The sequence below is a fragment of the Lepus europaeus genome, chromosome 1 (genome assembly GCF_033115175.1).
Source record: "Lepus europaeus isolate LE1 chromosome 1, mLepTim1.pri, whole genome shotgun sequence".
NCBI classification, from domain to species: Eukaryota; Metazoa; Chordata; class Mammalia; order Lagomorpha; family Leporidae; genus Lepus; species Lepus europaeus.
In genome coordinates, this window is record NC_084827.1 from 108876052 (window position 1) to 109020230 (window position 144179).

The window sequence follows — 144179 nt, forward strand, 5'->3', positions numbered from 1 at the left end:
GCTTATTGTGTTGTATGGTAAAGAGATTAGAGGTGGTGATGGTTTGGAAATGAACAGAAATTGATGTATTTGTTTTGTAATTAAGAGGTAGAATGAACAGATCTTCATGAATGAAGTTAAGTGAGAGTTAAGGATAAGAGTTACTGGCATGAAAAACTGGGTAGATGGTGACAGTAATCACTGTGAGGGAAAATGTGGTATGTATGTGTTTCATATAGTGCATGGAAACATGAAATTAAAACCTCATTTTGATGAAAAAAAGATTTACAAATATATGCTTAGTTTTTCATAATGTACATTTTTGTGCACTATTTGAAGGCCTCTCGTGCATAAATTTCCTATGAAAACAGGAAAATTCAGGAGAGAAATTTTACCCAGCAGTGTAATTTGCTGGAACATATATCTTGGATATTCCATACTCTGTAACTGTTAGAAATATATTCCTTTTGTTCAAGCCACCCAGTGTATGGTATTTTGATGTGGTATTCTGATTGGACTATGGAAGCATCAGAAAAACGATAACATGACGGTTATTGTTATTGCCATGAGTATCAGTCTCAGGCTTCCTGCCAGTCTCTAATACGCTAACATGAGTTACCCTGAGTGAAATATAGTATATATTCTTTTTTAATTGTGTGTGAAAGGGAGACTTTCCTATGTTCCACATAAGACATTTTAAAAAACATTTGATGTAGATCCCTTTGACCCATGTTTTTTTTAAAAGATTTTATGTATTTATTTGAGAAGCAGAGTTAAAGACAGAGAGAGGTAAAGATAGACAGGTTTTCAATCCTCTGGATAACTCCACGGATGAACACAACAGCTGGATCCAGGTGGATCCGAAGCTAAGAGCTTCTTCTGGGTCTCCCATGTGGGTGCAGGGTCCCAATTGCAATCCCAGGCCATAAGCTGAGAGCTAGATCAGAAGAGGAGCAGCTGCAACACAAACCTGTGCCCATATGGGATGCCGGAGTCATAAGTGGAGGCTTGGCCTACTCTGCCACAGTACTGGCTCCCCTGTCCTATATTTTAAGGGCATGAGTAGGTCAAGTATAGTTCAAATTCTTATGTCCTAAAGAAAATATCACTTATGGTTACTCATTTTCTTTGGTTTGTGATTATAAATTTCTTGCTTTGTTACCAATAATTAATTGAGTGCAATGAATGGTGACCATGAATAGAGAATAAACTATCCCCACTGAATTTCTAAAAGACTAAGATTGGTCTTACACATCAGTAAGGTGCACTAACCTATCTCTGGCATCCCTATCTTTGTGCTTCCACAGTCAGTGTTGCATACTGGGATTTGATAAAATAACCTTTTTTTCTAGCAGCTGTTTGTTCTGTATCCATACCCGAGCATGGTACTATGGCGTATGAGAAAGTTTTCATGTTCTTGTCTTTTGTAGCAAGTTGTCAAAAGTTCAACAGTTGGAAGCAATACAAACATCCATTTTTATGAGATAGGAGCCTGGGTATAGTTATCTGCATCTTCTGTGTGGAGACATCCACCCCCACCCCTTTTCAGTTCTTTTAGATGGAATTCCTGTTCACAACTGGTTTACAATTTCTCCTTACATGAGCAAGATGTAGTTCTTTCCCATATAAGAATTTTCACTTCTCAAGAGTATTCTAAGAGCAGAAAAAAGGCACAAAGTATTTTCACTGAGCAGAATAGTGAAGGAAAGGAATGTAAAAAACACAAGCATGAATCTTGAGATTTTTCAACAACTGAAGGACCAGCCACAAGTAAGTTATTTTTTGTCATCATAGGGAAATCCAAGTTAAGTTTCAAATTATTTGTAAATACAACTTAATGAGTAAAGGTTTTTAATATTATCTATTTATATATTTTCCACAAATTTTAAATTTCTTGTATCACTGAGAATATAAATGAATAGTGATGGTATTTTAGAGAATAATTATATTTACATGAAAAGAATATAACTGAATAAACTTGGAGATTTTTGATTTATATAAACTAAAACAAAAGCAAAGATTGGAATAAGTTTTGCTGTTTTACCAGGTTTTCAAAAGTATTAACAAACCTTGAATCTTTCCTATATACTTATTGTCCATTATGTAATTTGTTACAAGTGTTCATCAAAATGTATTAAATGGAATTCCAGTTAAAACACATGACCCAAACACTATAGGTGACTCATAAATCTCTTAAAATTAATTTTTGCTGAGACATATTAAATATTAATGTAGATGTAGCTCTCAGAGTGGTAGAGAAGAGAGCTGGGAATAGTGTTTCCTCTGTTGCTTGTTTATAACTATCAATTATTCATATTTCCTTTCCTGTTTGCATCAAATGCTGTTGCAGCAAAGGTCCCCACTGCTCTGGCTGGTACGCAGTTTCTCCCTCCCTTGAGATAATACATGTTCCCTGCAGCTCATCTTGCTTTAATATTATGCTGAGCATCAAAAATTAAAATAAAAAATTTAGTTTTTGGCTCTAAGAAATTCATGCGCATGTGAATCAGTTGTTGGAATGAACATGATTTTATTTTGCAGACTGGTTACAACAACTATCAGTATAAAGGGCCTTAGGAATAATTTATATCCTTTTTACATGCTGCTAAAATAACATACAAGATGAACGAATGGTCTGACAGAGCAGTATTTATTTTTGGTGTGCCTTACTAAAAGATCATCAACAGAACTAGATGCTCAGAGCTAAAATGAAATACAGATTTGTGTTAACTATTTAAATATTAGAACATTTACCTCCATTTTTTTTCTTGCAATAAGGTAAATCTCTTAAAATGTGCACTATTTCTCATTTTAACATATTGTTTGTATTCACAAATCTCAAAAATAACTAAGTTTGGAAACATTTGATCACTGCCTACTAATAAGATGCAAAAGACTCCTCTGTGTACTATATTTACTCTTAGTTATATGAAACAGAGTGAATTGTGTCATTATTTAACATTTATGTGGAATGCATTGTGTTCCTGTACAACAAAAAGGTAGTCTAGGTTAACATAGCATGTAGCAGCAATTTGGTTGTCACACTGCTACCATTACTAATACAAATCCTCAATGTTGTGTTGTCAGGAATTGTTCTAATTGATTCATGTGGTTTATCTTATTCTGAATTTACAACCATACCAGGAAGTAGTACTCTTCGTCATTTTATGTAGGATAAAGCTGAGGGTTATAGAGGATATATAATATATCTAGGAAATTTAGAGGTAAAGCTTTAATTGGGTTACAAATGTAGTTCTGATTTCAGAAACCCAGCTCTTGGCCATTATGAATGCATATTTCTCAATGCTATTACACAAAGAAGAAATTACCAATGAGTAGCAAACTATTTGTGTGTTTTCACTCCTATCTCAATTTTCTTCACCTGTACATACCCTGTTTGAGATTTCAATGAGTTGCTTTGGAGCTCGATGTTTATTATCTTTGTCATCCAAGAATGTTTTTTGGGGGGAGGCATTAGTTGCAATTAGAGATGTACTGAATCTACCCTTATAAAGGCGACTTTCAGCAAAACAGGAAATACATGCAAACACGTTTTTTTAAAGGACTTTTATTTTTAGATTCTATTACAATGTGCAAGTCTCAGGTATAATTACCATATAATTATGACAAATTATGACAAACATTTTGAGCATTCATAGATCTATGAAATGTGTAAAGAATTCTGTGTAAACAGCATTATTATACTCATGGCTATTAATTTATTTTCATGAAGCAATTCTTGACTATTTTCCTCAAGAATATAATTGCATAATAAACCACAGATATTAAAAAAATGGGTGGCCTCTACCCATAGGTTCTAAACCCAGGCCAATTACTTGGCCATCCTAATTTAGCTGGCCTTACTTTCATTGCTTCCATTACATTTCTCTGAAATTGTTATTCAGAACTGCATGATTTACATATACATTCCCTCCTTTTTTTAAAAAAAACTATCAAAATTCTGTAAAATCATGCTAAACACTTTAGATTGATATTTTCAACAATTAGTGTTTAGAAATACCCCACAAGTCAATTTTTTTTGCAAATTAAAAGACATTAAATGAATTTCTCTAATTTTTATCCATTTGTATTTGTTTCCTTCCATTTTATTCTAATGTAAAATTTTCAGTGAATCTGCCATTCTATATCATTAGGTGAAATAAATGTAGTGATTATGTGATAAATATTAGGATGACAGTGCCTTTGGAATGGTAGTATTTCATAATTAGTACAAAAAGTAACCTATATGAAAAGAGAAGTATAATTTTACTTCAAATTTATACTGTACTTAATGACCTGTTAGTTCCAAACATTTTTTTATTTGATAAAATGTCATTTCTGGGTTATATGAGATACAAATATATTTTGTATATATATAACCTAGTTGTTATATATATATATAACATATATGATATATAAATAATAGTTAAGCATGAAATGGAGAAAGAGCAACTTTGCAATATTTTTTGAAATACAAATAAAACTTTTGTTGACAAACCACTTGCCAATTTTATTTTACATAAAAATTGTGCAATGTAAAAGCATTATTAGTAAATCACAAAAAAAATGCCCATCTGAGGTCTTTTTATGCTGTATTATAAAAATATTCATAATGTAGCTATATTTATATGGGCTCAAAACAATGAGAATGGATGGAATTCAAATTTCAGGTGATCTTAATTTCTTCACTGAATGTGTTTAAATATCTTCCAAATGTAATATACTTCAGATGGTTCCATAAGTAAATTGCCAAAATCTGTTCTCAAGGTGTAGCAGGTATCTGATGCAATGCCCCGTATAATCTTGGAAAACATTACATGTTATCCTTCATAAAAATTTGTTCAAATAGCCTAAGATGAATGATTAAACATAGACATAAATAAAGTATGACTCTACATTTAATTTCATATACCTTAGGAAAAAAGTCTAGAAGTGATAATCTCCTGTATCAATATTCTAAAATATGAGGCCACTCAGAAAGTTCATGGAAAATATGCATTATCAAATTCCATTTTCTATAAACTTTTTGAAATCCTCTCCTACATCACAACTGAAAAAACATTCTAAGTGTAAAGTTCTGTGGAAGTGTCTATGTATTTTCTTTGTTCCTTGTTTTAACTTTTAATCTTCCTCCATGTATCATTCTCTACTCATATCTCTTTAAGTATGCTTAAAGCACCCTTTTTTAAAAACAAAAATGTTTTGCATGCTTATTATAGAATTTATATTGTTTTTAGGTTTTAACAGCCAATTAATGAATTTTTTTATAACTTGGTTCAAAAACACCCTTGAAATTTTCTAAATAAAATTATTTGCTCTAAAGATAGCTGAATTTTTGTCACTGTATAAGTTTGATAGAAGAAAGAACGCATACTTTTTAGAGAAATTGTGAAAAAATTCATCATGACCATTTATTTTTAAGTTATTGCTAAGAGGGATTTTTTTAAAAAAATGTTTTCCAATCCGTATTATGATAACAACTGAATATATGTGAATATATGTTTAGTAATTTATAAGCCTGAGCTATTTCATTAATGGATGCAAAATATACGCTATATAATAGAATATTAAGAAGAAAGTCATTTTTTCCTTTTTTTTTAAATACATGAAAGAATAGATTTCCCAAAGAATTACCCTTACAATTTAGGAAAGTTTTAGGTGCAAGCAAGTTGAGAAGAATCACCATTTGAATTCTCTTTCATTCATACTTAATAGCTGTAAAGCTGATGTTGAAGCCTGCCATGTATTAGGATTTGGAAATTTATCAAACATGTTTATGATGAACACTGTGCCCAAGTAATTATCTGTTCAAACATGGCCAGTGGTCTCAAATTACTAAGTGATTATCAGGAAGCATTTCACTGAAGATCAATATCAGTTTTTCTTAGAGCTAAAGAATGACTAAACAAAACTGCATGAAAAAGAAATAGATGTGTCAAGAGATAGAGTTGGGCCATTATTTGTCCAATGTCACATTATATAAATAATAGTAGATAAAACTTTTGTCCATTGGTTTTTAACTTCAATTATTAAGAATTTTTCTTTTTGAGGAATGTGACATAGACTGAGTTTTCAAGTTCTGTGGTTGTCACATGAACAGAGTGGGATATAAACATGATAAGGTGTGGAGCACAACACTAAAAAGTCTGAGTTATTATGCATTTGAGTGAAGATGAATGAAAAGTATCCTTAAAAGTGAATAGCCTACGTATGTTGTTCACCCCATGGTATTTTATAGGCGCATGAAAATTGGTTCTGATGCAGTGTAGAATGAATTTAAGCACCTGAAATATAGAATGGCCTGTGTACATGGATAAAGGAGTCTAATATCCTATTAATTTTCTTCAACTAAACATTCATTACCAATGTTTTTTCTATCAGGTAATATATTTCTAAATCTAAGGCAAAATACTTTTATTGATTTTGAAATAATATTTTGAAATAATATTTTCCTATTTGTGTGTTAGTGCACATGTCGTGACTTTTGTATTTACGTGGGAAACATGAATAATGACAATCAGTGAAAAGAGTACAAGGCAGATGTGAGAATTTTCTGCATGGTATTCTAATTTATTTTTTAAAAAATTATTACCTTCATATGCTATAATCAATCATAACAGAGTTATTCTTAGTCTTCTTACAGAATCATTTACCAGTGCAAAAATAGCAATATGCTAATGCTGCCCTTCTATCTAAGGGAATCAGAGCTAGTGACTGCACTGCTTTTGCAAATATCTTGATAAAAAGATTTTTGGCATAAACCTTCTTAAAAGTCCTATTAACACAAATAAATCACCTTCATAGGCTGTAAACAGTATTCAAACGTGAAGCTCTATTTTTTGGTTTCCTTGCCATCTTTTCCTTTGTCTTCCTTCTCTGTTTTGTCTTTTTCATATTTCTCTTTGTCTGGTTTTGTTACACTATCATATGAAGGTGGAGAGATGGTGGAAGCAGTTGCATCTGTTTTTTCTGGACTTGAGTTATTAACATTATCAAAAACTATATCTCCTTTATTAGGCAAATCATCATCCTTGTCTCCTTCTTTTATGTATATACTTGATATATTTTTGACATTTTGCCGTAAGCGATAACGTCTGTAGGCACGCTGAATGACAGTGGCAGACACATCCTCTTGTTTTCGTTTTAGTGTAGTTGTGATTGGTTCATAGGACACTTTTGAAGGATTTGCAGACATGAATCTTTCCTCCATCTGTGAACGAAGAGAATCCATCTCTCCACTTTCACCCAGAACACGCTTTGTGAAAGCAAATAAGATGTCAAGACAATGGATGCGGTCACCACTGACCATGGGCAGATCCATAGCAATAAGCTGTATTTTGTTTGGTTTTGCTATGAGAAGAGGTGGGTCCAGGGCTGCGGCAAAATCAGAGAGCTTGGAGAACTCTATGAACTGGGTTGCATCGGGGTCGAACTTCTCCCACACCTCGTAGAACATCTCAAAGTCATCCTCACTCAGGGGCTCAGTACTTTCCTCAGTAGCAACACTGAAGTTCTCCAGGATGACAGCGATGTACATGTTCACTACCACCAGGAAGGATATGATGATGTAACTGACAAAATAGAAAATCCCAACAGATGGGCTACCACAGTCTCCTTCAGTGGAGCTTCCAGGATGAACTTTTTTGGGGTCACAATCAGGTGGTGCACTATTGAGAATAGGTGCTAACAATCCATCCCACCCAGCAGAGGTGGTGATCTGGAACAGGCAGATCATGCTATTGCCAAAGGTCTCAAAGTTGAACATGTCATTAATTCCAGCTTCCTTTTTAACATAGGCAAAGTTGGACATCCCAAAAATGGCATAGATGAACATGACCAGGAAGAGCAGGAGGCCGATGTTAAACAATGCAGGAAGGGACATCATCAAAGCAAACAGCAGTGTGCGGATTCCCTTTGCTCCTTTGATCAGACGAAGGATTCGGCCAATCCTGGCGAGGCGGATCACACGGAACAGGGTAGGGGACACAAAATATTTTTCTATCAACTCAGCCAAGAACATGCCTATGTATGGTAGGGAAGAACAAAAAAGAAATGTTTATATATTCATGCCACAGACGATCATGACTGTAAACAGTTTTGTCTGTCATCTTATCACTTATGAATTCAGGACTGTTATTTCATATTGAAGCCTGTTTTTTAATCAATGCATCAAAAAACTCCAAAGGAAAATGATTAGAATTATTATAGTGGCATTCTTCCTCACCACCACACTTCGCTACATCCATGAACCACTTTTCATCTTCTACAATAAATTGTGAAGTTATAATAAATAATCATTTAGAAAACTCAAGCAATACAGTAATATACTAAATGGAAATATAAAATTACTGGAAATATCTTCAACCATATCTTCAATATTTTGTTGAAATCACTCCAGACATTGTTCTATGCAAAAACATGGTCATATGAGTACACATACATTCACACACATAATCACATTATAGAGATTTTCTTTGTAACTTGCTTTACCCACTTCACATGTCATGGAGATATTTCCATATAAATGAAAACAAAATCTTAGACTTGTATAATGTTTTGTCAAATGACCATAAACCGAAAAAACACTATTTTTAATTTTTTGACTGAAACAAATATCTAATTAGGTATATTTTTCCTAGTGACATATGTATTTTCTAATAGGTTAATCGAAATTGGGTCATATAGTGTATTTAAAATCTAAAATATATTTATCTCTAGAAACTTTGTACCAATTGACAGTCCTACTAATGGCACATGAAAATGTTCATACCCTACATACCCACTGCTTATCAGTACTAGGCACTGCCCTTACTCTTTATAATTTTCACCAGAAAATATTTCACAATTATAATTGTGGTTTATTTTTTTTTTTAGAAAGAATTCAGCATTTTTCATGTTTATTAGAGATTTTATATTTTTTTAGTCTTTTTTTTCTTTTTTTAACTTTTATTTAATGAATATAAATTTCCAAAGTACAGCTTATGGATTACAATGGCTCCCCCCCCCATAACTTCCCTCCCACCCGCAACCCTCCCCTTTCCTGCTCCCTCTCCCCTTCCATTCACATCAAGATTCATTTTCAATTCTCTTTATATACAGAAAATCAGTTTAGCATATATTAAGTAAAGATTTCAACAGTTTGCACCCACATAGAAACACAAAGTGAAAAATACTGTTTGAGTACTAGTTATAGCATTAAATCACAATGTACAGCACATTAAGGACAGAGATCCTACATGAGATTTTATATTCTTATTGATCTTTGTTAATTTTTCTTTTTGACCATGTCAGTTCTCAATTACTTCAGCCTTCTTCTATGTTCTTTTTTTTTTTTTAAAGATTCATTGTATTTATTTGAAAGACAGAGTTACAGAGAGAGGTAGAGACAGAGAGAAAGGTCTTCCTTCCACTGGTTCACTCCCCAGATGGCTGCAATGGCTGGAGCTGTGCCAATCCAAAGCCAGGAGGCAGGAGCTTCTTCCAGGTCTCCCATGTGGGTGCAGGGGCCTAAGGATCTGGGTCATCTTAAACTGCTTTCCCAGGCCATAGCAGAGAGCTGGAGTGGAAGAGCAGCCGGGACTAGAACCAGCACCTATATGGGATGCTGGCACTTCAGGCCAGGGCATTAACCCACTGAGCCACAGCGCCGGCCCCTCTATGTTCTTCATTTATCTTTATAGAGGATATTAGCTTTGTAACTAGATATTTTCCTTTATTCTTATTGTAATTTTGAATGAGATTTTGCTTCAAATGTATGTTATACATTTTGTACACATATCATAATTAATGGTAATACATATAATTTAAAATTTGACCTTCCTGAACTCAAACCAATTTTAGCTGACTCACCTGAAGAGAATGTCATAACATGATGCAAATAAAGATCATTTGTTCCATTGTTTCAATACACTCGCCTAACAGAGATGATAGAAGAATACTCTTCTTCTTGACTTAATGACAATGCTCCTGGAATTACTGTTGTTAGTGTGCAATTCTTATCTAAATTCTAATTTGTTTTCTTATAAACTAATTTTGTTTTCACTTCCAGTGGAAATCTTAAAAATAATATTTAAATGCTATTCTAAGCTATGTGATAATATTATGATTCTAGGTTGTGTAACTGAGCTTTTCTGGGACTCTGATCATTTGTAAGTTTCATTTGTATTAAATGATCTCCATGATCTCTCTGCAATTAAAATTTGTAATACTCAAATGTAATCCTCATATATAAGAATAGCTATGATAATGAAAAGGGATCAAATATAAAACCATGTATGATGATTCACACACATCACTGTGGTTAGTTGAGAAATTATTGCATTTTATAGACTTGCAAAGCACTACAAGTTAAGAAATGAAGCTAGCATTTCTTAACTGTATTTTAAATTCAAGAGTAATTTTCACAAAGTCACACATATTCTGGCAATGGATATTATTAACATCATTAATCTCATGGTAAAGTCTGAAGTAATATCAATTCTGCATTGGTTTTCAAGATATCTCCACATATAAAAATGTTACCTAGATTTCTGAAGGTCAATCATGGAAACTAAATATCAGTAAGTATTATGTCCTTCCAACAGTCAAAAACATTTAGTTTTCAGGCCTGTAGTATGAACCCAATAGTTCTGACACAGAGGTTTTCATTTGTTTTGGTTGTAAGGTTCCTTTATTATTTCATAATACTACTTTATTCTAAGGTAGATTTAGATTTGAGACTTCATAAATTTGTCAGAGCATATGAAGAGTTTAGTTTTACTCAAAATTAAAATCTTATTGATAAGTGCCCTTACCTACAATGGAAAGAATCACAACCACAAAATCAAAAATGTTCCATCCTATAGTGAAGTAGTAATGTCTGAGGGAGATCAGTTTCAGCACACATTCTCCAGTGAAAAGGATAATAAAAACCACATTTATCCAATATAAAACATCAGTCATGTAGTCACTTTGTCCTTCTTTTTCTACCATCATGGTTACCATGTTGAGGCAGATAAGAATCATAATGGTGATATCAAAAGCTTGGTTTGTTACTAGGTCAAATATACATCCTTGGAATTTGTTCTGCAAAGACATAAGAATAACATGAAAAGTGGAGTAAAATTTTATCATAATATATATGTGTGTGTGTGTGTGTGCATATATATATATATATGTATACTTAGTTTCATTAAAGATTAATTCAATATAATTTGAATATTGTCATGCTATATATATTTATATTTTTTTTTACCCCTGGTCGAGGAATTGGCTTTTGTGGTTTCTTGGACCCAAGCTTTTTCATTGCATTATAGTATTTCTTCTGTTCTTCTGTCATAAAAATGTCTTGACCTCCAAGGTAAATAAATGAAAAATAAATCTAGTTAAAATCAGAAATATTAGCTAGATTTTTCTTCTTATCATTAAGATAGGTTAAAATATATAAATGAAATGCATTTTATTATATACAGAGTAACTATAAATAAAACCTGCTTTAAAGAATTACCCACATGTAGACACATGAATCTTCATATATAAGGTAAGTTATATACATATAATGTATGCATTATAAATAGACTAATTATCTTGAGGTGTCAAGCTGTGTTATTGTATGACTATATGTAAAGCTGGCTGAATAGTGAGAAGCTGCATTGACCTCAGCCACAGATTGATACCAGAGAAACAAAGGTAGCACTACGTTCCCAAGAAACTGATGGAGAGAAATTTCCAGTGAGGAACTGCTAACACAGATGGAGAGTCCATGGAGTGGTAAGGAGACAGAACAGATGCACTACTGCTTGCTGCACAGACTGCTACCCAGTATCTACACAACTGGTTCCCAGTTGGGTGATGCCATCTTGCCAATATAAGGTAGGAAGAAGTTTCTGTGGCTCCCACATTGGCAACTTTATCTTGAGTGATTATTCAATAGCCCCATTGACTAAAGGTCCAGCCAGGGAAGCTGACAGGAGCCTGAGGATTACTTTGCACCTTAAAGAGAGGTCAGATTGCCCCCTGCCCACATCCCACTGAAGTAGAGTTGCTGCTAAACTCTGTTCTGACTCAGGGAACCACAAGCAGTCCTACTGCTACCACAGTACACCAGAGTGAGAGACTGGGCAACTTACACGGTGGAGAACAGACCCATTGTACCCTGTGACTAAATATTCTGGACAGCTAAGAAAATTGCAGGTTGCAACTAAGTTCCTGTGCACCTTCACAGTCTGAATGTGGAGACTCAGAGCCCCCTGCACACTGGGGATGGATAGTGGAGTGAAGTCAGGGGACATACTGCAGAGTGAGTCGGTGCACTGGACGGTATTTTGCCCATCAGGGAGATTTTAAGAAGCATCCTGGCCCCATGAGTCACTCTAAGCTGTTAATTATCTAGTTCACCTTAGCAGAGAAATGCTGTGACTTCAAACATACCAGTTGGTTCCAACATCCCCATTCCCCCCTGGCTGTAGCCACATGGATATACCACATCCTTCTTAGGGATCTCTCTGCACTCCCCTTACCAAGCATGCAAACCAGGAACTCAGGTGTAAGACTTAGGCAATCCACCAAATCCCAGCAGCAAATCTCCTGGAATAAATTTATTTAAATCCTCCAAAATTTATAGAAATAAGAGATCCCCAAGATTTGGAAAAATCAACATAGAAATACAAGAAATATGAATGAGGAAAGCAGTATGACTCCTCAGAAGGAATACAGTATTGCATTAATATTCAACTGAAATACCTGAAAAATAATTCAAAAGAATGATTGCAAGATTACTTAAAAATAGAAACAGTTAAATGAAGATAGGAAATTAGTAAAAGACATGGATGAGAAATTCTGTACATTGATATAGATACTAAAAAGAACCAAAGAGAAATATAAGAAATTAAGCATTTAATAAGTCAAATAAATAATACAGTGGAAAGTTTTAACAACAGTCTTAATGAGTCAGAGTGTGTTAGTTATTTAGCAAGAGGTATAGTTTGCTGTTCAATAAATCAATATCAAAGTACTAACATTAGAAAACATTGGGTCATTGAGGAAGAAATATAGGCTTTGATATTAAAACCTGACCATGCCAATCATTGGTTTCTTGATCTGCAAATTGTAAATTATCCTCTCTAGGTTTCAATTTATTTACCTCTATTAATATATTCAAGAAAGGAAGATGCATAGAGCATACCTCCAATGTCCCTGTCTTTCAGCACAGTGCCTTACATAGAATGATAACAGTACTTGGACACCCATGGCAAATATGAACAAAGAGAATGGCGCTGGTGGGTGTTTGAGAGACTGCAGAATTTGTATACATGCTTATTTGGTGAAGATCTTTCTGGGTCAAAGCCAGTTCACAAAGGCTGTTTAAACCTGCTTTTCCTCAAATACTTAGACACCAACACAAAATACAAACATGTGGAATCAGAGAAATATGACACACATCTAAGGAACAAAACAAGTCTCCAATAGTTGACCCCACAGATAGAGACCTATCAATCACATCACAGACAAAAACAAATCTCAATAGATATCCTGATGCTGAAGAACACTTGCTACTCATGTGGGATCTCTGTCCTTAATGTGCTGTACATTGTGATTTAATGCTATAACTAGTACTCAAACAGTATTTTTCACTTTGTGTTTCTATGTGGGTGCAAACTGTTGAAATCTTTATACTAAATTGATCTTCTGTATATAAAGAGAATTGAAAATGAATCTTGATGCAAATGGAAGGGGAGAGGGAGCGGGAGAGGGGAGGGTTGCGGGTGGGAGGGAAGTTATGGGAGGGGGAAGCCATTGTAATCCATAAGCTGTACACTGGAAATTTATATTCATTAAATAAAAGTTAAAAAAAAAACAATAACTGAATCACAGCATTCACTACAGGGATTCAGCAGATAATTTGATCAAGCATTAGAAAGAATTAGAGACTTAAAATGTGGCATTTGGAAATATACAGTTGGAGATTCCAAGATTTTAGAAGAGGGACAGGGTAGACTACCCTAGGTTGGGAGAAAATAGTTTTTAAAAAGTGGGGAAAGTGCATTCTCAGGTGTGGGTTGGAAGGAAAACTGCAGTGCGGATACTTTGGAAAGAAGAAAGATGCCTTGGATCTATTTGAAAGGTGCAGATGCACAGCAAAGAGCATGGACACAACTCTAGCTGCCCTGAGCCAGAGAAAGCACCAGCGTTGGAGAGCAAGGTGAGATCAGACTGCAGCAGCCCCTGCCGCTGGTGATATGTCACAGGGAGAGCCTAGCAGACCGCACTGAGTCTGGCCCAGAGACTTGAGAGGAACAGTGTGCCTGATCACCCAGAGAGCGTAGTTTGCTCCCCCATTCCTTTGACAATGATGCCCAGCAACTGCAGAGAGACTGTTTTGAACTTAAGAGGGTTGTGGCTGAGGCCCCTCTTGCACATGTACCCAGTAACTTGTGGGGATGGATGCCATCTTGTCAGCAGAGGCAACTGCAGCTGCACAGGTGCATGAACCTGGCAACCAGGTGGGGAGAATGAGCCATCCTGACGTTAATGTTGGCTACAAAGACTCTTGTAGCTGTGGATGGGACAGGCTAGGGGGTGTTGAGTGGATCCTCTGCACCCTGTGACTGTGAGTACCCTGTTTGCTGAGACTGTGGGAACTCTGTGACTGCATGAGGGGGTGCAGGGTGAAGCCAGGGAATCACTGTGTGCAGCTCCACATGCTCAGAGCTCACTCATTGCCTAGAGCGTGTCATCGCAACAGGATCCGTGTTCACACTGAAGACTGCACAGATACTTTGTACAGTTCTTGTGGAGGTATGGAAGAGTATTGTACCAACTGAGGGCTAACATCCAGACATTGATCACCATGGAAGAGAGGAGGTGAGAGTGTGATTACACCGACAGGGGTTATCACACCCCCAGCTTCTGTTAACAAGAAGGATATATACCATGTCCAACTTGGGTGTTATCATGGATACTTGCCCCACCCTGAAGCATAGACCAGATTCTCTGGGTATTCACTTAAAGAAAAGACATTCTACAATTTGCAAAGGCATAGTCCAAAGATAAGTCATCACACACATACACACACACACAAGCCAACAAGTTTCTCCAAAAATGCCTAAAAATCAATGCTTAAATTCAAGAAACAAGAATGAGAAAGATAACATGACCCTCCCCTCACCAAAGGAATACAAAACACTTCAAAATTAGAATTTGAAGATGAAGAGATTGGTGAAATGCCTGAAATGGAATTCAAAAGATTAACCTTAGTATTACTCAGAAGCAATGAAATGCAAACCCATGAATTAAATAAATTCCTACATGAAATGAATGAAAGAATTTCCAATGAAACAGATTTGAAGATAAATCAAAATAAAATATTAGAAATGAAGAATTCAATAGGTCAAATAAAAAATGTGTGGTAGAAATCATTAACAACAGACTTGGTAAGGCCAAAGAAAGAAGACTAGAAGACAAATTTTTGGAAATTTTTCAGACCAAAAGAATAAATCTGAAAAATTAAAAACAGTATTGGAAATTTATGGGATACTATCAACTATCCCAACATACAGTTCTTAGGAGTTACTGAGGGTGTTGAATGAAAACATGGATTAGAAGACCTATTTAGTGAAATAATTTCCCCATTTTGGAGAAAGAAAGGTACATTCAAGTACAGGAAGCACATAGAACTTCTAATAGACATGACCAGAAAAGATCTTCACCACACATTTTAGTGAAACTCTCCACAGTAAAACATAAAGAAAATATTCTAAAATGTGCACACAAGAAATGCCAGATTACTCTCACAGAATATTCAATTAGACTCACAGCTGACTTCTCTTCAGAAACCCTACAGGCTAGGAGAAAATGGAGAGTCATGGTTCCAGTCTTAAGAGAAAAAAACTGTCAACCCAGAATACCGAACCCTGCAAAGCTCTCATTTAGGAGTCAAGGTAAAATAAAGACCTTCCATAGCAAACAGAAATTGAAAGAATTTGTCACCATTTGCCCAATCTTAAAAAAGATGCTTAAGGATGTGCTACACACAGAAACACAGAATGGTAGGAATCATTATGAAAGAATGTGAAAGAAAATCTCACAGTAGAAGTACAAATTAAATCCAAAGCAAACAATAGCTGTACTTATGAAAAAATGGCAAGGCCAAGCCATTACTTATTAATAGTTAATTTGAATGAAAATGTTCTAAAATCTCCAATTAAAAGATACAGGCTGGCTGAAGGGATTAGTAAACAAGACCCATCTATTTGCTGCTTATAAGAAACATACTTCACATGCAAAGATACATGTAGACTGATAGGATGGAAAAAGATACTCCACACTAATGGAAAGCAGAAGCAAGCAGGTGTAGCCATTCTAATATCAGACACAGCAGACTTTAACACAAAAACTGTGAAGACGAAAATAAAGCATATCAAAATTTATGGGATATAGCAAAAGCAGTGTAAAGAGGAAATATTGTAGCAATTTGTGCCTATATAAAAAAATTGGAAAGGCACCAAATAAATGAGCTATAAATGCATCTCAAGAACCTATAAAAACAAGAAACTAAATCAAAAATTAGTAGAATTAAAAGTATAGAAGAAATAAACAAAATTGAAACCAAAAAAATATAAAAGATGAGTGAAATGAAGAGCTGCTTTTTTTTTATAAATAAGTATTGATACATTGACCCAACTAACCAAAAACAAGAGGGAGAAGACCAAAATCAATAAAATCTGAGATGGAAAAGGAAATGTAACAAGATACCACAGAATTAAAAAGAATCATCAGGAATTACTACAAAAAGCTGTATGCCAATAACTTGGGAAGCCTAGAAGAAAGGGATAGGTTCCTGGACACATACAACCTACCCAAATTGAGTTCTGAAAATATGTAAAACATAAACAGAACAATAACAAAGATGGAGATTGAATCAATAATAAAAGCTCTCGCAACAAAGAAAAGCCCACAACTGTATGACTTCATTGCTGAATTCTACCAGACTTTTAAAGAAGTACCAATTCCAATTATTCTAAAGTATTCAAAACGATTGAAAGGGAGGGGACCCTCCCAAACTCCATCTGGAAGGCAAGCATCATCTTAATTCCTAAACCAGAAAAAGATACAATAGAAACTATAGATCAATATCCCTGATGAACATAGACGTGAAAATCCTCAACAAAATAGTAGCTAATTGAATCCAACACATCAGAAAGATCATTCACCCAGACCAAGTAGAATTTATCCCTGGTATGCAGGGAAGGTTCAACATTCACAAATCAATAAATGTGTTACATCACATTAACAAATAAAGACCACATGATTATCTGAATAGATGCTAAGAAAACATTTGATGAAATACAAGAGCCTTTTATGATGAAAACATTAAGCTAATTGGGTATAGAAGGAATATTCCTAACACAATGAAGGCAATTTATAACAAAACCACAGCCAGCATCTTATTGAATGGTGAAAATTTGGAAGCATTCCCATTAAGATCAAGAATCAGACAAGGATATAATAAAATTAAAAAAAAAAAAGAATCAGACAAGGATGCCCACTCTCAGCATTGCTGTTCAATACAATCATGAAAATCTTAGCTAGAGCCATTAGGTTAGAAAACGAAGTCAAAGCAATACAGATTAGAAAGGATAATAAAACTATCCCTATATGCAGATGACATGATTCTATATATAATGGAACAAAAGGCTCCACTAAGAGACTATTGAAACTCATAAAAGTTTTTAAAGTGGCAGCCCAGATGTCTATCAACTGAAGCCTAGATATAGAAACTGGAGTGCGTGTATAAGACAATACTACACAGCAGTTAAAAATGAAATCCCGTCATTTGTAAAAAAACGGATGCAACTGGAAACCATTATACTTAGTGAAATAACCCAGTCCCAAAAAGAAAATTACCGTATGTTCTCTCTGATCTAAGGTAACTGAGTATCCAAAAGTAATCTATAGGAGTGAAATTGACATTTTGAGATTCAATGATTATTTATGTCTCTTGTCTCAATTGTTGAGGAACTGTTTTTTTCTTCATGGTATTTGTTGAATTCTTTATAGTGTAGGGTTAATCTTATGAGTATAAAGTTAGCTAAAAATAGATTTGTAAAAATTAAGAATGTGAATAGTAGTGAGAGGAAGGGTGGCAATACAGGTGGGTTGGATTGCAGGGTGAGAGCTATCACTATGTTCCTGAATCTGTTTATAGAAACAAATGAAATCTGTAAACCTTAAATAAAATTTTAAAAAAGAAAGCAAACTAAAAAGAAAATATATAATCAAAAGAGAAAAAGGAGAAACATTGTGAAGAGCAGCATCTGATTTCCCAGCAGAAACTTTTCAGACCAAAGAGCATGGAGCAATGCATTCAATGTACTGTGAAAAAAGAAAGAAATTAGCAATGAAGAACAATGTGCCTAAAAAACTATATTTGAAAATGAGAGAGTGGCAAGATGGCGTAACAGGAAGGGAGCACACTGATAGTCCAGGAAGAGACAGTTTAATAAAAGTGGAGATACTGCAGGTTCAGGGAAGAGTAGGGGAAGAAACAGCAGAGGGAACTCTTCCGGAACTAGTGATTCACAGTGCACCCGTGTGGAGAGCGTGGGAGCCCAAGTTCGGGACACCAGTGGCAGACTCAACACACCAGCGCTGGAACGCAAGGTGAGCCAAACCTCAATAGCCCGAGACACCAGCGAGAAAGTGGAAAGAGGAAACTAGAGGGAACAAGGCTTGAAACTCCGTGGGGAAAAGTTCACCAGGCTAACTAGAAGAGAGGAAAAAAAAAAGTGACCGATACGGACATGAGTTTCTCTCTCTCCGCTCACCTCTCAAAGGCAAGCAAGACAAAGAGCAGGCGCCATTTCGAACATACATCATAAGCAGGGTGACCTCAGGTCTGCACCAGCCCTGAGCCTAGCAGAAAAACCTGGCTCTGGGGGGGTGAAATAACAGGAGATTAGGATCTAACTTGGCAACCCAGTGGGAGATTGCAGGAGAATTGGAGCCCACACTGAGGGCAGCAGAGATTCCCTGTGTGGTCCTGGGGAAAGAGCTTCCAATCTCTGGCTCCTGTGGGTATATCATTCGCCTGCTAACTACCTCCAATTACGTTCAGCTGTGCGGAATTACTTCCATTTAAAAAAAAAAAAAAAGAAGAATGAAAGAGATTTACCACGCCTAACCTGGGAGTGCACCTTTGACACACCCTCAACCCTGAGGAACCAAACAGAGCTCTCAGGCCACACTCATCTCAAGCCTCTAAGGCTCCACCGAAAGCAGACAGTACACTTAATCTAGAGCCATAGTGTAACAAGAAAAAACACCACAGTGAAGAAACCAAATATCCCCAACATGCCAAACAACAAACGCAAAAACCGAGGTAACAAGAACAAGGAAGACACTATGATGCCCCCAAATGAAAAAGACACCCCAATGCAAGATTATGAAGATAAAGAGATAGAAGAAATGCAAGAAGCAGATCTCAAAAAATTGATAAGAACATTAAGAAGTTCTCAAAAACAAATTCTTGAACTACAGAAATCCTTAATGGACAAGATAGAAAATCTCTCTCATGAAAATGAAATCTTAAGGAGGAATCCAAAATGAAATGAAACAACTAGTGGAACAAGAAACTGTGATAGTGATGAGAAATCATAATGAAATGAAGAATTCAATAGATCAAATGACAAACACATTAGAGAGCCTTAAAAACAGAATGGGCGAAGCAGAAGAGAGAATATCAGACTTAGAAGACAGAGAACAGGAAAGGAAACAGGCAAATTAAAGAAAAGAAGAAATTAGAAATCTAAAAAATATTGTCGGGAATCTACAGGATACTATTAAAAAACCTAACATTCGGGTTCTGGGAGTTCCTGAAGGCATGGAGAGGGAGAAAGGATTAGAAGGCATTTTCAGTGAGATACTAGCAGAAAATTTCCCAGGTTTAGAGAAGGACAGAGGCATCTTAGTACAGGAAGCTTATAGAACCCCTAATAAACATGACCAAAAGAGATCCTCACCACGACATGTTATAATCAAACTCACCACAGTGAAACATAAAGAAAAGATTCTAAAAGGTGCAAGAGAGAAACGTCAGATTACTCTCAGAGGATCTCCAATTAGACTCACGGCAGACTTCTCATCAGAAACCCTACAAGCTAGAAGGGAATGGCGAGACATAGCCCAGGTACTAAGAGAGAAAAACTGCCAGCCCAGAATACTATATCCTGCAAAGCTCTCATTTGTGAATGAAGGTGAAATTAAGACTTTTCATAGCAAACAGAAACTGAAAGAATTTGTTGCCACTCATCCTGCCCTGCAAAAGATGCTTAAAGATGTGTTACACACAGAAACACAGAAACATGGTCATCAATATGAAAGAAGGTAAAGGAAGGAAACCTCACAGCAAAAGATCACAGGAAGCTCAATTTCTCTTTGACAAGAATTAAACTCTGATGCTCTGTTAAAGCAATGTGTTAAAGTAAACTATTATGTTCTCTTGATGTCTGTTAAATTCTAATTCTTCAAAAACAGCTGAATTTTTATTAAGAGCTATGGGTTATTTAAATATGTGCTTATTTTCAAAGATTTGAATAATCACCTTGTAACAATGATCAAATTTGGTCTATGTTATGTCATGATTTTAAGGAATCTTATTTCAACCAGATATTTTGGATTTTGAGCCTTCTTGGCATTCTTGACAGGCATTCAAAAAATCAAAGTTTCAAACAATCTGGACTCTAAAATTTCCAGTAAAGCTTGGACTTTGGTTTTTCCAGTTTGGGCCCAACTGAAAAAATCGAAGGACCTATGTCTCTCATCTTATAGAGACACCAACTAATCAGGCTATTTCGATTATATTAGAAGTATTGTCAAGATGTGACGTGGTACTAAATTTTAAGTTTCTATAATGGAAAGTGCTATTAATACAAATGTTTGAGAATTAAAAAGTCTAATGATCTTGTGTTACTAGACATGATAGTTATCTTAATGAGAAAGCCCCAGAGGCCTAAAGGGTTAAATATTTGTAAAATCCTACAGGTGCTTTCAAAAATACTGTGAAGTAAGCAAGTGCCTCTTGTTGGTTGATGAGTTTATAATTTTAAACATGGCGACTTAAAGTCTTTTGTCATCCACAGTTATATATGATTTGCTGCTCATAAAACTAAAGCGCTGTTGGTTCTGTGTTTAGCTTCCCTCCTATAGGTTCCTATGGACTTTTTACAGCCACTTCTATTGTATTCAGTACTTTGGGATGGCTCTGTAAATAGATGAAACCAATAATGTATTAACAGTACCAACTGAGAGAAAGTATGGTTAACTGAGGTTACTAAAAACAAAAAGCAATTCAAATCAATTGGCAATCTACAAAAAGAGTTAAAGATTTTAAAAGCTAGTATTAAAATTGCTATATTGGTCTATTATGTTATGTTATATGTGTGTACATACTGTATGTCCACATAGGAAAATTTTATTAAGAGTTTTATTTTAATTGGCTTATAGATAAGATTGTCCATAAATTTAAGCTGCTAAAATTAATCAAAGATACATTTTAATTTGTGTGACCTGAATCTCTGCATCATATGTTTTATACTTGTTGGTAGAAAGAAACTAAAAACATTTTATATGGTTGTGCTTAAGTTTACTGGTTAAACAAACTACACCATGTTAGATATTTAAGAGGCGTTTCCAAATACATGATTCTTAAAATTTATAGAAGGCATTGGACCTTCCGGTAAATGTTTTCTTAAGTTGTTATCTAATGGTTGAAACGGTTTGCTAAGTATTCATGTGATATTGCTATTGTCAGCAAGTGATCTAGGACTTGCTCCCTCATTTCTCTATTCTAAGCCCAACTTGTTCTTTCATTTCACTATTCTCTTCAAGGTAGGAAACTAATTCTATTATAAAGGAATCTGTAGGACACACAATTTAATCTTTAGACCTTATAAAAGAGATGGCTAACATTTTTCTGTAATAGAATAGCCCAAATAAGAGCTTAAATAATAATCTCATAGCTAGATTTACTTCGCTGATGGCGAAGTAAATAGAAAAAACCTCCCTTTCAGACCAAAGGGAAAGAAAGTTTTAAAGTGAGAATATAATTTTCCTCATGGGCATTGTCTACCTTAGAAAAATTACTACAGAACATGCCTGTGACTATAGACTTGTAGTTCAGGCCACCGAAGATTAGAGATGGGACTTGGGCACTCCCTTGACTTGCATCCTCTGGTCTGCTTTAACAAAAACCAGGAGGAAAAGAAAGCTAGGCATCAGAAGCAATGGGTGGCAGGCCTATTAATGGCTGTTCTGGACAGTGATCTGCCCTCAAGGAGACCCAACAGGCCAGTCCACTGCAGTGGCTTTCAATGTGGTAAGCCTGGGCATCAGCAGAAGTCAGCTTGTGAAGAGCCCTGGCAGCTCTGCCAAGAGTTGGATCACTGGAAATGGACCTGCCCTGGAGTCGAAGGATGCCCAGGTCAGAGCCACAGATCTTATTGGCTCTAAGCTGAAAAGCCCTTCACTCAGCCCAACTTCCAAAGTGACCACTGCAGCTGAGGGTATGGCCAAGTAGGGTCAGCAACATTGCAGGCAGAACTGTAAATTTCTTTTTAGAGATGCCACCTACCTTTACCTGGCCAGCTCTCCTCCCAGGCCAGCTAAGTAATGAAAGTCAACAGAGTGCCTTCCCCTAGGAGGTTCACACCTCCCTTAGGATGTACCCCATGTTGAAGAGATAGATAGGTCTGGGCCTCTTAACTTACAAGGCCTAAAGCCCAACAGCCCCTTCCGTCAGGTTCTATTTGCCTCTCAATCAGAAAACTTAATTGTAGCTTAGACAGCACCTTTCTTAGCTCCTCTAATAATGACTCTGTCCTTTGTTCTAGGCCCTGTCTAGCGCACTTGGGCCTCATTCCTTTGTAATCATAACCTCTACTCTACCACCAATGGCTCTACTCCCAACCTGTGTGTACTGATGGTCCTCTTCCCCACTTAATGCTGTATAATTGTTCAGACCTGGTAAATGCCACTCTTAGGATCATTGGTTACTATCCTCACCCTGTCTTTTATGACCTTGTCTAAATATGATCAGAGTCGGGGAACTTGGAAGGCTTCCATAGCCTTGGCAACTCATGACGACAGCCTAGGGTGGTTACTGGCGCCATAAACTAGAGTGTCAATTTGTTGGGTCAACAACAGGAGTCACTGTGCACTTGCTCCTCATGTGGGATCTCTGTCCTTAATGTGCTGTACATTTTGATTTAATGCTATAGCTAGTACTCAAACAGTATATTTCACTTTGTGTTTCTATGTGGGTGCAAACTGTTGAAATCTTTACTTAATGTATACTAAATTGATCTTCTGTATATAAAGAGAATTGAAAATGAATCTTGATGTGAATGGAATGGGAGAGGGAGCGGGAAAGAGGAGGGTTGCGGGTGGGAGGGAAGTTATGGGAGGGGGAAGCCATTGTAATCCATAAGCTGTACATTGGAAATTCATATTCATTAAATAAAAGTTTAAAAAAAAGAAAAAAAAAGAAAATGAAGGAGAGTTTTCCAGAAGAAAAATACACAGGAAATTTATCATTAGCAGACCTGCCTTATGTGACAGGCAAAATGACATTCTTTTAAGTTAAAAGAAAATGATTCTAAACAGTAATACTAAAGTACTTACTGTACAAACACAAATATGATAATACTCTACTGGAGGTATCTAAATCACTTTTAATTCTGGTATAAGAATTAAAAGTCAATAATTATATCTATGAATATATTAATATACAATATAAATATGCAAATTAATAGAAAGTATGGGGTAATTGTCAGTGTATAGTTTTTGAATGTGATTTAAGTTCAATTTTTACCAGCTTAAAATATACTACCATAATATATTTTATTAAACCTCATGATAACCTCAAAGAAAACATGTGTAGAGGATATATGTAAAATAGAAAGAGAAATTAATCATAGCATATCATGGCAAAAAAATAACAAGTCACAAAAGAAGATAACAAGATAGAGAAACAGTAAAACTATCAGACAAAAAAAATAACAAAATAATGATAGAAAGTCCATACTTATCTGTGATCACTTTAAATGCGAATGGGTTAAACTTTTCAATCAAAAGAGAATGAGTGGCTAAAATCTCCAACTATATATTGTTTTAAGAGACTCACTTTGGATTTAAGAAAGCACATCTTTTGAAAGTGCATGGATAAAAATTATATTCTAGTACAGAATAACCAAAAAAGAGCATGGGTGGGGAGCCGGTGCTGAGGCACAGTGGGTCAAAGCCCCAGCCTGAAGTGCCGGCATCCCATATGGGCGTGCTTTCTAGTCCAGCTGCTCTACTTTCCATCTAGCTCTCTGCTATTGTCTGGGAAAGCAGTAGAAGACAGCCCAAGTCCTTGGGCCTCTGCACCCATGTGGGAGACCCAGAAGAAGCTCCTGACTCCTGACTTCAGATCGGCTCAGCTCTAGCCATTGCAGCCATTTGGGGAGTGAACCAGTGTGTGGAAGACCTCTCTGTCTCTCTCTCCGTAACTCTGATTTCAAATAAATAAAAATAAATCTTTAAGAAAAAGAGCATGGATGGTTATGATTATATCAAACAAAATAGACTTTACATAAAAATATAAATGATAAATAAAATTATTATATAATGGTATGGATTAATTCATCAGAGAGAAATAGAAATTATATCATTAGAGCATCTAAATATATAGCGCAAACATGGACAGATTTAAGGGAAGAAATAGACAGAAACACAGTGATAATAGGGAATTTCACTACTCCACTTTCAACAATGGATAGAGTATTCACACAGGAAATCAATAAGGAAAACTACAAACTAAATATTTCTAGTGAATTCATACAAAACATTCCAGCCAACAACAGCAGAATACATATTTAAATTCCTTCATGCACACCTGAGCATTCTCCAGAATAGATAACATGTTAAGTCACAAAATTAGTCTTTGTAAGTTGTAAAAAGCTGAAATCATGTCAAATATTCTTTCTAACCACAATGAAATAAAACTGGAATAAATAACAGAGTAAAAACTAGAAATTTCACAAATGTGTAGGAATTAAACAACACATTCTTGAACAACCAATTGGTCAAAAGAGAAATCAAAAGGAGATTAAAAATATCTTGGGGGAAACCAAAAATAAACACACAACATATTCAAGCTTGTTGAACACAGCAAAAGCAGTTCTAACCAGGAAGTTTACAGTTAAAAAAAAAAAAGAAACAAGGGGAAAATCTGTAAAAGGAATAAAAGAAAGTTCTCAAGTGAACAACATAACTATACATATCAAGGAACTAGAAAAAGAAGAACTACAAATGAAATAGAGAACATAACATGTTTGTAAGTCAACAAAAGAATTTTTTTAAAAACTTAAACATATGGACACACCATCAGCTAGACTAAGAAAAATGAAATACTCAAGTAGTGAAGCCAGAAACGAAGAGAAATCATTAGTACTGTTGTCACTGAAACAAAATCAACTATTACTGTTATGAACAAGTATATGCTGCCAAACTAGCTACCAAGAAGAAACTGATAACATCCAAAAACATACCAACTCCCGTGGCTGAATCATGAAGAAGCAGAAAACTGTGCAAACCAATGACGAAGAAGGAGACTGAATCATATTTTAAAACCTCCCAAAAAGTAAATGCCCAGGACCAGTTGACTGCACTAATGGATTCTATCAAATATTTACAGAAGGTCATACATTATCCCTTCTCAAACTTTTTCAAAAACATTAAAGGGAGAATACTTCCATACTTATTTTATGAGAAAAACATTCCTCTGATACAAAAAGAAAAGTACAGGATAGTATTTTTAATTAATATAGATATAAAAATCCTCAACAAAATGCTAGCAAATAGAATCCAATAGCACATTAAAAGGTTTATATGCCATGATGCGTTGAGACTTATCCCTGAGACGCAAGGACAGTTCAAACTGTGTATATTCATGATGCGCTATGCCATATTAGTTGAAAGAAGGCTACAAATGACAGAATCACAAGAGATATAAAAAAATGCTTTAGAAAATCTTCAACATATTTTCTTATAAAAGATCTCAACAAACTAATATTAGGAAGAATTTATCTCCACAGAAGAAAGTCTATGCAGTCATCTCTCCATATCTCTGGCCTCTACATTTTCAGATCAACCTACCATGGATCAACAATATTTCAAAAAATTATGTTTCTACTGAACATTGACAAGGTATTCTCTTGTCGCTGTTCCTATACAAAATGGTACAGCAGCTATTTATATAGCATTTACAATGTATTTGGTATTTTCAGTAACCAAAAATTATTTGAAGTATATGGAAGGCTATACATAAATTATGTACAAGTAATATACCATTTTCCATAAGGGATGTGAGCATCAGTGAATTTTGGTATCAAGGAAGATCTCAGAATCAATTTCTTACAAATAAGAAAAACAACTATACATGAAACATCCACATCCACATCCACATCACAATTAGTCCTGAAAACTGAAAACTTTTCCTCTCAGAAAAGGAAACAAGGCAAGGATGCCCATTCTCAAAACTGCTAAGCAATATAGTATGGTAAGTCCTAATTAGATCAATTAGGCAAGAAAAAGGAAAGATATCCATGTCTGAAATAAGTAAATAATATCTCTTCTTTAGAAAACATGATCTTATATAGGAAATGTTACAGATGACACACAAAAACAGAATAGGTGAATTAAGTTACAAAATATAGGAGTCAGCATACAACAATCCATTGTGTACATAGATGCTAACAGGAAACTATTGAAAAGGGAAATTAAGAAGATAGTACCATTTATAATAACATCAAAAAGAATAAAATAGGTATAAATTTAACCAAGAATGTGGGAGACTTCTGAAGAATACAACACATCAATGAAAGAATTAAAAGATGACAGAAATAAAAAGAAAGATATATGTTCATGGATTGTAAGACATAATATTCTTAGGATACCCATACTACCCCACAAAGGAATCTACAGATTAAATGCAATTCCAACAAAAATCACAATGGTATTTTGTAACTGAAATAGGAAAAAACATTACTGAAATTAATATGGAGCTACAAAAGATTCTAAATAACCAAAGCAATCTTAAGAAAGAGAACCAATCTGGAGGTATCACACTTTCTGACTTTGAAATATCTTTAAAATGCATAATTAAAATAGTCTGTTATTTGTATAAGAATAGACATGTTGGGCAATGGAACAGAATACCCAGAAATAAACCCATGCTTCTATAGTTGGCTGATCTTTTTATAAGGATGCAAGAATATACAATATAAAAAAAAAAGATGGGTAATGGTGTTCAGAAAATGGAGTATCTATGTGCAAAAGAATTAATTTGGATCCTAATTATACATTACACAAAAATCAACTCAAAATATATCAATTTAATCAATTTAAACAAAAGACCTGAGAATATAATACTTCTAGAAATTAACATGGGGAGAAGTTCACAAAAGTAGTCTTGTCAATGATTTCCTGGATATAATTTCAAAATTTAAATAATAAAAGCAAAAGTATATAAGTGGCACTACATCAAACTAAACAGCTCCTGAGCAGTAAAGGAAACAATCACCAGAATGCAATGTAAACTTATGGAATAGGAGAAAACGTTTGCAAATCATATCAGTGATAAGGGTGTTAATATCCAAGATATGGTTACTCTTATAACTCAATAGCATAAAAAAGCAAAAGAAAAAAAAGTCACCAAATCAAACATTAAAACTGATCCAAAACCTTAAATAAGAGACATTTTCCAACAAAGACATCACAAATCATAAGAGAAATACAAATTAAACCAAAATGAAATATAGCACACCTGTTAGAGTGGCTATTAACATCAGTGTTAGCAAGGATATGAAGAAATTAGAAAACTTTTGATGGGAATGTAAAATGGTACAGCTGCTATGTAAACAGCATTCACACAAAAAGAGAAGAACACACAGAGAACAGCATGTGACCAGGAGGGAGAAACTGGAGTTACACTGGCATAAGCCAAAGAATCCCTAGACCATCAGAAGCTGGGAGGTACAAAGTTAAGACCCTTCTCTACAAGCTTTGAAAAAGCACGTCCCTGACAACACCGTGATTTTGAATTTCTTACCTCTAGATCTATGAGAGAATACATTTTTTTTGATTCAAGCTATCTAATTTTTGACATTTTTTTATGGCAGCCTTATGGAACTAATACAGTTGATTGATATGAAGACTAACAAAATAAAAATCTCAAGAGTGTGCTTGATTATGACATTCAGCAAACCACAAGGTTCATTGCCTATGTAATGTATTCTATAATATAAATGCTTTGAGTGGAGGAACCATACTTATATTCATCCTACCCAGGCATCAGCCTAATACACACCACACAAAACAGTAGCTCAGGAGACAATAAACTACTTTGAATAATGAGTAAATTTTTCTTAATTATTCAATCCTCTGTAGGCTACATTAGAGAATATGAAATAGTTGATATAATGCTTAGAAGTTTATGACATGGGAATTCCTTTCTGTGCAAAAACGAATAAAATTAAGTATATCTATGATTTTATACTGCCCAATTATTTGAAAAATAAATTAATTTCTATTGAAACTAATGACTAATTATTATTAAAGTTTATATTATGTTTTTAGAGGAAATAATTATTCATTTCTTTCAAGGTAATGAAAAAATTTTTGAAATACTTATCTTCTTTTTCTGTTGGTTGAAATTATCTATGATGACACCAATGAACAAATTCAAAGTGAAGAAGGACCCAAAGATGATAAAAATGACAAAATAAATATACATGTAGAGGTTGTTTTCATAACTGGGCTGTTGGTCGACCTATAAAATTAACAAAAGTTAGTTGTTATTTGAAATAAGATTCATCATTTTTTTCTCGTAATCTGACAAAGTAATCAAAACAATCCTTGGTAAACTTGACATTTCAGAAACCATAGCATTGTTGAGGCCTAATATAATGATTTTTATAAAATTTAATTAACAATGAACAAGTATTTAATACATGTGTACTGTAATCATAAATATAATCTTCAAATGACAATCAATGGCCTATCTATATATGATCCTTGTTCTCAAATTGTTGGGATAATTTAGCAACTAAATGACCTAGGAAATGTTTTTTTCTTTACAAAGAGAAACTATGAAAGAGAAAAAAGAACCTATCTATGTAAATTTTGCTTTTTTTCTTCCCAGTTTGGTTACAAAAACGTCTTTACTGAATTTTGTGACAAGATAAACTAGCAATTAATTTTCAAATTTATTAATATTGAATTCATTTTACATACACTGTTCCAAGGTGCTTCAAAATATTAAAAAACAAAAACTATGAATAAATTTTTCTTTTTATTGGATAAGTTAATATATACTGAGTACTTATTGTATAGCTATACTTGCATTTTCTTGTTGGATCCTCACAGGAGCCCTATGACATAGGAACTAGATTATTTTATTTTTACAGAGGAATAAATTTAGGCTCAGAGAGATAAGGTAGTTCACTCAAAGAAAATTGTATAGCTTTGATGATGTGGTAGTCAAGATCTTAAACACTTAAAACACTTAAAACAACTAAGTTCCTATCCCAGTGGAAGTTCTTCACTGTGTAAATACCAAGAATTCCATGGAGCTATAATTTGAAAAATACCAAGCTACACTAAGGGACTTGGGCATGTGTAAGGTTTAGTGGTATGCTATCCAACACTTACATTAACAGAATCAACTGCTGCATACATAATATCCATCCAGCCTTTAAATGTTGCCTGTAAACACATTAATAAAATTTGAATGCAAATAACATACTCTAAAATAGACATAAATGTAGTTTTGTCTGTTTAGTGTTAAAACATTTAGTAAGTAATATACTAGTAAAATTTGCTATATTTCAAAATATGAGTTTAATATAAAATAGTATGGTTAAAAAGAAAAAGACACATACTAAATTCATATTCTAAATCTTCATCCTAGTGGTTACTTCCAAATTGTTACAAATTGCATGAGGATTTTGTATATGAACTCTTATTTTCCCAAAGGAAAATTATGCAAATATAGAGGAAAATATACAAATAAAGCAGAAAACAAGTTTTCTTTACTCCTTAAAAATTCTCTATGTTAATACAAATCCCTTTTCATTCCATTGTAGTAAAAAATTGGACAGCTAAAACTGGTGATTCATTTGTGAGGCAACATTCAAATGGTGCAATAGTAGATGTCCAAGTGATACCCAAAATTGAAATATGGATAAATAGCTCTCAAATGCAACAGACCCATTATTCTTAGCCCAGCTTTATGTGTTCATATTCTAAGACCAGCTCTGTTTAAAAATGTGTACGGAGATGGGAACGCTAAAATTATCCAGATTTGATCATTACATACTGTAGATTCGTACTGAAGCAATCATGACACCTTACCCCGTAAATATGTGGAATGCCTACATGCTAACTAAAAGAAAAAATTTAGAGTTAAAAAAATTTAAAGTCACATTGTACTTTCATTTTAGTTAATAAATTATTTAAAGAATGACTATATCTTTCACTCAATTTCCACAAAAATAAATACCAAGTTTCATGAAAGGAGTCACTTACAACTTGAAGCAGAGATAGGTAACCAAGTCCAACATTATCGAAGTTCACTTTTAGGTTTTTCCACCGCACATTCTGACTACCATTCATAAGGGCAAAACACTCAGAACGATTTGAAACTTGACTTGTAGGAAATCGTGAATCATCTGTGGTGTTAACACACTGATAAAACTTGCCAGCAAACAAATTTACTCCCATGATGCTAAATATTAGCCAGAATATAAGACATACAAGTAGCACATTCATGATGGAAGGAATAGCTCCTATGAGTGCGTTTACAACCACCTAACATTCAAAAGAAAGAAAAGACTGATTAAAGATTAGTCAAAAATGTTAAATAGGCAACATTAAAGAAAAACAATGCAGGATTACAGAATAATATATGCTGCCTTTAAATATTTAAGACATCAAATCAACGGGTGAACATGTATATCTACTGAATGCCTACTACATGCTCATCAATGGACCTGTTTAGACCACATGAAACATGAACTCTGTGATCAACAGGTTTGCAAATTCCATCTTTTACATGGTAGAACTCTCAGCAATATAGCTAAGATAATATGGCAGCTTAAAGAAAGGATAAAGATAAATAAACCAAGAAGCTAAAATTGATAAGATAAAAGTCTAAGACCCACACACTCTAGAAAAAAGCAAAGCACAAAAAGAGTAAAATTAACTATGGACTTAAAGATTCATCTCTCTATAATTAGCAGTACTAAATATTCCCCTAGGTAGAGAAACTGATGCTGGATACGCAGTGTTTAAGATTGAGAATTATTTAGTGGATTAAACCCCTTAAATTTAGATAATTCTACAAAATGAGAGCACTATTCATTGTTGTAACTATAAAAATATTTTTCTGGTTGAGTGAGTGTATGACCTATCAGTTAAAATGCTCACATCCCATACTGGTGTGATTAGGTTCCTGTCCTGGCTCTGCTCCTGATCCCAACTCCCTGGTAGTGTGCATCCTGGGAGGAAGAAGGTGATGCTTGGGAAGCTGGGTCCTGGAACCCATGCAGTAGACCTAGCTTAGGATTCTGGATCCTGTCTTTAGTTTTTATAGCCCTAGCCATGTGGGAATTAGGAATAAACCAGCAGATGGGGGTATCTGTCTCTGTCTCTGTCTCTGATCTCTGAAATGAACTAATAATAATAATTATTATTATTTTTCAGGCAGTGTTAGAGAGAGAGAGAGAGACAGACAGACAGACAGAGATAAAGGTCTTCCTTCTGTTGGTTCACCCCCCAAGCCAGGTGCTTCCCCTGGTCTCCCATGTGGGTGCAGGGCCCAAGGACTTGAGCTATCCTCCACTGCCTTCCCGGGCCACAGCAGAGAGCTGTACTGGAAGAGGAGCAACCGGGACAGAACCGGTGCCCAAACCAGGACTAGAACCCGCAGTGCCGGCGCCACAGGCAGAGGATTAGCCTAGTGAGCCATGGCGCCTGCCTAAATAATTATTTTTGTATGAGTCCTTAGCTAAGTATAGTTAGTGCTGGCCTAACTAAATGAAGATTAGGCCTCATTTTTCTTTAACGTTTCTGTTATTTCTGCTTTTCGACTACTGACCACCAGTGTCTCTTGCTACTTCATTTCCTTCCACAACTTTTGTAGCACTCATCATCTCTAGACCTTCTCTCTCCCTCCTTTAAAGCCTACCTTTCTTCTTATACTCAGCTCTTGTCCCCAGTTGAGTACAAATATACTAAAGATTAATTTTTAGGCAAATAGTATTGTGGCCCCTCCTTTGTTGCAATATATCAAACAGCCTCTCAATACACTGACAACTGGGGAAATATTAAGAATCTCAGACTCTCTAAAAGATTGTTTACAGCCTGGGTTTTCAAACATTTTCTTAAGTGTTTTTAGGCTCTGTGGGTTATATGATCTCTATTGTAACTATTTAACTTTATCATTATAGCCGAAGAACACATAAAATGGACATGGCTACATTTCAGACCTTATGGACTGTAGTTTGCTGAGTCCTTGTCCAGAGCTTTGATTATTACTCTGGAGTACCTGATCCTGTGCAGGTTCCATGGGATTGTGACAATATATAAAAAGCATTGTGACTGGGCTTTCTTTTGGAGAGATGTTTCATACCTTAATCAATCCCTTATAGAGTGTACTAAAGAAGGTTAGGAAGAACAGAACTAGAGAGTAAGTCCAAAGTGGTCATCTCTTGTTCAAGCACACCTTTTCATCCTGCTGTCTTGCTCCCCTCCCCACTATGCTTATCACTTAGGTACACAATGCCTTCCAATCATTGCCCATCAACTCTTTGCCTCTCTACCATGTAGCATAGCTACTTGGAATACTTATGTGCTTGTGATTGGGTAATGCTCTTTCACACATGAGTCCAATGTCACCCCCTTCCCAGACTTGGCTAGCAGGCACTCCCTCCTACAGAGTATTCCTGTAGCATTCTGTGCTTACGATTTAACGATATTTATTGCAGAATAATTACTGTTCTCCTGTCTCTTCTCTGACCACTGGTCCTACTCACTTTTGGGAGACTGAGGTCTATTTGCCATTGTACTCTGTGCTTTTTTTTTTTTAATAGCACAACAGCCAAAACACAAAGTTGGTGCTCAAAAAATGTAAGGGCAGAATGATGTGGTTAGTTATTATGGTGACCAGAACCCAATAGGGTGAGTCAATATATTTAAAAGGCTCAGGACTCAAAGGAAGCTACAAGTGCCTCAAATAATATTATTTTATTTATCCTTCAAAATGATACTGCAGTATGCAAATGTTTCCTTTTGCATGTTTAGCAAATGTAACTTCATAGATACATTTTCCCCTCACAGTATATGAAAGCATTTTCCTGAATGCATTTCTCATATATTATAGGTAAAGAACAGACAACAGCAAACAGGGTAAAATAAAGGACTAGCTTAATCATTTAAGGAAGTAGGTTTGTGAGGCAAGGATATTCTTTGTTCATGAAAATGTCATATGCAATATGCAGAAATCCAGAGATAAATCATAAGGTCTTGACAGTGTAATGTTCTATCAATGCTCAAAAATTATGCCAATGTCAATGTGTTCCAATACCATCTTTTTGCATAAAATGAAATTTGTAGTTTCACATTTGTTGAATGATAAAGAGCAGTTGAATTTTGTCTTTGAAAAAAGTATAATAATAATCTCTCTTACATACTTGGGAGCAATACATACTAGACACGTTAAGTAATAGAGGTTATTGTTATATTTAATTACTAGAGATTATAGTCATAATTAGTTTTTAGCAGGGATAACAATTAAGATCTGCTAGGCTGAACCATCTCTAATGTTCACCTAAGGCTGGATAAAACTTAGATTTCCAAGCTCAGAGCTTCTGACTCAGTTGGGTCTGTGGAGAGCCCCAAGAATTCACATTTCTACTAAGTTCTCAGATGATGCTGATGCAAATTGTGGGTCACTGACCACACTCAGAAGCGGTGAGGCAGACATCTTCATGTTAAATGCCTCAGGCTATGGGTAGAAAGGCAGTCATGTAAATACATATATCAACCTAATATCTGCACATAGAAGAATGCTCAATTATGTCTGGTGGCAGCAACTTTAAATTGAGACTTAAAGCACAGGTACGTGTTTGTCTGCTATACAGATTGTGATGAAATGTGATCCCAGAAGGGCAAGGGAAGTATTTCAAGTCAAGGGAATAATAGAGCCATGCAAAAGCAAGTATGAATATGAAGAAGAAATTCAAGATGAGTTGCAACAAAAAAATATTGACTAATTACAGAGAACATGATAATTTTCCTCCACATATTTTATGAAGAAGTTGTTAATTTAATACAGCCTTTAAAGCTAGGATGGTGGTCATGGTTATTTGTCTCTGCTAGATGAATCTCTTTACATACACTATGCATCCTCCTGAACTCTAAGAGCTTTACTTTCACAACTGAAATTTGGCTATAATTCCACTTGCTTTGAAACATTATTTTGAGGAGGAAACTAAATGTTATAGCTGATATAACTACAATCCGTGTCCTTTCTTATGCTCACTTCACAGGGCAGTTCCTTAAAAATATTATTTGAGCACCTAACACAGGGAAATCCTTTATGGTTTATATAGGAGAGACAGTATTAGGATCAATAGTGATTCCTTTTGCTAGAATTTATAGTATACAGATTTCCATTTAAAAGGAAAATCACATATTTGGATTACTACTGCTTAACAATATTAGATAGAAGGAAGCAACGTGTATTTGACTTATTCCTTTGTTAAAAAATAGGGGCTGGCATTGTGGCATAGCGGGTAAGGCTGCAACCTGCAATGCCAGCATCCCATGCGGGCACTGATTTGTGTCCCAGCTCCTGCACTTCCTATCACCTCTGCTAGTGACTTCAGAAAAGCATGAGAAGATGGTCCAAGTGCTTGAGCCCCTCTTCCCACGTGGGAGACATGGATGAAACTACTGGCCATTGTGACCATCTGGGGAGTGAACCAGTGGATGGAGGATTCTTTCTTTCTCTTTCTCCCACTCTCTGTAGATTTGGACTTCAGATGGATAAATCTTTAAAAAAGCTCTAAAAGCTTGTGCATATATGAACACATATGCACACTTATATACATAAGTAGTCCACATTTATGTATGTAGGTATATGTGTGTAAGTATATGTAAGCCATAATGTATACAGCCCACTTTTCCATATTTCATAGTTTATTAAAAAATAAAAAGTATATTCTGCCGCATAGTACTTTCTTACCCTCATTCCTTCAAACCTCGATAACGCTCTTAGAGGTCTCAAAGCTCGAAGAGTCCGAAGGGACTTAATAGGGCCAAGGTCTGAGTAGCCAAGTGTGCTTGCCACTAAAGTAACCAAAGAAACCTATCAAAAGAAAATTTACATTAATTATTTAATGAAATGATAATGCACCATGGAAAAGTCTCTTGCAATGCTCATTCAAAGAAGCTCAACCAGAACCCTACCATTTTACATTCAAAGTTATCCAATCATTGCCTAAAAAATGAGTAAGTCAAAGGGTTTTTGAAAGGAAGTAGATTTTAAGAAAAGCTAACCAAATAAGAAGAAATAGGAAAGTGGATTATTTATTATATACAAATAGCAGTCATCTGTTTTTCACAATTTTGTAAACAATGTTTATATACAAGGTTTATTTTGGCAACAAAATCTTGAAATCCATGCATCGGGTTCCCATAATACACATTTATCAGGAAACTTTTGTTGACCTTTCACATGCATAGATTTCAAAAACTTTTTGCACTAAAATGAACTTTTAATACCACTTTCCAGGAAATTTTTGAAGTTCTCTGATACTTATTAAATATAAGAATCTAATTAGGACTACTACTAGCATTTAATTTGAGATTAAATTCAGGTCCTAACAACACGTATGATTCTGAAGTTAATCATGATAGTGTGGCACTAGCTCAAAAACCCAAGTCCCAGTATAAACACTTTCCAAACGCATTCTGAAGACTCATGAATTTGAGATGGGGTAAATTTCCATTCAATATTGCTTTTTGACCTTTGATTTCTCAGTATTGGTACCAAGGAGCTGCCTTGTAATCACTGGTAGGAGAAATTCTCAATTACATTGAACACAGAATGAGAGTACATGATATCACTGGTTTCACAATCAAAAGAGATACTGTAATGAGAACATCACCATTTTAGATCAGTGACTATGACTATAACCAGCAGGAATTTGTAATATTATAAATTATTTTAGAAGAAAAAACCTAGACATAAATAAAATCAATACACATTTCAGTCACAGAGCAATGAGCTCCTCAATAAACTTACATATGGAACAGTGCATGCATTATTTATTAATAAGTTCAATTTACTCACTGATTTCATACTATGTATAGCAGAAGATAATGCCTAAGGAACAATGTCTGGAATGTCTTCATCATGAATTAAGGTAGTGACTAAGTTCAAGTTTTCCAGGGATTAATACGAACACCTAAGAACTGACTTACTTATAATTAAGTATTGACGGAGTAGAACTCTTTTCTTACAGGTTCACTGCTTCTATCAGAGACAAGTTAAATCATTTATGAACCAGGTGGAAATAATATGCCTCTCCATGTTGTTACTTCTGAATTTTTTCACTAAATGTAATACAATCACTTATTTTTAATTCCTTAAACTGTATATTTAGCAGCACTGTTCCTTGTACCACTCTTAAAATCCCCCATTAAGTTTTTTTTTTCATATAAATACACTTTTAAAAAAGGGTGCTTTTGTTTTAATCAGAACAAAATAATGTTTTAAAATGCCCATTGAAATTTGAATAGCCTCTAAGGAAGTGAGATGCCTGTTCTCCAAATCACTATTTAATGATATTAAATGTAATATATGCATATTGAGAAAACTACAGTAAAGTCTGTAAGAATATGCATCTCTGTGTGTATCTACCTATATCTGTCCATCCTTCCATCCATTCATCCAGTTACACATTCTTACATGCATTTATATATATATATATATACATATATATATATATATATATACACACACACATGGATGGAACAAAACAACTCGAAAATCTGCAGATGGAACAAAAAACTCTAAAATCTATGACTAAATATTGGCTTTTCTTCTGTAATGACAAAGTTTAGATTACTAAAATCTGGGAGAATTGGTAAGATATTGAGGAGTATGTTCCAAGAAAAATAATATTTGGAGATATAAGGCATGGACTATATTAAGAAGGCCTTTTTAAACTGTATAAATATATATAGTAAGAGATTTCTAGATCATAGCATTAGAATATAACATAACATAGAATACACTGAATAATTGCCAATAACAGATATTGTACCCTTAAATTCTATTTGAGATTCTTTGGTCTCACAAACGGTTTTAACATTTATTTCCTGACAATCTCAGTGAAAATCTCACTAAAACATATTTTTCTTTATTAAAATAGTACATAAACTGAGGTAACTTAATGTACTTTCCATCATCAAAATATTCGACAGCTCTTTGAATGTATTACTTAAAATAATGCCAACTTCTCTGCTCTACTGATTCTAGAGATGAGTATGCTGCAGCTTACAGATACAGACAAGGGCTGTCACCTATTCCAATTTTTCCTATCATCATAACTCGAGACACATAGTTTGAAATCCTGTATTTTCCTTTCCCGTTAATATAAAGTTAGCTAGCTTTTGTCCTGCCATTGTTATATAAATTTCAGCTCACATATCAGATACACTCTTCATCCTATTTATTTTATCATTTTATATTGTAAAAAGTCAGTATTTCCTCTTTCTAATCTGTGCCTTTGGCTGTTTCTGTTCATGCCCCACCCACTAGTTGTACATTTTGTTCTAATCACTAACAGGAATGATATTCATATCACATATTTTTCTAAAATCTCATATCCCTTTTTCTGAAGAAAAGGTTTGCAAAAATCTATTATCAATGTTAGGTACAGAGGAGAATTTACATTTCTTCAAGGAGTTCTATTATTTTTCACAGATTTCACTGTGCACTAATATTTCTTTTCTTTTCTTTCTTTCTTTTTTTTTTTTTTAACAGGCAGAGTTAGACAGTGAGAGAGAGAGAGAGAGAGACAGAGAGAAAGGTCTTTCTTTTCCGTTGGTTCACCCCCCAGATGGGTACTACAGCCGGCACACTGCGCTGATCCAAAGCCAGGAGCCAGGGCTTCCTCCTGGTCTCCCATGTGGGTGCAGGGCCCAAGGACTTGGGCCATTCTCCACTGCCTTCCCGGGCCACAGCAGAGAGCTGGACTGGAAGAGGAGCAATCAAGATAGAACCGGCGCCCCAACTGGGACTAGAACCTGGAGTACCGGCATCGCAGGCAGAGGATTAGCCTAGCGAGCCATGGCCCTGGCCTGTGCACTAATATTTCTCAAACTTATACCCTGAAAGTATATGAAGCTAATTAAAATTAAAACATGATAAAGTAGAACATTGGGTGAAGGCTTTCTACTCAGAAGTACCTACATCAACAATTAGAAAATCCAGCCAACACCACGCATTGGTGAAATATGTTTTATAGCCATATGCCACCCATTTTAGAAGCATTTCCAGAATGAAGATGTAGGTGAATATCTTGTCAGCATATTCCAGGATAATCTTGATGGTCTTTTTCTTTTCAATATATATGTCTTCAAAAGCCTGTGGAAATAATATCCAAACTTCAATCATGCACAACTTAAAACTTATGATTCATAGCGAAAACAGGAGATAGAATTCTGATGGTGAGACCACTAAGACATAGGAGTACTACTAATCTGGGCCAGCTGACTTTCTTCTGATTTTCAACCAGCATGTATCATGGAGTTCTGGTTCTCTCATCGATAGTTACCAGACAAAAAGTGAAAGAATAAAAAAGAATGACATGACCTATAAATGGATAATGATCTGAAACTTGTAGGGATTTTCAACTTCATCTGACTCCCATTCTCTCCTCACTCAAATTGAATAAGTACTAGTAATTTGAGACACGACTCCACAATGAGTCCCTCTTAGAAGCCTCTTTCATCCTATAATCTCCTTTGCACTCACCTGTGTGGTTTGAAATAACTCCTTCATCTGTTAGTTGCTTATACACACTAGTACCTAGCACCATGTCATGAACATAGCAGGAAAAAGCAAAGAGTTGGTAAGTGAATAACTAGGGTAACTGAATAGGCTATAGTACACAGAGATTGGTTCATTCTTTTGGATTCTGTAACCATATTTTATCATTCATCAATAACTTCAGCTCCACAAATCAGTGTTACATTCATTCCATGAATGAGACACTTTTATACTTGCAAAGAACTTTTAGTAAGTGACAAGCAGTGAAACTGTGGTCATAGACACAAGTTCCTTGGGAAATAAATTTTATAAAGTACTGGTGGCTCACTGAGATACTACAAATGATTGCTGATCTAGACAAGTCTATATTATTAGAATTTTTTCTTTCAGGTTGAAACAATATTACTTGCTGGCATAAATAAAAATGAATGGATATGTACCTTTAGTAATTAACATTGTATTACATGTGCACAGTCTACAGTGGCTTGTGCCATTCTCATTATTTTTCCAATTTTCACTATCAATATTTTAAAACTATCCTAGGGGCAGGTGCTGTGGCATAGCATGTTAAGCCACCTCTTGGAATGTCCACATCTTATATAAGAGTACACAGTTCGAGTCCCTGGCTCCTACACTTCCAAGCCAGCTTCCTGCTAATGTGCACCAAAGGAGGCAATAGATGATGATGGATTCAGTGTTTGGATCCCCACCACCTACGTATAAGATCCAAATGGAGTCTGTGGCTCCTGGCTTCAGTCTGGCCCAACCCTGGATGTTGTGGGTGTTTGAGGAGTAAACCAATGGATGATCTTTGTCTCTTCCCCTCTCTCTGTCACTGTCTTTCCAGTAAGCAAATAAAACTTTTTCAAACTATCTGTAGTATTTTTTTGTAAATTATTGGTAAAGTATTGATGAAAATGGAGAATTTGGGGGCAGAGAGAATAAGCAAACCTCCTAAGATGCAAAACGAAGGTCCCAGCAATTGGTAGAGATTCTGAAATTGAGTAGAACGGAAATGCAGGGAGAGGTTCCTAGCTCTTGGGATTTTCCCACCCTCCCTTTGCCAAGTTCTGGAGAAATCAGGCAAGTCACCTAAACTTGGCAATGACCAGTCCTTGACATACAAAGATAAGGAAGGTGGTTTGGTTTTAAGGAATAAGCATTTGCTATAGAGAGCTATGATACAGAGCCTGTTCCTCCAACCAGGGTCAGAAGAGGACTAACAGCAATTCTCCATGATGAAAATCCAGAACTTTGCCTAAATTGACAGCACTTGCACTGGTCCCAGAGGCTGAAATAGGATTCATTCTGCAAAATCCCAGCTTGCAGAACTCAATTTGTCGCTGTGGGAGCAAGAAGGCCAATATGTCATTGTATGAGCCAAGTCTTATCTGTAGCCTAAACTTTACTGTTACTCATTTCTGTTACCCTGCATTTATTGCTCTTTGGTCTCTCCTCCTCTTCCTAAGGAATCACAGAAGGGTGAAAAGATATAGTGACTTCGAATTAGATCTTAAGTAAGTTGTAGTACTGTCATTTTATAGCTTTAGGACATCAAGAATCTTGCAACACTGTACCCTGCTTCCTCATTGGTAAAAAGCAAAATTCTACAATCTTACAAGGTTGTTTGAAAACTGAGAAGAAGCTATATAAATATTTTTTGACAGGCAGAGTTAGACAATGAGAGAATGAGAGATAAAGGTCTTCCTTCCCTTCCTCAAACGGCCGCTACAGCCAGAGCTGCGCCAATCCGAAGCCAGGAGCCAGGTGTACCTCCTGGTCTCTCATGTGAGTGCAGGAGCCCAAGCACTTGGGCCATCCTCTACTGCCCTCTCAAGCCACAGCAGAGGGCTGGACCGGAAGAGGAGCAACCAGGACTAGAATTGGTACCCATATGGGATGCTGGCACCGCAGGCAGAAGATTAACAAAGTGAGCCACGGCATCGGCCCCAGGATGGGTTAAGTTTGGTGTTCCTTAGTTGTGTTATCAACCCATTATGTGCTCTGCATTCACCCAGGCCCATTGTATGTCCTCCTGGGAACTGGGTAAGGGGAGCCAATATAAACGTGGTGAAACTCTTGCTACTTTCTACGCCATGAGTAACAAAGTTCTTTATTGCAGACCTATGCATCTCATGTCTTCCTAGTATCCAGGAACAGCTTAACATACTAGGCTAAGAGTAGATGAAGATCAAATCTCAGAAGCATGAAAACTGTGAGGCAATTTATAAAATCCTGCAGTACTCCCATTTTTGTTTACTGGAACTTGCAATAGTATATATAGCTGGAAGTGGGCCCCTAATGACTTTTAAAGTTCATTTCTGTTAGTGTCAGTAGGAAAGAAAGACAAGAAAAGGCTCAAGGGGCTTGTGACTCCCAGTTCCCTTCCAACCCTCCTGGAAGGTGCTCATACATACAGGAACAACTAGCTCATCTCAGTGTCACTTTAAAAGAAGAGTATGTTTTCATTTATAATAATATGCAAGCTACTTCATAGACTGACAGTGCCTATCTTTTTCTCAGTATCCCTGACACCTATATTTGCTCTTCCCCTCCAAGAATTCTGCATGGTTTTTGCTGCTTTTAATTTCCTGAATATCTGTTGCTGTTTCACATTTCTGTTCATTACACGTGTCATCCTCTTAACTTACCTAGCCTGGCCGGAAAAATTCCTATTTGTCTTTTTAAATACTGTAAAACATCATTTACTTTATGAAATAAGAAGTAGACAATTGTTCTGGCTATAGAGCTTTATCATGTACACACTTCACTTATAAATGCATTCCAGTTCTGTAATCACCAGCTTGTATCTCTCTATTTAGTCTCTCTCAGACACTTGAGAATAATATGCTGATCTTATCCATTTGGCCTTCAAGGGAGCAGGAATAATAATGTCCATTTAAGAGTGCTCAGTAAACATTTAAAACTCTGTCCTTGGAACTAACCATAATGATTAGATTTGAGGTAAAACAGCTTGCTATGATATTTTTATCCCATAATCATTTAACTTTTTTTAATTTTTGAGATAACTTTTAAAGAGGCCTAATTCTTCACCAGATAATAAGTTTAACAAGTAAAAGAAAAAAGGCTCTAGTTTAGTTTGAATATAGACAACGGCTGTAAACCATAATTGAATGGAAAAATGACCATTTCATCCATATAGTTTTTTGTCAATTAGTCATTCATAATTTCTTTCAATGAAATAGTCCATTCATTAAAAACAACAACATGATTGACTTAAGGGGTCCAATCACTTACCAGAGCCCCACTGCTGAGCAGGATCATGAGAACAATGAAGCTTTCAAACCAACTGTGTTCAACTATCCTGTAGCATGTTTTCCTGATATTCCACCAGATTTTTCCTCTCCCTGATTCTATGTTAACTTGGCAGCATGGAAACCTCCGTACACAGCCTGTCAAGGAAGATATACAGGTAAAATCTTGATATTTAAAAATGCAAAAATAACTTATTAAATGCAAAGCTTTGTCCATGGTACTTATGTGACCAATACTTTGTAACACGTATACCTGCAGTTTCAGGTGTATTTAATTTGGATACTGCCTTCTCTCAACTTGCAACTCTAGGTGATGTTTCGTTAATACATTTATTGCTTGTTGTAACTGAGAATGTATTTTTGCTCTCTGTAATGCCCTGATTTCTTATCAATCTCCTCCAAGGTGTTTAAGCTGCTTTTATTTAATGTATGAATGAACGAGTGAGTGGTCTAAAATCTGAGAATAAAATGTGTGTCAGGGCCTTCTTTGCTGCCAGAAATTTTCCTAAATGTGATATAGATTATAATTGGACATGCTTCCATTCCTCTCCAAAAGCCTGTTGAGAAACGTCATTCCAAAGAAGATTAAGAAAATTAGGAGAAGTTCCTAAAATTAGGTTCAGAAGTAGTAAGTCTTTATTAGAAGGTGCACAGGATGTGCACTGTGGTGAAGTGCGTTCAACCACCACTTCGGAGGCCTACAACTTCTATCAGTATAGCTGGGACTCCCATCTCATTTCACAGAGCCGGTTTGAGTTCTGGCTCCTCTGTTTCTAACCCGCTTGTTGCTAATGCATTTTCAGAGGCAGCAAATGGTGGCTCAGGAGCTTAGGCCCCTGCCACCTTTGTAAGAGACCCATATGGAGTATGCAGGTGAGAAGGAAAAAGGACCAAGTGTGTGGAGCATTCAGGAACATCATTAAGGGGCAGAATTCAATGGGCATAATCAGCCATTCCAGTTCATGATAACTGATTAAGTTGTTAGGAATATTTGCTTGTCTGTTGTTAAATGCAGTCATAATTAAAAATTCAGATACACAAATCTAGAATTCATCATTTAAGGTAATACACACATTTGTTTCTATTATTTTAGTCTATTTTATTATTCTTATTCTCTCTGTTCCTCAACTATTTATGGCCATTCTACATGGGTAGTGGATATCTGATATACTCTTGGGCTACCATGTATCTTTTCCTAACTCCACATTCAATGAAGTCAGATAATTTGTTTGAAATCAGTCATGATGGAAGTCCACAAAATTATCAAGTGCTACCAATCAGGGCTTCTTGGATTTCTAGAATAGAATTAATATGGTGAGGAAGTGCTAATAAAATAGTGAAATTATGTTATATTTACAGACATTATAAGTAGCACCAAAAAATGAGAAAATGTTCTTTCATTATTCAAATTGTATTTTCCAGTTTAGCAAAGAATGGCTCACATCATCAGTACATGAGTGATATTTTGACATATAGCTTCCATGTTTCACATTCATTGTACTGATAAATTAAAATGAAAACACCACTCTTCATGTTAAAACTATGCTTGTATTGTGTTAACTCTTTCAGAACTTTGTGTGTTAGGCAGATTTAAAAATTAATTTCCTTTTCTATATATTTCATTGAAAACACTTTTCAATTAAAAATATTGAGCCTGTGAAGTAAAAACTTCTGATATTCATAAGCTGCATGTCCTGACAAGACTAGAATTATTTTAAGGAGTTACAGTTACTAGACAATGTCTTGTTATTGTTTTAAGTTTCTTAAGTGGATAGTGCATTGATCCAGTTGATACAAGGTATTTCCTAGCACCTTAATTTTCAGCTTACAGAAATGTAGCAATCTGGGGCCAGTGTAGTGGCTTACAGTGCAAAGCCGCCACATGCAATGCTGGCATCCCATAAGTACACTGGCTCCTGGCCTGGCTGCTCCACGGCCTGTCTAGCTTTCGGCTAATGGCCTGAAAAAAGCAGCGGAAGATGGCCTGGGTGTTTTGGCCCCTGCCACCTGCAAGGGAGACCTGGATGAAGCTCCTGGATCCTGGCTTTGGCCTGGCTCAGCCCTGGCTGTTGTGGCCATTTTGGGAGTCTCTTTCTCTTTCTCTCCTTCTCTGTAACTCTTTTGGACAAATAAATCTATTTAAAATAATGTAGCAAACTATGTTTTGTTCCCTAAGTCTATGATGTTTTTGCTATTATGTATTTTATAATGTTCCTGTCCTTCCTCTGTGGAATATGCTAAGCCCCTTGAAGGCTAAAAATGTGTCTGTGATTCCTTTCTTTCTGCTCACAGTACTCACGCAGTCCTCTACACAGTGCAAAATGTTGTGAATAGTTTATTTTTAAAATATTTAATGCTCTCAAAGGGTTCTATAATCTTATCAATGTTTAATCTGAAGGGTTGCATTTCTGTGAATTCCAGACTTTACAGTTTGAGTGAGAAGGAATAAAAAAGGGCTAACAGAAATACATATGTGGCTTCCTTTGTCCAATGATAATTACAGTAAATGGGTTTTAATATTTAAAAGAATTTATCATCATTTGTACTTAAATTAACTGTCATATCTAAATGTGTTTACTTAACAGAAGACATTTCATAAAATGATATGGAAACAATAAAAGCATAGGGTAAAAACTATGGGACAATCTCTTCCAGGGCAAAAGTAAATATCAGTGCTGAAAAATTTAACATATAATTTGTCCTATATAGTAACTTAAGGCTTGATTCTTTGGAATTTATTTCAAATGTAAAAATGAAGGTGTAGAACTTAATCTGACTCAAGTGTAAATTATCGGAGAAGGAAACCATCAGTTTTGTTTAAGAAAAATTTAATCTCTGAAAGTTATTTTGATCAGTCATAAAATAGAAGAGAAACATTGTTTTTACAATTGAGAAATTGGAAAACCACTATAGTTTCTAATTAGAAAAGTAGATAAACTTTGTAACTGAGATGAAGTTTATAAAGATTGCCCTCAGAATTTATCACACCTGAAAGATTTTCTCTCTCATTATGAGGCAGGAGTGCTCCACTGCCTGTCTGGCTTTTTGCAAAGGCACCCCCACAAGAGATTTCCAACCTATCTAGTTAACAATGTTATCACACCTTCTCCTTACAAGGAGTTTTAATTAAATGTAAACCTAACTGAGAACCTTTCAAACATTTTAATGGATCCCAGTGGGTAAATGTTTTTTCCTTTGGGTAGTTTCATTAATTTGCTCTCATGATACGTTACATAATGTCCATACAGGATTTCATCATGTTCAACCAATGCTTCCTTTTTCTCTTTCTTTCTTTCTTGACAGGCAGAGTGGACAGTGAGAGAAAGAGACAGGGAGAGAGAGAGAGAAAGGTCTTCCTTCTGTTGGTTCACCTCTCAAATGGCTGCTGCGGCTGGAGCTGCACCGATCCGAAGCCAGGAGCCAGGTGCTTCCTCCTGGTCTCCCTTGCGGGTGCAGGGCCCAACCACTTGGGCCATCCTCCACTGCCTTCCTGGGTCACAGCAGAGAGCTGGACTGGAAGAGGAGCAACCGGGACAGAATCTGGCACCCCAACCAGGACTAGAACCTGGGGCGCCAGTGACACAGGCAGAGGATTAGCCAAGTGAGCTGCGGCACTGGCCCAATGCTTTCAAATAAAAAAGAAGACATTGTCCTCTTCAAAGACAGATTACCATCAAATACATAACAACATGATTAATACAATTAATCATGTAAAATTGATTGGGAACACAAGCTTTTATTTATGACTTCTTAAAATGTCTAAATCCTCTAACACAAACATTTCACTGATGTTGTCTTCTGCCTAAAAGAAAAAGACAAAACATGAAATTGTCCAACATGTTATCCATGTGAGAATTAGTGATCGGATATTTTACAGAAAGCTGAAGACCTCAGAACTTTTTATGGAGTTCTGCCTCCACCATACAGATCAACTGACTTTTTGTCTAACCTCCCCTCACAGCCACCCCTGTCCCTTTAAAAACTCTTTTCATTGGCTTGTTGGGAAGAAAGAGCACATCTTGGATCCAGAGTTCATTCTTCCCACAAGACGGCCAGCTTCTTGAAATTAATCTTTTCTTAATACCAAAAAATAAATAAAAATTGAAAGTAAAAAATAGAAACTTGAATTAAATCGTCAGTATCACACTGCTTTGTTTCTGACGTAAAATGAGGTTTTCTGTGTGTTTTTAAAAAATAATGCTCTTGTTTTTTGCAGATGTCTATTTTCCTGAATGCATTTGTTCATGTTTTGTAAAAAAAAAAAAAAAAAACTTGGAGAATGAAATTTTGAAGAATAAAAGCAAAAATTCTAATTCTGCAAGGTAAGCTCATGAGTACAGTGAGTCAATAGCATCTTTCTTCTTTTATATAGAATTGTTAACAAAATCACTGAAAAACAATAAGGAAAGTAGAAGGAAGAGGATGGGCACCGTGCTGTGCTATTGGTAAGGATTATCTGATTTGATCCCCAAACATCTCCATGATATAGATGTTATTATCCCCACTTTAAGGGGAGGCATCTGAATTACAAGATTTAAATGTGCTCAAAATCTCATAGACAGTTAGTGGTAGGCCAATTACAACTCATGTTTATCCGGCTCAAAGCTTGTTCTCTGTATTATTGTGTATACTGTGACTGTACTTGAAGGTTGTGTTTTTGCTTATATGGTATAAGACTCGATCAGAAAATAGCAGATACTTCCCAAGGCCAAGATCAAAGTTATGTCTGAATAAAATCCCAGGAAATTTCCAGGAGCAGTAAATTCTATATGATAGAAAGTGAAAAGGAGGAGAAGGAGTTACTATTGGAAAACAATAGACTGGCAACAGCATCTGGCCCCTTGATTACCATGCTTGCATCCCATATCACAACATCTGGTTTTGAAAGCAGACTTGGGCTCCTGATTCTGACTTCCTGCAAATGCAGATTCTGGGACACAGCAGTGATGGCGCAAGTGATTGAATTCCTGTCACTGACATAGGAAACCTGGATCTAGCTTCTGAATCCTGGCGTCGGCTGAGCCCAGCCCTGGCTATCCTGGGCATTTATGGAATGAACCAGCAGATAGGCTCATTCTTTCTCTCTCTCTCTCTCTCTCCCTCTCTCTCTCTTCAATAGTACAGTGCTTCATAGTACACACATTGTCTTAGAAATTATTGCTAGGATGTCAAAAATGTGGAAACTGAAGTTAGGGGGCTGCTGTGACTTGCCTTTAGTCACAGACACAATAGAACTGGTGTGGAAACGGGGCTCTTCTGGCTTTTAATAAACAACCTCTGGATAGAATTAGACATTAAGACAAAAACCCAACACTAAAAAAGTTAGTTTTTATATTTTCTCTTACCATCTGTAAAACAGGCCTCTGGCTCATCTGAATTCACAGGTTCAGCCTCGGCTTCCTCTCCCTCTCCTGGAAGGGCATTATCAACAGTGCTGCACTCTGAGGAACTTGATCGGTCCAATCTCTAAAAAGGAATTCACCCCCACCAGAAAGTTCCATCAGTTTTCATTTAAATCCTGCATTTAATTGTTATCTAATAATCAGTCATGCAAAATGATACGAAAAAAATTAACAGTATGATGACCATAAAACATGTATAAACACACATTGAGGTCAAGTAACCTTCCAATGCATCTATACTTGTTGTTTCTATCTATACATCCTGTGAAAGGTAAATTTTATTAATTTTATGATGCTAATAAGTAGCAAAAAATCAACATAAGCCAGTTTTTCCTGTTGAGTATCACTTCTAAAAAGTATTGGCCACATTTTTCAGGTTTAATAAAAATGTATGTATAATATTTTAGGACAGTAAAGAACCAAAGACACAAGGGCCAAATTGCAAATGCCTGATCACCAAAAGCTTGGATTTGACAGCCAATAAAGCTCACCGGCAGTTAAGATTTAGAAAAAAAGTTTAGTGTACATTAAAATTCAAACACAGTTTTCTAATATCTCATGGATTTATGATTAGCAGTAGGATGATATAGATAGAAGGTCTTTGGCCAAGACTTAAAAAACAAAGTGTTGTATTGGAACCAAAATGCCAAAGACCACACCAATGCCACCAATTTTAGTCAGATAATTTTAGTATACAGTAGAAAAGATCAAATTATTTATACTGTCAATAGGGTGGCTATTAAAATGGGCACCACATGCAAACTCTGAAACAAAGATTCAATGAAATTACACAAGGCAGACTTACACATGGTAGCAATGAATTGTCATTATGATCATATGATCATAACACAAAGTTTGTCCCACCCACAACTTCATGGTTAAAGTGATGTTTACACACACATACACAGAAGTTTTAGAAAAAAATACATACAGCAATTGTAGCAAAACTGTCAAATTTTCCTAATATTGTTTTATAAAGGGGTAGAGCATGGTGTCAATGAAAAAGTTCATTTTCATTTTCATTTCCTAAATGGCATGTAAATGCTGACCACTATTATTTATTACAACACATGTTCTCTAAGATTGCAGCTTCTCTGTTATGGAATAGTTCAAGCAAATTTAAGTACTAAAAATGAGTAAATATCCATTTCAGTTAAATTGATTCTTCAATCTCTTAATTTGACTTAATATCACAGGCTCAATATAAAGTATCACTTTTTAGACATTTGGACATAGAAGCTGGAAGTGGTCTTTATGAGTACCAGACTAAATTCTTTGTTCTATCATTATTACACAGCATGTAACACTGGTAAAAGTGGCATGTATAAAATATTTCACATGAGGAAAAATCCTTTTCACAGCTGAAATAAAGAATTATGAATACCCTATTAAATGAGTAGTTCTAGCTTAAGCACAGATGCATTATTTCAATGAGGTTAACAGTTTGTTAACAGTATCTATTATGAATAATACCAGTATGAAATTTCATTTAAAAATAGGTTACTAATAGTTTAACTGAATTCATCTAAAATTTCTTTACAATAAGAAAGGGAACTAGAAATCAATGATAACTGAGGATTCAGTAAAATTTAAGGTTTCAAAGTATCAATTACTCTTAAGAATAATTTAGGGGAATCATAATTACATAATCATCCATTATGCCAATTACCACAAAAACTAACTTTATGTGCCATATCTAAATGACTACATTTATTAATGGGTTCAGTTCTTAGCCTCTTAGCTGCAAATGAACTGCCACTCAGGAACTGAAAGACAAGGCCCTATGATTTTTTTGGATACAAGACAGAGCCCTTCAACAAACCTACTTTCTGGATAGGACTTTGAAGCAAAGCAGTTGGAGGCATTGTGATAGAGAGAATACACAGCACCTCCTTGCTATTAGCAAAAATATTAACATTTAAAAATGGTTTCCTTTCAGCTGATAGCAAGCTTTAAATAAAATGATTCTTTGCAAAATTCTGACTCTGCCTAAATTAATGGAAACATCTTCAACATAAATATTTAGTTTTCCCTGTTTAAAAGAACATTACGGAGGAAGATTTTTGCTAGGTCATATAAGAAAATAAAAATCCAGGAATGTTTCCTAGGAATCCCTTCTTTTTCACATGTAGCTTTTATGGAAAATTTTTTGTCAAATTCACTAGAACAGAAATTATAAAACTATTTTACAGGAATTATAATTAGCCCATTCTAACAAGCTAAATTGTGCCTACCACATTTTTAGAAATTCAGTGATTTCCTGGGAGTGCTTTAAGTATTCACTCAGTAATTATCTCAATTATCCAATTAAACTAAGTCATGTGTCATTTACAAATAGAGCTATATTCTGAGAAATGCATTGTTAAGTGATTTTATCATGGTAAACACATCATAAATTGCACTTTTACAAACTTAGTACACCTAAGCTATTGGTGTGTATTGTTGTTGTCATTGTGGTCCACTGTTAACCAAAACATTGTCATGTGGCACATGCCCTAGCAATATAGACAGTTTAGTCCCAATCTATTCAGGCTTTGAAATTCATACTTGTTAAAGAATAAGTTTCTTTAATAAGACCTTAAAGGAATGCTTTATACAGAAAAACTAATATTACAAAATTTTTCTTTTGAGGTGAAATTCATCCAGTTGTCATAACAGTCATCTCCACATTGAAATAATTGAATTTGTATATTTTCTTTACTATGCAGAAAAGATCATGACAACCACATATATCACTTTATATAAATAATTTGATGATTTCATTTCCATAAATTGGATCATTTATTATCTAGTTTTCCTTGTATTGGGAGATTGAATATGCTATATATAAGACTAACTGAAATACTTTTGTATGAAGAAATTTCTTTTGATATACATAGGTTATTTTTATTTTTCACATGGTTTGATAGAAAGTGAACTATTTTTTGCTATATTAGTTACTTGTTTGTCAGGAAATGTAATTTATTTTTTGGAAAGTTACAAATAAAATACAAATAAATGAGAAAATGTATGACAAATAAGCTCAACTCATTAGAAAGTATTATAATATTTGTTTTTCATTAACTGAGATTGATATTATGTGTCTTCTAAAATTCTTTGTATGAAAACAATCTACTTAACGTTAAAAATTAATTACTGTAGTATATAGCAAAAACTCCACTGTGTCTTGATTCTTCTCTCTTGAGGTAACCACCATACAGAGTGTGTGTGTGTGTGTATGCTCAACATCTTCCCATACTTTTCAATGTGTATCCATAAAACATTGTAGTTCTGAAACCATCTTGATTTTGATTGTAGGGCAAAGACTCCCTTTTCAATTATTGAAAATATGATCAAATCAGGCCGGCGCTGCGGCTCAATAGGCTAATCCTCCACCTAGCGGCGCCGGCACACCAGGTTCTAGTCCCGGTCGGGGCACCGATCCTGTCCCGGTTGCCCCTCTTCCAGGCCAGCTCTCTGCTTGGCCAGGGAGTGCAGTGGAGGATGGCCCAAGTCCTTGGGCCCTGCACCCCATGGGAGACCAGGAGAAGCACCTGGCTCCTGCCATCGGAACAGCGCAGTGCGCCGGCTGCAGCGCGCTACCGCGGTGGCCATTGGAGGGTGAACCAACGGTAAAAGGAAGACCTTTCTCTCTGTCTCTCTCTCTACTGTCCACTCTGCCTGTCAAAAATAAAAAAATAAAAATAAAAAATAAAAAAAATAAAAATAAAAATAAAGAAAATATGATCAAATCAAAAAAGTATCACTTTTGATGGTTTTCCTTTTGATTGCCTTGAGGGTGTGTTTCCTACAATGCAATGTATAAAAGTATACATCTGTCTTTAAATGTTAGACAGGTTTTACATGAGAAAACACCATTAGCTTGCTACTTAAAAATGTATTACTCTCATTTCAGAGATAGGCAATAAAGTTGCAGGGGTAATTTTGTTAGTATGGTGGTAGTTAATGTTAACTGGTCATTTCTTGTTCCTATAGGTATGAAATAGTATCATCTAATGACTTGATAATCTTTTACTCAAAAGTAGAAAACCATCAAACCTAAAGCAACATGGTAAGAAACACAGAACATAATCCCTTCTCTTAAGAATATGGTTTACCATAAAAACATTTCAAAAGAGTCACATTTAAATCCTGGCTGGAGGTCAAGTACCCATTAATAAAGTCCTGCTTGGGCTAGTCTGAGTTCCTGGGTTTGAATCGCAGGAAAGATCATCGATTGTGGGACTGTGTAGTTTCTTGGGAAATAGCTCATTTTAGAGAGTACTATCATGCATGTTTCATGGTAGTGTAATATAATTGTACTTGGGATCTGAGGACTCAAGTTTATACCCAATGTTTTCCATTTAAAATAAACCCATTAATAATGCTTAAAAAATAAAGTATACAGTATACAGTGTTGGCTTTGCACAACAAAAAATATTCTTTAAGCAGCAGATTCCAGAATAACTAGTTCAACTTGATATCAAAATAAAGACACATAAAGGACAGCAAGAAGATTGAGAGAAATAAATTAAAAGGAAGGGGTGGGTATAGAGGAGAAGAAGTTATGGTAGATATTAACAATAAGCTAAGCTCTGTAATATCAAGAAGCAATGAAAATAATTTTTAAATTGTATTCAAGTCAGTATCATCTATCTTTTAATTTAACAACCTTATTTTATAATCTAAATTTATGAAGGTATTTCAAAATAATTAAGGGGTAAAGCAGTAAAGTTCAGCATAAAGAATTCAAGGGCCATTGGAGAAGAATTCCACAGTTACCATGCTTGTGTGAATAAGAGTTCAGTGTTTTTCAAGTTTCCGCACTCCATGAGTTACTAACTTGGATTTGAAATACACTTTTCTGGTATAGAACCAAAATAAGTTTTCTTTTCTGCTCCTTTGTAATTATAAGAGCTTTTCTTTTTGCATCCTGGAGAAATATAATTATTTTCTTATAATTTTTTCAAAGTTGGAGATCACCTGTTATATTACAACTTGTGCTTTTCATCTTGAATGCAATGATATTTGTTTCTTTGCATGATTTTTTTTTTTTGGGTCTCTCAAGGTCCCTCCAATATTTTTTTGTGTGCCTCTGAAATATCTGATAATTCTTTAAAAAAATGATATCCCAAGTTAAAATGTACTCCAGTTATTTGTGATAAATTATTTTCCTCTTTGTTATCAGGATTTTCATGTTACTTCCCCTAACTGGACAGAAAATGGACTTTTTATTAATTAGTTTCAATACAATCAAGGTTCATATTACAATTATGGACAACTAAAATTCAGCTCTTTTTCAAATAAAGGGGAGAAGTCAATATTTTTCCTTTACTAGTGTTGTTTACTGCTACTAGGGATACATTGTGGAGGCTCTTGGGGAACAGCTGTGCACTCACTGGGAAATGCACTAAATAGGTCCACCACAGGGGTCAACAAGGCATACACTGGTTAGCAATGGAGAGATAATAAAGCCAAATTTCCATCACCACCAAGAAAATTCATACTAATGCCCATGATTTTACTGATAATTTTTTTTTTACAAATCTTCTACCTTTCTATCTTACTATCCAAAAATATGACAACTTATGTGATTCAATGATATAAAGACAAATAAACAAATCAACTAAGGCTGATATATATGAAGGCTGTACTGGGGAAATTTCTTGCCATATCCTATAGTATCAACTTGGAGCTTCCTGATGAAGAAAAGGTAATAACATCTTAGAATGTAAAGTGATCATCAATATTCAAAGACTCAGTGCACTGTCAAAGAACTGCAATTATGACTATTTGCAAAGAGCAGATATTTAAGTAATGATCAAATAAGAAGTGCTTTAAGCATCTTAGAAACAAACATTTAAGCACTTTACACTACTGAAGTCTGCTAGAAACTTGCAGTAAGTAGATCAACAAAGGCTGGAACCTAAACAAACATGGAGGTAAACTGTGAGGTCAAAGTGTAGATTCTAAGACTCTAGCTTGCTAAATACTGTTTATAATTTTAAAATATTCCAGAATGATAAACAAAACCTAAACTACATGTCTATTTGAATCATTTCTGTTGTCCTAGGAAACTATGCATAATGAGGGAGGGCAAGAAAAGACAAATTCCTTGAGTTGAATAGTTACTACTTTCTAAACATGGATTTCCAAGTTTGAAAATACAATGTAAAATAGTAATTTTTCATGAATAAAATATGTCTCTCCTAAGTTTCATTTAGGCAACTTCTACTGATATATTATATTTTTACCCATTCTTCAAAACTGAAGTATTCAAAGTTCTTTATCAAAGAATGGTTATTTTTTAGAATTCTCAAGTTTTCTAATGTATCTTGATAAATAAATTTAGTAATAATATTTTATTTCAAACATACACAAGTTACTTGAAAAAGTTAACAAAATGTAATTAAAGTTTATTTTCATGCATTTTTTGAAATCCGTGCACATATATATACTATATATATATATATATATATATATATATATATATTGGTCTATATATCTAAAAATTGTATAGTTTTGGAACCAATTTTCTTAAAAATTATGTGCTTTATCTATACCTATGCATACACCATATATAAATGTGCATCTTTATTTAGGCACCAGCTGAAGGAAATTTATGACATTCTGGAACACAATAGTTTTCTATGACAATATTATCTCTAAACCACCACCAATTTTTACTACAAAAATATGTGTCTTAACACCTTTAAAATTAGCTTTAGCCTAGGGAGATTACTGACGCCATGAACAGGAGTGTCAAATTGTTAAATCAGCAACAGGAGTCACTGTGTACTTACACCCCATGTGGGATCTGTCCCTAATGTGTCGTCTAAAGCGAAGTGATGCTATAACTAGTACTGAAACAGTATTTTTATACTATGTGTTTCTGTGTGGGCACAAACTGATGAGGTCTTTACTAATTATATACCGAATTGATCTTCTGTACATAAAGAGAATTGGAAATGAAAAAAAAAAAAAAAAACAACCTGGTGTTAAAATGGAAATGGCATAGAAAATTAATTAATTTGAAAAAAAAATTATGTAGGATCTCTGTCTTTAATGTGCTGTACATTGCTATTTAATGCTATAATTAGTAATCCAATGGTAGTTTATTCACTTTACGTTGCTATGTGGGCAAAATGTTGAAATCTTTACCTAATATATACTAAACTGATCTTCTGTATATAAAGAGAATTGAAAATGAATCTTTACATGAATGGAAGGGGAGAGGGAGCGGGAAAGGGGAGGGTTGCGGGCGGGAGGGAAGTTATGGGAGGGGGGAAGCCATTGTAACCCATAAGCTATACTTTGGAAATTTATATTCATTAAATAAAAGTTTAATAAAAAATAAAATAAAATTAGCTTTAATAAACTGAAACACTAAAACTGTTTGCTTAATTTCATTTGGAACTGTTGACATTATGACCCAACCTAGAGTGTGTGAATTTCAGGTAAAGTTTTGCTCCCATAATTGCTCAATGGAAAATAATGATAACAAACATCTCCACAATGACTGAGAAATTTAAAAGCTATGCTAGATTATTAAAAAGGCAAGATTATTATTAGCATGCATTTCATTCCAAGGGAATTTATAGAGTTGAGTCACTCAACAAGGTATACTAAAATTGAAACAAAATATTGTATCTGCATAGTATACTCTTTTTTCCTTTTTACCAATAACAGATGGACAATCCATGTTATTGTTTCTAATTTTACAAAAATTGTTTTATATTTGACACTTAGTGTTCTTTTCATAGTATGCTCTATTTAAACCACCTAACTTCTAGAGGCTACTCTGATTGTGTATATAATGAGAAACTTAATAGTGTTAATGTGTAATATTGGTCTTAGAATAAAGTTAAACATTTCAAGCACTTATCACTTATTCATTCATAAGCATGACTTATTAACTTTTAATTCATGCATTTTTTCATATGAGCTAATAAAGTCAAATGTTAACTACCAAACTGATTTTTTTAAAAGTCTCCATCATCACTGTGCTTAAAGTCATTTCAAAATGCACTCAAAATTTAGACCTGAAGCCGGATACTTTGGCTGTGCCTCCCAACTTATTAAAGGTGTGTTCAAGAAGTGGCTTAACACTACAAGTCTCAAAAACTACATAATTTTTCCTGCTCTGAGATTTTATGCTTATACCCAAAATATTTCTCCCACAAAAATTGTTTTTGAATATAGTTTTAATGTACTTAATTTAAAAATGACAATTTGATGTGATGTAAACCTCTATATAGATTAAATCAGGATGAGAAGTTGATGGAGGTTTTTAAATTAAATTTTACTTCAGTGTTCTGTTATATTATATATTTCTCTTTTTTATTCACCTAGTAAAAATCTATAGATAATGCACTTGAAAAAACCTAAGGACACAAAGATATATTAAGGAGGTCAATAAGAGATTCACAAAAAATAATGGAATTGCCCCATTGACATGCTGTGATATAAATTTATCTACAGAACAATTGTTTATGTTTTTACTTCTTGCAATGAGTCAGGCAGAAAGATTTCGTAGCTGAACAGCATGCAAGACACTGAAAAATATCATATATGCATGATTTTTATATTTAGGTAACCTGTGTAAAACTGGTCACATAAGTCTCTGCCTGGTAAAAAGCACAGAGCTGTGTTCTTGATTGTTCCAGTTTGATTTTATCCCTGTGAGAAGGAAAAAGGTTAGGTACTGAATTTTAGAAGAAGCATGATACAATAATTTATTCTACTGTAAGTTAGAATGGTTATAGTCAGGTTCCTGTAAGTAGAAATTAGTTATATTTTGAAAACATATGTGATATACTCAATGATAAACAATATATTTGAAACACAGTAATAAAATCAAATATTCAACACAAACACCAACTAAACAGTTCTATGATACTGTTATTTAAGGGGTTATATTAAAATACTATAAATACTATACAATCCTTTGCATTGTTTATTTAAAATGCAAGCAACATTTAAAAATAAGTATTTGGGGCAAGCATTAGGCCTCTGTATCTCCTTCTCCCTCCATCTCAAATAATAAAAAAACTGTCTCCATGGACATGGGGTTAGAATAAGAATGTGAAGTTTGAAAAAGTATATTCTAAAGTTTTCATATCTTGGTTTAGTTTTAATGAACATGTTTAATAAAGTTTAATATTTTAAAACCACTTTCTAAGAAAGTGATGCTTGCAAATTCACAAAAATGTAAATAGGAAACATGTAAATAAGAAACAGATCAATATATCATTGCTTTTAGGAACATGCACCTATTAAATAAAGATAGGAATTTTCAAGTAATTGGAAACCATCCTGCAAAAAAGAACTGATCTAAATAAAATTTTAAAGATGAGTGTTGGCTTTCTTAAGAATCAATGCATAGAAGAAAGTATCAGGGGTAGTCACTGACTTGGTGTTAAAGATAATCACATCGCACATTGGATTCCATGGATCTGATCCCTAGCTCTGGTTCCTAACTCCAGCTTCCTGCTAGTACAGACCCTAAGAAGCAGCAGGTGATGGCTCAAGTAATTCGGATCATGTCACCCACATGGCAGACCTAGACTGAGTTCCTTGCTCTCAGCTTAGATTTCGTCCAATCCCAGCTGTTGCTGTCATTTGGGGGAAAAAACCCACAGATTGGAACACGTGTTTTCTCTTTTTCAAATAAACACTGGAAATCAACAAAAAGATTAAATCAAATGCAAATCTCCCCCCATTGTCTAAGTATAAATAATCATTAATCTTGCCAACTCAAACGCATTTTTAGGAAAATATTCTTACGTTTTCTGGAGTACAATAAGAAGAAAATGTCTAAGCTATACTTTTGATGAAGGCAGTAACTGCTTGTCAAGAAAAATATCTTGATATAAACTAAAGAGAAATAGATCTAATAACAGTCTAATTAAAACCACCACACAGTAAAAGGACTAAAATATTTAACCCAAATATACTTGAACCATCACTGCTGCTTCCAAGAGTGTGCTATGGCAAGACACTATAGTCAAGACCCAGGAATCTAAAAGTTACTCTGATGGGGGATGTGAGGTCTTTTTTTTGACAGGTAGAGTTAGACAGTGAGAGAGAGAGAGAGAGAGGGAGAGAGAGAGAGAGAAAGGTCTTCCTTTTCCTTTGGTTCACCCTGCAAATGGCCGCTACGGCCGGCGCACTGCACCGATCCGAAGCCAGGAGCCAGGTGCTTCTTCCTGGTCTCCCATGTGGGTGCAGGGGCCCAAGCACTTGGGCCATCCTCCACTGCCTTCCTGGGCCACAACAGAGCTGAACTGGAAGAGGAGCAACCGGGACTAGAACCCAGTGCCCATATGGGATGCTGGCACCACAGGCGGAGGATTAACCAAGTGAGCCACCGGGCCACCCTCAAGGTCTTTTTTTTTTTGTTTTTAAGAATATAATTTATGTTTTGAAAGCCAGAGTCAAAGGGAAAGAGAGAGAGACAGAAAGAGAGAGATCTTCCATCTGCTGGTTCACTCCCCAGATAGCCACAATGACCAGCTCTGGGCCAGGCAAATGCCAGGAGCCAGCAGCTTCATCAGGGTCTCCCACATTGAGGGGCAGGACCCAAACACTTGGGCCATCTTCCATTGCTTTTCCAAGGCCACTAGCAGGGAGCTGGATCAGAAGTAGGGCAGCCACAACACCAACGGGCACCCGAATGGGATGTCAGCATCTCAGGCAGGAGCTTTTACCTGCTACACCACAATGCTCACCTCATGGGATGTGTTTTAACCCCCATGATGAAGTCCACTTATGGCTGCAAATATCTAATCTTCTAATAAAATCAATTAAATAAATGTTTTAAAACAAGTAAGCACATTTAAGTCCTGTGGAAGATAATGGTTTTCAAAATTTAATATTGAATAGATGAATGGGTGGATGGACAAATGGGTGAGTGAATCAGGTCAACAATATGAATGCTGTTCCTCTGCCTGTGATTTCCATCTGTACCATATCCACCCCAAGAAATTATATTATACACTCTGGCTTAAGTGCCACCACTTTTCATATGCCTTTAGCCTGAAATGGTCCCTTACTCAATACAATATTGATGTCAATGATTGCTTACTATTATTATTGAGGGTAAATAATAGTAGAAGGCAAAAAGCCCTTACACAGCATTTTTGGAGACCTAATATTTATAGGGTATAAAAATATTTGATAAAATTTTTTTAGGAGAGAAAAACTCAATGCCTTTCATAGCTACAGAAATTTCTGATATTTTCTGTAGTATACACAAATACAACAAACACATGAAATAGCTGTTTAGTAAATTATTATTTAATTAATTAATAAAGATTATATTGGTAGAATAAAGATACTGTTTTAAGTTTTGTCTGATTTTTCATTGAACTAAATGTAATTTGTATTTTGTAGATACAAAATGGTTGAATATTTGCAAATTCTTGTGTGTATTTTTCCAACATTCAATAATTCAGTAAATAAAATTTTATGTTTATTTCTTGATAATTTACATAAATTCAAAATATAAAATTATAATAGATACACATATTTTTCTAAATTATTTCAATTATATGCATCTTTTAAAACATTAAATTACCTTCCTGCACTTCCCTCAACATTCTTATAGAGGAATAACAGTAAACATTATAGGAGTGTATCAGACCCTGTTAATATCCTCAGTGCACCTTACTAAGAGAGTCCAGATTTTATTCAGGAGACCAGTATACACAGATGAATGTCCTGCCTCAGCTGGGGTACTTGTCCTTAGTGGTAGCAATGTCACACTATTCCTGCCAATACAAGCAAAGTCTTATGAAAGCTTTGGCTTTCTCAGGTGAGTGTGACAAGCACTACTTCTATCTCTTGCCACCTCTTTCCTGTTGGCGATTGGATATAAGGCTTTAGGTAGAACAGTCATTTCTGACCAAAGGTATCAAGATAGCATAAGAAAGCTACATGTGAAAACTTGCAGAAGGCAAAACAGATAGAATCTAAAATGTGGAATTCATGTGGATTGCTCATTTCTAGACATTGTTAAATATAAAAATAAAACACTCTATGTAGCTGTGTGTTTAGCATCCCATCATATTCAGCTAAATAGACTGCTGACCAAAAATACTGATGTAATACAAGATAGTAATATATATGGAGATTGCTTGTGTGCCCTTAAGTAAAACAGATCTCATCAAATAATTCAGGTCCAAACAGATATACCTTAATGTAGTAACAGATATGGTCTCTAGCTCTTTAATACTCACATAGCTTTAATATGATGATGGTTTAATATTAAACAAACTCAAATGTACACATTATCCTGAAAGAATACAAAGCTGGAAAGAAAGCAGACAAGTGATGGGTAGAAAAATAATGGCAATTATATTAATGGCTTTCTATATAACACAATAGGTCACGACAAAGTAGAACTATAAAGTCACTGATCTTGACTTTAGCAATGTTTCCAAGGCATTTTTCCATCTCATTAATGAGCGAGGGGAGCTGCAGAATCCTTAGTGTCACTGACTTCTAACAGTTACCTCAGTAAGACTTTCACAGAGAAGCCTTAAATTTGGTCCATAGAAGTTTGTATTATCTATCAACAATTTGCATTAAAGGACACAATAAAGGCACATTATATACCAGAGAATTTTATACAAATAAAAATACACAGATATGCACAAAGACATAAATTAAAAATATTCAGAGCATAGTAAATGAACAGAAAGTGAATAGTTCACAGTCCTAAGAAATAAATATAGTCTAGGCATAAAAATCAGTTCATCAAAGAGGGAAAGAAGGGACTGGCACTATAGCATTGTAAGTTAAGCCTCCGCCTGCAACACTGGCATCCCACATGGGCACTGGTTCTAGTCCCAGCTGCTCCACTTCTGATCCAGCTCCTTGCTAATGGCCTGGGAAAGCACCAGAAGATGGCCCAAGTCCTTGGGCACCTGCACCCACATGGGAGACCCAGAAGAAGCTCCTGGCTTTGGATGGGCCCAGCTCCAGCCATTGTGGCCATTTGGGGAGTGAACCAATGGACAGAAGACTCTCTCTGTCTCTCCTTCTCTCTAACTCTGTCTTTCAAATAAATAAATAAATCTTTAAAAAAGATTCTTTAAAAGAAAGAAGTGAAGAAAACAGTTTTGAGGAAACAAATGTAAATATCCAAATTATAAATATTAACAGTGAATATTGAAGCAGACTATATCATAATATATCAGCATTAAGGAGTATTAAAAGCAAAATTAGTATGGCAATATTAGAGTCATAATAAATTAGCAAATGCACCAAACCATTATAATGGAAAATTTAGTCATGAATTCCACTATTACAGTGGCACAAAAGAAATGAACTTTCTCCTCACTCTTGGCTTTCCATGGCAGGTAGTATGGTGGTTAAAGTTTGAAGCTCAAATTTAAAAAGACCCCAGACACGTCTGTGGCTAACAGCATCATTTTCAAATTTTTGTATCTGAATAATGTAAAAATACAGATTAATGATTTCAACTTTCTAGGGCTGTCATAAAGAGGAAACACATATGTCAAAGTGGCTAATGTACAACATGTTTTTTTCAGCCTCTTCTGTGCATCCACCTCTCAAGTGTTGCAGGGGGTCAGCTGACCTCTTACTTTCTGTGGTTGCTGTAGTGCCACAAGATGCAGTGAGGCACTGCCCAGACCCTTATTTGCAGGAGAGCCATTCATTCCTCCAGTTGCCGTAAGGGTGGACTGCTGCTGCAGGCTCATAAGTGAGTCCCTCTTTGGGAACTGTTACTGCAGAAAAGAGCTGATGTACACAGGGATACACTCCTTTCCCTGAAAAGGCAGAGGGAAAGCCTGTACCCAAAGACTGGTCGGTGAGGTGTCCAAAGGCCCAACTCCCTCGTTTCAGTTTGGTACTCTGTAGGTTCACCCTGGCACTGGAGATGCTGTAGGATGAGCTGTGGGCTCTGCTGCACTTGTAGCAGTTGCACTTTCCTCTCTGCTCACTTTGAAGCCCTCATCGTTTTACAGGTGTTACTACTGATAACACTCATTAGTAAATGTACACCCAGATTTCTCTCTCAGAGTTGCTCTCTCAGGGAATTGACTCTGTGTGTAAACCCAGGATTAACACAAAATGTCAACTTGTCTACAACTCTGACTTCACTTCTTCCCTGAAGATCTATGTTTCCAAACATTATTAGCTTCACTTGTCTGTCCTACAAGTCTGTCAAAGTAAGAAGCCAGTAAATTAAACCCTATCATGCCTCTACAGGTTTTTAATAGCATCAATATACATGCATCTTTCTAAATAAAAATGCTTTGTTACATGCTGAATTGTATCCCCAGAAGATAGGCTAAAGTACTAATCCAGGTACCTTTTCACGTGACCTCATTTACAAATAGCACCTTTGCAGATGTAATCAAGTTAAGATTTGGTCATGAGTATGGGAGCTAATGCAGTGAAATTTGTGTCTTCCTAGGGCAAGGAGAAGATGGAGACACACAAGGAGACCACCACATGAAGAGAAGACCTGAGACTGGGGTGATGCATCTGTAAGCTTCAGGGATTTCTAAGCCATCACAAGTGAGGAAGAAGCAAGGGATGTCCCTCCCTAGAGCCTGCAGGGAGCAAGAATGACCCTACTGATACCTCCCTTTCAGTCTCCCAGCCCCCAGAACTATTAAAAAATATTTCTTATTTATTTTTTTTTTTGACAGTCAGAGTGGACAGTGAGAGAGAGACAGAGAGAAACGTCTTCCTTTTGCCGTTGGTTCACCCTCCAATGGCCGCCGCGGTAGCGCGCTGCGGCCGGCGCACCGCACCGATCCGATGGCAGGAGCCAGGTACTTATCCCGGTCTCCCATGGGGTGCAGGGCCCAAGCACTTGGGCCATCCTCCACTGCACTCCCTGGCCAAGCAGAGAGCTGGCCTGGAAGAGGGGCAACCGGGACAGGATCGGTGCCCCAACCGGGACTAGAACCCGGTGTGCCGGCGCCGCAAGGCGGAGGATTAGCCTGTTGAGCCACGGCGCCGGCCATATTTCTTATTTTTTAAGCTACCAAGTTTGTGATATTTTGTTATGACAGTCCTAGAAATTGAATACATCCTTGAAACAGCTTACAGCCTTCCATATCCAGGCCCTGAGATCTGATACTTTAACTAGAATGTGAAGGCATAAGTTAAACTATTGCAGCTGGGTGACAGAAGGATTTTTTTCCCTTACCAATTCATAGCACAGTGCCTGGAGCCTAGTAGGATGCAATAAATATTTACGGGATGAATGAGCACGTTTCATGCTTCATTTGAGGTCTGCAGTGCAGAGGCAATTTATGCTAATGGTTTTCTGTGTAGTGTGTTACTAATGCTTGCAGTGTGCTCACTGCACCTCAGGAGATGGCTGGCTTTAAGAGGAGCCATCAATTCAGTGCCTGCCTTCTGAGAAGCAGTGACAGGAGTCTCACTCTCACAGAGAAGCCTGGAGATGACAGAGTGTGTTTCTTAATTGTGAGACTGACTTTAGCTTCAGAGAAGTGCTGGTTCTACTGCCAACTGGTTTCTCAGAACTGTTTAAGTCACTTTGCAAAACCCTTTATTTGACTCATCTGTATGGTCATTTTCTGGTAGGATATTCTATATCAAATAGTTTGGCTTGCTTAGGGAATGTATATTTAACTGTGTACCAAAACAAGGAACACTGTTTACCTCAGAGTTGACACTAGAAGACTGAGAGTTCCCCGTAAAATGCACAGGGGGGAGAGGATACTAGTCCTTCAAAGAGAGCTTGTGAAGAGAAGGAAAGATGGAGAGGTGTCAAAGATCAGAGATGTTCTTTCCCTTCATTCAAAATGCAGGACTTTAAACAGACCCAGGGGAAATATATCATCAGTCTCTGTATAAAGAAAATGAAGCTCAGAAATATGAATTTAAACTGCCCTAGGAAGAAGTTAGGTGAATTTTCCATCACGGCAGTCATTGGGAGCACTGGGGATAAGGATTTTGAGTTTTCCTCCAGATTTAAGCAGAGTTCCTAGGGTATAACCCAGAACAGGCTTTTCTAGAGAAGCCACCTAAGTTCTGTCTTTCACACACTAAAATTGTGAACCCCGGATCGACATCATGCTGTGTGTCTGAAATTTAAACTGCACCAAGTAGCTATGGACAGTGTGCGTGCTCAATTCCATACCTGTAATAATCGCTCAGGGAGCACTTCTCTTCAACAGACATTTGTCTAATTATTTACTTGAATCATGTAATGTTCATTACCATTCTATTTTACATATAAGTAATTTTTTTAAAAAGGATTTTTGTAAATCGCCCAAAATCATAGAAATAGTAATATCAATGCTAGGATGTGAGGCACATACTCTACTTCAGAGGCTGCCTTCTTAACCACAGCCTAAGGTAGCGTTGAGACTATGTGACCTAAAGCTTTGAATCAGGAGATATTCTCTGTTGGGTGATCAAGATTTGTCTTATTGGCTCATCAAAGTTCATCAGAAATGTAATAATCACTATTTTAAATTGTTCTGAGGCATGGAAAAAAGAAAAGATGGAATCAGCAGCTCAAGAATCTGGGAAGTCAGATAGAAGCTAAAAATTGTGAGAGTTAGGGCAAGTTAGCATGATCGGGTTAGAGACACTGTGGGCAGATACAAAGTCAGGTTTCTGGCCTGGCTGTTAAAATGCCTGCCTCTAAAATTGGAGCGCCTGGGTTTGAGTCCCAGCTCCAGCTCCTTATTTCAACTCCCTGCTAGTGCAAACTCAAGGAGGCAGCAGTGATGGCTCAAGTGATTGGGTCCCTGCCACCCACACAGGAGACCTGGACTGAATCCCTGAATTTGGCCCTGGACTTGGTACTACCTATCCCTGTTGTAAGCATTTGGGGAGTGAATCAACACATGGGGTCATGTTCTCTCTCTCTCTTCATTTGCTTCTCAAATAATAAATATTTTAAAAATCTACATTTTATGGTGCTCCAGATTGAAAAACAGTTTACTATCAGAATTTTAATCTAAAATAGCTGGAGAGAAAGGCCCTACAAAACTATGTAGGTATTTCCTTCATGGTCACAGTGTAATAACTCTGTAATAACTGGGTTTGAACGTGCTCTGGACCATATACTTTGGTATTTCTTACAAAAAAGGAAAATCTTCAGGCAGTGGCACTAAGAACCTGAAATTGTTTTGTTTTTTTGAGATTTATTTATTTATTTTGAAAAAGTTACATAAAGGGAGAGGCAGAGAGAGAGAGAGAGAGATCTTCCATCTGCTGGTTCACTCCCCAGATAGCTGCAAATGGCAGCACTGAACCAACAGACTATAGGAACTTCATCCACATCTCCCACATGAGTGGAAGAGCCCAAACACTTGAGACATCTTCTGCTGCTTTCCCCAGGCCATTAGCAGAGCAATGGATAGGAAGTGGAGCAGCTGGAACACAAACAGGTACCCATAGGGGATGCTGGCATTGGAGGCAGCAGCTTTACCTACTATGCTGCAATGTCAGCTCCAGAACTTGAACTTTTTAGATGATAATAATGATGATGAATTCAAAGATTATAATAAAAGCTAATATTTTAGGGTTCTAACTCAAATACTGTGCTTAGTGATTTAAAAAGATTAGCCCAAGGTGGGCATGTGACATAGTGCATAAAGCTCCTTTTGAGATGCCCATATCCTATATTGAAGTTCCTGGGTCCAAGTCCTGGCTCATTCCTGATTCTAGCTCCCTGATGATGTGTATACCAAGAAGCAGCAGGTGATGTCCTGCCAATCAGCTGTGATGTTCTGATTGAGTTTTAGGTTCTGCATTAGGCCTCACTCAGCCCCAGTTGTTACAGGCATGGGGAGGTGAACTAGGAAATGAGAGATACATCTCTCTCTCTCTCCCTCTCACTCTCCCTCACCTCTATGAGTGTGAATGTGTTTGCCTCTCACAGATATAAAATAAATAATTTTTTAAAAGATTAGCTCATGCATTTTATTATACCATGTAAGGTGGCTCCAATCTCCTGTATATTATGGTGCTGTATACCATGGAAATGAAATAAACAAGAATGTATTGATAATCAATATTGAATATATTTTCCCAAATGTATTATAAATTCTTGGAAGGCAAGTTTTAATAAGATTAAGCAGACAGAAGACATCTGGTAAATATCTGACAAATAATTTCTAACATGACCTAAAAAAAGAACAAAATTATTTTAAATGATATATTGAAACTTCAAAACAATACCAATACTATAAAATAATTTGTGATCATACTAATGGCTATTAAATTTCACATATTAATAAAAGTTGCATGCATACCTTGACCCACTTAGAATACATAAGTCAAAGCTTATGTGGAGGATTCAAAAAATTGTGTTTAAAGAAAATCCTATTTTTTTTTGACAGGCAGAGTGGACAGTGAGAGAGACAGACAGACAGAAAGGTCTTCCTTTAATGTTGGTTCACCCTCCAATGGCCGCTGCGGCTGGCGCACCACGCTGATCCGAAGCCAGGAGCCAGGTGCTTCTCCTGGTCTCCCATGGGGTGCAGGGCCCAAGCACTTGGACCATCCTCCTCTGCACTCCCGGGCCACAACAGAGAGCTGGCCTGGAAGAGGGGCAACCGGGACAGAATCTGGAGCCCCAACTGGGACTAGAATGCAGTGTGCTGGCGCCGCAAGGCGGAGGATTAGTCTATTGAGCCGCGGCGCTGGCCATGAAAATCCTATTTTCAAAGAATTTACAGTACTATTTGATATAAATCACAATTTTTTCCAAAGTTAAAAAAATAATAAACTCAATTATAAATTCAGAAAGACACATAATATTGCATAGCCTTCAAAATGATAGAAGTTACATCCATTTTGGGAAAAATCAAAAGGTGTGATACATAACAATTTTCAGCACTTTTGAGTATTATTTAAAACATTTTATGTATTTTAATGTGTTAAGTTATTTAAGGCTTATGCAACTATGATTTAGGTAGCAATAGTTTTACAGATGAAGAACATGAGGGTCATGCCTTGAGAAACGCACATGGAATTTTGACTGGAGATGGAAATCACAAGCAAAGTGACATAGGTAGAGAGTATTTATGACCTAGAAGGAAATTACTTTGCTATGGGTAGTGGATTTATGAGTGAGTACTAGGAGATGCTCCTGATCAAGGAAGTTGGGGACACAGTGTGAAGGCTTTATGTTCAGTATGTAAGTCAGTAGACTTTAGAGACTGGAGACACATTACAAAAATGACATAATTAAGATTGAATCTAAGTAAAATGAACCAGGTAAGTTGACTAGGGTAGATGGAAAATGGAGGCAGAGGGATCATTTGGGACTCCACTTGTAATGGTTAGGAAAGAATAGTGAGTACAAGGATAAAGGTGTAAAGGTGACACAGAAGGAGGTGGATTTAACTGACACCATGGAAAAAGACTGTGTATGACTTTACAACTAGCATCAAACATGGAATGAAGATTGAGAAGAACAAGCTGGTACTTAGCTGGTAGCTAAGATTAAGACAATTATTAATAATCATACTTTATGAGATTAAGTCTTCAGGAAGCTAAACTGCACATAAAAACTAATCATCAGAAATGCAACGCTAGAACTCTGCCAATAAATATCTAAATTTTTATTTATTTCATATAATTTATATGAAACACAATGTACATAAAACAATCTTACCTCTTTGCTGTATTCACTCTCTGAATCACTGCTAAGTTCCTCAGTGTTCATATTTTCCAAATCAGATTCCCCAGGTGCAATTGGTACTGTCACCGTGAGGCTGGGATTATGGATAAATGATTGACAATCACTTTCTTCCATCAAGTGTTTGTCCATGCTACTTCCAAAACCACTGATTTTATCTTTTTCCTTGTGGAAGTTATAATCTTTGCTCATTTCAGCAAGTGTACGGTTAGAGATATAGTTTTCCTTCTTACTATTTAGATCTTCTGCTTGTCTTATCTCCTTGGAAATCTTTGGCTTTTTGGAAAATGCTTTTAGGATAAGTTCACGTAACGTTTGTTTCACATAATTTATCCCCTTCTTAATTCTGGTCACTGCAATCTGGAGATTGTTTGCATCAGTGTCTTCTTCAATTGCTGAAAGATTGTCTGAACTAAACGAGCTTAATAATAAAGCCAGAAATAGATTCAGTACCTATGTCAGGGTAGGGATGGCATGTAGAGAAATGGGAAGACAGGGAATGAAAAAGAAAATCAGCACATTCTCCTGAAAAACAGGCCACAATACAAATCAGTGTGGTGCTTCCTGCACGTTTTCACACACACAGATGAGAGCATATGGGAGAAGTAGGAGAGAGGGTTGACCTAGTACCACGATGTGCACGTTCCAGCTCCTGAGAACTATGAGTACAAGCTCAGACACACAGGCCAAGAATCAGCAAGGGAACAAAGAGAATGGTCCCTCACCAACATTGTTAACATCATTACTAAGTTAATTTATTTAACAGCAGTCCCTTCGTCAAATTTCCTTTTATGAGCCTAAATACTCTTCTAACATTGACCTATAATTACCACCTGTTACAAACAAGTAGAACAAGACACTTTTGCGTATTGTCTTTTACGCTGAAATCACTAATATAAACCTGAGTGAAATAAAACATTCTATTGTTCTAAACTTCTCTCTAAAAGTTAGGGCTATTAATCATTTTAATTAATTGGTAGTAAAATGACTAATGAATGAATTAGAAAAACAACAAAAAAAGAGTGGTCAGTTTAGCATATAACCCTAATATGGAGGACTATATCAAGAAAATAATCTTGTGTTTCTTCTCCTTTTCTAATTCTATATTCTTGGTAGTTCTTTAATTATTCAATATTTGCTTGTAAACTTTCTGAATTATACTTCCATTTTCTTTCATTACCATGATAGAAAAATAATGAATAACAATATGTCATCACAAATTCCATATAAAGACTCTACAATGTACCCTAATATTTTTACTAGAACTCTACATTGCCTTTCAAAAAAAACATCATTCTCACATCTGTATTCAAGTTAAAATATTAAATATTCTTCAAAGACTCACTGCAAAACTGTCCTGGAAACCCAGCCAAGAATTTATTTTTATTTTCTAAGTGTTAAGTGCATTTTATTTTAACCTCATAGCTAGCACTACCCCCTCTTCCTTGACTGATAATTTTTGTGAACAAGTTTTCTTTGTCCTAAGAGAGTATAATCATCTTGAGGACAAGACCTAGTGTATAATTATTTTTGCTGTATTCTTACTTAAATAATACCTAAACAATGCCTTCCAACTAAATAATACCTAAATACATTTCTTTTCATAAGAAGATGCTAAAGAATTTTGAATGATTAACTTGTTGAGAGCTTAAGAAGTCTACCTGCTTTTGCAGATGCCTGAATAAGTATTTACATATTTAAGTTACTTTTGGTATACCTTTAATGTGACATGTTTTTACAATTTGTACCTCCCACAACTTCAACAGTTTATGTCAAAAAATTCTAAGAAGAAACAAACAAACCAATCTTTCTTTCTATGGGAACTTAAGAATAAGAAACTCAGAAGAACCCAAGGGTATGTATATTTTATTCTATGTTAGAAGGGATTTGTAAGACTATATAAAATTAGAAATTTATTTATTTGTTATCATATGCAACTTGAGGGTTATCAAGAATTACAGAGTTATGATTCATGATGTACATTTCTGATACGTCAAGAATATTGGATATTTCACAATGTGTGCATCTGCAGTGTGCCTCATACATATGTGATGTGATGAATGTGTGTCTGTGTCTGTCCTTTGAAGCACTTTTAATATGACAGATGCAAGGAAAATAATTTAGCAACTTCTTTTCATGCCAGTGAGAAGTGAAGATATTTGTCATATGGCTGTTACCATACTTGATGAGAGGTTTATGCCAAACTGACCAATTGAGACCATTCAACCTGAGTTATCTGAAGGCAAGTGGCTCACAGAAGCATACTTTATCTCAGTTTTTTTGCTTCTTTAATCTAGAAAGTTTTAATCAACCAATACAAAGAAGAAAGACACAGAAAAGAAAGATAAGCCAAGATACCTTCATTAAAATAATAGGAAGATGGATAAAGAAAAGGTATAAACCAGTAGTTGGCAAACTTTTTCTGTTATGGATCAGATAATAAAAAAAATTTTAGGCTTTGTAGAACAGTCTTTATTGTAACTACTCACCTCTGCCAGTATAGTATAAAAACAGCTGTAAATGAATTAACATGTCCACATCCTAAGAAAAGTTTGCTATAGACAGTGAATTCTGAATTTCATTTAATGTGCAAATGTTATAAAGTATTATTCTTCTCATTTTATTAACCACTCAAAAATGCAATAATCACTGTTACCTTCCAAGGCCATCTAAAAACAGGCATTGGACTACATTTGGCCCATGGACCATAATTTAATGATCCTGGATATATATGCTTATATGTGACTTATAGAAAGTCTTATATGTGACTGTAGGATTGTGAGACAAGTCCTTTTATTTTCTGTGGTCCAAAATAACTTCATTTTTGTTATTGTTAACTGAATCATGTACTATTTACCAGAATAGCTTGATATCTGAATGTATTTTTAAGGAATATGAAAACCACAGAGTTAATTCATATCACAAGACTACCAAATGATGGAATGGTACCAGTTATCAAAATGAGAGAATATAGTGGATGGTTTTACATTAAAATAAATAAAGGGAAATTAGAAAAACATAATTATAGGTTATCTGGCCAGGGAAATTACAATATTTTGTTTTATTGCCTATTTTTCTCCATACCAATTAATAATCTTAGATTTAGTTAACTCTAAGGTTTTAATATACCATTTCATGTGATAATATTAAGAACATGAATATCTGATTACATACCACTAAGTTTCCAATCACCATGACCATCATGTAAACAATAAGGCACATAGCTTGGCCAGCGACTTCCATACAGTCCCACATGGTCTCTATCCACTCTCCACATAGTACGCGGAACACAATCAGGAAGGAGTGAAAGAAATCATTCATGTGCCATCGTGGGAGAGAACAGTCATCATTGATCTTGCAGACACATTCCTTGTAACTTTTACCAAAGAGCTGCATGCCGACCACAGCAAAAATGAAGACGATGATGGCCAATACCAATGTAAGGTTTCCCAGCGCCCCCACTGAGTTACCAATGATCTTTATCAGCATGTTCAGTGTTGGCCATGATTTTGCCAACTTGAACACTCGGAGCTAAAAGTAAAGATAAAGCTTAACGTTAGTCAGGATTGCTATAGAAGATTCTTACCATGGTTTTAAGTGTTGATATTTTTTTTACAACTGGTACTTTATCGTTAATTTTTTTAAAGAATTTTATTTATTTATTTGACAGGTAGAGTTAGAGACAGTGAGAGAGAGAGAGAGAGAGAGAGAGAGAGAGACAGAGAGAAAGGTCGTCCATCTGCTGGTTCACCCCCGAAATGGCCGCAACAGCCGGAGCTACGCCAATCTGAAGCCAGGAGCCAAGTGCCTCTTCCTGGTCTCCCAAGTGGGTACAGGGGCCCAAGCACTTGGGCCATCCTCCACTGCCTTCTCGGGCCACAGCAGAGAACTGGACTAGAAGAGGAGCATTCGGGACTAGAACCTGGTACCCATATGGGATACAGGCACTGCAGGCAGAGGATTAATCTAGTGCGCCACGGAGCCAGCCTCTATCATTGATTTTATTTTTTAATACTTTTATAAGTTTTTCATTTAGACATCTGAATTTAGCCCAATGATTTAGGGGTGAAATTTTAGGGGTGAAGTAGTCCATTTACTTTAATCTTTTTGTAACAGACAACAGTTATTTGGAGGATAATGACTTAATCTCTAATTATCAAATCCATAAAGTTATGAGCTTATGTAAACCATAAACTTTCACTGTGAAACAAATTATCACCTTAGTGAGTAAAGAAAATATTTCCATTGTACTTCAGAGAAGAACTGGATTTGTTTTCAGGATCCTAAAATTAAGATGTACATTTAATTTTTACTGTTTAAATGCATTAGTTAATGAATGAATGCTATTTTAGTAGATGTCAATACCTTAATCTTGCCTTTGATTCTCATTCTCAAGAATCCCCAAATTTTCAACAATAAAATAATGCATAGGACAAAAAAACATGTCTTTATTATAGAATATAATGGTAAAATTAGTTTATATTTACCAATCTGAATGATCGCAGAACAGACAATCCTTCCACATCTGCTAGAAAAAGCTCCACTAAACTTAGAGTCACAATAAGACTGTCAAAAATATTCCAGCCTACTTGGAAATACTCATACGGATCCATTGCAATTAGTTTTAAAACCATTTCAGCTGCAAAGATTCCAGTAAAGACCTAAGTGAGAAATACAATGTTTTTTGTATTATTACTTCAAGATATGGAATCAACATATGATGACAGTGAGCAATGACTTATTTGTTTAGAAAACACTATTTTCCAAAGTGCTAGACAATTTACATAGTCATCTCATTTAATTATATAAACTAGGTTATCACTATTTCTCTTGCTCTCATAAGCCTCATTGAATTAAAAGGCTCTGTCCTCACAGTTCTCATTATGTTTAGATAGAATTTTATAAAAGCATTTTAAATTCAGAAAAGTAAAACCTTTGACAACACAGTTACTCTTTGAAAAAACATATATAAGTCAACAGATTCTGAAAGAAAGAAAAAGGAAACAGATTGATACTGAAATTTGGAGCAAGTCCTTTTTCCTGATCTAAGTACTCTCAGAGCAATAAAGAACATGTCATCTCACTCTTTAAAGATTTATCACTAGAAGAGGAAAACATATTTAATTGACACAGTGGAAGCTAAAGTTAGACTTCCAACGTTTTGACACAAAAATGCATTGCAAAACATCATTAATTCATGACACTGGTATCAAAGGACTCACTTAAAAAGGCAATCCTTGAAGACTTGCTTATGAATCATTCAGGCATGCTTTGACTCAAAGAATCTAACCAGAGAAAGTTCAAAGGATAACAGTTGGGGTTGTAACTGTGAAAGACCATTTTAAAATAATGTAGCATCAAGAAGATTAAAATGGAGCATTTGAACATGTGGCTGTGGTAATATATAAGAAATATGGCAAATCCTCTTTAAGTTCACAGGGGTGCAGTCAACTCAGTGGAAAGAAACTGTTTTGCATGAACTAGACTTCCATGAACAAGTAGAAACTAACTGATCCTGCCTTTTCCCCAAAGATGAACAGAAAGAAAGGAATGCTAACTCAGAAAGTTGAAATATTTAACTTCTGGATAATGTTTGGAATATCTGTCTTATGCCACAGAACTAGTAAAAGGCAGGATCAGGATTCAAATCCAGATCTTTGGGACTCCAAAGGCCCAGATATTTCACCACTGTTGTGTCAAACTAATGTATCCATGGTGTATGGGATGCTTAATTAAAAGGAAACTGTAATGTAATTACACAATGAAAGAAAGTATGGAATTTTCAAAATGTTGCTCACAAGAAGTAGGCTGGCAGAAAGAAAAACAACAAACATTGTAACTCCAAAGGTGGTGCCATATTGCAGAAATACGAGCAGTAAATAGTGTTATTTATAGACTTCAACATGACAGCAAAGCTATTTTGAAATAGTACATATGAGTATATATAGTATCTATGAAATTTGACTCTGCTCATTGATTCATGTGGTAAACCCTAGATATGCAAGCTGCAGAAACATCTGACTTAAGAAAATCACAACGATGACATCCATGACACTCACCAAATTCCCCACAACCAGAACATTTTTGAATTCTTCAGTCATTGGATGGTGCTCCATGGCCATAAATAATGTGTTCAAAACAATGCAAATGGTAATTGCAAGATCTACAAAAGGATCCATTACAATAATATAGATAAACTTTTTGAATTTTATCCAAAATGGAGAGCAATTCCAGATCAAGAATGTGTGTGCAAATCTGTACCACCATGATGGACATTTTTGTCTAGATTCTTCAAGTTCTGGGGAAAAAAAAACAATACAGAGAACGTGCAATGAATCATTGTATATTTTATTCCTAAGCAGAAGTAAATTCTAACATTCAAACAAGGCTTGTGATTTTCTTAATGTTTACTTATTTATTTATGTGCAAGGCAGAGAGACAGACACATGAGGGACCCAACCACTGATACATTCCCCCAAATACCCTCAAAGGCTAGGACTGAGCCAGGTTGAAGCCAGAAGCTGGGGACTCGATCCAGGTCTTCCACAGGTGTGGCAGGGATTCAAATATTTGAGCCATCATCAGCTGCCTCCCAGGGTGTGTATTAGCAGGAAGTTAGTGTCAGGAGCAGAACCAGGACTTGAACCCAGCACTCTGGCATAAGATATGCCATTACAAGCAATGTCTCAACTGGCTCTACCAAATACCCACACCAAGGGATGAGATTTAGACTTTGCAAATGTAACAGGATTCTTTCTATGAAGTCTTAGCATATTATGTGAAAGTTTTGCATCACATAACTGAATTAAGCACAAGTGAGAATGCAGTGAAATGAATGACTGAAAGCTAGTATGTGTGATTCTCTCAGAGAAAAATATACCTAATATGACAGCAAACAGAACTGGTGTTTCCCTAATGGAGAAATATATATTTTCCACAAAACATCCATACTTTTCTCTGTGCATTTAATGCCAGACAAACCAGGAGGCAATTCTGTTCCATGCAGAAAAAAGTTCTTGGTAGCTCACAGGTGAGGACAATTCCAGAACCAAGATACCAAAATAATTTATGGAAAGGCTCATGCAATAGACATTTCACACTATTTTTTTATTTGATAGGTAGAGTTAGAGAGAGAGAGAGAGAGAGAGAAGTCTTCCTTCCGTTGGTTCACTCCCCAAATGGCCGCAACAGCCAGTGCTGCGCCGATCCGAAGCCAGGAGCCAGGTACTTCTTCCTGGTCTCCCATGTGGGTGCAGGGGCCCAAGCACTTGCGCCATCCTCCACTGCCCTCCCTGGCCACAGCATATAGCTGGACTGGAAGAGGAACAACTGGGACTAGAACCAGCGCCCATATGGGATGCTGGCGATGTGGCGGAGGATTAACCAAGTAAGCCAAGACGCGGGCCAACATTTCACACTATTAACCCATTTGCTTCTGACCACAAATTTAGGGGCAGGTAGAAATTCTGGCCCATGGTGGTTAACCCATGGTAAGTTATGATCTAGTGTACACTGTGGCACAAGAGGATGGAAGCCAGCACATTTTTAAAAAACACCTGCACTCTTTGACTCTTGACTTATTAAACAATATTGAGAGACTAGGTACTCTCTAAGATCACACAGTGATAGGGTTGTGTGGTTGAGTTAACCTAGTGTTCCATATCAATTACCATTATTTATCTTTCAATTTTTATATTATCCAATACTTATTTTTAGTCACAAATACCTTTAACCACTTTTAAGAACATAAAAACTATTCTATCAGTATCTATTGGTTATCTTTAGCATTGCTTAAAGTCTTTATATATATATATATATATATATATATATATATATATTTTTTTTTTTTTTTCTTTGAATGCTTCCTAAGAACTTCATGTGCCTCTTTAAAGATGACCAGGAGGGGCTGGTGCTATGGTGTAGTACATTAAGCCTCCACCTGTGGCTCCAGCATCCCATATGTTCATGTTCCAGCTGCTCACTTCCAACCCAGCTCCCTGCTGGGGTGCCTGGGCAAGCAGTAGAAGATGTCTCAAGTGCATGGGCCCTTGCACCCATGTGGGAGATCCAGAAGAAGCTCCTGGCTCCTGCTTCAGATCCACTCAGTTCCCATGTTGTAGCCGTTTGGAGAATGAACCAGCAGATGGAAGACCATTCTTTCTGTCTCTCCCCCTCTGTCTGTAACTCTGCCTCTCAAATAAATAAATAAACTCAGTAAAAAAAAGCTGACCAGAATTCAAATCAATTTTTATTTAAGAATCTATATGATAAAGAGTATTATCACATACCTTCTACAGTGTTTGTTAGTATGCTTGCTCTACTCATAGCTCTTTGTCTAAGATGAGGATCATTCAGCATATCTTCTGAAAGGAGATAGGAACTGGAACGCCTTTTTTTGCGTATTTGGGTTGTACCCTGGGGAAAAAGGATGATTAATGAAAATATTATGAATAGAATTCTAATAAATTATAGGCACAAGATAAATTTGTGCTTCATTAGCTGTACTGAGTAATTATATAGAGATTAGATTTTTGAATTATGTCTCTGCTACTACTGCTTTTATATCATACCATTTATTAACTGTCTCAGGTTCAACATTGGTAAAATGGGGATAATAATACTTTATATTCTTGTGAGGATTAAAGGAGTTAATATTTATGAAATACAAATATAGCTGCCTTTATTATTATATTATCATTATGATCTATCTTCCTTAGTGTCCAATTTATTCAAATAATTTTACCATTTAAGAGTTCTACAGGAGAACAACTAAAAAGTGTTGTAGTGCTCTGTTTACAAAGGAGTGGAACCTCAGTGTTCTCTGATAACTTTCTGCAATTATTCTTTGTTGAAGTAATAATAGCATGAAGTCTACAGTAATCACTTTCTTACTGGCAGAGAATACCTCGTGAGCTAAGCTGAAAATTTGATGACAAGTGACAGATTTTGCAAAGTGACAAAGTATAGTGAAACAGAGAATGCAAGCTCCATCTGAAAGAGGCGCCCACTGTTCTGCTCTAAAAATTGCTGCCGAGCAGTAATATAAACTCAGGCATCCCAAGCATGTTCATTTTTACATGAAAGTGTCTTATTTTTAAAACTTAGATATTAATTTAAATTTGAAACATTATGCTAGTTTGGTGCAGGCCAATACACACACACATATTTATATATACACATATAAATAACTGTAATTTTATTCCTATCAACTATTTTTCTTTTTATGTGTGATATGTGGTAGATATACTTTACAAACATATACAGGTCTAGAGTTATATATGTACAGACATACATTTGTGTTTACCAAACACATAGGCATAAATATGCACATATGTATGTACATATCACGTATGTTTTATATGCAGACACATATGTAGAACTGAAAATGGCATTTTTCAGAAGTGTCTCTATACCCATGTTCTCTCTGGTATAGTCTCTAATTTACTGACTTTCCAGAATCAAAGTTTTTTTTTTTTTTTCTCCAAGTCATATTTGTTTAATCAACCAATTTCTTTTGGGTACAGATAGGTTTCAGAACTAGAGATTATACTATTATATAACATGGCATATAATACTATTATAACATGCTAATATTAGTTTAGAACAGATTATGTCATATAATGTTTTTATTTTGACTTTATATTTTGCTACACTTTTTTGTTTCTTGCATTTCTATTGGATCTTGAAAGTATCTGCCAATTTCTCTACTTTTTGTTTTACTTTTAAGATTTATTGTAAAATTGATTTGTCTATGGTAAAAAATTCTAAAAATACTTCATTTAAAAGTTAGAAATAATCTCAAAATATGAGTTATATTTTACACATATTACATAAACATTATATATTACATATTATATATTAAATAACCAATGAAAAACAAAACACAACAAAAGTCCAATTCCATACAAAGTTAGCATGCTCATTTCATAAGGAAAAATGTCTGGACAAAAGGGCTTAAGCTGTATCATGCAAGCACAGAGGTCACATATTAAACCTAAAAGTACATGCATTCATTCAAACTGAAATAGGTGTGTGGCCATGGCTTTGATGGAACTGTAATCTCAGTTGAGATACTACATTTTCTTCAAATACGAATATATAAACATGTAGTATATGTTCAAAGTTTGTTGGCTTAGTCAAAGCTCCTGCTGACATTTACTATTAGAGCACAGTATAGAGAGTGGACTTAGGAGGTATCCTGGAAACCCCAGGAATCAGTAAGACCTCACTTTCAAGCCTAATCGTTTTTCTCCAACTACCCAGTGACTCTCAAACTCTTGGAGTTGTTTTGAAAAGATTTTTTGTTTTTGTTTTTCTGTCTGCTTGCTTGTATAAATGAATATGTTTCAGTTATTTTGTTTTTATTCATAGACTGTAAGCAAATTTCTTTATAAAAAAGAGCCTATTATCAATAAGGTCAGCACTATCAATGCCTTTAATATCTGAAAATTGTCTAAAGTAGTGATCGACAATCAGCTAAAAATCAATAGATAAATGGTTATTTTTTTAAAAATGAGATCTTTGAATTAGACTCCTACAATGCACAGCATGAATATTAAGTTAATGAGTTAATGATGTGTTTCTAAAGCAAGTGTTGTAAAATGCAGAGCCATTCACAGAACCAGAGAGAGAAGGTCCCTCCAGCAGAGAGAGTGACTGATGCAGGAAAAAGGGCTCAGCCATGCCTGAGCTATATAAAACGTCCTTACGCTGTCATCAGAAGTTGCCTTATCTATTATCACCTCTGGCAGAAGCTGTCCATTGGGGAGCATGAGGGCTGAGGGTCCATCAACCAGGGAGACCACACCATTGCAGTCCACGGCACTGTGCATCTTCCCGTTCATCGGCAGCATTGGGGGGGACCTACTGGCTTGGCTGAGGTTACTGCTGCGACGCTCCTGGGGTCTTTGGGGCACGAAGAGTGAGCCCCTTCTGCTCTCGTTGTCTCCAAAAATGCTGTGCTCATCATCTGCAAATTCAGTCTCAGACCCTATATCTTTTCCTCGACCCTTGAAACTGAAAAGACTTGTTCTGCTGCTGCGCCTTGCAGAAAACAAGGAACCACGAATGCTGAGTGGTGACTGCAAAACAGAGAGATGACATGTATGTGCTGTAACACTTATTCAAAAACTAGAAGAACAAACCGTATTATTCCCCCACTGAATCCTGTGTCCTTGCTGCTCCACTTTGGATCCCTCTCCCTGCTAATAGCCTGGGAAAAGCAGCAGAAGATGGCTCAAGTGTTTGGGTACCTGCCACTCATGTGGGAGATCCAGAAAAAGCTCTTGGCTCCTGGCTTTGGCCTGTCTCAGCACTGTCTGTTGTGGCCATCTGGGGAGTGAACCAGCACATGTGAGATCTTTCTCTCTTTCCCTCTCTCACCCAACTCTGGTTTTCAAATAAAATAAATCTTGAAAAAAAGAATTTGGCATCGATACCTGCTATATAATTTTCCTCATACCAATTGTTAAATTCCATAATAAATTGAAATTTTATTATTATTATTTTATTAATATAAAGGGAACAAATTTCATGCTAACCATAGGTATGGTTCCAAGAAGAAAAACATACTTTTCTCCCTTTTGCAGCTCTCCTTCCCTCTCTCCCTCCCTCCCCTCTTTTCCTTTTATCAGTTTTTGCAAAAATGTAACTTTTTTCCACTCTAAATTTTCCTTTATTTTAAAGATTTATTTATTTATTTGAAGGGAAGAGTTACAGAGAGGCAGGGGCAGAGAGAAAGAGAGAGAGAGAAAGAGGGAGAAAGGGGGAGAAAAGGGGAGGTCAGTCTTCCATCTGCTGGTTCACTCCCCAGATGGCCGCAACAGCTAGAGCTGCAAAACCAGAGCTGGGCTAATCCAAAGCCAGGAGCCAGAATATTCTTCCAGGTCTCCCACATGGATGCCAGGGCCAAAGGAATTGGGCCATCTTCCACTGCTTTCCTAGGCTATAACAGAGAGCTGGATCAGAAGTGGAGCAGCTGGAACTTGAACTGGCACCCATATGGAATGCCGGTGCTCTGCAGGTGGCGGATTTACCCACTGTGCCACAGTGCCAGCCCCTCTAATGTAAAAGACCATGCTATATGTTTTGCACAGCACCACTTTACAAATTTAGAGCCCAGTGGAAGTGTGCCAAAAATGACTTTTTAATATTAATGAGTTTACAAAGCCATGAAATATTAGAAGATGGAAAAAAGGCTACCAAGACCAGAAATAGTCAGACTTATGTGACACATGTCCATAATAAACTGTTTCCATATACCATATTAATGAAGTTATTTGAAATTATTCAGTTCAACACACAGAAGCACTTCATATGTAAAGGATAAAGCGATAGGCATTATAAACAATGGCAAACAAGTATGACAAGGTCTTTGCCTTCAAATTACCTTAGACTGCTCTTGTCATATTTGTTTTTATTAATGTTGTATATTTTCAAGCTCTGTCTCTTCATACACATTAAGGAACCTTTTGAAGAAGGAGAATCTATCTTTTATTTATTTCTATGTTTATCTGGAAAAATCTTGCACATTTAAGAGTAGAATTTGGAGATTTTAAATGAGGAGGGCAAAGAGCAGGAGAATAATTCTGAACAGGGCACTGAACAGAAGATTCAAACAAACGGAGAAGCCGGAGGGAAATCTGCATAATGGGGAGTGCTGCATTAGAGGGAGATAATTGAGTGTATCATGACAGGGGAAATGAGGAAGATGATTATTTCAGGTAGGGAAGTGTGTGCACTAAGCAATAAAGGCATGAAAATAATAGGGTCAGGGTCATTAGGGAAGAGTGAAGATTCTGGTTTGGTGAACTAAGAGTATCTGCAGATAGCAGAGATTTTGTGGCATGGAAAAAATATGGTTCTTATTCTCGAGTTAGTAGGCTTTATTAAAGCTAAGCAGAGGGATGGGTAGTGGGTTTTTGTGTTAGCAAAATGCTTTGGGGGTATAGAATGGAGGGACATGTTTAGGAGAACAGAAGCACTGGTTCATCTTGGGATTTGTACAAAATTTGGACTTGTACAGAATCAGGGTAGTAAGGCCTGAGGTCTGATGATTTCAGTGGAAAAATAAAGCAAAGAGAATTTCCACACAATCAGAATTAATAGATTATGCGAATACATGTTAGCAGGTGATAAGTTTGGGATTGGAGGGTGTCAAAGACATCAGCAAAGTTCTATAGCGAGTGACAAATATCCTGGTGAAACTGGACCTAGGGCAGTGAAGAAAGGGAAATGAATCTAAGATTTTTTTTTAACCAATGAGCATTTATAAATACAATTAGAAAAATCTAGAAGAAATGGATAGATTTCTGGACACCAACAATCTACCAAAATTGAGTCATGAAGACATATAAAATTTGCTTAGGCCAATAACCAAGATGGAGATTCAATCAGTAATAAAGACCCTTCCAATAAAGATCAGCCCGGGACCACATCACTTTAGTGATTAATTATACCAGATTTTAAAGAACTAACTTCAGTTCTTCTCAAGTTATTCAAAACAATGGAAAGGGAGGGAATCCTCCCAAACTCCTTCTATAAGGCTAGCATGTCCTTAATTCCAAAACAAGAAAAAGATACAACAAAGAAAGAGAACTATAGAATAATATCCCTGATGAACATAGTTGCAAAAATCCTCAACAAAATATTAGTTTATCAAATCCAACAACTGTCAGAAAGATCATTCACCTTGACCAAGTGGGATTTATCCTTGGCATATAAGGAATATTCAATATACAGAAATCAATAAATGTGATACATTACATTAACAATCTGAAGAATAAAAACCATATGATTATCTCAATAGATGCAAGGAAAACATTTAATAAAATATAATATCTTTTCATGATAAAAAAATCTTAAGTAAATTGAGTATAGAAGAAACATTCCCCACACAATGAAGGCAATTTATGACAAACCCACATCCAGCATCATATTAAATGGGGAAGTTGGAAGCATTTCCACTAAGATCCAAAACCTGACAAGGATGCCCATTTCACCATTGCTATTCAGTATAGCTCTGTAAGTTTTGGACAGAGCCATTAGGCAAGAAAAAGAAATCAAAGAGATACAAGTTGGAAAGGAGAAGTCGAAGTATCTCTGTTTGCAGAAGACATGATTTTATGGATAGGGTAACCAAAAATTCTACTAAGAGACTAATGGAACTCATTCGAGTTTGGCAAAGTTGCAGAATATAAAATCAACATTCAAATTTCAATAGCCTTTGTGTACACAAACAGTACCATGGCTGAGAAAGAACTTATTAGATCAGTCCCATTCACAATAGCTACAAAAATTTAAATATCTTAGAAAAAATTTAACCAAGGGAGTAGATCTCTATGATAAAGATTACAAAACATTAGGGAAAGATATGAAGAAGGCACCAAATGATGGGAAAATATTCCATGTCTATGGATTCAAAGAATCAATATCATCACAGTGTCAATACTGGGGCCAGCACTGTGGTATAGGGAGTTAAGCTACTGTCTGCTGTACCACCGTTCCATACAGGCACCAGTTTGAGCCCCAGCTACTCTACTTCTGATCCTTGCTAATGGCCTGGGAAAGAAGTGGAGGATAGCCCAAGTGCTTAGGCCCCAGGATCCATGTTAGAGACCCAGAAGAAGCACCTGGCTCCTGGCTTTAGATCGCTCAGCTCTGGCCATTGCAGCCATGTGGAGAGTGAATCAGTGGAAGGAAGATCTCTCTGTCTCCCTCCCTCTCTGTAATTTTGATTTTCAAATAATAAATAATAAAAAAATTTCAATACTGCACACCACAATTTACAGATTCAATGTAATACCAATCAAAAATCCAAAAAGGTTCTCAGATCTGCAAAAAAAAAATGACCTTAAAATTCATATGGAATCACAAGCAGCCTGAATAGTTAAAGCAGTCCTAAACAATAAAAATAAAGCAAGAGGCATATCATTCCCAGATTTCAAGACATATTGTTGGGCAGTTATAATGAAATCAGCCTGGTTCTGGCACAAGAATATACATGGGCACCAATGGAACAAATTAGAGACCCCAGAAATTAATCCATACATCTATAATCAACTATCTTTGACAAACAAACCAAAAATCACTCCCTGGTGAAAGAACTCTCTTCAACAAATGGTGCCATGAAAATTGCATTTCTGTATGCAGAAGTAAGAAACAATTCCCCTACTTTATATGTTATACAAAAATCAACTCACAATGGATTAGAGATCTAAATCTAAGGCCTGAAACTATCAAATTACTAGAGGAAAACACAGAGAATATTATAGAATACATTGGCATAAGCTTGACTTCTTGGAAAAGATACCAGATGTACAGGCAATAAAGGTAATAATAGACAAATGGGATTACTTCAAACTAAGAAGTTTCTGCACAGCAAAGCAAACGCTCAATAAAGAGGCAACTGACAGCCTAGGAGAACATATTTGCAAACTGTACATCTGATAAAAGATTGATAACCAGGATATATAAGGAGCTCAAGAAACTCAACAAAAGATGGAGTTCCAAGATGGCAGAGTAGGGAGGAGCTTACTGCTCTAGTCCAGGAGAAGGTAGTTTAAAAAAAGTGGGGAGAGTGTAATCTCAGGAAATAGGGAGAAAACAGCAGAGAAAACTTTATGCAGATTAGAGGGACACATTAGAACTACATGGAGGGTGTGGATGCCCACAACTCAAGACTCCAACAGCCGAGAATCTACACAACAGCATTGGGAAGTGAGGTGAGACTAGACCACAGCAACTCAAGCCATTGGCACTAAAGCTGCAGGAAGTGCCTAGAGGGAACCCAGCTTGAAGCTCCGTGAGGGATAGTGTACCTGTCAAAGGAGAGGAAAAATAAAATGGAGGGACACATTTCTCTCTCCCTTCTCACTTTACAATGATGTCCTGTAACAAGCCCAAAGAGTAGGTGCAATTTTGGATATACATAACAGCTGTGCCAGCTCATGTCCACACCTAGCAACCAACCGAGTGTGGACTCCGGACTCTGGTTGGGAGAATTCATGGGATTGGAAACTTGTGATTGTGGGAGGCTTCTGTGCCAGGACTGTGAAATAACTGAGGCTGTGTGGGAGGACTCACCATGTGGCTGGGACTTTGGGCAGTCACTGTGGGAGACTCCACACGCTCAGGGCTTCCTGGTTACCTGGTGAGGGACATTGCTGAGGAATCTGAACTTCAAGTGAGGACTGCACAGATCCTTTGTGTGGTCCTTGGGGCAGAGATGACTATTACACCCACTGGGGCAAGGGCTCAGGCACTGGTCTCCTTTGAGGAGAGGAACTTAGCTGAGCAGAATAAACTTCCTTATGGTTGGAAAAAAAAAAGAGGAGATTTTCCCTGCCAAATCCAGCTGTGTCACCTTAGACATGCCCTTCATCCTGCAGAACTGAACAGAGCTCCTCGGCCACATCCACTACAAGCCTCACCGAAATTAGACAATTCACTTATCTACAGAGGCATACTACAAAGATGAAAGCCACAACAACAACAACAACAACAACAAAGAAACCAAAATGTACCTCCACAAATGCCAAACAACAAACACATTAATTCAAGAAACAAGAATAAGAAAGATAACATAATGCTCTCAAAACAACAAAACACTTCAATACTAGATTGTGAAGATGATGAGATGAAAGAAATGCAAGAAATTGAATTCAAAAAATTCATCACAAGATTACCGAGAAGTAATCAGAAGCAAATGCACAAACTACTGAAATTTGTACAGGATGAAAGAAAATTTCTATGAAATTGAGATCTTGCCCGGCACCATGGCTCAATAGGCTAATCCTCCACCTATGGCGCCGGTACCCTGGGTTCTAGTCCCGGTCGGGGCACCGGATTCTGTCCCGGTTGCTCCTCTCCCAGTCCAGCTCTCTGCTGTGGCCTGGGAGTGCAGTGGAGGATGGCCCAAGTCTTTGGGCTCTGCACCCGCATGGAGACCAGGATAAGCACCTGGCTCCTGGCTTTGGATCAGCGTGGTGCGCCGGCCACAGCATGCTGGCCCCAGCGGCCATTGTGGGGTGAACCAATGGAAAAGGAAGACCTTTCTCTCTGTGTCTCTCTCTCTGACTGTCCACTCTGACTGTCAAAAAAAAAAAAAAAATAGACTCACAGCAGACTTCTCATCAGAAACCCTACAGGCTAGGAGAGAATAGAAAGATATATTCCAAGTCTTTAGAGAAATAGACCGTCATCCCAGAATAGTATACCCTGCAAAGCTCTCATTTATGAATGAAGGTGTATAAAGACCTTCCATGACAAACAGAAATTGAAAGAATTTATCATCACCCATCCAGCCCTGCAAAAGATACTTAAGGATGTGCTGCACACAGAAACACAGAAACATGGTCATCACTAGGAAATAAGGTAAAACAAGAACATCTCTCAGTAAAAGTTCAAAGAAAATTCAAAGTGAAAAATGGGAATATTTTTGGAAAAATTACAGGGTAAAGTCATTACTTATCAATAGTCAACCCTAATGTACATGGTCTCAATTCCTCAACAAAGAGACACCAGACTGAAAGTGAAAGGATGGAAAAAGATATTGCATGACAATGGAAACCAAAAAAGAGCTGGTGTAGCCATCCTAATACCAGACAAAATAGACTTAACACAAAACTGTTAAAAGGGACAAAGAAGGGTACTATGTAATAAGGGATCAATTTAACAGGAATATGTAACTATTATAAATGTATATCTGCCTCCTTACAGGGCACTTGCCTATTTAAAAGAAATGTTAAGGGATCTAAAGGGGACACAGACTCCAAGACAATAGTAATGAGGGACTTCAATACCCTACTTTCAGCAATGGACAGATCAATTAGACAGAAAATTGGCAAGGAAACAACAAATTTAATTGACACCATAGACCAAATGGACCTAACAGATAGCTACAGAACTTTTCATCCTACATTTGCAGAACAAACATTCTTCTCAGCAGTGCATGGAGCTTTCTCTTGGACTGACCACAGACTAGGTCATAAAACATGTCTCAGCAAATTCAAATAATTGAAACCATACCATGTGTCTTCTCAAACTTCAATGGAGTGAAGCTGAAAATGAGCAACTCAGGAATCCCTAGAGCATATGCAAACACATGGAGACTGAAAACATGCTTCTGAGTAAATTGTGGTTCATAGAAGAAATCAAAAGAGAAATCAAAAAATTCTGAGAAACAAATGAAGACAACACAACATATCAAAACTTATGGGATGCAGCAAAAGCCGTGTTAGGAGGAAAGTTTATAGTAATTGGTACCTACATCAAGAAACTGGAGAGGCACTAAATAAATGAGCTATCAATGCATCTCAAGGATCTAGAAAAACAACAGCAAACCAAACCCAAAACTAAGAGTAGAAATTAAAATTAGAGAAGAAATGAAAAAAATATAATCGAAAAAGACAATACAAAAGATCAGCAAAATGAAAACCTGATTTTTTGAAAAAAATTGACACACCATTGGCCCAACTAACCAAAAAAAGGGAGAGAGATACCCAAATCAATTAAAATTATAGATGAAAAGGTAAATGTAACAACAGATACCAGAGAAATAAAAAGAATCATCATACAAATAGCTGTATGCTAACAACCTGGAAAAACCAGAAGAAATGGATAGATTCCTGGACACATATAACCTACCGAAATTGAGCCATGAAGACATAAAAAAACCTAAATAGACCCATAACCAACATGGAAATTGAATGAGTAAAAAAGGTATTCCCCACAAAGAAAAGTCCAAGACTGGATAGCTTCATTACTGAATTATACAAGACATTAAAAGAGAAACTAACTCCAAAACTTTTCAAGTTATTCAAAACAATCGAAAGGGAGTGAATCCTCCCAAATTCTTTCTTGAATCCAGCATAACCTTAATTCTTAAACCTGAAAAATATGCAATGGAGAATTACAGACCAATTTCCCTGATGAACATAGTTGCAAAAATCTTCAACAAATTCTAGTAAATTGATTCCAACAACACATCAGAAATTCATCCACCAAAACCATGCAGGATTTATCCCTGGTGTGCAGGGATGGTTCAACATTCACAAATCAACCAATGTGATACATTACACTAACAAACTGCAGAACAAAAACCATATGATTATCTCAATAGATGCAGAGAAAACATTAGATAAAATACAACACACTTTCATGATGAAAACTCTAAGCAAATTGGGTTTAGAAGGAACATTCCTCAACATAATCCAGGCAAATTATGACAAACCCATGACCAGTATCCTATTGAATAAAGAAAAGTTGGAAGCACTTCCACTAAGATCCAGTACCAGACAAGGATGCAGATTCTCACCATGGCTAATCAATATAGTCCTGGATTCTTTAGCAGAGACATTAGGCAAGAAAAAGAAATCAAAAGGATACAAATTGGGAAGGAGAAAGTCAAACTATCTCTATTTGCAGAAGACATGATTCTATATATGAGATCCAAAAGATTCCATTAAGAGTCTATTGGAACACATAGAAAAGTTTGGTATAGTAGCAGGATATAAAGTCAATACAAAAAAATCAACAGCCTTCAAATGCACACACAATGTTAAGGCTGAGACAGTTTCTAAAATCAATCCCATTCACATTGGCAAAAAAAAAAAAATCAAGTAACTTGGAATACATTTAATTAAGAATGTCAAAGATCTCTATGATTAAAATAACAAAACATTAAAGAAATAGAAAATACCAAAAAAATGGAAAATTCTTCCATGTTCATGAATCAGAAGAGTCAATATCATCAAAATGTCTATTCTTCTGAAAGCAATGTACAAATTCAATGTGATACCAATAAAAATACCAAAGACATTCTTCTCAGATCTGAAAAAAATGATGCTGAAATTCATATGGAGGCACAAGAGACCTCGAATAGCTAAAGCAATCTTGTACAACAAAAACAAAGCCAGAAACATCACAATATCAGATTTCAAGACATACTACAAAGGGGCCGGTGCCATGGCTCACTTGGCTAATCCTCTGCCTGCGGCGTTGGCATCACATATGGGCACTGGGTTCTAGTTCTGGTTGCTCCTCTTCCAGTCCAGCTCTCTGCTGTGGCCCGAGAGGGCAGTGTAGGATGGCCCTAGTGTTTGGGCCCCTGCACCCGAATGGGAGACCAGGAGGAAGCACCTGGCTCCTGGCTTCGAATCAGCTCAGCGCCGGCAGTGGTGGCCACTTGGGGGGTGAACCAACGGAAGGAAGACCTTTCTCTCTGTCTTTCTCTGTCTGTAACTCTGTCAAATAATTTTTTTTTTAAAAAAAGACATACTACAAGGCAGTTATAATCAAAACATCCTGCTATTGGTACAAAAAGAGATGGATAGACCACTGGAATAGAATAGAAACACCAAAAATCAATCCAAACATCTACAACCAACTTATAATTGACCAAGGAGCTAAAACCAATCCCTGGAGCAAGGACAGTTTCTTCAACAAATGGTGCTGGGAAAACTGGATTTCCATGTGCAGAAGCGTGAAGCAAAACCCCTATCTTACACCTTGCATAAAAATCCCTTCAACATGGATTAAAGATCTAAATCAATGACATGATACCATCAAATTATTAGAGAATATTGGGGAAACCCTACAAGACACTGGTATAGGCAAAGAGTTCATGGAAAAGACCTCGGAGGCATAGAAAGTCAAAGCCAAAATTAACAAATGGGATTAAATCAAATTGAGAAGTTTCTGAACAGCAAAAGAACCACTCAGGAAGAGACAACGGACAGAATGGGAACTATGCAACTGATAAAGGATTAATAACCAGAATATGCAAAGAGATCAAGAAACTCCACAACAACAAAACAACCCAGTTAAGAGATGTGTCAACATCTTAAATAGACATTTTTCAAAAGAGGAAATCCAAATGGCCAACAGACACATGAAAAAATGTTCAGGATCACTAGCTCTCAGGGAAATGCAAATCAAAATCTCTATGAGGTTTCACCTCAACTAGGTTAGAATGGCTTTCAAACAGAAATCAACAAACAACAAATGCCGGTGAGGATGTGGGAAAAGTACCACTTCCACTGTTGGTGGGAATGTAAACTGGTAAAGCCTCTATGGAAGAAAATATGGAGATACATCAAACATCTGAATATAGACCTACTATATGATCCAGCCATCTCACTCTTGGGAATTTACCCAAGGGAAATGAAATCAGCAAACAAGAGTTATCTGCACCTCCATGTTTATTGAAGCTCAATTCACAATAGCTAAGATATGGAATCAACCTAAATGCCCATCAACTGAAGACTGGATCAATAAGTTATGGGATATGTACACTATGGAATACTACACAGCAGTAAAAAAAGAAAATGAAATCTGGTCATTTGTAACAAAATGGATGAACTTGGAAAACATCATACTTACTGAAATAATCCAGTCCCAAAGGGACAAATACCATATGTGCTCCCTGATCTCTGAAAACTAACAGAGTACCTAAAACAAAATCTGTAGAAGTGAAATTGACACTTTGAGATGACTTGAACTGCCCTTATCATGACTGTAGAGGAACATTTTTTGTCTTGTTTTTTCATTTTTTTCTTCATACTATTTGTTGAACTCTTTATTGAACATAGAGTTAATCATATGTGTATAAAGTCAATTGAAAATAGATCTCAGTAAAAGATAAGAGTGTGAAAAAGAGATGGAGGAGGATGTTTCAAACTGTAAAGCTAGATAGTTCTGAATACATTCTTATGGACTTACTTTTAAGGATAAAGTTTAAAAACTTGTATGGGACTCCAAATCCCATTAAGCTTGGTGGTAAAAATGACATCTTAATTGTTAAGGTGATCATATTAAGTGTTTTTTTTTTTTTTTTGACAGGAAGAGTGGGCAGTGAGAGAGAGAGACAGAGAGAAAAGTCTTCCTTTTCCGTTGGTTCACTCCACAATGGCCGCTGCGACTGGCGCCCTGCAGCCGGCGCACCATGCTGATCCGAAGCCAGGAGCCAGGTGCTTCTCCCGGTCTCCCATGAGGGTGCAGGGCCCAAACACTTGGGCCATCCTCCACTGCACTCCCGGGCCACAGCAGAGAACTGGAGTGGAAGAGGAGCAACCGGGACAGAATCTGGCGCCCTGACCAGGACTAGAACCCGGGGTGCTAGCACCGCAGGCGGAGGATTAGCCTTGTGAGACATGGCACCGGCCCATAATAAGTGTTAAAGTGAACATATAGATAGGATTAAGTCTTAAAGTGATCGTATAAATAGGGTCAAGTGCCAGATAATAATAAAAGATAAAATTAAAAAGGAGAAAATGTTCCAACATGGGAAACAGTCCACACAGCAGACTCAGAATGACAATCACTTTAAGTAATTCTCACTCTGAATCAGCCCTTAAGGCATCCTGGTCTGGCTTGAAAGCCCATGAGAGCATTCAGGCATCGAAAGCCAAGACACTGTGGCTAAAATTGTTCTACATGAAGGATCTCTGAGAGTGAGAACCCAGCAGAAAGAAGTTACCATCAAAGAAGGATGTACTTTTCTCTAAAGGGAGGAGAGAACTTCCACTTTGCTTATGACCTTGCTAAATACTGACAGAGTTTGTGAACTCAAAAGGCTTCCCTAGCCTACACAGCTCATGTCAAGAGCCTTGGGTGGTCACTGACATCATACATAAGAGTGTTAATTATCAAATTAACAACAAGAGTCACTGTGCACTAACTCCTCAATGAGTTGTATTATGTGAGTTAACTGTAAAACTAGTTCTGCGCACAGGTGTGTATGTGTGTGTGTGTGTACAAATTGTTGGAATCTTTACTTAATATAAAGTTGGTCTTCTGCGTACAAAGTTAATCGAAAATGAATCTTGGGGCTACAACTGTGGCTAGCGGGTAAAGCTACCACCTGCAGAGCTGGCTTCTCATATGGGCACTGGTTCGAGTCCCAGATGCTCCAATTCTGATTCAGCTCTCTGCTATGGCCTGGGAAATAGTGGAAGATGACCCAAGTCCTTGGGCCCCTGCACCCACATGGGAGGCCTGGAAGAAGCTCCAGGCTCCTGGCTTCGGATTGGCATGTCTCCAGCTGCTGAGGCCAGTTGGGAATGAACTAGTGGGTAGAAGACCTTTCTCTCTTTCTCGGCCACTCCTTCTCTCTCTGTGTTAACTCTTTCAAATCAATCAATAAATCTTTAACAAAAAAAAAAATACATCTTAATGGAGAATGGGACTGCAGGAAAGGGAGGAGGAAGAGGGGAGGGAGTGTGGGTGGGAGAGTGTGTATGGTGGGAAGAATAACTATATTCCTAAAGTTGTACTTATGAAATTTACACTCCTTAAAACTAAATTTTAAAAAAATAAATAAAGAAAAAAGAAAAAATAGAAGCTCAACAATAAAACAAGCAATCCAGCTAAGAAATAGGCTAAGGATATGAACAGGAATTTTTCAAAGGATGACAAACCAAAGATCAACATGAAAAGATGCTCAGGCTCACCAGCCATCAGGGAAATGCCAATCAAAACCACAATGCGGCTGGCGCTGCGGCTCATTAGGCTAATCCTCTGCCTGCAGCGCTAGCACACCGGGTTCTAGTCCCAGTTGGGGTGCCAGATTCTGTCCCAGTTGCTCCTCTTCCAGTCCAGCTGTCTGGCCCAGGAAGGCAGTGGAGGATGGCCCAAGTCCTTGGGCCCTGCACCCGCATGGGAGACCAGGAGAAACACCTGGCTCCTGGCTTCGGATCAGCATGGTGCACTGGCCACAGCAGCCATTTGTGGGGTGAACCAACGGAAGAAAGACCTTTCTCTCTGTCTCTCTCTCTCTCACTGTCTAACTCTGCCTGTCAGAAAAAAAAAAAAAACAACACAATGAGGGGGCAGTGTTGTAGCATAGTGGACAAAGCCACCATGTACAGTGCTGGCATCCCATATAGGCAACTGTTTGATCCTCTTCCGATCCAGCTCTCTGCCATAGCCTGGAGAAGCAGTGGAGTATGGCCCAAGTCCATGGGCCCCTACACCCACATGAGAGACCTGGAAGAAGCTCCTGGTTCCTGACTTCAGATCAGCCCAGCTCTGGCATTGTGGTAATCTGGGGAGTGAATTATTGGGTGGAAGACCTTTCTGTCTCTCCCTTTTTGTGTCTGTAACTCTACCTCTCGAATAAATAAATCTTTAAAAAAAACACACAATGAGATTTCACCTCACTCCATTTAAAATGGCTATTAAAGAAAAAAATTTAAAAATAACAAATATTGATGAGGATGTAGGGGAAAAGGTACCCTAATCCACTGTTGGTGGGACTGTAAATTAGCTCAACCATTATGGCAGACAGTGGAGATTTCTCAAAATCTGAACATAGGTCTACTTCATGACCCAGCAATTCTATTCCTGGGAATTTACCCAAAGGAAATGAAATCAGCAAATGAAAGAGTTATCTATGTCCCCATGCTTACAGCAGCGATACTCACAATAGCTAAGATATGGAATCAACCCAGATGTACTTCAACTGATGACTGGATGAGAAAATGTGGTATGTTTACATGATGGAACACTACTCAGCCATAAAAAAGAATGAAATTCTGTCTTTCACAAGAAAATGGATGCAACTGGAGAATATTATGCTCAGTGAAATAAAACAGTCCCCAAAAGACAAGTATCGTATGTTTTCCCTGATTTATGGTAACTAATATACAGAGTATTAAAAAATGTAATGGGTATGAGTAAAACTGACAGCTTGAGATCTGATTATTGCTTGAGGAACAGTGGTTTTTCTACTTACTAATTCTTGAGTTCTTTATTCAGCGAAGGGTTATACTTGTGATTATAAAGTAAATTGAATGTGTCATCATAACAAAACAAAAGTAAGAAAGGAAGGAGGAGGGAGGGTGGGAAGCATCACCATGCTTTTAAAATTGCATATTTGACATTTGTTTCCTTTATATAAATAAAAACTGGAAAAAATTACTCTAGTATAAACAGTCATTTTATTCCTACAGTGGTGCTCGTGAATATTTTTATTTTGACAAATTACTTATTAGAGAAGCTATAACAATTCTAACATTATAAATCCTTCAAAAATACAACTTAAGTAACCCAGCAATGGATGGTTTTATTTTTTTACAGTTAAACTATTCCTTTCCCATTCATTTAGAACAAAACACTTTGCTCTTGCCTGTATGAAAGGCATTTGACAGTTTGGGGAGTACCTGGTTAGGTGTAGACAGTCTTTTCTCACGTGCTAGTCTATGCCCTTCCACACCAAGGTGAAACTGTTTCCTCCTGATGCTCTCTTCTGACTCTGATTTGGACAACTTCTCATCATCTCCCTTTTCCTCCCCGCTGGAGAGCTTCTTTTGATTCTTTTTCTTTCTTCTGTTTCTCCTTTCTTTAGCACTTTTAGAACTCAGTTTGGATGTTTCTGAAGAACTCTCTGAGAGGCCCATGATTCTGCTTCTCCCAATGCTTGTATATTCAGCGGCTGCCGCTGCAATTGCCTGTAGGACAAAGATGTGGTACACATGTGAGTCATTTCCAAATTCCAGGAAGTCCTGTCCCAAGGAACCTCTTTTATCAATTTAATTACAGTGTGCATATAATTGTATCTCTTGGAAATGAAGTTATAACAGCTTTTATTGCTCTATCACCAAAAAGATTATAAAGCATATATTTATCTTCCACATTGTAATAAATCTGTTTTACTTTGAAATTAAACAATTATGTGTTATTAATTTGCATACAGTAAAGCAAATTTAATATCGTATGTTAAGGTTTTACTACGTAATTTTGTAACATAAAGCTTCCATAAACCATGTAATAAGATAACCTGTATGGGGGCCAGCACTGTGGGGCAGTGAGTTAAACCACTGCTTGCTTCATTGGCATCCCAAATGGGCACTGGTTCAAGTCCCGGCTGCTCCACTTTCGATCCAACTCCCTGCTAATGTGCATGGGAAAGCAGTGGAGGATGGCCTCAGTGCTTGGGCCCCTGTGGGAGATGTGGATGAAGTTCCTGGCTCCTGGCTTTGGCCTGGCCCAGGCCTGGCCCCTGCCTGGACGTTGTGACCATTTGGAGAGTGAACAAGCAGGTGGAAGATCTCTTTCTGTCTGTTTCTCCCTCTCTCTCTGCAACTCTGCCTTTCAAACAAATAAATAGATCTTTTTTAAGAAAATTTTTTAAAGATAATGTGCATGCATATCATGTAATCTGCCAATGAAATTATAAGGTCAATGATTATTATGCTAAAAGAATTTCTAGGAGTTCCTTAGGTAGTGCCTGATATTACCTAAAACCTGCACTACTTCTCTACAAAAATTTTTTTATTATAAAAATTAAATAATTATTACCAAAAAATATGTGAGAGATAAGGATGTGAGTAAAAAAAATAGAAACTCATAATATTACATCTTATATAACTAATAGTTATGCTATTTCCTCCAAATTTTATTATACATTTGTATAATTTTTAATTGTGATTGTATTAGATTTAATCCATCATTACTTTAACAGCTTTTCCCATGACCTAATAATTTTCTTAAAACTTACAATTCTTTGGCTAATTAATACTATAAAATATAAAACTACTAAATCCTCTTAATCATTTTGTGAGTTTTCAAAATTTAAATGGCATTCTGCAGAGCTTTCTTGTTTTTAAAGTTATTTGAATGTTGTCAAACATCTTTGTGCATCAAAGTTTTTCTATGTTACAAATTGTCCTCCCCTAGTATGTTAGATTCTTTGAAGAGACTAAGATATGTCAAACCATCAAACTAGTATTTTTATTGTTGCTGATCTTTTTTTATTTGAGAGAGTGAGCGAGCGAGCGAGCAAGCACGTGTATACTACCATTTCCTAGTGGCCTCCTCAAAAGTCCACAGTAGTTGGGCCAGGACCATACTGAATCCAGGAGTAAGAGAGATCTCAATCCAAACCTCCTTCATGGGTGGCAGGAACCCAACTACTTGATTCATCACCACTGCCTTCCAGGGTCTCCAAGAAACTGGAGTCAGGCACTAGAACAGGGATCAAACCAGGTACTCCAGGGTGGAGTGCAGCTGTTTTAATCTGTAACTTAACTGCTAAACTACTTGTCCACAGATAATTTTTAAAAGTCTCCAAGTATATTTGAAATTATAGTTCTCTTTTAAAAAAAAAAAGATTCATTTGTTTATTTGAGAGTCAGAGTTACACAGAGAGAGAAGGAGAGGCAGAGAAAGAGAGAGAGGTCTCTATCCACTGATCTGAAGCCAGGAGCCAGCGGCTTCTTCCAGGTCTCCCATGTGGGTGCAGGGGCCCAAGGATTTGGGCCATCTTCTGCTCCTTTCCCAGACCATAGCAGAGAGCTGGATCGGAAGTGGAGCAGCTGGGACTCAAACCGGCGCCCATAGGGGATTTTGGCAATGCAGGAAGCAGCTTTACCCGCTACACCACAGCATCTGCCCCCTTATATTTCTCTTAACACAAGCCTTCTCAAGCTTTTCCACTTAAGTATTCATTAGGAGAGCAGATTGAAGAATTCCGAAAGTGGCTACAATGATTATTATGACTTCCTTAAATCTCATGTCTTAAAAATCCTTGTAACATTAACAAAGTGATGCATATTTCCATTTATAACCCATACAATGCTTATTAATTTTAATATAAAAATAATTTCCCTTAATCCTTTGAGTATTATTGTAATTCTGGTAACATAAGCTCTTCATATTTTTAGACTGTGCATAATCCCAAACTATTAAAGCATTGTGGGAACCAGGTCTAGGAGAAATGGTTACAGAACACCTTGAATGCAAGAGTGCAAAGGTGCCAACTGAAGCTCAGTCCAGAACTTCTCTCTTCATGCACATGAAAAATGAGCATGAAATTTATGTACCAAAACAGACCTGGGGAAGATTGGGCACAGAACTCAGAACCTCTGTTGTTACTCTTTGCACTCCTACCTCTAGGAAGAATTTTAAGCCAAATCACAATACCTCTGCTTCTTCTTGTTCTTTTTTAAGTCGATCTAACATCTGTTGAAATTCTAACTCCTTCTGCTTTGCTTCTTCGATGTTTGCCTGGTTCTGTTCTTCATAGGCCATGGCAACCACAGCCAGGATCAAGTTTATTAGATAAAAGGAGCCCAAGAAAATCACCACAACAAAGAAGATCATGTAGGTTTTGCCAGCAGCACGCAGTGTCTAAGACAAATGGAAATGGAAATTGATATTTTAAAAATACAATTTTTTTTATAAATTACTTCAACTTGAATGGCATATTAAACATGAGTAGATTGGGAAATTCTGTAGAGTCTCATGTTATGAAAAATGCAAAGAATAATATTATGACTTCATGGGATACAATTAGTATTAAATACATTTTCACTATAAAGGATAATACAAAGATAATGTAGTATCCTGCTTTTTTTCTTACAATATGAAAATAACTCATAAAACTAGTTCTGTTGCTCATTTTCAAATTTTAGAAACAGATGATATCTATAGTTCTTTTTACTGTTAAAATTGTATCTTTTCTTTCTTTAACATGAAATAGTAATGATAGTGCTTAATATTAACAATGTTAAATATTTCTTTCTCAAGTTATATTAAGAACACAGTATACTTTTTATCATATATTCTTTTTAAATTAATTCAGAATAGTGTAGTTATTCAATGAAAAATACATATCTCTTTTACTTCTGATGCCTTCCTACACAATTCCCTTTCCATTGGTTATTGTTACTTATTTCTTTGCCTGAATAAGTTCATAATAATGGAACATGTACCTCTGATATATTTTTAAAGTGTTTTAATGTTTCCATGCTTAAAAGTGAAAACTATATGTCACTATTGTTTTAATTTGTATTTCTTTAATGTTAAGAGTGACCCTTTTTGGCATGTTTAAAAAACAATTTGCTTCCCTGTTTTCCTGTCAAGTGCATCTTATATAATTTCTGTGTTTATCTATAATATTCTCAGATACTAAGTAAGTATAAAACATGCCAAAAGAAGAACCTGAGACCATTCTGAGAAAAGTGATCCATTGTTTTTAAAATACAGAACAATCATTTTGATGTCCTTGTTGAGGTTGGCTGCTGAGAATAAACAAATCAACACAGTCAACAGTGCAAAGATGTTTACATCCAAATTAGAGGAGAGGGCCATGTTGAGTTAACAATTACAGGACCAGAGACAGGGTGTGTACAGGAGTGTCTCAGGAGAACATTACAGTACATTTTCTGCTATTTGCCTAGGACACAGTGGAATGAGATACTGAGGAAGGGGAAAGATCTAGAAATCAAATATACTCCTTGAAAGTTAAGAAATATACTTATGATTCAAGCATTTTCCACTCTAATAGTGCTGGATTAAAATGTTTCTGCTTTTATTAATAAGGCAATAGAATTCTTTCTATTCTCAACTGAATAGAAAATAAACCTATTATAAAGTTGGTAAAAAAAAAAAAAATACATCTGTTTGTAATGTCATTCAAAGATTCAGTGCATGTTTCTCTTGGCACTCACCTGTTGGTACAGGTTTTCCCAGTAATCCTGGGTCATTAGCCGAAACAAGGCTAAGAAAGCCCAACTGAAAGTGTCAAAGCTCGTATAGCCATAGTCAGGGTTTCTGCCAGCTTTCACACAGTAGTACCCTTCTGGACACTGACTATACATGAAAAAGACAATTGCAGATTAGAGAGTCTAAGGAGCACTACAGAGAAGCTACAAATTCAAGTTTCTTTTATGGGAGGACAATATTGAATGAGATTAAGGAACATGATTTAAAGCAAGGAAGAACTGGGTTTGAATCCTGTTCTACTATTTGTTAGATAAATTTTCCAAATTACTTAAAATCTTCAAAGCATACTTTTCTTTTTCTGTGAAAACAGGATAATAACATTTGCCTCATATTACATTTAAATAAGATAAAGTGTGTAGATTAACTAAGTTACTTCCTGCATATGGAAAGTATTTAATAAATGGTAACTGCCATTAGCATCATCATTGTCATCATCATAATCATCATTATCAAATTAGGAAAAACTTTCATCAAATGTTGAATAATATTCCTTCAATTAATAAGGATTGATAGGAAGGCTTTATCAAAACTGTTTCCCCTCAAATTATTTTGGGAATGAATTAGAATCAAACAGAGTCAAAATATACCAATTGTACAAGGTCTTAAAGTTCTTTAGCTGTAAGACATTTTTCTTTGAAAAATTGGTAGATTACGTAACTACAGTGCTGTGGGGTTCTTTAGAGAGCAGCAGTCTTATCTTGTTTGTTTTTAGGTTCCCAGTATACACAGGAACTGAGGAAAAGATACCTGGATAAGGGGAGGAACTCAAGCAAATGCCTTGTTGAAAAATGATGTGAGTATTGAAGAAGCATCAAGATTGGCATTCGCAAATATCTTCACCCAAACCCATGGGAAACTTCTCTTTAGAGTGGCCCAGACATTATACTCAGTTACCTATGAATCATATTTAATTGCAAAATAAAAAGAATTAGGGGATAGATTGAAAAATTGATATTGTTAGTTTTCTTTCTAGAAAGAAGAAAGGCCTAAAATTATCCAAACAAGAATTGGTGGTGTTTTCTCAAAGTCTTTCTTTACTATCTTAAGATTTACATCATTTGCGCCTTTTTGAAATTCGAGTACTACCTCTTTAATTCTTGCTTTCAAAAGTGTGTGATAAAAATGAAACTTTTAGAATCTGAGTTCACTGGGGAACAGAGTGAGTCAAACTGTTCATGCAATATATGAAAACACTATGAATCAAAATGTACCAATTAACAAAATGACTAAGCATGCTTTTTCTTCTTTTGCAGTCTTTAGGTAAAAACAAAACAAATATTACATACCCAGAATCTGTGCTGAAACCACAGAGTAGAGCATCTTTGGATCCCTCCAAGTAATAAAAATATTCTGTTTAGGAAGAATTTGAACAATAGAATATTACAGTGTGCATGCTTTAAGACTGATAAAGCAAATAAGTTAATGAATATGTAGACATATATTCAGGCTGATCCCATGCAATGTATATGCATTTTTATTTTATTCATCCTCAAATATTTACTGACAACCTCTTGTGGGCCAGGCAGTGAATATGAACAAAAACATGATAAAGGAGATCTCAAGGTGTGGAACTTCCTTTAGATATAGCTGAAGATGGAGGTTAGGGGACAGGAGCAGAGAAAGAAACTTAACAAGTAAAAATTGAACAAAAGTTTTTCAGTGATAAAAGCGCTAAAGAAAATAAATCAAGGCAATGTGATATGCTGTAGTCACAGAAAGTCCTCTAAGAAGGAAACATTAGAACTGGGACATAAACGTGGCATGGAAATCAGTCAAAGACCCTGGTGAACAGATACGTGGACAGGAGGAAGAGCAAGAGCAATGGCCCTAAGAAGGAAATGGAGTTTGTATGTGGAAGATGACCAGAATAACTGCTGTGGGGTAAGTGGGGAGGATTATGGTGGCAGAGCTAAGCAAGACCAAATTATGTAGCATTTTGCAGATCATGAGTAGGAGTTCGGATCTCCAGTATAATTAGAACCAACAGAAAGTGCCATTGCAAAAATGCAAAAAAAAAAATAAGAACAGAGGAGAAGGGTTGGTGGGTGTATGGGAGGGTGGAAAGTATCATTATGTTCTTAAAACTATATATATAATGTATATATATATGATACATGAAATCTGTACACTTTATATAAATGAAGGAAAAAAAATTGTCACTGTAGTAGCTTTGTGAGCAGAGGATTTTATAGAAGAGCAAGTACAGAACCACCGAGATCATCAGGTGATCACAGAAAAACAAGAGACAGCTACAACTCAGAATTTCTGTGGATATGGAGAGAAGGCAATAGAAGTGCAGTGGAGGGCAATGTGTGGCATATGCAAGCAGATATCAACTGCAGAGTACTGGTGCCAGTTCCTGAGATGAGGAAGACGGGGGCAGGAAGAGACCTACAGGAGAAATCAGGAGCTCTGCTTGAACCACATACACAGCAGGAGTCTATTACTGAATATTAAACTACATTTTTCAGGAGGCCGGTGCTGTGGTGTAATAGGTTAATCCTCTGCCTGCAGTGCCGGCAACCCATATGGATGTCGGTTCTAGTTCTGGCTGCTCTTCTTCCAATCCAGCTCTCTGCTATGGCCTGAGAAAGCAATGGAAGATGGTCCACGTCCTTGGGCTCCTGCAGCTGCATGGGAGACCGGGATAAATCACCTGGCTCCTGGCTTCGGATTGGCGCAGTTCCGGCCGTTGCAGCCATTTGGGGAGTGAACCAGTGGAAGGAAGACCTCTCTCTCTCTCTCTAACTCTGCCTGTCAAATTAAAAAAAAAAAAAAAAAAAAAAGTATCCTGTGCCTTGTAGGGTGAGCAGGGCAGAATGAGGATAGAGGCTAAGATACAATTATCTACACATAAACCTCCAAGTAATTTTAGTGAAGTGTTACTTTAGAATTACCCTTTAAACTAACAGTGGTTCTCGTATACCAATCGTTGAGAAGGTACATGTTAGAATGTGTTAAAACTGATCATCAAACTTCCTATTGCATCCCTGACTTACATCAATGCACAGTATAAACCAAACATTTTAATCTAGGACTTCAATTTAATCTGTTCCTTGAATCTATTTTTATATGGCCCTTAAAAACATATCCAAAAAATTCATTGCTAATATAGCAATAAAAATACTTTGGGTACTGAACAAAAAAAAAGAATGTGTTAAAACTGCTGATAGCAGCACACAACTAGTCACCATATTTAATTCAGAACAAGAATGGTGACAGATGCAGCGATGTGCCTAGCTCACTTAGGTTTTACAAAAATTTTTGCAATAATTTGTAAACTAGAAATTAAATTACTAGAGTAACTGGCCTCAAGAGAATTTAATGTTAACATCTAAAGAAAAGGGGAAAGTGGGGGCCCGCACTGTGGTGTAGTGGGCTAAGCCTCCGCCTGTGGTGCAGGCATCCCATATGGGCACCAGTTCTAGTTCCAGAAAAGGGGAAAGTGGAATGCAAAGAGAAATAAAGTTTACTTATGCAGATTCAAAATCAGCATGATTCTGAAAGATAAACAGTGAATCATGATCCATTAATTTCACTAGTAGGTGTACACTGAGAACTCAAAATATATGTCCACCTAAAAACTTGTACATGAATATCCATAGCTACATTATTCATTCCAGTGGAAACATAGAAACATACCAAATGTTTATCAATTGATAAATGTATAAAAATATAGTATATACATATGGTTCAGCATTTAGCAATAAAAAGAAATGAAATATGGAAACACAGTACAATGTGAATTAACTTTTAAGTAATTATGCTAAGTGCAAGTCAGATATCAAAAGCCATGTATTGCATGATTCTATTTATATTGACTGTGCAGAGTAGGTAACTTCATAGTTGCAGAAAGTAGATTAGTGTTTGCCACATAGGATGAATCAGAGGAGAAAGACTGGCTATTCATGGTCACTGAGTTTCTCTTAGGGGAGATGGAAATACTATAAATTACGTAATTCAAAATTCTGTGAATATTTTTCAAAGCAGTGAATTGTATACTTTGAAAAGGAAATTTGATCACAGGAATTATTTTCTCAATAAATCTATTCTAGAAAGATAATGCAGTATTATGGCAAAGGTTATGGATAGGGGTAGAATAAATCCTAACTACCCAGTGAAGTACATAAGGGTGAAAACAGAAAGTTATAAACATTGATATAACAAAAACCTATAATTAATAATCAATTTGGAGCAGATTCTCGGGGAATTTTCTGTCAATTTAAAGATGAGTAGAACAAAATGATAAACCATAATTGGTGACCTAACTTTTCTAATATTAGGTTTATCTGCGCTAACTCAGAGACAATCTGTAGTAACTATGTGTGGCTTGGACCTTTGGAATTAGAGGGTATATTCCCCAACCAAGGGGGAAAAACACAACTCCAAGAAACTAGTGCAGAGCTAGGGCAGAGCTCTTGAAAGTGATACATTACATTCTAGGAGATGTAGTTCCCACAAGAGTCATAGATGAAAGAGAAAAGAAACTCTCGTAGCAGTGAAGACAACTGTGGTTTTCCTCCAAATTTTCTCTAATAAATGTCAAACATTCAGAAAATAGTATATTCTATGTTATACCAATAGAAGCCCACTATATTAATGCACAATAGTTACTGGAAAATTACTACAGACTGTGCACATGAAACTTATATTCATTTATAACAGCAAAAGGCTGTTCATCAAGCATCAAACTAGACAGTGATTAACACTAAATGAAATCCATAAATTTATTTATATTATTTAAGTAGGATGGACAGTAAGTTAATTTATTTGGTAATGAAGTTGAAAAACACCCCTGAAGAGGCTTTTCTATAGGAACAAGAAAACATTTGTTAGTCTTTCTATGTAGAAGGCCTCTAAAATTATACTTCTATGATCTCTTCAAAAATGCTAATTCAGGGACAGGTGTTTGATGTAGTAGTTGTAATACATCTTAAGATGCCTAGATCCCACATCAGAGTAAGTACCTTGGTTTGAGTCCTGCATTCACTCCTGATTCTAGCTCCCTATTAAAACACATCCTGGGAGACAGAAGGTGATGGCTCAAGTGCTTGGGTCCCCGCCACCAAGCATGAGAAACCTAGATGATGTTCCTGGCTCCTGTCGTTGGCATGGCCCAGCCCTAGCTGTTGAAGGCATTTGGAGAGTGAACCAGAGGACAGAAGATTTCTGTCTTCCTGCCTTTCACATAAAATACTTTGCTTTTTTTTTTTTTTTCAACAAAAGAATGAGAACTCACTTACCTCAACCACATCTCATGATCTATCAACAAACTCTTAGGCTCACTTCTTTCTTGTCTAGCTTAACTCCATGGACTCTCATTACCTGCTCACTTCCATACATCCCTCTGTGTATTATACTAACCTGGCAGAGCCCCAACTCACCTATAATCTAGTAGCTATCTTTTCCATACTTGCTCCCGAATGCCTGAATTTTGGTGAAGAAATTCTCACAACCAACTGAATGGTTACATTTTAAATAAATCATCTCCAACATCAAACTGACACCTAGAATAGACTTAATTTCCCATTCCCTAAGATGACCACATACACATTTTCTTCTGACCTGCAGAACTTTTACATGCTCAGATTTATTCTATGAGGCTAGTATTTCCTTAATACCAAAACCAGACAAGGACATAACAACAACAAAAAAGAAATCTAAAGGCCAATAAATTAAAAAATCCTCAACAAAATACCAGCAAATTGAGTCCAACATTAAAAAGATCATTGCTCATGATCAAGTGAGATTCATCCCACGGATGCAAGATGCTTCAACATATGCAATCAATAAATGTGATACATTACATCAACAGAATGAAGGGCAGTAATCATGAGCAATTCAATAGACGCCCCAATGCTATTTGACAAATTTCAACATCCATGCATAAAAACACTGACCAAACTATGCATGGAATGGACATACCTTAATATTAAAGGCAATATTTCATAAGCAAAGAGCTACCATGATATTGGATGGGGAAAAGCTGAAGCTTTTTTCTGTAAGATCTGGAACAAACCACAGATGCCCACTTTCACCACTTTTAGTCAACATACTACTAGAAGTTCTAACCAGAGCAATTAGACAAGAGAAAGAAATAAAGGTCATCCAATTTGCAAACAAGGAAGTGAAATTGTCATGTTTCAGATGACATGATCTTATATATAGAAAAATGAAAAGACTACCAAAAGGCTGTTATAATTAATGAACAAATCCAGCAATAGTTGCAGTTGCAGAACACAAAGTGAACATACAAAAAAAAAAAAAAAAAAATCAGTAGTTAGGGCCAGTGCTGTGGCGTAGCAGGTAAAACCCCACCTACAATGCAACATCCCACATGGGTGCCAATTAGAGGCCTAGCTGCTCCACTTCCAATGATGCTCCCCACTAATGCAACTGGGAAAGCAGTAGAAGATGGCCCAAGCCCTTGGGCCCCTGTACCCGTGGGAGACCCGGATAAAGCTCCAGGCCCCTGGCTTCGGACCAGCCCAGCTCTGGCAGTTGTGGCTATTTGGGAAGTGAACTAGTGGAAGAAGATTCTCTCTCTCTCTCTGTGACTCTTTCAAATAAATAAATAAATAAATTCTTTCAAAAATCAAGTTATATAGCAATAGTAACTAATGTGAAAAAAATCCCATTTCTAATGGGTACAAAAAATGAAATAAAATATCTAGTAATAAACTCTGAAACAGAGGTAAAATATATCTACAACAAAAACTATAAATAATTTATTAAAGAAATTGAAGAGGACACAGAAATACAAAGACATTCCAGGTTTATGAAATGGAAGAATCAATATCATTTAAAAGTGCATATTACCCAAAACAATTTATAAAATCAGTATAATCCCTAACAAAGTACCAATGATGTTTTTCAAAGAACTAGAAAAAACTAGAACTAGAAATTTGTAAGGAACCACAAAAGATTCCAAATAAAAAAAGCAGTCTTCAGCCAAAGAACAAAGCAGGAGGCATTGTGTTACTGGGCTATATAATTAAAGCACCATGGTATTGGCATAAAAACATATCCATAGACCAACGGAACAGAATAAAGACCATACAGGTAAACCCACATACTTCTAGCCAACTGATCTTTAACAAAGGGGTTAAGAACATACATTGGAAAAGGGATAATCTTTTAAAATAAATGGTGCTAGGAAAATAGGCTATCCACATGTAGAAGAATCAAACTAGACTCCTATTTTCACCATGTACAAAAATCAACTCAAAATAAATTAAAGACCTAAATTTGGGACCTGAAACTCAAGAACACCTAGGGAAAACACTTCAGGACAGTGGTTTGGGCAAGGATTTTCTAGAATATACCCAAAAAGCAAAGGGAATAAAAGCAAAAATAGACAAATATTTCATCAAACTAAAGAGATTTTGCACAGCAAAGGAAAACAATCAACAAGGTGAAGAGACAACCTACAGAATGGAAGAAATATCTGTAAACTATATATCTCACAAGGTGTTAACATCCAGAATACATAAGGTATTAAATTCAATAGAAAAAAAACCTAAATAATCCAATTAATACATGGATAGCAGCGCCAGTGTTGTGACAAGCAGCCATCTGTGATGCTGACATCCCTTATGAGCATGGGTTTCAGTCCTGACTTCTCTGCTACTAAGCTAGTTCCTGCTAATGCAGCTGGGAAAGCAGTAGAAGATGGCCAAGTACATGGCTCTGGCCATGCACATGGGAAATCCAGATGATGCTCCTGGCTTCAGCCTGGGCCAGCCCTACCCATTCCAGCCATTTGGTCAGTGAACCAGCAGATGGAAATCTTTCTCTCCATTATTTCTGTAACTGTTTCAAATTTTCTTATTAAAAAAAACAAACAAACACAGACAGTAGATCTAAACAGACATTTCTTAAAGGAGGACATGGAAATAGCAAATAGGTACATGGAAAAATCCTCAATATCACTGAGCATCATGAACATACAAATCAAAATCACAATAAAATATCACACTCCAGTGAATAATCACAATGACAAACAATATCAAATGTTGCTGAGGCTGTGGAAAGAAGGTAACAGTTGAACACTGTTATTGGGAATGTAAATTAGTGTAGCCATTGTGGATAACAGCATGGAGATCCCTCAAAAAACTAAAAATATAATATATACCATATGATCTCGTATTCACAGCCCTTAGTATTTAACTAAGGGGACTTATATTCATCAAAGAGATATCCTTACTTCCATGTTAGTTACAGCACTATTCACAGTAAGCCAAGGGAAAGAAGCAATCTAGGTCATCGATAAACTGATGAGTGGATAAGGAAAATGTGGAACATATACATAACAAAATATTACTCATCCACAAAAAATGAAACCCTGTTATTTGCAAAAACAACATGGATAGTCCTGGTGTTCATTATATTAAGTGAAAGAAGTCAAGCACAGAAAAACAAATACCACAAAATCTCACTCATATTTGGAGCCAGAAAATATAAGTGATCTCACAGAAATTAAAAATAAAATGGTGGTTACCAAAGATGGGGAGGGAAGTTTGAAGGGCAGAGGGTGAAATGTTTATTAACAGGTACTAAGTAGAAATAAGAAGTTCTGGAGTTCTTCCATGTAGTAGTGTGACTATAGGAATGTTAATGTATTATATATTTTTCCTATTCTAAAAAAATACCTAGAAATGGAGCCAGCATTGAGGCACAGCAGGTCAACGCACCACCTGCAGTGCCTACATCCCATCTGGGCACCAGTTGGTGTCCTAGCTGCTTCACTTCCAATCCAGCTCCCAGTGGAAGATGGCCCAGGTTTTGGAACCTTGCATACCATGTGGGAGACCTTGATGAAACTAAGAGCTCCAGGTTTTAGCCTGGCCCAGCCATGGTCATTGTGGTCATCTAGGGAAGTGAACAAGCCGATGGAAGATTTCTCTGTCTTTTCTTCTCTCTCTATAACTCTTTCAAATAAATAATTAAATATATTTTTTAAAAACCCAGAAGGTATTATTCGGGATGCTTTTACTAAAAACAAAATAATATGCAATATGATCCAAATTTACTCTGCAGCAACTTTCTATATATCTGAATTACTTTAGAATATTTAAAATGAAAACAACATTTCACAGTTTAAAGAGAACTCTGCTTTTAGCATTATTTGACACTATTAAGAACTGCACAAACTATCTTACTTTTAAAGTCTTCTTCACTCTCAATGCTGCTCATTATACTCTCTAATGTTTCATTTTCGAGTTTCCGAAGACATTTATGCTTCAGGTGGCCCATGAACAGCTGCAGCCCTATTAGAGCAAACACGCTCAGACAGAACACAGTCAGGATCATGACGTCTGAGAGCTTCTTCACCGACTGGATCAGGGCCCCCACGATGGTCTTCAGGCCTGAAAGCAAAAGGAAAAACAGACTTCTAACTTCATAAGGAACATGAATAAGAAAGAAAACAAAACACAAGCTTTCCTAAAAATGCATGCATTAAATCGAATTGACTATCTCAGTGACCTAATCCAAAAGAAGTCTACTAGTTCAAGAGTGGAGTTACAATTTTAGATATATTCTGCTTTTCTATAGTAAAGCAAATGATCAAAAATATTAGTAAAATGTTTTCAAAGAATACTCAAGTTGTCAAAACAGAATTTAGTTGCTTAAACCATAACTATACTGATTGTAAAACATGATTTTTCTATGTTCTAATTCAGTAAATGCATGTCAAACAAACCATCTCTTCAAAATGGCACCAAAACAATGTATTGAACCACATAGTGACAACTTACAATGAGTGATTTTTTTTAAATTAAGAAATGGTTTGTTGAGGAAAAATATAAAATGTGCCATGCAATATCCTCATGCTGATACTTATTATTTCTTTTCTTAACTACATGAAAAGCAATTAGAACAAATTGAAATTTTCCTTCGTGGATTAGCAAATGTAAAATAAATCCTTTGACAGGAGGGAAAATTTCAAGTTGAGATATGAGCCAAGTGGTCATCTTCATCCTCCAAGACCCATGCAACTGATTAAACTCAAAGGCTGACTTTTAATAATGATTGTAAAAAAAGGCAGAAGAAATTGAATTTAATTAAAATTGTACAAAACAAACTTTTTTTGTCTTTCCTTAAAAAGATCAAAGTCAGCCTCGGTGTTTAACCCCACTCTCACCTGGAATGACTGAAATTGTTTTCAATGCTCGGAGAACTCTGAATGTTCTCAACGCTGAGACATTGCCCAGGTCCACAAACTCTGTCACATATCTGTAATAGGGGGAGTTTATACACAAACACAGTGACGACACACACACAAACAAACAAAGAACAACTCCCAAACAGTTGGAGTTATGAGTGGCCTAATGCTTCACACCAATTACTTCTTACCTGGGATTACAGAAATAGTTTTCAAAGCTCTCAGGACTCTGAAAGTTCGAAGAGCTGAAACATTGCCTAGGTTTACAAATTCTGTTAAATACCTGTAGAATTAAATCAGAGTTATTCAGAATTTAGATAAAGTCTATCATACTTACCTCTGTGCCTCTAGTCAGGTATTTGCTATATTTGGAAAACTTCTGTTTTAATGGATAGTTTTGCAAGTGTTTTTTTTTCGATCATACTTAATTTAATTTGCTTTGGCTGATTTGATGCAAACAAAATACAAATATTATTCATATTATTTCATACACTTAGCTGCTTAAATAAACAATTAAATGCTCTAATTATTAGATCTCCAACAGTCAAGTAAGTTAGATTTTTAATTTCCTATCAAACTTTGAAAACAATATGTCAAGTTAAAGAGTACAGCACAAAAGGATGCATATTCTAGAAGTCCATTTTATTGAAACATACAGAACAGGCAAATCCGTAGAGATAAAACAGTGATGAGTGGTACCTAAATGGCTAGGAATAGAGGATCTGGAAGAGACTGCTAATGGGTATATGGGTTTTTTTTTTTGTGTGTGTGTGGTGATAAAAATGTGCTTAAATTAAAATAGTGCTGATGATTGCACAGCATTGTTAATATACTAAAAACATTGAATTGCATAACATACAAGGGTGAATTTTATGGTATATGAATAGTATGGATAGAAAAAGGAGACCCATGAGAAGAGACAGCCCTCTTAAATGAAATGTGTTCTAATCAGCAGGTCCCAGATGGAACTACAGAATTGTATGTTACCTTGAAAGGATAGAGCCTGGTGGACAAGGAGTGGGCAGAGGTCAGGCCTGGGTGAGGAAACCACAGACTAGAAATCTGAAGACCTTCTCAACTGTCTAAATGGCTCCAATTAACATGGATTTAATAATTCAGGATGATAAAAGGAATATATTGTATCTAGATTTGGGATTTTGAAAACTAATGCTTCTGAAAAATACACTGAGAAAAGAATAATAACATGAGTAAATTAAAAATATACCTTACTTTCCCCTTGAAAATAAACTATGGATGCATATATAACTCATAGAGAATGCATGAATATCAGGTGTAGTAAGAAGTGACAGCGCTTGTAAAAACATTTAGTTTAACAGGCTAATAAAGAGTATTATAATTAAAGGCACAAGAGTTCTTTTTTTTTTTTTGCTTATTGCAATTTGTATTCATTTTTAAATAAGAATTATGGAAAAAGTATAAACCTAACTAGTACTGTATACACTGTCCACTCAAGTGATAATTGTAAGCCAAGATGATCAATCTAAATGACATATACTTTTGAGTGGAAATAATCTTTTCTGAAAAGTATAATAAGTCCCTATCAATGATTAGCTTGCATAGAATTTTCATTTTCCTTTCAGTACAATCATTACATGTAGTAACAATCAGATCCTACATCTTGTTTTATTGGAATATTGTGATTTCTGATTTTCACAAGGCTTCAACTTAAAAAAAAATGAAAATACTTACGCAAAAACAATGACAATAAAATCCAGCCAGTTCCATGGGTCACGAAGGAAAGTAAATTCTCCTACACAAAAACCTCTGGCAAGGATTTTCACAAGTGATTCAAAAGTATATATTCCAGTAAATGTGTACCTAAATGCAAAAATGCAGTAAGATATTGGGGATGAAAAGGTTGCAGCACCATGTCAATCTTTATCTTCTCTGATTAAGCAAAGGAAGGTATCTAGTGGAGAGTGCCTATTACTTTCTGGACTTATTCTAATGGAATAAACTACAATAAATGTATTTTCAGAAAAATATTAAAATGTCCAAATCAGAAACAGTTCCAAAAAATAAGGGACTTAAAATAATTAAGAACATTATATCAGGTCTACCTAGAAAATTCCTACATTGCTACTATCAAAAATACATCCCACAAGTAAGTGCTGTGTAGCACATTTAAGAACAGAACAGACTATCTGATGGATTCATTCTTCTAGAAACACTGTAGCATCTAATCATTTAATCTACTCTTGGTAGTTAATAACATAGGAGAGAAAAAACAACTGAAAGAACAACTATACAAGGAAAGTTCAGAAACATCATGGAGAAATGGGATTAAAAGGTAATTTTCTGGAGTGTTAGGCCTAGCAGTTGGGTTACTGCTTGGAATGTCTGCATCCCATTCCAGAGTGCCAGGGTTTGGGTTCCCATCCCTGTTTCTGCCCCCCAGTTTCAGCTTCCTGCAGCTAGGCACCCTGGGAGGCCACATGTAGTGGCCCAAATGGGAGACCCCGATTGAGTTTCCAGTTCACAGTTTTGAATTGACTCCACTCCAGATGGTGCCAGCATTTGAATAGTGAATTGCTGGAAGGGAGATCTCAATCAATCAATCAATATCTCTCTCTCTCTGCCTTTCAAAGAAGTAAAATAAATATTTTAAAAAGTGCTTCTTTTAATGCAAACATTTTTTTGAAGTCATTGCACAACATGTTTTTTCTATTAACATTTTGAATACTCCAGTTTGCATGGATTTCAAAATTTGTTTTGCCTTTAGATAAACTTATCATTTGATTTCACTCTTCATGAACTTTTTGGAGTATTCTCACATAACATGGAATGACAAACACTGCAGCTTTTAAAGATGTAAAAACTTACAAAAGAAAAATAATGAAGACGATAATACTAAAGTTATATTAAAATGAACTTATATCCACTTACTCTACATTTTTGGTCCACTCTGGCGGGTTATTCATGGTCATAAATATGCAGTTCGTCAGAATAGTGCACATAATAAGCATGCTGAATAAGGTAGCTTAGAATCAAGGAGAATGATGAGACTGCACTAGGAACTTTGAATATTGGATGATGACCTCTGTTGAAATGTTAATAAATTTTCTTTAGGAGATAGTTCTAAATGAGCATATAGACTACTTTTTAGTGTCTATGAACAAGAAATAAATATGAGTAATATATTCTAAAATTCTAATACTGCTATTCTCCCAAACCTCTTTGAGACCTATATTAAATTATATTGAAAAATTTTTTTTTAAATTTTTGACAGGCAGAGTGGACAGTGAGAGAGAGAGACAGAGAGAAAGGTCTTCCTTTGCCATTGGTTCACCCTCCAATGGCCGCTGCGGTAGTGCGCTGCGGCCGGCGCACCGCGCTGATCCGATGGCAGGAGCCAGGTGCTTCTCCTGGTCTCCCATGGGGTGCAGGGCCCAAGCACTTGGGCCATCCTCCACTGCACTCCCTAGCCACAGCAGAGAGCTGGCCTGGAAGAGGGGCAACCGGGACAGGATTGGTGCCCCGACCGGGACTAGAACCCGGTGTGCCGGCGCCACAAGGCGGAGGATTAGCCTAGTGAGCCGCCGCGCCGGCTAAATTACATTGAAATTGTGAGAATCTTCCAAAAGTGCAATAACTAAAATCCATTTTCCAATATATGGGAAAAACTGCACTTTAAGTTATTTTGCAAGAAAGCATTTTGAAAAGGATATGAGTGTACTAAAATCTTAATAGATATTCTTCTTAGAGGACTGAAAGGTGACAGTATGTACAAAGCAGGTGTGGCATTGAATCGGAAGATTGCTTTTCCTTTGTTCAATACTATGAAAGTCTGCAGGAGAAAAGAGAAAACAGTATAAAATTAAAAATTCAGAATTTTAAGCTACCATATCAATATTAGTAGTTGAGTTCTCTCTGTGGCAGTGTTGTATTAAAGAAATACTATCATTAGACTTAAGCAATGTTATTGCATTGCAGTGCTATCAGTGAAGTTGTCAATATATTAGCCAATTAACTCCCAAGACCTTTTCTTTTCAAAAATGAAGAATTGAGCTTCCAAGATACTATTTATTTCCTTTTTCATATTTCTTTCATAGTAACAATAATATAACTACTGAACTTATTTTAAATTATGATTCATTTCTTCCATTATACTGATAGAAACCAGCTATCCTTGGTTTTTACTATAACATTTTGATAATTTAAATGTTTGTTGACAATTGTCATGGTTAATAGCAAATGTTTTGAAATATATATTCTTTCAAAAATGTTTTCATAAAGTTAAAGAATGTCCAGAGTTTGATGAATCTTTCCAATGACACCAACTGAATTTCTTTGTTTCGGCTGTAGTGATAATATTAGCAAAAATATAAGAACATAAATTGAAGGATTCTCTTGCTACTAACCATGATAATTTGAAAAATATGAATAAAAATTGTTAAAACATTTTATTGCAGTCATTGCGTGATGAGTAGCATTCTCTACGGCTTTGATATTTAGTTAGGAAAACAAAAATAAACAGATGACAATAACAACAAAACATTAAAACAACCCAAGACATTGGCTTGCAATTCAGAAAGACCAACTGCAAATCCCTGCCTTTTTTTTCTGCAGGTGGCAGACACATTATTAGTGTTATCTAAAAGATACTTACTTAGGTTTTTATTGTTTTACTTCATCGGAGGCTTATGTGAGTTTATGAGCTGGCTTCTTAAAATAAACTTTTTTGCATGCAGGTGAGATAAATTCATGAATCTGTCTTTTTCCTTGTGTGTGGTAGTGTTCCCTCAGGAAACCTGACCAGAATTGATTATTTTCACCTGTCCTTTTATTTTCCTGAACCCTTTCACTTTGTCAGTTATGTTTAAACATGATTTAATGTAAAATTCATGTTTGCTTTGAAAATTCATTTTAAAATTAATGTATAGTCCTTGAACTCAACCAATTGTTTTTTTAATTTTTTTAAGTATTTATTTATTTATTTGAAAGTCAGAGTTACACAGAGAGAGAAGGAGAGGCAGAAAGAGAGGCCTTCCATTCTGCTGGTTCACTCCCCAATTGACCACAATGGCTGGAGCTGCTCCAATCTGAAGCCAGGAGCCAGGAGCTTCTTCTGAGTCTCCCACACAGGTGCAGCAGCCCAAGGACTTAGGCCATCTTCTACTGTCTCCCTAGGCCATAGCAGAGAGCTGGATAGGAAGTGGGGCAGCCAGGACTTGAACCGGCACCCATATGGGATTACGACACTGTGGGTGGTGGTTTTACCTACTACACCACAGTGCCAGCCCCCCAATTGCCTCTTAAATCTTAGTATATTGTACTTGCTAAAATCCATATATCCATTCTTTCTACAACTGTATAGTGAGCAACTTTGCCCTAACAGGCAGAAAAAAGGAGTTTGAATATGAATGAGGCATGAGTTTTTAATTCAAGAAACTTCCTAGAAAAATGGTAAGAACACAATAACTGTAATATAACGCAAAATGGAGTATCATCAGATAAATACAAATGGAGAGGGATAAGTGAAGAAAAGACAGGGTCACATGTCTATCAGAATCACTGGAGAGGGGCCAATGCGGTGGCACCATGGATTAAATTCCAATCACAATGCCAGCAACTCATATCAACAACTTCACATATTGGAATGCCAGTTCTAGTCCCAGCTGCTCCTCTTAAAATCTACCTAATGTGACTAGGAAGGCAGCAGAAGATGGAACAAGTACTTGGGCACCTGTCACCCTCACAGGACACCTGAATAGAGTTCTGGGCTCTTGGTCTCAGCCTAGACCAGCTCAGCTGTTGAGGCTATTTGGGAAGGGAATTAGTAGATAAAAGAACTTCTAAAGAATTCCCAATTGTTCTTTCTTTGTTTCTCTTCCATCTGTCACTCTCAAATAAAAAAAAAAAAACTATTTTTTTTTTTAAAGAATCATCAAAGAATTCATGAGCCACAGTTCAGCTGAGCCAACAAGAGAATCACAACCTACTGCCCAGACTTGGCAAGATCAAGTTACTTGTACTCGATTTTTTTTTTTAAGAATTATTCAAGGGATCAGCATTGTGGCATAGAGGGCTAAACTGCTGCCTGTGATACTAACCAGCAGATGTAAGATCTCTCTCTCTCTCCCTCTCTCTCTCTCTGTCTCTGTCTCTCTCTTTCTCTCTTTTTCCCTCTCTCTGTCTCTCCTTTTCCATCATAACTTTTCCAAGTAAATAAATAGATCTTTTTATTAAGAATCATTCTGGCATTTTAAAAGCCTAAATTATCAATTTTCATTTACACTGAAAAGTTCTAAGGAAATTTGGGTCTTAATACACACACAGGATTTAATTGTTAGAACAAAAAGGTATGACTATGAAATTTTGGAGACCACTGTATTATATCCAAAAATGAAAACATTTTTTACTGAACACTTCAAAAAATTAAAGAAATAAAAAGTAGTGCTCACATATCAGAACTGTCGTAATGATAAAGTAGAATCAGTATATGTTCTCAATAATCTACTTAGGCATTGAATTGAACATTACAGCTGTGATGACACTTACCGAATTCCATTTCATCTCACTTTAAAACAATTTTTTGGGAGCCAGCACTGTGACAAAGGAGGTTAAACCTCTGCCTGCAGTGCCTGCATCCCATATGGGTGTGAGTTTGAGTTCCAACTATTCCTCTTCAATCCAGCCCTCTGTTAATAGCCTGGGAAAGCAGTGGAAGATGACCCAAGTTCTTGGGCTCCTGTACTCACATGGGAGACTCAGAAAAAGCTCCTGGCTCTAGGCTTCAGCCTTTCCCAGCTCCAGCCATTATGGCCATTTGGGGAGCAAATCAGTGGATGGGAGACCACTCTCTCTCTCCCTCTCTTTGTGACTCCACCTCTCAAATAAATAAAATAAACCCAAAACAACAAAAGTAATTTTTGTACAGAAGGAAGCCATCGGAAACCCAGCAGTGAAGTTAAAACAAGCTCACTTTTTTGTCTGCATAGTAGGGGTCCAGGTCCTCCAGCGGCTCGGACACCATGCCCGCAGGAATGTCGCCGTAGATGAAGGGCAGCTGCTTGCCCGCTTCCAAATCACTGCTGGGCTTCGGCCCTTCATCGTGGTCATCTTTCTTTTCTTCTTTGGGTTCCTTGGTTTTGCCTTCAGCAATGCGCTGTTCAATGAGGGCAAGAGACTGCTTTGTGAAGCGGACAAAGCTTTGAGGTCCTGGGGGAGGCAACATTGCCATTTTTTCATCCTGTATATTTTATTTCTCCTTCAGCTCATAACATGAGAGGCCTGAGTGGACACACAGAAGTAAAGGTGTGAGTGTGAGGCTGCCAGGAACGTGATTCACAACAACAATGAAAGCCATGCGGATTTTTAAACTACAAGTGCCACTGTGTTCATAGAATTATCAGTCTGCCCAGTGAGTACCATGAGTAGGCCATGTACAGGACTTGCTTTCCATGGCTTTCTATCCATCTTAATTTTGAAATTTGAACTGAATACTTTGCTTTGCCTTTCTTCACTCTTGGTGCAATTCAACTCACTTCCTCTTTAAAAAGTCTTTATGACATTACTTCTGGAAACACCACTCTCCAGGTTCTCCCTTGCTCTCTGACCACCTGATCATCTTGTCTTACAATTCATGACCATGCCCATGGTCCCTGTTATTCTTTCATTTAAGTAAGCTTACTTCTGTGAAACAAGGGAATGGAAGTTGGTTTTACTCTATTTTACAGGTTTATATTTTCTTACAATATATAGCTATCTCCCTTAAAATCAGAAAACTCTATTTCTAATTTGAATTAAAAATGATTTGTGAAAATATTTTAGGGGAGAACAAAAAGAAGAAAAAAATAGGAAAATTTGCCAAGTGATTTAATACAAAAAGTAAAACCACCACTGTGATACGCATTCAGACTGACTGGCCTAATAAACTTACGTGTGTATGTAAAACATTACAAAGGTAAGGGAAGCAAAAGTATAATATAGATCTTTGAGTTTCTATATATTATTATTTTGGAATGTTTTAAGTTAAAGAGCTTGGAGAAACAGCAATTCTAAATTTAAAAATAACAGAGTAATTATTTCACTAAGTTAATGTTATTTCAGAACTCCTCCATTAGAAAAAAAATTTTTTTTCAGTGAGTTTGGGACACAATAGCTTCTAGTTTGAACAACTTGAAAAGCTGTATAAAAAATGCTATCCTCATGCACACACACACAGAGTGCATTTAGAAGATTTATGTTCTGCTGTTTTACTTGCCAAAGTTAAATGTAAAAGTTATGTAAATCAAAAGTTGTGAAAATGGGGTTGTGTAGAGAGAAAAAAAAGAGAATGGCGAGAATAACCATTTTTTTCCATTTTTCCTATTTCCACATCAAATAAAATAATTTCAATTATGACAAAATGGATGACTTTCTTCCTCCATTCTGTATAAGTACCACCCATTTTTTAAAAAGAGAGAGCAATGGTAAACTCGTTTAAAGGCAATCAAAAAAGTCATTTGGAAATGGCATGGGGCCATTGTGAGCATTAGGCAATGAACCAAAAGATGGGAGCACTCACTTTCCACCCCTTCCCCTGCCCTTAGATAAGAAAACTTTAAATGTTTCAAAAGTAAATAAACACAATTAGGTAATGATCATGGTTGCATAATATTGTGACTAAACTAAAAACCACTGACTTGTACACTCTAACATAGTGATTTTGTTATGTAAAGCAGACCTCAGCAAAATCTATATAAATGTACTGAAAATAGAATCATGAAATATGTAAAAATTGTTCTGAGGAAAGAAGAATCAATGGATGCGATCTATCTGTGTCTCTGTGTGTCTTTCAAATAAATAAATAAAAATTAAAAACAAAGTAGAATGCATCTACATAAAACACAAATGACAGGTGAAGATTTTTTTCTTTAATGAATAAGCAATCTCTGAGTACAAGACTGAACAAAGAAATAATTATTAAAATAAAAGTGGCTAATAAATAGTTGGTACCATGTCAACTCTCACTAGTCATCAAAGATATAAAAATAGTAGGAACCAAACTTATAGTATTAAAGTAGCAAAGATTTTAATAAGAGTATATGCTACTAGAGAAGATATGGAGGGAATAACTTTCCGCTTCCAGATGATAGGAATAATGTATAAATGTTTTATGGGTAATTTTGCAATATTTACCAAAAGTTTTGGGCCAGCATTGTGGCACAGAGGTTTAAGCTGCTGCCTGCGATTCCAGCATGACATATGAGCACTGGTTCATGAGTTCCAGCTGCTCTGATTATGATCCAGCTCCCTGCTAAAGCACCAAGGAAAACAGATGATTATCCACAAATTTAGGCCCCTACCACTGTGTAGGAGACCAAGATGGAGTTCCAGTTTTGGCCACTGTGGAGATTTGGGGAGTGAATCAGTTGGAGGAAGATTTTTGTCTCTCCCTCTCTCTAACTCTGCCTTTTAAATGAATATATAAATCTTTTTGAAAAACTTACATATATTCATTTTTTGTCAAATAATTTCTTTTAGAGATGTATCCAAAGGCAATATTCATATATGTCTTCCAAAATTTATGAAAATTTTTGCTGTAAAGTTTTTGTAATATTTGAAAGTAGTGATGAATCCAAAGTCTGTCTGGGTTTCATTAGTTGAAAATGAACTAAGAATGAACTACTGAGCACTAAAGAGTGCTTTATAAGATCATTTAATGAATTTTTTAAATGTTATAATGAATAATCAATGGAATACAGGTAATGTAAACACACATTCTAATCTCCATTTTTAAATGTGTAGAAATTTTTAAATTAAATACACAGTGCATTTAATAAAGGTTATCCCTAGCTGAAGGCTAGGCCAACCTTCGTCATCCAGAGTTGGTGAACAGAAGCAGCAGTGGTGTTCCTTTTCTGAGTAAGAAATAAGATTCTCATCAAGACCTAGGAATTATAAGTAGCTAGATTAAATTACTAAGCTTCATCAACTTATTGCTCCTATACTGTTAGATGGTAATTTGGATGAAAAACAGTGATAGTTTTACAAAAATTGAATAAATAATTGTGTAGGAAATATGTATAATTTATTCAGCACATTAAATACTATTTAGAAATATTCATTTTAAAAAATATTTTTCCTTATGGTGGGTGCACCACTGAATGACCTTTTTTAATATTACTGCATTAACATTTGGTAGAGGAACCGGGTCATCATCTCCTTCATCATCCATTCCCAAATCTTCCAACATGGTCTTGATAGTCACAGACTGTTTGGCAATTTCTACATCAACTTCAAAAATCTCTCCATCAGAACTCTGCAACATCCACCACAAGGATGACTCTCCTCCTCCTGAAGACGATGAGAACAAAGTAAAGCGAACGGATGATATCCCTTTTTGGGACCAGGGATTCCTGAAAGTTGACCAAGGAGCACTTTTTGAGCTTATTCTGGCTGCAAACTACTTAGACATCAAAGGTTTGCTGGATGTTACGTGCAAGACTGTTGCCGATATGATCAAGGGGAAGGCTCCTGAGGAGATTCGCAAGACCTTCAACATTAAGAACGACTTTACTGAAGAAGAAGAAGAAGCCCAGGTACGCAAAGAGAACCGTGGTGTGAAGAGGAGTGAAACGTGCCTGACACTGTAACACTGTAAGGATTGTTCCAAATACTAGTTGCACTGCTCTGTTTATAATTGTTAATATTAGGCAGACGTAGACAAATGCAGCAGCAAATCATTTGTTTTAGCAGAATATTGTCCTCACTGCATGTGTAGTTTGAGTACAGATTCCAAACCCGAGTTTCTTCTAGTATGATTAAAAGTTCCTGTTTACTTTGCTCTGAATAAAACTGAACTGTGGGTTCTCGATAGAAAGGGGCATTTTGGACTTTCTCTCTTCTCGCAGAGTGATTTCTGCCTAGTTTATTGTCCAGTTAAATTGAGTGATCTTTTAAAAGTTGGCATTGTAAATAGAACAACTTCCAAAAAGTTTTCTGAAATAAATTTTAAAAATATTATCTTTATTCATGAGTTGGAAACTGGAAAGAGGCTACTTGAAACAAACGTTCTGAGTGGGCCCATTAGGATGTCTTTCAGCTGCACGGTGAGTCAGGACCACTGGCATTGATCAGCTTGTGTGTAGCAGGGCTCCCTTAATTGGATCTGAGGACTTGTTCTTATTTCTAAGCCTCTCAGCTTTGAGTATATTGCTTAGAAGACTCACTTACTACCTGGTTTGTGGTTTTGGGGGTTGGGGAGAAATGTAACTAGACAGTTTATTAGCTTTTCAATTAAAAAAGACAATTAATTCTAAATAAATAAATAAATAAAATATTTTTCACTTTATATGTTTCTACAGTTTCTGCTAAAATTTGAGTCCCTGTGAAATATTTAAAATATGACTAAGCCTCCATTTCATCTAATTTGTAAAATGGATACAATCTTTTAGGAGTGGCTAGTATATTCCACAAAGTGCACTTGAATTCAACACAGAAAAATACACACTGTATTTTCCTCACTGATTAGTCAGCATCTTGACCTTACCTGTCACAACCCCTGGCCCACATTTTAGAGCTGGTGATCCTTAATTTTTCAGAACCTCCATTTCCAACTTTGGGGAAAAATAATCATTGCTTCAAGGAATGTTGAGAACTGAGATGGTTAAGTGTGTTTAAAGCGCTTGACAGAGAGGTTTGCATAATGTGCAAACATAATGTACATAAATGGAGCTCTAACTGCTATTGATTTGCTTCAATCTTGTTTTGATCAATTCCATCCTGCTTTCATAATTAAAATCTATTGCTGAGTATCCTTCATCGAAAACACTTGGAACAAGGGTGGGCACCGTGGCACCACTTGGGATGTTAAGCCACCACTTGGGGTTCCTACACCTCATATTTGAGTGCTTGGGATCTATATCTTCCTCTACTTCAGGTCAATTTTTTGGTTAATGAAAGGCAGCAGAAGATGGTTCAAGTACTTGGGCTCTGCCACCCTGATTTGAAAGACCCAGATAAAGTTCATAGTTCCTGGATTCAGTGTGCCTCAAACCTGGTTATTTGAAACATTTGGGAGTAACTAGCAGATGGAAGATAGCTCTATGTCTCCATCTGTCACTCTGCCTTTCAAATAAATAAAAATGAATGAATAAACTTTAAAATATGCTTGGGAAGTGTTTCAGATTTTTGGAGGGATTTGGAATATTTACATAAATATATGGAATTATCTTAGGATAGGACCCAATTCTAAACAGGAAATTTATTTATGGTTCATATACATCTATGCCCATACCCTTAAAGGAATTTTATACAATGTCTGTAGTGTGCATTCTTGTTATAATCTGTTACATGAAGTAACGTGTGGAATTTTCCACTTATAGTGTGCTGTTGGTGCTCAAAGATCTTTTGAATAGCAGAGCATTTACAGTTTGGATTTTTAAATTAGGAAGGCTTGATATATATAATTATATTAAATTTGAAGAAACAAGGATATTTCAATAAGTCTTTGGAAAATAAAATATATTTATTTTGGTGCAAAAACACTGAATTTGAAATTCAGTGTTTTCATAATATTCATTTTCTGTGTACTTTATGTAGATCCCTCATATGCATGGATTCCAAATTCTTTTACACAAGAACAAACTTAACTTCTAATTCCGATTTCCATGAAGATTTTTAAGTATGTGCCAATTTCAACTTACAGGAATTTATTAGCCTCTTAAACATGAATATTTCATAGGTATGTATATTATTAAACAGATATTTCATTTAGAACATGAGCACTTTTTAAAAAAGCTCCAGGGCTAGAAAACATGGCATTTGAATGCTATGTTCACCCTTTATTAGCTGTGTGATCTTGGGCATGCTAGTTGTGTAGCTCCTCTAAGTCTAAAACTCTGCAAGCATTTTTTTTTTTTTTTGATAGCAGAGTTAGACAGTGAGAGAGAGAGAGAGAGAGAGAGACAGAGAAAAAGGTCTTCCTTCTATTGGTTCACCCCCCAAATGGCCACCACAGCTGGCGTGCTGCACCTATCAGAAGCCAGGAGCCAGGTGCTTCCTCCCGGTCTCCCATGCAGGAGCAGGGCCCAAGCACTTGGGCCATCCTCCACTGCCTTCCCTGGCCACGGCGGAGAGCAACCAGGACAGAATCCGGCGCCCCAACAGGGACTAGAACACGGGGTGCCAGTACCGCTGGCGGAGGATTAGCTTAGCAAGCCACGGCACCAGCCTCTGCAAGCATTTTTAACATTACAGTTACTTTGTAAAATGTGTTGCTGGACATTTTAAAGTATCCCCTGAATGAATATTGATTACTGAGGGCTGAGATTGCTTTTGAATTTCTTTGATTTAAATCAATTGTCATTATTTTACTTTGTTGCTTAGAACTTCCTGAGAAAATTTAAATATATCTATTTTAGACAGTTATGTGACTCAAGAACTCTCACTAGGACTTTTTTTTTTTCTTTTTTAAAGTTGAATCAATATTTCTGAACAGGTTTAAAAGGAAATGAGTTGCAAGTCTTGGGTCACATTCTGAGAAACATCTAAAGTATCATTAACAGAGTCTCTGAACAGAGTTCAAGAAAGAACCCCTCCTTCACACAAAGAAATACCAGACCCTGGAGAACTTGAGGGATTCTGAGTGCCTGGTATGGCTCTGAACATGTTATTCTGAAAACTGTATTTTTTTTTTTTTTTATTTTTGACAGGCAGAGTGGACAGTGAGAGAGAGAGAGAGAGAGAGACAGAGAGAAAGGTCTTCCTTTGCCGTTGGTTCACCCTCTAATGGCCGCCGCGGTAGCGTGCTGCGGCCGGCACACCGCGCTGTTCCGATGGCAGGAGCCAGGTGCTTCTCCTGGTCTCCCATGGGGTGCAGAACCCAAACACTTGGGCCATCCTCCACTGCACTCCCTGGCCACAGCAGAGAGCTGGCCTGGAAGAGGGGCAACCGGGACAGGATCGGTGCCCCGACCGGGACTAGAACCCGGTGTGCCGGCGCTGCAAGGCGAAGGATTAGCCTGTTGAGCCACGGCGCTGGCCAAAACTGTATTCTTGGAGTCGAGTATCAGGAAGAGTCATCAGAAACTGCATGAGAGGTTTCCTGTAGTCTTCAGAGTTCTATGAAGAGCTCTCAAAAAGGAAGAACCTACAGGATGAGGTGGGGACCCCTAGAAGTTTAAGTCCAAATTGTGCATCTCCCAGAAATCATTGAAGTGAACTCCCAACACCCATTCTTATGTAAATAACTAGAGGTATAAATGTGGGCTGTGTCCATTATCTCAGACTAGAGAAGTTCTCAATGACTTCTATTACCTTCTGGCCCACACAACAGGTGCCAAATATCAGTACTTCAACACCAGTCCCCAAACAATTTACTAGGGCCAAAGTACTAACTCTAATGTGGTTCAAATAGAAGATGTGCATACTATGCCCATGTAATTTTATATGAATTGTACTTTTGTAATTATTAAGTTTGGCTCATATACGAAATGTATAAATATTAAAACAGATTTTAAGTAGATCTCCTTTAAACATTAAATTTTATTTGGTAACTTCCAGCATTTTTTATAGAAAGCGGGAAAGGGGAGGGTTGCGGGAGGGAGGGAAGTTATGGGAGGGGGGAAGCCAATGTAATTCATAAGCTCTACTTTGGAAATTCATATTCATTAAATAAAAGTTTTTAATTAAAAAAAAAAGTAATGTTTGGGGGCTGGTGCTGTGGTGTAGCAGATAAAGCCGAGTACTGCAGTGCTGGCATTCCATATGGGCACCAGTTCAAGTCCTGGCTGCTCCACTTCTGATCCAGCTCCCTGCTATGGCCTGGGAAAGCAGTATAAGATGGCCCATGTCCTTGGGCCCCTGCACCCGCTTGGGAGGCCTGGAAGAATTCCTGGTTCCTGCCTTCATACAGGTTTTTGGAGAATGAACCAGCAGATGGAAAATTTCTCTCTCTTTCTCTTTCTGCATCTCTGTAACTCTGCCTTTCAAATAAATAAAGTCTTAAAAAAAAAGAAAGCAATATTTGGATGTCTTGTTTCTTTATCATGTCATAAAAGGGACTAAACTATGCTATTTCCTTATTTCAAGGAGTAGCAAAGTAGTTAAATAATCACACAATTGTATACAAATCTCAGGCTGTCCTTTGTATCACATAATTGATTCTCTTACCTGTGGATAATTTAAAGTCTACTAACATAAAGTTGGTCCGAGAAACCACTTTGAAAATCTGCCACAATGTGAAGGAAAATGGGCCAGACCTATACTATTTAAGATAGTGAAAAAATGAAAAGTAAAATAGAACTTGTTATTGATACTCACAGTTGTCAAATAAAAAAGTGCCTTGAATATGTTAATTCTCTAGAAATAAACAGTGATGATTTTTCCCCCCATAGGTGAAATTTTGACAACACTGTTTTTTTAAAGTAGTCTCAGTATGACACAAAATCAGTACAGAAGCCTTTAAAAAGTCTTAAAATAAATCGAAGTAACATCAATAATGATAATTCATGTTAATATAATTTATTACTATTAAATGCTTTCTTTATGTGATACTTCTCCCAAAAACAAAGAACCTCAGTCTAATTATGAGAAAATTAGACAAATCACAACTCAGGAACATTCTACACATTGCCTATCTTTTACTCCCTCAAATTGGCAAGGTTGTCAAAAGCAAGGAAAGCCAGAGAAATTGCCACAACCTATAAATGCCTAATGAGACATGACAGTTAAATGCAGTATGGTATCCGGGATGCGATCTTGAAAGAGAAAAATAATGTAATGGGAAAACTAAGTAAGTTTGAATAGAAAAGTGGCATTAGCTAATAATAACGGTTACCAATAAGGCTTCATTAATTGTGAACTTGTACTATATTTATATTAATAAATGGGAAACTACGTACAGAATATATGAGAACTCTGCTTACTATCTGCACAATTTTTCCATATATCTATTCTAAGACAGAAAAGTTTATTTAGATAAAGAGAAATCACAGATGTAGAATTCCATTATTATTGTGAAAAGTTAAGAACGTCTTAGTGAATTTGAATTTATCAAGTAAAAATATCAAGTAAAAATATTATCCATGTTATCTATAACATAAATAAGTGGTAATAGACTTAAAACTTGAACTACTATTTAATTAAAATGGGTTATAATTAACATAAAAATAGGCCGGCGCTGTGGCTCTATAGGCTAATCCTCTGCCTGCCGCGCTGGCACACCAGGTTCTAGTCCTGGTTGGAGCGCCGGATTCTGTCCTGGCTGCCCCTCTTGCAGGCCAGCTCTCTGCTATGGCCCGGGAGTGCAGTGGAGGATGGCCCAAGTGCTTGGGCCCTGCACCCCATGGGAGACCAGGAGAAGCACCTGGCTCCTTGCTTCGGATCAGCACGATGCGCCGGCCGCAGCGTGCCGGCTGTGGCGGCCATTGGAGTTTGAATCAATGGCAAAAAGGAAGACCTTTCTCTCTGTCTCTCTCTCTCACTGTCCACTCTGCCTGTCAAAAAAAAAAAAAAAAACATAAAACTATATTTTACGCAGTATAAAATAGCTCTGATAGACTAAAGAGATCCATTAGAAATGCTGCTCAAGTTTTTAAGTCATTATGCTTGGGTGGATAGTTTTCTATAAATGCATTCTCTTAGGTTAGGAATGAGCTTACAGCTTATAAACAGAGAACTAGAATGGAGTCACAATGTCTGACTGCTAATTATACTTGAGAATCACTGTGACTCAGTAGGATAAAAAATACATCTGGAAGTGATTCTCTGTTTTCTTTTAGAATGAAAACAGGTGAACTGGGTTGATACTGATAAGCATGCTTAAATTTGTAAAGGTTATTTTTTAAAAAGATTTATTTATTTTATTTGAAAGTCAGAGTTACAAAGAGAGAGAAAGAGAGGCAGAAAGAGAAAGAGGTCTTCCATTTGCTAGTTCACTCCCCAACAGGCCACAATGGCTGGAGCTGCACCAATCCAAAGCCAGGAGCCAGGAGCCTCTTACGGGTCTCCTATGTGGTTGCAGGGGCCCAATGACTTGGGACATCTTCTACTGCTGTCCCAGGCCATAGCGGAAGCTGGATTGGAAGTGGAGCAGTCAGGTCTTGAACCAGCACCCATATGGGATGCCAGCACTGCAGGCGGCGGCTTTACAGGCTAAGCCACAGTGCCAGCCCCTGCAAAGTTTTTAAATTAAGCTTTTATCACATTTTATCAATGATGCTGTTAAGGGACAGTTTTGGGGGGTTCTGTTGCTTTGGAAGATGAAAGAAACACATTTGACTCAAATTCACATTTCACTCATGTTCAAACACCTGTACTGTCAATCAGAGCAACACAACAGAGAGCTCCACCTTGCAGATTAACCACAGTGTAAAGCCATCAAAGCCCCTTTTGTCATCATGTCATTTTAAAATCCTCTCCCATGTACAGCAACAGCTCTCTCATACCTCTTCTACAAATAACATCGAAAATTCCACAATAAAAGAGAAAGAAATCATCAGGAGAGATGAGAAAGGTAATCCGTTTTAGTATGATCTATCACTCTATAGCTTCTGAAGGAAAACTCTAGTCCATGAGACTAAATGGATCTACAGGCTAGTATCTACATCTTAGCACTGCAAGAAATATTGGGCTCCTTCCCACATTCAGCTCAGTACATGAGTAGAATATTGAAATTATAAAAACCTTGTATGTGAATAACACAAAAGATAAAGCTGAAACATTCAGACAATAGGAAACAGTTTAGTCATTGAGTAGCTCTACAATTTAGATAGGAACGTGAAAGATAAGAAGACTGAGTCTGCAGACAATATGGGAAATAATAATATCCATATCGGCAACAAATTGTAATTAAAGGACATATCTGTTGTTTCAAGTTACTGACATGAACACTTCCTGTTAATACCTTTGTAGGAAGGAAACTGATATCTGTAACCTAGCTATCACAGTAACATCTATACATATGATTACATCCCTGGCAGGGTGACAGTATTTATGGGTAAGTGAGGATAATTTTTCTACCAAGAATAAATGCTACACCATATGAGACCAAGACAGCAGACATAAACTAGGGCTATCCTGGGTAAGCTTAAATATGTGCCCTTGTTACTTTTGAAAGGTGCTTGCAGAAATTGCCAAGTACACCTAAGTTCCTGATGCTTCTTTTATTCTTTCTTTTTTTATGGAGCATCATACATCAACAAATTCATCATTATTTATCAACATATGCCACAGTCATGATGTACCATCTGAAATACTGGGTTTTTTTGTTGTTGTTGTTTTAGTTGCACAAGAGTGTTAAAATAAACATGAGTCTAACTTGTACTTCAGCCTAAATGACATCTGAGTAAGTCTTATAGTCTGGGATTCCTTGGATACTAAAGATTTTCAACTTCAGGTTGAAGGATGGAAAAACTTTGGATAACATCCAAATATTGTTAGCACCAAAAATTTAACATGTTATAAAATGTTTGTGAAATCCCTTGACTAAACTTTGCTTTCTTGAAATTTTGGTTTTGTTTTGATCAAAATAAAACACAATGTGTTGCACCTCGTGGAGTGAGGCAGCTAAATCTTGGCAGATCCTACAAAAACACTTCCTGAATATGTATTTATCCCTCTTGAAAATACTACAAATTTCATAATGACAATCATTCTACCTTTGATGTTTTATCTTACCCTCTTCCCAGTCTGGGAGCAGTAAAATAAATATTGGCTGTAGCCAATTGTATTTAGGAATTTGTGTAATGATTATATTACTTGTTTCTTAAAAATTATCTAAGGTATAGATTAAGGAGATGGGAATCCAGTCAGCATTTATAAATATGACTAAAATCCTCTGTTTTCTCAACACAACATTTAAATTTGTTAATATTTTTCCTTAAAATGGCTTCAGAAGTGAAAATAATTTAGCCCTATTTATCAACTAGCTACCTGTCTTCACAATGGATTCATCCAATTCATGTCACTAGAAAGGTAGTTTTAGCCAGGATAACTCTTTCCAGCCCCATTGGCCCTGATAACTCTACTCAGCTTTCATCCCTCAAACAGTAAAACTGAAGAGCAATCTCTGAAGAGGGGGATCACCCTACATGTCACTATATAACAACTGTCCATTTAAAATAGCCTCATATTTCCAACTGAAAATTATACATCTCTGGCAACTTCTAAGATTGTGAAATCCTAGAGGGTAAAGTATCCTGAACTAATGCTTACAACAAAGTAAAACAACCACTGATTTTGTAATCTTTGTGTTCCCTGGTAATCCAGAATATTACTGGGAAAAGAAGGAGAGGGCTCTGTGTTTTTCTCTAAGTACTGGTTATATGGAATGATTCATTTGTGAATAGTCCATTGACCTGTATATTTATGATACACACATATTTCTTTAAGTATAGTCTTGTACCACGCAAGAACATTTTGATCACTGATGGAAAAGTTACATGACAGTAATCTCATAATTTCGTTGAATGATATCATAGCCTTCTTGCTTTGTATAAGAATGTTGTCTTGCACAACAAAATCACCTAACAAGATGTTCTACGCAGGGTATCCTCTCTGTTAAGTGATACATGGACTGTATGTTACACTTTTTATATCTGTAATTTTGTTTCTAATTCTCTTAAGTATTTTGATCACATAATTTAGAAATTTTGTGCTGATGGTGTATTTCCTCAACCTTAGTCCTTCTAATGAGATGGCAAAAGCACCATCACTAAACACAAATATACAGTAGTTCCTCAATTTTATGTGTTTCCAAATAGCTGCTAATAGACAATCCTGCATTATAACTTAGTCTAAGACGGTAAAGAATTCAAAAGTGAAGTTTAAGTTGTTACTCTATCTGGTCATGCTGACTTTCAAAGCACCTGACTTAAAGATCATCTATAAAATGTGATAAGTGTTAAATATCCTTTATGTGATATACACAAATCACACTGAAATGACTTTCAATTGGTAAAGGGCAGTAGTTTAGGTACAGGAAATTCCAATTATATTGACAGAGCTAAGGCCAGAAATACGAAGTAGACATTTCTACCTATCTACAGCTCTTGCCATTAGCAGGTAGAGGACACAAACCATAACACGAGTCTTGCTCGATTCTGAGACAGTGAAGAGATTTCTCCAATATTTAAATATAAATCTAATTTCCCAGAGGGTTTTGGGATGGCATTCACAATTTTTACAAAAAGTTGAACATTATTAGTTAAGTCAAATCATATCCTTAGAAGGAGAAAAGAGTGAGGGCATTCACTGAACTAGAATTTCTTCCAAAATTTCAATAAACTCAGTCATATTTATTTAACCACAGAAGGCAATCTTACTTAATCAGGACTGTCAAACAAAAATATTCTGTCAGCTATTCATGATCTGAATTCTGATCTATCAGAATTAAATTATGGTGCACATAAAAAAGTCACGAGACATTCCTTTTTTTAATAAATAAGGCAGTAGCCAAAGATTATTCATTAGTAGCTTTTTTGAGATGAGCTATCAAGTCTTCCCTTTCTTTTTTTTTTTTTTTTACTTTTTTTTTTTTTTTGACAGGCAGAGTGGACAGTGAGAAAGAGAGACAGAGAGAAAGGTCTTCCTTTGCCGTTGGTTCACCCTCCAATGGCCGCCGCGGTAGGCGTGCTGCGGCCGGTGCACCGCGCTGATCCGATGGCAGGAGCCAGGTGCTTCTCCTGGTCTCCCATGGGGTGCAGGGCCCAAGCACTTGGGCCATCCTCCACTGCACTCCCTGGCCACAGCAGAGAGCTGGCCTGGAAGAGGGGCAACCGGGACAGGATCGGTGCCCCGACCGGGACTAGAACCCGGTGTGCCGGCGCCGCAAGGTGGAGGATTAGCCTAGTGAGCCGCGGCGCCGGCCAAGTCTTCCCTTTCATTCTTCTTCTTAATCCCAGCAAAGATTACTTTGGATCAGGGATGTATTACTTGGGATTCTGCAAATACCCCATCATATCACCCTCTCTCATGTGATGTCCTTGTTCTTGCTGGTATCTGTGTAAGAGAATCCAACAGCCTGATCTGTCTTCAACCAAAACAGACCATGAAGATTTGTTCCTATCTTGTGCTAGCCTCTCTTTTCCACAGTGTGACACTAGGCACATTTCTGAACAAAAATCTTCTTGCCTTTCTCAACATCACTCATTTTCAATCTGTTTCAAAGGTCCCAACTGGGAAGCTGGATGTCCCGCTCTCTAATGTATGCTACACTTTAAAAGTTGAGAATATGAGTGTGAAATTATTTTTTGAAGTTTCTTTAGAAAACTCAAACTGAGTTCCTCATGAAAGGAGGTCCTTCAAGCAGTGGAAGTGCAACTAAAGAATATCAGAATTGGTGTCTGTGTACACATGGACAAATGGACTTTGCAAAGGCCAAAATAACTACACAAAGTGATGTGATTCTGTTTTATATATTTTAAAACCCTGCAGAGTAAGATGCATAAATGAATCTGTCTTTACATTTTTCTTGAACCAGCTTTGTTTATATAAACAAACTAGATTCCTCTTAATTTTATCTTGATTTTCAATTTTTTCAGTACACATCATTTCAGTAGCTTTATTGCAAAAGTATTTGCTCTTAGGCTTAAAAACAAGCAAATCTAATGTTTTCTCTGTCTGTGGTTTCCTTAATGTATACTTTAGCATAAAAATTATTTTGGGGGCCGGCGCCATGGTGCAGTGGGTTAATATTCCACCTGCTGTGCTGGCATCCCATATGGGCGCCAGTTCTAGTCCCGGCTGCTCCTCTTCCAATCCAGTTGGGAAAGCAGCAGAAGATGGCCCAAGTCCTTGGGCCCCTGCACCCACATGGGAAACCAGGAAGAAGCGCCTGGCTCCTGGCTTTGGACAGGCGCAGTTCCAGCCACTGCGGCCATTTGGGGAGTGAACCAATGGAAGGAAGACCTTTCTCTCTGTCTCTCCATCTCACTGTCTATAACTCTAACTCTCAAATAAAATAAATACATTTTTTAAAATAATTATTTATCTTGAAATCATTTATTTTGAAAGACCCTTTAACACTAAAAAGTAAGCGATCTAGGACTTGCTCCCTCATTTCTCTATTCTAAGCCCAACTTGTTCTTTCATTTCTCTATTCTCCTCAAGGTAGGAAACTAATTCTATTATAAAGGAATCCATAGGATGCACAATTTAATCTTTAGACCTCATAAAAGAGATGGCTAACATTTTTCTGTAATAGCATAGCCAAAATAAGAACTTAAATAATAATCTCAGAGCTAGATTCACTTCGCCATCAGCGAAGTATACAGTAAGTAGAAAAAACCTCCCTTTCAGACCAAAGGGAAAGGGAAAGAAAGTTTTAAAGTGAGAATATAATTTTCCTCATGGGCATTGTCTACCTTAGAAAAACTACTACAGAACATGCCTGTGATTATAGACTTGTAGTTCAGGCCACTGAAGATTAGAGTGGGACACGGGCACTCCCTTGACTTGCATCCTCTGGTCTGCTTTAACACAAACCAGGAGGAAAAGAAAGCTCGGCATCAGAAGCAATGGGTGGCAGGCCTATTAATGGCTGATCTGTACAGTGATCTGCCCTCAAGGAGACCCAACAGGCCAGTCCACTGCAGTGGCTTTCAATGTGGTAAGCCTGGGCTTCAGCAGAAGTCAACTTGTGAAGAGCCCTGGCAGCTCTGCCAAGAGTTGGATCACTGGAAATGGACCTGCCCTGGAGTCGAAGGATGCCCAGGTCAGAGCCACAGATCTTATTGGCTCTAAGCTGAAAAGCCCTTCACTCAGCCCAACTTCCAAAGTGACCACTGCAGCTGAGGGTGTGGTCAAGTAGGGTCAGCAACATTGCAGGCAGAACTATAAATTTCTTGTTAGAGATGCCCCCTGCCTTTACCTGGCCAGCTCTCCTCCCAGGCCAGCTAAGTAATGAAAGTCAACAGAGTGCCTTCCCCTAGGAGGTTCACACCTCCCTTAGGATATACCCCATGTGAAGAGATAGATAGGTCTGGGCCTCTGAATTTACAAGGCCTAAAGCCCACCAGATTATTATCAAGCCCCTTCTATCAGGTTCTATTTGCCTCTCAATCAGAAAACTTACTTGTAGCTTAGACAGCACCTTTCTTAGCTCCTCTAATAATGACTATGTCCTTTGTTCTAGACCCTGTCTAGCGTACTTGGGCCTCATTCCTTTGTAATCATAACCTCTACTCTACCACCAATGGCTCTACTCCCAACCTGTGTGTACTGATGGTCCTCTTCCCCACTTAATGCTGTATAATTGTTCAAACCTGGTAAATGCCACTCTTAGGATCATTGGTTACTATCCTCACTCTGTCTTTTATGACCTTGTCTAAATATGATCAGAGTCGGCAAACTTGGAAGGCTTCCATAGCCTTGGCAACTCATGACGACAGCCTAGGGTGGTTACTGGCGCCATAAACTAGAGTGTCAATTTGTTGGGTCAACATCAGGAGTCACTGTGCACTTGCTCCTCATGTGGGATCTCTGTCCTTAATGTGCTGTACATTTTGATTTGATGCTATAACTAGTACTCAAACAGTATGTTTCACTTTGTGTGTCTATGTGAGTGCAAACTGTTGAAACCTTTATACTAAATTGATCTTCTGTATATAAAGAGAATTGAAAATGAATCTTGATGCAAATGGAAGGGGAGAGGGAGCGGGAGAGGGGAGGGTTGCGGGTGGGAGGGAAGTTATGGGAGGGGGAAGCCACTGTAATCCATAAGCTGTACACTAGAAATTTATATTCATTAAATAAAAGTTAAAAAAAAAGAAAATGATCTCAAATTGCTAGCAGTTAATTATTTGCACTATTATTAATTGTATTAAAATCCATTCTTTAATAACATCATAATAGCTTAATAGCTTTCTAGAAGAATTATAGTATACTTCAGGTTATTTTTTTTTTTATGAAACTTCACAAGGTTACAGTAAGAAGACCTAGATATTTTTCATTCCTTATTGTTCAGATTACTAAAACAAAATGAAAGTAATCCTCATTTTAAGATTACCCTTCAACAAGTTCTACAAATGATTACAAGGGTGAAATCCTATAAAACTGGCATCCCTTTAATAAACTAATTCCATTTTATTTATTCATCTACAAGTACTTTTGAAATAATTTCTGTTTACTTATTTGAGAGGTATTGAGGTAATGAGTTAGTTAAGGGAGGAAGGAGAGAGAGAGAGAGAGAGAGATCTGACACCCACTAATCCACCTTCCAAATGCCTCCAATGGCAAAGTGTTGGTAAGGATGGAAGCCAGAAGCTAAAGCTGCCTTCCAGGTCTTCCCTGGGGGGTGGCAGGAACCTAACACTCAGTGATCCCTGCAAGAGTCTGCATTCGCAGGAAACTGCAATCAGGAGCCAGAGGCAGGAAGTGAACCCAAGTACTCGGTGAGCATTTTTAAGCAGCGTCTTAACTCCTGGGCCCAATGTCTGCCCCAGCAAATTATATTTTGCATATTTAAGGTTTACAAGTTTACAAGTGACATTATGGAATGTATATAGGTGATAAAAAAGTTACTATGGTAAAGCAACCTATTCATCATCTCACATTTTGTTTTTGTGACAACAGTAAGAAGTATCTTTAAAGTGACTGTAAATTGCCGGTTATAACCAACACAAATACAGAGCAGGCAGTGTTGGTCCTTGTCCTCTGGGACTTCCAGCCTATAGGGGAATACAGGCAGGTAAACAATTGCAATACACCTCTCTTCTGGGAGCATTAGAACACCCAGAAAAGGCACCTCACCTGAAGGAGTAAGATTTTGAGCGGGAGGGAAGCCAAGTCAAAGGTAGCTGCTCTGCAGCACAACTTATATCCCCTCAAGTCCTTCCTGCTGTGATTCTTTGTTCCTAAGACTGTTAATTGTTTGCTATGAACCAGGGGATTTTTTTTTCCACCATTTTTAGGTTTATCCTCAGTCTGATTCTCTTCTCTGCTCTCTTATTTTCTGAACAAAAGTGTTGCACAAAACTAATTTTTCCTTGTAAAGATTAAATCAACTTTTAGCTTCATTGTGGATACTACTAATCGAAGTTCCTATATTTTATAGATTTTTCCCTGAAACCACTTATTTAAGGTATACAAACTTCATGAATTTCATGAATATAAATTTTAACCCCAATTTTCAAGAGTTAAATTCCAGTTCACAGCTTGTTGTCATCAAGGACCAGCTTCTCTATAACTTTTATCATCCCCATATCCCATTTCCTACCACTCCACCCCTTCTCATTTCCAGCCTTGAACAATCATTCTAACGTGTTTTATGTGCATTTTTTCTTTTTTTGAATGTTGACTATCACCTTGGATACATGTATCTTTAATTTGCATAAATTTTGTGTTATATACCTCATTCTTTTCTCTTTCATTTATTTCTCCCTTTTTATTCAGTATTACTGTTTTTGTTACATATAGCAACCAAGTTCCTATAAATACATTTAATTTGTATTTCTAACTACTGTATAATGCTCATATCATCAAGCATTTAATTTGATTGTTCTCTTAGTGGGAACACCTAGCCACCATCTGACCCCATCTGACTCAAACATAGATCCAGGTTTTATGGGCTTCTGTTTATTCTGCTGGGACAGTGGTTTGAGAAAAAAATAAAAACAAAAATCTATTTCCAAATTAGATAAAAAAGTGAATATGTATTTAAAATAAGAACATAAATTAAATGAATTTTTCATTGCTCATTTAAAAGAGGAGCAATATCACAAATACCAAGCATTACAACATTTTTGCTAATTTACTCCCTAAAAAAACTCTTTAATACTTTACCCAACTTTTGGCTTCATTGTCACCTCTTCACATGGCAACAATTTTGTAATACAAGGAGTAACACAATTTTCTTTAACACATCTAATTGGAATGTATGTGTATCACTGAAAGTGACCAACTTTCTTCAAATTTCACAACTTGTTATTTATAGTAAGATGTCATATGTTAATAATACTGTCAAATGTAGGGAAACCTTCATTAAGCTCCCTTAGTATATGAACTGTAAGATATCAATATTTTACATCTCAAATACTCTGGATTGACAGCACTCAGTAACCACTTTGTCACTAATATCTTCATTGTATGGTTATATGTTTTATATTATCTCAAGGTGGTTGGTTATTTCATGAGAAATAAGGAAGGAATCTAAATCTTTTTTCCTAACAAATTCACATGATTCACTCATCTTTAGTAACTGGATTGTCAAAAGTTTCCACACTTATATAAGAAATGCACTTTTTGGTGAAATATTGTTACTTTTGTTTCTTGTATGACAAAACACTTATGTTTTATTGGTAAATATATTAATAATTTCTGTTGATTTCATTGCTCATCATTACAACTTTTGTTTCATATTACACTGATTTTCTCTTAGTTCGTCAATACAAAAGCAAGACATGATTACAAAAGTATGTATCTCTCCCAATTGTACTGTTGACCAATAATATTATTTTTGCACTTTATCATGTTTATGAATAAAATGTCACAATTTTAAGTATTTCTCAATGAAAACCTTGAGGCATACTTTGGAATTCATTGTAGCTGTTTTGTGTAAATTAGAAAGTTTATAATACTGCTCATAACGGAAAATTCCACGTTGGCACTTGTGGTCAGAATATCCCATGTATAAACATAGTGAGGAAGAAAATATAAATAACTTTAGAAAACCACCTGCACAATCACAATTTCAGACACTGAGGAGGCAAGTTTTTTCTTTGACAAGATTACCGGAAAGAGCTGAAAACATTATTTGGTCTGCCTAGCTATGAATGCTGTTATAACTGTGTCCATAATAAATGTTCATAGAAGTGGCCACAGATCATATACATGCACCCCACTGGGCTCACACTTTATGTACAGTTGGCCTTTCCATTTTGGGGACCCCACATCAATATGTCAACCTAGCAAAAATAGGAAAAAATTGGAAAAAAATTGCATCACTACAGAACACATATAGACTTTTTACTTGTCAGTATTTCTCAATCAATACAGCTTAGCAACGATATATATATGCTTACACTGTATTAGGTCTTATACATAACCTGCAGTTTATTGAAAGTACACTATGGGATTTGCATAGGTTATTTGCATGCCATTTTATCTACGAAATTTCAGTATCCACAGATTTTTTTTATAATCATGGGAGCCCTGGAACCAAACCCCCAAATATCGTCAACTCCATTCCTCCTTGCTGCAAACCAAATATGTCCCTAGGTATTCCAACATTACTTGTCAGGTGGGATATTGTGGTAATAGCCAAAAAAAGATCACTTTTGTAAATCTTACCAAAAAATAACAATATGAAAATATTGCAATGACTTCTCCTAGCTTAAATGTTATTAATTCCTCAGTCAACTCACTTTCGTCACCATCACAAATAAATTGTACAGGGCTATTTCAAACCTTGGTGGAAAATGTAAATAAGCTCAGTTTAGTTGGGGGCAAAAATGCATTGAAATTCATGCATATGAGGTTTTTAAAAGTTAATGAAAATGCCTACTATGAAAAAAAAACTAAGTGGATTTTAAAATGTTATATTTCCATTTTCCACAAACTTCTTGAAGTACTTTCAAATGTATCTCATTTAATGGAGTTATGTAAAAATTTACTGATAATATATTCCCAGCAGCACAATTGCTGAGTACTGGGGAACACATATACATAATTGGTTTAATAGTACATGGAGGTGTTTTTTTAATCTTCCATCAACACTTGGTATTATTGAGTTTTCTAACTTAAACTAGACTAAGAGGTAAAAATAGTCACTTATTAGGCGAATCAGCATTCTCCAGCAATGATTATCTTTGTGCCATTTTTATATTTTGATTGCTATATTTTATTGATTGATTAGCAGGTGTTCCTTGTACAACACCATCCGTTTCATAATTGGAATATCTTCTGTCATCTCATCATTAGTTGTGTCAACTATTTTTTCTTCATTAAATAGAAATCTTAGACTTGGTTTATTTTAATAATTTTGAAGCATTACTTAAGGTAGCCTTCCTCACCTCCCTCAAAGATTTCTTGCAGTCTGTCTTAGTCTTACAGAATGTCTTAGTGCATATTGAGACAAGTCTTCTCATTTTCTCTTTACTTACAGCAGACTTACATGTGAATGTTTATTCTTTCCATTTATCAATTTTCTCAAGTATCCAACTGCAATTTATACATTACCTTATAAAGAATTTATACCTTTATAATATCTTCACATATGAAGACATGGAATGACTAACGATGTAGATAATCTTCTTTGCCCTCTATTAGAGTTTTAAAGTTTTTCTACATAAGACTTCGTGTATTCCTGGTAAAACAATTCTAAATATTACACAGGTTTTTGTTGCTAATGTGAATGATGCCCTTTTTTCAAAAACACATATATTCTAGTTGATAATTGCTAGTCATTTGACTATATCCAATGATCTCAATTTAATTCTCATTTCTAGTTTATCAATTATGTTTTCTGCATAGGTATTAATATCTTCTGAAACTAAGGACAATTTTATTTTTCTCCTTTTATTTCTTTTTCTGGAATAAAAAACAGTATGAGGAGGCACTGTATGTCAGATCTCATCCGGGAATTCAATGACAAACAAAACAAAATGCCAAGTGCTGCTTTGGTTGAACATAAAAATGTGGTTGCATTCAATTCTTCATAACATACAATTTCATAGTTCACTCATCAAATTAGAGAACAGACAAAATCAAATCTAATTTACTTGTGAATTCTCTAAAGTAGAAAATTACAACTTCACAGGTTAGAAAAACATCACAAATTATTTATTACCTTGGTGGAGCTTCGAACACTATGCACTGCCACTAGATGGCACTTAAGTGTAAGACGACACTCTTCGAAAGTCACACTGTCTGGCAACATGACTTTCTCCTTCAAGTACACAGGTATGGTAATTTCAACCATTCATTCTGCCTGACTGAAATCATCTGACAAATATTAGATAATAAACTATGAATTTCCTTCATTATTTTACCCAAAATCAAATTATAGACAGGTAAATACATCTTTCTCTTCTTCTCCCTCAACTCTGAAAAGCACTGCAAAATCTACGGAAAATGGAATTAAATGGTGTTTATTTTGTTGTAAATTTTTTAAAAATCATGCATAGCTATTTTAATAAGGCAAATTTTCCATGAACATTTTGAATACCCTCTCCTATGCATGGATTTCCGATTTTCTGTAACAAAAACATTTATCATTTAATTCTAATGTCCATGAACTTTTTGAAGCTTCTGCATATGTGTGTGTAGTACTTTTTTCTAATATCTAATCTTATTTTTTAAGATTTATTTATTTGTTTGAAAGGCAGAGTTGTTAGGTAGGAAGTTAGTTATGAGCTTATGTGTGTGTGACAGGCCTAAAGAGAAGACATCTATATGCATCTGCATCTCAAAGTCATCCTAACAATGTTTCAGGGGAAGCCCAGATTTCACATCCTGCCTGCCCTGCCCCCTTTTACCTGATAACCTGCCAGGTGGAGGCCCTCACCCCTCCTGCTTCCTGCCTGATAAATCTTCCACAATCTCCCAGGTGCAGCCCAGTATCTGCATCTCAAACACCCTGCTCCCTTCCTCAGGTCTGATAACATTTGCATCCATAAAGTCCTTTGTTTCAGACCTTCAAGAGAAGCTTTTCTATTTACATCCAAAAAGCCCTTTGTTCCAAGAGGAGCAGAAGTGGGGAAGCAAGACCCATCTCCTTAAAACCCCCAGCCTCAACTGGACTGCGCGCTCTCAGCTCTCTGCATCTTTGCTGAGTTGCCCGCCTGGCCTGGCCTGGCCTGGCCAGGTGTACTCTCCACTCACCCATGCAGCCCCCCCCTCCCCCAGTCTGAGGGACTGGGCACTCTCTCTCAGGTCCTGTCTGGAGAGGTGCCCATCCGTCCTTACAGATGTTCCTTCTTAATAAACCTTGCTATTTTACCTCCCACTACTCTCTGTCTCACGCCTGAATTCTTTCTTGCGCGAAGACAAGAACCCTGCAATTTCTCCGGTAACAGAGTGACAGAAAGGGAGAGGGAGAGAGAGACAGAGACACAGAGAGAGCTGGTCCCACTCTCCAAATGGCTGCATCAGACAGGTCTGGGCCTGGCCAAACCCAGGAGCCAGGAACTCCATTCTGATCTCCCCCGAGGATGCAGGGGTCCAAGCACTTTGGGCATTTTCACTGTGTTCCCAGGTGCATTAGCAGGGAGCTAGACCAGAAGCAGAACAGCTCGGACACAAGCTAGCATTCTGATGTGGGATGCTGGCATCACCACCGTGGCTTAACCCTTGGCACCACAATGCTGCCTCCTCCAAAATTCTTACCTGGGATGAACAGGGATCTCCCAGTGCCTACTTTTACTGTGGAAATCGAATCTTCCTTTGTATCCCTGTCACTGTGGTGAGGCCACATCCCCTCAGCTTATCCAAATGGATTATCCTTCTATTTACTTTCAAACTGGAGTGAAATCAACATGCAGCAGGTCAGGCTGAATTCCTTTGCATGGTGGTAGAGTTCTGTTGTGGCAGCAGAGCCCACAGTCCTGCACAGATGGGTCTGCAGCACAGCCTCTGGTCTTCATAGCAGCCTGCTCATTTTCCCTCCCAAGTCATCTGGCTTCCAAAAGTCTTTCAAAGAATCCAAGAAATCTACCTTTGGCTTGTAATAGCCAGTGTTTATTTCCCTTGTTTGTAACCAATGTCCTTAGTTAATATGAGAAAATACCTTTGACTTGCTACAGGTTATGAACAAAACAAGCTAATTTTGGACATGACAGTTTTGCTAAGTGATTAAAGCCTTTCTTCTGAATTATTTGAAAAGTAATTATTTAACCTCAGAAGTCTTGTTTTAAAAGACAAATAATGTAGACTTTAAATGAAGATTTCACTTCAATATTATCTCTATTATATTACACCTTAGTTTATAAAATAGATATAATGATTTTGTCCACAATTTCTAATAATATTCCTGCAGTATCAGTAGTTTAAAACTTCTATTGTGGACTAAATCCAATCCTTAAAATTCGATTTATGGGTGGTCATTAAACCTATCAGTTAAGATGCTAGTTAAGATGCCTGCATTCCAATTAGAGTATTTCCATTCAATTCCTGGCTCCAGCTCCCAATTCCAGCATCCTGTTAATGCAGACCCTTAACAGCAGGCGTGATAGCTCAAGTAGTTAGGCCCCTGCCATCCATATGGGGAACTTGGTTTGAATTCCTGGCTTCTGGCTTCAGTCCAGTCCAATCCTGGTGGTTTCATGCATTTGGGGAGTGAACCAGCAGATAGAAATGTTCTCTCTCTCACTCGCTGTCTCTCCACCTCGCTCCTTATCTGTGTCTCTCTCTCAACTAAAAAAAAATTTAAATAATTTAAATATACTGCTCTTATATCTCCCTTATTATTAAACTCAAACATTGAAAATGGAATCATAGAAAAGGACATGAAGCAAATCCCAAGCCCATTTTTTAATCTATCAGGATCATAAACCCAAAATAAATAATGATGATTTCAACTGGCTACAATAAAATTTCTAAACCCCTTATGAAATAAATTTTCTTAAAATTATACTTTCATTACATTTTAAAATAAAATATATATATTATTCTCAGGAAAACCTGCCATATCACTATGACTAAATATATATATATATATATATATACACACATATCTCATATGTGTGTATATATATATATATATAATACACTGCCACATAGTATCAGTATGAGAAACACAAGTATTATTATTTTTTAAGATTTTTTTTATTAGAAATCAGAGTTAGAGAAAGAGAGATCTTCTAACCACTAATTCATTCCCCAGATAGCCAAAATGGTCAGGGCTGGGGCTAGGCTGCAGTTAGGAGCTTCATCCAAGTCTACCAAGTAAGTGGCAGGGGCCCATGTACTTGTCCATCTTCCATTCCTTCTCCCAGGCCATTAGCAGGGAACAGGATTGGAAGTGGAGCCACTGGGACTCCAACCGACACCCATATAGATGCTGGCATCACAGGCAGCAGCTTTACCCACTATTCCACAACACCAGCCCCAAGAAACACAGTATTATTAATAAAGGGATTAAATGACAAAAAGAAGCATGCTGAACTACTTGGTCTTGGTCTAGATCAGTGGTTCTCAAAACAGAAATACTCGGGGAGAGCGGCAAGATGGCGGAATAGGAAGGGAGCACACAGATAGTTCGGGAAGACACAGGTTAATAAAAGTGGAGATACTGCAGGGTCAAGGAAGAGTAGGGGATGAAACAGCAGAGGAAACTCTTCTGGAACTAGTGATTCACAGTGGACCTGCGTGGAGAGCATAGGAGCCCAAGTTCGGGACACCAGCGGCAGACTCAACACACCAGCGCTGGAACGCGAGGTGAGCCGAACCTCAATAGCCCGAGACACCAGCGGGCAAGCGGAAAGAGGAGACTAGAGGGAACGAGGCTTGAAACTCCGTGGGGAAAAGTTCACCAGGCTAACTAGAAGAGAGAGAGGAAAAAAAAAAAGAAAAAAAGTGACTGATACGGACACGAGTTTCTCTCTCTCTGCTCACCTCTTAAAGGTGAGCAAAACAGAGCAGGCGCCATTTTGGACATACGTCATAAGCAGGGCGACCTCAGGTCTGCACTGGCCCTGAGCCTAGCAGAAAAACCTGACTCTGGGGGGGGGGGGGTGAAATAACAGGAGATTAGGATCTAACTTGGTAACCCAGTGGGAGACTACAGGAGAATTGGAGCCCACACTGAGGGCAGCACAGATTACCTGCGTGGTCCTTGGGAAAGAGCTTCTGATCTCTGGCTCCTGTGGGTATATCATTTGCCTGCTAACTACCTCCAATTACATTCACCTGTGCAGAATTACTTCCCTTTTGAATCAAAAAAAAAAAAAACAAAGAAAGAAAGAAAGAGAGATTTACCACACCTAACCTGGGAGTGTCACCTTTGACACACCCTCAACCCTGAGGAACCAAACAGAGCTCTCAGGCCACACTCATCTCAAGCCTCTAAGGCTCCACCGAAAGCAGACAGTCCACTTAATATAGAGCCATAGTGTAACAAGAAAAAACACCACAGTGAAGAAAACAAATATCTCCAACATGCCAAACAACAAACGCAAAAACCAAGCTAACAAGAACAAGGAAGACACTATGACGCCCCCAAATGAAAAAGACATCCCAATTCAAGATTATGAAGATGATGATATAGAAGAAATGCAAGAAGCAGATCTCAAAAAATTGATAAGAACATTAAGAAGTTCTCAAAAACAAATTCTTGAACTGCAGAAATCCTTAATGGACAAAATAGAAAATCTCTCTCGTGAAAGTGAAATATTAAGGAGGAATCAAAATGAAATGAAACAACTAGTGGAACAAGAAACTCTGATAGTGACTAGAAATCATAATGAAATGAAGAATTCAATAGATCAAATGACAAACACATTAGAGAGCCTTAAAAACAGAATGGGCGAAGCAGAAGAGAGAATATCAGACTTAGAAGACAGAGAACAGGAAAGGAAACAGGCAAACCAAAGAAAAGACGAAGAAATTAGAAATCTAAAAAACAGTGTTGGGAATCTACAGGATACTATAAAAAAACCTAACATTCAGGTTCTGGGAGTTCCTGAAGGCATGGAGAGGGAGAAAGGATTAGAAGGCATTTTCAGTGAGATACTAGCAGAAAATTTCCCAGGTTTGGAGAAGGAAAGAGGCATCTTAGTACAGGAAGCTTATAGAACCCCTAATAAACATGACCAAAAGAGATCCTCACCACGACATGTTGTAATAAAACTCACCACAGTGAAACATAAAGAAAAGATTCTAAAAGGTGCAAGAGAGAAACGTCAGATTATTCTCAGAGGATCTCCAATTAGACTCACAGCAGACTTCTCAGCAGAAACCCTATAAGCTAGAAGGGAATGGCGAGACATAGCCCAGGTACTAAGAGAGAAAAACTGCCAGCCCAGAATACTATATCCTGCAAAGCTCTCATTTGTGAATGAAGGTGAAATTAAGACTTTTCATAGCAAACAGAAACTGAAAGAATTTGTTGCCACTCGTCCAGCCCTGCAAAAGATGCTTAAAGATGTGTTACACACAGAAACACAGAAACATGGTCATCAAATGAAAGAAGGTAAAGGAAGGAAACCTCACAGTAAAAGATCACAGGAAGCTCAATTTCTCTTTGACATAGAATTAAACTCTGATGCTCTGTTAAAGCAATGTGTTAAAGTAATCTATTATGTTCTCTTGATGTCTGTTAAATTCTAATTCTTCAAAAGCAGCTGAATTTTTATTAAGAGCTATGGGTTATTTAAATATGTGCTTATTTTCAAAGATTTGAATAATCACCTTGTAACAATGATCAAATTTAATCTATGTTATGTCATGATTTTAAGGAATCTTATTTCAACCAGATATTTTGGATTTTGAGCCTTCTTGGCATTCTTGACAGGCATTCAAAAAATCAAAGTTTCAAACAATCTGGACTCTAAAATTTCCAGTAAATCTTGGACTTTGGTTTTTCCAGTTTGGGCCCAACTGAAAAAATCGAAGGACCTATGTCTCTCAACTTGTAGAGACACCAACTAATCAGGCTGTTTGGATTATATTAGAAGTACTGTCAAGATGTGATGTGGTACCAAATTTTAAGTTTCTATAATGGAAGATGCTATTAATACAAATGTTTGAGAATTAAAAAGTCTAATGATCTTGTGTTACTAGACATGATAGTTACCTTAATGAGAAAGCCCTAGGGGCCTAAAGGGTTAAATACTTGTAAAATCCTACAGGTGCTTTCAAAAATACTGTGAAATAAGCAAGTGCCTCTTGTTGGTTGATGAGTTTATAATTTTAAACATGGTGACTTAAAGTCTTTTGTCATCCACAGTTATATATGATCTGCTGCTCATAAAACTAAAGCGTTGTTGTTTCTGTGATTAGCTATCCTCCTATAGGTTCCTATGGACTTTTTCCAGCCACTTCTATTGTATTCAGTACTTTGGGATGGCTCTGTAAACAGATGAAGCCAATAATGTATTAACAGTACCAACTGAGAGAAAGTATGGTTAACTGAGGTTACTAAAAACAAAAAGCAATTCAAATCAATTGGCAATCTACAAAAAGAGTTAAATATTTTAAAAGCTATTATTAAAATTCTATATTGGTCTATTATGCTATGTTATATGTGTGTATATATTGTATGTCCACATGGGGAAATTTTATTAAGAGTTTTATTTTAATTGGCTTATAGATAAGATTGTCCATAAATTTAAGCTGCTAAAATCAATCAAAGATACATTTTAATTTGTGTGACCTGAATCTGTGTATCATATGTTTTAAACTTGTTGGTAGAAAGAAACTAAAAACATTTTATATGGTTGTGCTTAAGTTTACTGGTTAAACAAACTACACCATGTTAGATATTTAAGAGGTGTTTCCAAATACATGATTCTTAAAATTTATAGAAGGCATTGGACCTTCTGGTAAATGTTTTCTTAAGTTGTTATCTAATGGTTGAAACAGTTTGCTAAGTATTCATGTAATATTGCTATTGTCAGCAAGCGATCTAGGACTTGCTCCCTCATTTCTCTATTCTAAGCCCAACTTGTTCTTTCATTTCTCTATTCTCCTCAAGGTAGGAAGCTAATTCTATTATAAAGGAATCCGTAGGACACACAATTTAATCTTTAGACCTCATAAAAGAGATGGCTAACATTTTTCTGTAATAGCATAGCCAAAATAAGAACTTAAATAATAATCTCATAGCTAGATTCACTTTGCCATCAGCGAAGTATACAGTAAGTAGAAAAAACCTCCCTTTCAGACCAAAGGGAAAGAAAGTTTTAAAGTGAGAATATAATTTTCCTCATGGGCATTGTCTACCTTAGAAAAACTACTACAGAACATGCCTGTGACTATAGACTTGTAGTTCAGGCCACCGAAGATTAGAGATGGGACACGGGCACTCCCTTGACTTGCATCCTCTGGTCTGCTTTAACACAAACCAGGAGGAAAAGAAAGCTCGGCATCAGAAGCAATGGGTGGCAGGCCTATTAATGGCTGATCTGTACAGTGATCTGCCCTCAAGGAGACCCAACAGGCCAGTCCACTGCAGTGGCTTTCAATGTGGTAAGCCTGGGCTTCAGCATTAGTCAGCTGGTGAAGAGCCCTGGCAGCTCTGCCAAGAGTTGGATCACTGGAAATGGACCTGCCCTGGAGTCGAAGGATGCCCAGGTCAGAGCCACAGATCTTATTGGCTCTAAGCTGAAAAGCCCTTCACTCAGCCCAACTTCCAAAGTGACCACTGCAGCTGAGGGGATGGTCAAGTAGGGTCAGCAACATTGCAGGCAGAACTGTAAATTTCTTGTTAGAGATGCCCCCTGCCTTTACCTGCCAGCTCTCCTCCCAGGCCAGCCAAGTAATGAAAGTCAACAGAGTGCCTTCCCCTAGGAGGTTACCCCATGTGGAGAGATAAATAGGTCTGTGCCTCTTAACTTTCAAGGCTTAAAGCCCACCAGATTATTATCAAGCCCCTTCTATCAGGTTCTATTTGCCTCTCAATCAGAAAACTTAATTGTAGCTTAGACAGCACCTTTCTTAGCTCCTCTAATAATGACTCTGTCCTTTGTTCTAGACCCTGTCTAGTGCACTTGGGTATCATTCCTTTGTAATCATAACCTCTACTCTACCACCAATGGCTCTACTCCCAACCTGTGTGTACTGATGGTCCTCTTCCCCACTTAATGCTGTATAATTGTTCAAACCTGGTAAATGCCACTCTTAGGATCATTGGTTACTATCCTCACCCTGTCTTTTATGACCTTGTCTAAATATGATCAGAGTCGGCAAACTTAGAAGGCTTCCATAGCCTTGGCAACTCATGACGACAGCCTAGGGTGGTTACTGGCACCATAAACTAGAGTGTCAATTTGTTGGGTCAACATCAGGAGTCACTGTGCACTTGCTCCTCATGTGGGATCTCTGTCCTTAATGTGCTGTACATTTTGATTTAATGCTATAACTAGTACTCAAACAGTATGTTTCACTTTGTGTTTCTATGTGGGTGCAAACTGTTGTAATCTTTATATTAAATTGATCTGTATATAGAGAGAATTGAAAATGA

At 36.5% G+C, this 144179-nt stretch overlaps 1 protein-coding gene and 2 pseudogenes across 3 annotated transcripts; 1 reads left to right on the forward strand and 2 right to left on the reverse strand.

The window, feature by feature from the left end:
* Positions 1–6811: 6811 nt before the first annotated feature.
* SCN9A (sodium voltage-gated channel alpha subunit 9) lies at positions 6812–114317 on the reverse strand. Of its 3 annotated transcripts, none has more exons than XM_062200223.1 (26): positions 114060–114317; positions 110803–110921; positions 110021–110110; positions 108824–108952; positions 107093–107184; positions 106110–106316; positions 98235–98298; positions 96894–97035; positions 95365–95571; positions 92604–92891; positions 78186–78524; positions 75732–75858; positions 73503–73741; positions 71931–72104; positions 70618–70974; positions 67420–67896; positions 47739–47859; positions 42377–42531; positions 38540–38713; positions 35303–35425; positions 30583–30864; positions 29707–29760; positions 28688–28825; positions 11213–11317; positions 10773–11043; positions 6812–8001 (listed from the first exon to the last, which is right to left on the reverse strand). In XM_062200223.1, exons 1-26 carry the CDS (start codon positions 114315–114317, stop codon positions 6812–6814), a joined length of 5922 nt encoding a protein of 1973 aa, XP_062056207.1. The 3 variants fall into 3 exon arrangements, with proteins under 3 accessions (XP_062056207.1, XP_062056212.1, XP_062056203.1); XM_062200228.1 differs by lacking the exon at positions 107093–107184 and adding an exon at positions 107305–107396; XM_062200219.1 differs by lacking the exon at positions 107093–107184 and adding an exon at positions 107305–107396 and having other exon boundaries at positions 78153–78524.
* A 2995-nt stretch (positions 114318–117312) lies between these two features.
* LOC133763057 (S-phase kinase-associated protein 1-like) lies at positions 117313–117695 on the forward strand (annotated as a pseudogene).
* A 9828-nt stretch (positions 117696–127523) lies between these two features.
* LOC133766566 (cytochrome c-like) lies at positions 127524–128213 on the reverse strand (annotated as a pseudogene).
* Between the last annotated feature and the right edge of the window lie 15966 nt (positions 128214–144179).

Excerpts from the sequence above, each read along its gene's own strand:
- SCN9A (XM_062200219.1), bottom strand. The coding sequence starts at position 114,317 with ATGGCAATGTTGCCTCCCCCAGGACCTCAAAGCTTTGTCCGCTTCACA. Across the intron at positions 108,953-110,020 it reads GAGTGGACCAAAAATGTAGA|GTACACATTTACTGGAATAT; the intron begins GTAAGTGGATAT and ends TTTTGCATTTAG. Across the intron at positions 75,859-78,152 it reads AGGCAACTTCTGATGACAGC|GGTACAACCCAAATACGCAA; the intron begins GTAAGGACGTTT and ends CTTTTTCCCCAG.